This window comes from Nesoenas mayeri, assembly GCF_963082525.1.
Source record: "Nesoenas mayeri genome assembly, chromosome: 12".
In the NCBI taxonomy this organism is placed as follows: Eukaryota; Metazoa; Chordata; class Aves; order Columbiformes; family Columbidae; genus Nesoenas; species Nesoenas mayeri.
In genome coordinates this window covers 5,191,125-5,335,303 of record NC_137547.1, presented here as the reverse complement: position 1 = coordinate 5,335,303, position 144,179 = coordinate 5,191,125, and the positions used below count along the sequence as shown (strand labels likewise).

Here is a 144,179-nt window from a genome sequence, read left to right as displayed (position 1 = left end):
CTGTCCAGCACACACTGTGGTAGCAGGGGATCAGAGTTAAAATAATCCTGGCTCTGAAATACCAGTGCTTGCTTTCACAGGAGACAGATTCTGAAAATTAATTGTTACCATTTAGGATTATGAATTACAAGGTCTGGTTTATTTATCTGAACTCATCACCACGTAACTCCAAGAAAAGATTATTTGACCTGTTCTTGATAAGGATGTAAGTGCAGATATCAGTGCAGCCTTCTGCCATAAAGCTTCCTCAGTTTTATGACCACATTTGCCCTTGAGCTTAAAAAAGCTTCTCAATCTAGTTCAACTTTTAAATCTATAGCAAACCTACTGTATGTTAGCATTGTCAAAACTGATGGAAGCTGAATGTGTTATAGTGTTCTTTTGCTAACACAGATAATAGGTTTTATTTACCCATGACATGTAGTTATTGGCATGAGAATGGCTAATGGCAGAACCTTTATACATGAAAAACCTACTAAATTAAGGAAACATGTTGTTTAAGGAAATGTTATTTATTGGTGGTGAGAAAGGACTTTTGTACTCCTACATAATTATTATGGAGTCTACCTATAGCTAACGTGGCTATTTTAGCCCATACCAAAGCCCTTTGTGGATTCACTTTTCTCAAGTTCAATGAAGCCCCAGCCCCATGGTTGTGGATCAGAAGTTTCGGTTTTGTGTCCTTGAGCAGCTCATATAACAATTCATGATTACCGAGTGCTTGATGTGGCATCTGCTGATTAATTTAGATGCGGTTTTACAGACACATCAATGATCAGAATTGCTATTTTTAATAACTTGATTATATGTAATGGCTTTGGAGCAAGGATTGCTTTGCTGTTGTTTGTTCTTGTCATTGTGAAAGGGAGTAATGATTCTGACTGATTTCCTTGGTGCTGCCATAAATGAAAGCTAAATAACAATATTCATAATAATTTGAAAATATAAGTCAGGTGATGACTTCAGTTGATGATGCTGATGATTTTCTGTCTTGTTCTTGCTGCTGCTCTGCATATAGAAAACTACATTAGAGTAAAAAGAGTTCACCCGTTTTTGATATATAAAAGGAAAAACTGAAATATGTTGAATCCATGAAGGAATTTTTATGTTAACTAAGCAAACGAAGCTCATGGGTATGAGCCTCTGTTACTGTTTAAATGATCATTGTGTTTCAGTGTTTTGGTAAGTGGAGATTGCATCACAATGTACCTATTATGTGATTTAAGCTGTTCCAAACCTTTCCCTGATTCAAATGAGGAAAAGTGTATCAGTGAATGTCGTTGTTTGTGTGCTTATAAATACAGTTGCAGTCTCACTCTAAAGAGTGTACACATTAGAAGAGAAATTTGCTTGAAGGAATAGACAAAACAGAACTGGAGGGCAAGAAATTGCTAGCACAGTGTTGAAAAGTGTTTTCTACATGAAACATGTAGAAGGTGTATTAATTTGTATCATATCCAGTAATTATGCATTGCCTTACTCATTGGGTTCTGTACCCACTTGTTTTATTTCCTTATATGTTTCTATATTATAGATTATAATTTTTCTGCTGGTCAAGATGAAAAAACAGAGAGTATATTTAATATATGTAAAACAAAGTTAATCTTTACGTATAAAGGAATGTTTCCTATCATTTATTTTTTTTAAAGGAACCTCAGTGTTGGAGCGAGAGAAACCTGTCTCATTATTTAAAATATTTTTTCATGTGCTTCTCAGCTTTGGAAAGAGCAGTGGAGTCAAAGTGATCTTCATATTGTTTTCCTTATATACAGACAAAGTATTTTCAACAAGGACCATTACTTCTGTTTTCTGTTGTGATGTTATTTAATTAATGTAATTTCATCTGTGTGCAGATCACATACTGGGTTGGGTTCATAATGTGTCTGTTATTGTGAATCCATTAACTTCAGGTGAGATACTACGGGACGAACAAGCTGAAACCTGTTCTTTGAATCAGATTACACCAATGTGTAGCCAATCTGTATTTATGTTCGTTTAGACACTCTCTACTTTCTCCTATCTTCTATTTCTTAAAAAATTGTAGAAGCTTACCCAAATTGTAGGAGAAAAGTAATAAATATTATTTAAAGAAACAGTTATCTGAAAAGAAAGAAATCTGTGATATAGTTAATAGTTTTTCATCTACTTTGGGTGAAAGACATGAACTGCTGGGGGCTCTCTTTGCCTTATTTGTTCTTCTGGAAGAAACGTAATATTATATATGAATTATATTATTATATATAAATTAGAAGCATAATATTAGCATACTAAATAGGAGAAGGTGAGCCATTAGTATGTTGTAGGACTCAGTAGTACACTCTATTTGTGAAGGAGAATTACCGGAATATGTGCTGTAAGGAAAATGTCATTGTATAGGCAGTGAAAGGTCAAAGAATCTTTTTCCATCCCCTAAATGATCAATTGTGTGTGTAAATGATCACCAATGTAGCTTTTAGGCTGAAAAGTTTTGACAAAGGTGTTCAAACAACTTCCACGGAGCACCGCAAAGCCAAATACTCTTTCTAATGTCATCAGGGTTTACAGGTTGTTATTTGCTGAATGGAAATGGAAATGCTTTCACTCACATCGAACATGGAATTTCATCACATTCATATATCTCAAATAAGCTGTTGAAAAGGAAGATATTTAATGGAATTCAGAAAGAATTTTCTTGAGTTCTTATGGTGATATAGGCTTGCTTTCTCTGGTGCATCACTCAGCAGGTGTCAGCACTGAAAATGCAGGCCTAAAATGTTCACATGGAGTTTTCTCTGTTATATTATTATTTTTTAAGAATAATAAATAGTGGTTTTCGTTGAATGCACGGAAAGAAATTTGTTGTGAGTGTAGAATGTGATTCTGTAGAGGAACAATGTGTAGTAGCAAATAGCCAATGAATCATACTTTCCAAACAAAAAAACAGCGTGCAAAAAGGATCAAGGTTTATTATGTCTCACTTACTATCAAAGAAAAATGTAGCAGCAGATGCAATGTTAGCAAATTCATGGTGCACTGTTCACTCTTCTGCAGCAAATGAATGACTGTCATTGATAGACTGGTCAGACTAGAACAAAATAATATTTATCTTTTACAGATCAAGGATTCACCTGCATTCTTTTCCAAGAAAAACATGAAAGCTGGAATGAAGTTTTATTGGAAGTGATGCACCTCCGTTGTCAATAGCAGGCAGATGAGCGGTGGAGTGACAGAAGGTAAGCTCAGTGTTTGCATTTAATATTTTAAAGCTAAAAGGTGTGGAATTCTTCAGAGTCACTTCTGCTTTTATGAGCAAGATTGAGCAAGACTCAGTGTTCAGTACTGACTGAGGAGGCCCATAGAATAAAATAGTTTAACTGCTCAATATATCTTGGCATGTGTGCCATGGACTCAGAAATACAGAAAATAACCATGAGCTCGTCCTTCTCCCACCTTTTCTCCTTCTCACTGGAGGGTGTTTTTCTCAATGATGCACCTAATGACTCTTCATGGTTTTTCTCAAGGACTTTCCTCAGTGTGGTTAAAATATTCTTGAAAACCAGAGGTTATCTTTGTACATTGGAGGAGAAGAGCACATCGACAACGGTAGAAAAGATCTTCGGTACACATGCCCTTCCTCCAAGTTAAACTGTACCATTTTGGTACAGGAGGAATGCCATAGCCAAATGTTAGTATAGGGATAGTTTTTGTGGACTTTGGTTGTCTTCCAGTCTCTCAATTTTCTTGACATAAAAAGTACCCTGCCTCTACATAATGTTCTACTTCTGTAAAATCTGGAAACAAGGAAATTCCTAACATATAAATCTGAGAGCTATGTCCCTACTTTGGTTTGGTTACAGCAAAATGTTGAAAAAAACCTCCTTTTCTTTGGGTTCCTACTGTGCAGACCACCTCATGTCCTTGTTCCCAGTGGTGCAGTTCTTTTATAATACAAAATGTAAATGGGGCCAGAGAACTGAATCCAGTGACATTTCCAATGGATACTTAGTACATTTATAGTAGGAAGAGGCAATAACTTAAAACTATGTGAAACAAGCAGAAGATGAAGTTGGTGGTGTTATAAATCTAATTTTATCTGAAGATTTCCAATTCAAACAAGAAAAACAAACAAACAAATAACAACCAACCACCAACCCAAAAAACCCAACAAAACAAAACAAACATCAACTCTTTAAATTAATATTAATTCCAACCAAAATGATTCTATGATTATTCTTTAAAATAATTAGGGCACTTCTAAAAATTTAGGGAAAAGAGTTTGTTTGCTGCCATGCCATCTGAAGTGCATGGCCTTTGCAATGAAGAAATCCACTATAGACAGTAACTTTTCTGAGAGCTGAATAAACAGTAAGCTAATTGTTTCATTTGCAAACTATCAAATTTGTGATAATTCTATTTAAATACCGATTTTCTACTCATCCAATATAGCTCTTTCCTGCAGTATGGCCATATCCTTTCAATAGAGGTTGTCATATCACTGATAAAATGGAGTTGAGAGTGATGACAAACCCAGAAGTATCTGGGCAGTGAAAACAGCAAAGCTCAGTGTCAGATCATAATCGATGGGTCACTTACAGCAATTGTGTTTCAGAAGTGAAAGTGGTTTGGATGATGTGATTTGCAGATGATCAGGCTGGTGAAGGGGGAGGCGATGGTGCCTCCCTTGGGCTGTCAGGGAGATGTCTGGGCAGATGTCTGTCCCAGAAATGCCCCACGTTCAGGAGAAGCTGTTGGCTCCCTGAGGTGCTGCCACGTCAGATGAGATGGAAGAGGTCTGTGCCCTGTGGCGGTGCCGTCCCTTTGAACAGGCCGTCTGAGCTACGTGGTAAAGCAGTGAGCAAACTGGAGCAGGGAGAAACTTGAATTGTTTAGCGTGAAGTTCTCCTTCCAAGTCAGCTTGAGGTCCCTGGCTGAGTCCAATCTCAACACCTCTCTGCTGACACACAACTTACTCTGTTTTGCCAGGTCTGTCGTCCTTTCCTATTTGTCCAAATTTACTTTTTTGTCATTTCAGCTTAGCCCATATTCATTCTCTAGGTTTTCTAGTACAATTAATGTAGTGATTTTACTCCCTTTTCACATCATGCCAACTAATCACTTACCTATATTCCTCCTGTCTCGGTTTGGCTAATGTTCATCTTATGCAACAATTCAGCTTTATGCTCCCCCCCATTATTATTTATTAATGGATTGCACAACTCTTCACTAAGAACTTGACATATCTTAAAGATGTTCAATAATTAAGCCCCACAATGAACCTATAAAGGATGCAATTAGATTATCTATTTAGCAGATGGCTAACCAGGAACAGACAGGAGTTGAGTAAATTGCCTTGGGTTAAAAGTTGGGGAAAGGCAGCACTGGGAATAGAATCCAGAGTCAGTTAAGTTTCTTTGCCAAAAGCTTGTAGTACTACAAAGTACACGTACCAGCTGTTGGGGAATCATTGTGCTGGCCCAGAATCGTCCTGTTCTAGCTTAAAGCTCAAGATCTATTATTGAAGAGGTTTTCAGACTCAGTCCTTGCCCTTCTCTTTCCTAAGGGGACAACAGAAGCATCTGAACTTGTAAACTTAGAATAAAGGTCTGTCTATGGTTTCAGGTCTCTCTTGTGTGGTTCTGTAGATCAGCAAGGTCTATGCGTAGCTGGATTTTTTTATTCTAAAATGTGTATTTACAGAAAAACTGTTTCAAGAAAAGGTCATTGTCTGTCTGGCTATCAGTCCATCTATCAGTCTATCTATCAATCTATCTATCTTAGTGTGAGCCAGACAGCCTGTCCATAACATCAAAAAGCCAGGCTAGATTTGTTATCTGTGCAACCATCTGGCCTTACATACAGAATTCTCTGTCACCATTAAACAGATGAATCACACTTTGTAAATAGCGACTTTAAGGGGCTTTTGCTGGAGCTACTTGTTTTGTGAGGCTGGCAAAATCTTAAGCAGTCCTTGTAAGATTAGGTCTTGATGTCCATGTTCATACTATCATAATGTGTGATCCTTTTCAATATGTAGAATATTGAACAGAATATAATGTAGAATATTCCAGATGCAGGCTTGCAGTGCATTTATGGAAACACTCTGACTATTTTCATGAAATATTTTAGGATCATTTTAAGCCTTTGTGGGCAGGGGGTGCAGAGAACAGTGTTACACTGCAGATTCATAGTCATTTCATGATCAGCATTCCTGGAAGCTTTCCAGTATGGACACTGAATGCAATAGTCTCCAAACGTTTGGAATTCTCAGCATATTTTCAAATATGCAAGAATTTGTGCAATCCAGTGCCCAAGGTGGTGCTTTGCAGTAAGGCTGGTTACAGTATCTTGTATAAACTCAGTGGAGTTGCAGAAGATCTTTAGGTGACATTTGAGGTTTTTACATGTGAAAGATTGAATATTGAAATATAGATTGCCTTTCTGTTTTGTAGAGGAAACAAACAGTACATCCATACGAAATTGTGCTCATTACTGAGGAAAATAAATTCTTGTCTGTCAAGCAAACGGCCAGCCTTTCAACTAGTTAGACTTGCACATCAATTATGAGGGAAAAACAACACCTGTGTTTACTAATCATTTCTTTAATGGAAGGTTTTCAGATACAGGGTCAAATTCTCCACTTGCATCAATTGTATGCCAGAAAAATGGTAGTGTTGTCAGTGGAATAACTCCTGATTTACACCGGTAGGTGTTAGAGTAAATTAGGTGAGTTGTATGTTATGGTACGCAACAGGAGTGTCACTGTAATTGGCGACAGCTTTAACTTTTCTATATATATTTTATATATTTGTACATGATCAATGTCCCTTTAAATACTGTTTGAGTTAAACCAAGTGCAGTTTTGTTCCTTTATCTCATGTTTGTTGACTTTTTACTGTCCTTACTACTGTCAAAAGCATTTTGATGCTGTAAGTAAGAGCATGGATTAAATACATTCTTTGTGACAAGCAATGTGCAGTGTATTCAGTTCTTTCTTCTAGAAGATATATTATCTTTTTTATTATTTTGAATCTGCACTCTTCCATTATTGTGAAGATCAGTAGAAGTACATCTGAGACCCAGTTATGAAAAAATGTGTCTGTGTGTATATATAGATGCACATATATATATATTGCTTGTGACAGATATATGCTTGCACCTGAAAATATCTGCAGTCATAGAAACTACAGTTTTAAGGAAGTTGCAGACTCTCTGTTGTTGTTTTTATTTAGTAGAGGGATTCCATATGATGCTGTGATACAAGATCTTGTGTTATGAGATTACCTGTGATTAATAGGATAAATCAATTAAGCTTTAATTAAATCAATTAATACTTTAAGAAGTATTCCTTCTGGCTATTGAGTTAAGCATACAAAGGATCAGAACTGGCGAGGTCATTGTGCACTGGTGGTACCTCCCTGTGCCCAGGCACTGGGGAGTTGTCCCCCGATTCCTACCACATTCTGCAATGTTTCTGATGTTCTGGGAGGCGTGTTTAGGATTTACACAGATACAGCCAAATCTTTTCCAGGCGTAAGTTGAGTGAAACTGTGTCTGTTTGCATTAAAGAGAATTTCACCTACAATGTGCATTATAGCTGTTGCACAGGGAGACTGATGCTTTTTGAAAATCTGACCTTGTCACTCCCTGTGGAGCACAGTACAGTAGGAATTCACTTTAAATAAACCCAAGGTATTGCACAGCAAGAAACATGAAAGGCAATTAGGTATACATTTTAGCTGCAGACAGCAGACATTGTTGGATATTTTCAAGTTGTATATTTTTACTGAAAACCACATTAGGCCAGTGATTTGCAGGCAGGAGAAAGAAAAGGAGTCTTTCCTTGTGTAACTGTCCTAGGGCTTGCAAATTAGCAGGAAAATTCGCTTTTATATTTGTCTTCATTATTGAGCATGCTTCCTATTCTCTTCCTCAGCTCACTGCAGTTTCATTTCTTCATTTCATGTATCAGGAAGCTGGACAAAGTCAGCTCAACTGGCAGAAGAATTTAGACTTTTATTAAGTCAGATAGAAATCATCTCAGTCGGTAATCTGGAAAGATGGTGAGAATCTGTGGGTTTGGCATGATGTTCTCTTTTAATTACTGTGGATTTCTGATCTTCTACATTTCCCCGCAGTTTAGCTCATCGTTGTGAACTTGCAACATGAGTGTCAAACTCCCCTCTAGTGGTTGCTCTACACAGAGAATAAACATTGATTTTAGCTTGATGACAAGTACATAACTTTGGTGTGAAAAAGATGACAATTCACATGAGATTCTGAAGAGCCTACATAGCGAAATTTATTTCTTTGCCTTTTTCCATCTTTTAATGATTTAGTTACTTCATATGTTGAAATACTGTAAATAAAACACAAATGATTGTCAAACAAACAAACAAACCCAAGCAAACAAACAGAATTGTGGCATTATCCTCTGCAAAATGCGAATGTGCCACCTATTGGCGATGGCTTTGCTCTCCAGCAGGTCAGCGGCGATGGCTCGATGCACAATGTCATTTGTCCCACGCGACACGACAGCGGCTCTGGGCATCGTTATATTAATGCAGCACTAGTGCTGCGATCGCATAAAAGCAAGAATTGAGCAATAAGTGTGAAATAAAGAACTGAGTGTTAAAAATGTGCAAAGAATAGAGTGACTCATTAAGTGTCATTAAGATTAAAGAGTTCCAGTTCTTGCTAACAGAGTTCTCAGCAGCAGATTGTGAAACCAGAAATACACTCTACAAGGCAGAAGTTTTCTGCTATGTGTGAAGAGGAAAGATATGGTGAACTTGCATGTTTCTCAGCCATCTGAGCTGTAAATTTGCACCTCTACAATCCTCTCAGAGAATCTGTTAATAACTTTTTGGAAGCTATTCTGCTCGAATCTTAGAAGGCATCAAGATTGGACCCTGTCTGCACAGGGTCTGTGCATGAAAAGGAAAAAGCCTGGGGACATCTGACTTTGCAAACTCTTTTCTGAAGGTTTTATTTCTCAGTTTTCAAAAGGAGCCTTCATTCATCCTTCGTGCTTATGCAGAATTATATTTGTGTTGATTATATGTTTTACGCAGATACCTCTTGTCTTCTGTGCCAGTAATTGCACTTGTGCATGCAGAAGTGGAGACTATATTTTAAAACTATAGTTCTTCTAATTTAATTTTCTTATCATTTATATAGCAGTTACCATTTTTTTTTCTACTCTCCAGAATAGTATTCGGGCACTGGTTATGGTACAGTGCCACGTTTAATTCATTTTATTTAATAGAAATAAAGTTAATGGTAATGTTATTAGTTTCCTCAGCCTAAAAAGGATAAAGTGCTATTTAGTAAAATTTTGAAATGTGTTTTTGCTCATAATCTTGTTGCTTCCTCACAGCTCAGTTTTGGTGGTGATTTGGGTTTTTATTTGGTCAGAAGGTTTTTTCGTGAGTGGCTCAGCTTAGTGAAAGGACAGAGTCAACCCTGACTGGCTGCAATAAGCTGAGCACTGGTGTGTGACATTAAATGTACACACCAGAATGTAAGATGTCCATGAGAACAAAACCAGTGCTGGAGAGATAAGGTAATAATGATAGATAGAATACAGCAAGCACGGTTAAAATACACCACGGTATAATATTCGACTAATCGTCTGAAAATACTGTTTTTCCTTAAACTTGAGATTTGTCAGAATAACAAAACAACCCAGCAACCTAGATAAAACTCAGAATGAACAACCGAATAAGCATATTTGAAAATACGGGATACGTTGTTATACCCATACAGATTGTAAAGCAATAGCTGTGTCAGGTCCTCTTAAAAATAATATGCTTTCATCTTACGTCTTAATGTAAGACCGTCTTTTCTAGCAGATGTTCTGGGAGCGCTCGCTCCCTCGCGCAGTGACAGCAGCATACCAATGCTCCGAGAGGTTTACCTTGCAGAACTGACAAGTGCTAAAAGAAAAGGGGAGTGAGAACAGGTTTATAATCTCCATCACAGATATGTGGGAAAGGGTTTTAAAATACACTGTGTAAGGGAGAGGAGAAAAAATCAGACACATTAAGTAAAAACCTATATAAATAGTAACGGTGAAGTCATACAATGATCTTTAGCAAAATAAGCCCCGCTAAAGCAGGCCATGAGCAACGAGAACCCGCTATTTCTTATGGGATGCAGTGATAAAGAAATTACATACTTATTTGAGAGGAACATAAATAAAGATTAATAGGTTAATGAGTTATTTTCCTTTCATTACTATACTATTGTACTTTATTATAATTGCTTTGCACTCATTTAATTAAATTTGAACTAGGGCCAACACAAGATAATTTGTTTTCCCTGTACTAAACAATGAGTATGCAGATTGGAAGTACTGAAGCAGTAATCAGCCCTCTGTTTGCAACACTTTTCTACTCTGAGTAGACATTATAATTGATAATTTGATTGTTGCAGCACTCCGTGCAATATATTTTAAAGCAACATTAACATAATGGAAATTATGTTGTGTGCCTAATCCGAGCTTTTCAATGCGTAAGTATACGAATCCCGTTCTGTAAAGAATTAAGGCGCTATCCACCAAACGTTTGGATGGCCTTTCCATGCATCATTTTGGAATAGAGCTGCTTCTGGTCCCCACTCAATGTCTTACCTATCACTTAAGTTGTACACAAAAAGAGCAAGAATCACAAGCTAACCTAGCTAAGCTAAGCTTTTCAGTAAAACCTGGTTTGTTCTGACATAGATCTGTCATTAAATTAAATAGCTTTTGTATAGTCCCTTCACAAGTCTTGCATTGTTTCTGAGGAAGATGTTTATCCAGTCCATTGGAGTTTATCTTTCCATTGTCTCTTTCCAGCTTCTGAGAAACCTGGTAGCAATTGATCTGAGACGCAAAAACATGACATGACTCGAATATCAAGGTCGGACTTTTCAATGCCTTTCATACAATGTTACCTCAGGCTCTCTTTTTTACATTTGTATATATATTGCACTTATTTAAGAAACAAAGTACCATTTGTGCATGTTCTACAAGAATAAAGAGAAAGGCTAGGGTTCTGTTTGATCTTTATCCAAATACAATGCTCAACATGCACTTTTAGTGTGTTCCTCTGTGTTCCTCAGCACCTGCAGAGGAGTTGGCCTCGGTGTGTCCTGAGAGCGGTGGGACAATCCCCAGCAGCTGTATGTGACCTCAGCAGTCACCAAGGTTACCTTGCCTTCCAAATTTGGGATGCGGAAAAGAAGTGGAAAAACAAAGTGAAGTGTGATGGCTTACAAAACTCTGCCAATATTGAACTTTATTTGTTTTCTGACAAAATAAGAGTGGCTTTGCTTGCGCAAATGTTTGAGTCACCACACTTAATATTTGCCTATTTACTTTTATGGCCTGAAGTGCACCTGTACTAAAAAGGTGAGTTGTGGGTTTGCAAAGTAAGTTCAACTTGTTTGAGAAAGTGTTGTAGAGGGGAGTATTTCATTTACTGTCTTTTAGGACTGAGCTTGCAAAGCCTGCTATGAACTTTTTATGTAAGGAATCCTACAGAAGAATAATCACAATTAGTATTTTAGAGAAGTCGTGATGAGGTTCAACGTGCATGTTGATCTGGTTGGAGAGCGCTGCGAGTGCAGAATGGTCCAGGTTGTCTGCATAGGCTTCTTTTGTTCTGTACCGTGTTTCCAAAAGAAGGTTTTGGAGGACACAGGAGGCCTGACTGACAGGCTTGACTTCACTTTTTGTGGTTCTAGCATTTCATTCTTTTTTCTTTTGCTAAGGGTTATTGGGTCCCTTCTAACTCAGGTTGTTCTAAGTTCTGAGGTGCTTGAAGAGATGCTGCTGCTACGATACTCCTGGAGCTAAGAGAAAATGAGAAGCAGGACAGGAGAAATGAATGGTGTTACATGTATTTAAAAAGGTTTTAGAGAATGCTCCTGCATCGCCACCCAGCTCTAAAATGACTGATGCTCTGAGAGGTTCTCTGTGTTCCTTGGTATGGCCTGAGACTACATACCATGCTGATCCTTTTGGTACTTCTGCAGTTTTCCAGCCATGTAATAAGTACTTGAGGAATCCTGTCCCAGATAGTCTCTCACATCCTGAGTTTTCACTAATTTTGGTCTGCAAGATCTATTTTAAGTCCAGAAGCAATGAGGTGGGCTTTGTGTCAGTAGGATGAGATGGAGCTGCCGGTGTTGGGCATTGGGAAGGGGCTGGAAATGGGGCTCCCTTTGGTAAGTCAGGGCATAGGGGAGCTCCTCTCCTCTTCATTCAAAGCCTGTAGGCAAGTTTCTTTCCTGCTGATAACAGCACAAATCACAGGATCCTTTTGTAACTGTCTCTACTGCTAGGCCTAACCAAGAAGTCTCCTGAGTCTTAATAAAAATTGCGATCATCCTCAGTGTGGTTCGGTTTTGCAGAAAAGGTGGGTGCATTTCAGCAGCCTTTGAGTTTCCATGAGGGAGGCCTTATCCAAGCAAAGAGACATGGGATCCACGGAAGACCAGGCATCATTTAGTCTTAATCTTGAGGAGTGGTGGGATTTTTCCACACCACCCTAGAATTTGTTACAGTGGGTTATGCCTTCAGAAAAACTATATGTCTCAAGTAGAAAGTGGATCATAAGTGCTCTCCCTTTTTATACAAAGCCACTGCTGTCAGCCCACAAGGCAAATCCAGGGAGGTTTCTGTTTTCCATTTACTATACTTTTCAATTGATTGGTCAGTGGTGTGTATCCTTTTTCAGTTTCTTTATTCCCTCTTTTTCAGACTTGGAATATCATTGCCTGAAATCCTGAGGGTAACATTATAGATTTCTTTTTCTTTCACACAGAGGCCTTTAAACACACAATATACTTGAATTGCCCCTCCATCTAGCTTTCATTCACTCTGGGTGTGCAGGCCAAATCACAGACTGAACACTATAATATTGCTTCTTTACACAATTTAAAAGGTTGGACTAAAAAGGCAACAATTCTCATAGTAGGTGTAATGAATATAGCATGACTGGAGATGTGATAATGGGAGAATATCTTGATATGATGTGTTATAACCAAGTTAGATTTATAATTAAATCAAAAAGAGCATGAAGAAATAAGCACTCTAAAAAGTATGAGGATCTTGAAAAGGTACAGATAGAAAAGAAAATGGGAGATTTTCAAAGCTAAAGTTTTGTAGCTAGAGAATTACACCTGCCATACAGTGTGGATATTTATATGGGATAAATAAAATAGCAGTTGAGACTGAAATGCATATCTCAGTCATCTGCAAGATAAAGCTGGTGGGGAAGACTGAAAGATTACAGGACCAAGGGAAGAGTGTAAGCAAAAGGAACAACATAAAAGAAGTTTGTGCAAAGAGCTAAGATAAAGAAGAGATTTTCTGAATACAAAAGAAACGAGGTCACTGGAGAAAGCAGTTGAGTTTGAGACATTGCAAAGGTAACCTCCCTTTGTTGAGAGAAATACTTTTTTCAGATGTTAAACCTTTTGACTGAGTTTTCTCAATGAAGATAAGGATAATACAAATAAGAAAGACACAGAAACAGAAAAACAATAAGGAATCAATATAGACTCTGAATACTGACAAAATCCAGGACTTTAAAAAATCAACCCAGATTTCTGGAAAGGTGACACACTCACGTCTGAAGATGCTGACCATGGCATGGGTAATAGTGGCTGGCTGGAAATACCCAAGGACTTGAAGTTTAGTCATAGACTTTCAATTCTCAGCAGGTTTTAAGTCATGACAGATATTTTGGGTAGTCTGTGGTTACAAGGGCACAGTTTTGCACATAGCTGTTTCTATTATCTATGTGCATTATGTGCATTTTTTTCGTTCTAGTTTGCTGTAGAAAGAATGGCACCAAAATGAGACCAAGTTGAGGCTGATGCAGAGCAGCAGTGATGGGAGACCACATTCTCATTCTATTTGAAAAGGATCTTTAATGGTAAATTTAACAAGTAGAGCAGTTGAAGAGGAGAAAGAATCTGCCAAAGCAAGGTCTCCCAGTGCTTTGCTAGTGCTCATGTTCATTATACCATACATAATCTAGCCCAAATTCTTCTATTATAGATACAGTAAGAAAAATTAGACATATGGAGTTTCTGTATAAGCAATTTTGGTTTGTATACCTTCTTAAGTAACATGTATCCTATTCATCATCATCCCATATAGTTCCAAGCAGCAGATATATGTAAATCCTCCCTAGAAGGAGAAAACACAAAGATACCCAGTGACATTTTTAGATGGAAATAAGGAAAAATTTCAGAAGCTGACCTAAAAATCTGAGAAAATACAATGAACAGTACTTAGGAGAAAAGACCATAAACTCACAGTGAAGTAAAGAATGTATAAAATGTGCATTCAAAGGCTGGAAAGTTTTCGGCAACAAAAAATGAACAACAAAAAGAATCATGGCAAACAGTGAAATGCAAATATAGAGGCTTCATGTATCCTGATATTGGTGAGAGATGACAGTATTATGGTAACACTCGAAAGACCAGTCCTTGGTTTTAGATGTTTTTTGAAAAAAGTTACTATACAAACAGATGAACGTTCAAAACTGATGCTAATGTGGTACAAGAGCAGAGAGACCTTAGTTATTTGTTAAAGTTAGAGAAAGCATGTTGTAGAATAGAGGAAATTAAGAGGTCATCTCATTGAGTCGGAGAGAATTCTGAAGGGAATAGGCAGGATAAATGCTATTATACCATGTTACTTTAACTCTTCTGAGATACAAGAACAAAGGAGCATGAACGAAAAGAAATGGATGGCAAAAACATATAGTTGGAATTTCTTACATAGATAGGCAGTAAGTGCATATATAAAATATTTCACTAATGGCAGCAAGAGGAAGAAATAATTGAAACAATAATTTAAAGGATTAGTGTATCTAAGGTTTAAAAAATAGAGACATTAAACATTAGCATTTACAGTGAGATATTTTCTTTGCAAGTAATTACACATAATCTTTTTGCAAAGCAGCTCTATTATAACAAATAGTAAAAGAAGGCAGAAAAACTTTGAAATAGAAATTTTAATTGAGAGGTGGTTATAATTCTGGTTATTGTAAGTTTTTCTGCAGTGACTCCCCAGCAGCGTGTGTTGTGTGGAAAGAGGGAGTAAAAATTACCTCTCTAAATATATTTGTGTTTGAAAACATGTATAGCAGGAGGGATTGTGTCATCAGAAGAGTTGTTTCTTTGAAACAAAACAAAACAACTAATTTAATTTTACATCTGTGCAGAGGAGTACACAAGTGCACACAGAGACAAGCAGACTCCTGTTGAAATGGCAAAACGGAGCGTTTTGCCTGTGGCTGCCACAGATGAACATGTGCTATATTTGTTCTTATGCTCAGAAATCACTTCGAAGCTCAAGTGAAGCTGCAGGATCCTGCCTGGAAATGGAGCCTTTCGGCCAGGGCGATGATGGATCATCAGATCCACTCTGTCAGGTAGAAATCTTAATCTGGATTAACCGAAGCTCACATATCATGCAGGACCACTGCTGTTCATTCAGAGATGACCATTGGTATAGAAGCTGTCAGTAGAGGTCTCTACGGTCTGCTGAGATCTCAATCATTCATTTTTCTTTGAGGACATGAAGATGGGCAAAAATCTAAGTTAGCAGTAAATGAGAGGAGACTGCTGTATGGTTGTAAAGGTGATTCTGTGTTGCGCTGCTGTACGTTGAAGGAGTAAGGAACATTGGTTACCGTGTACTTGAAATACATGGGATTAGAGCACCCACTATCCAGGACATGTGCTTCTAGTGTATGTGCTTGAGAAATTGAAATCTATGTGTGTAACCCTAAAAAAAACCCTGTAGACTCATATTCCTGAAATATGCCCAGATTGGGTTTTGCTTCACTGATTTCACAGAAAAGACAGGATTCTCCCTCCTCCTTCTCAGGCAAAGGGGGTCCCAAATTGGTTTGAATCCCAGTAATCCAGCCTGAAGAAGGAAATATTGCAGAGAGAGGGGCACCCTGGCTGCAGGACAGATCTCTGCTGGGGCTGCCGCTCCGACAGGCACATCCAGACTGGCTTCAAATTCAGTTGCTCAGCCGGCAACGTCCCCGCGGCAGCACAGAGAGGCGTAGGGCGAGCTGTTTACCCAGTTTTTCAGCCACGGAACAACATTCACATCAGTGAATGCCGTGGAGACATACCCAGAATAAGAATGTGATTTATTCTTTCAATGTGAGAAGCAGCTATATGTTCAACAAAGGCTTTCCTCAGACTAATGGCCAAAGTAGGCCCCAGTGCAGCTCCTCTATAGACTGAGAAGAAAGGATTGTTTGTTGAGGCCCAACTGTCCCCAAAACTCAATCTGCTGAGTGGATTCCGTCATGTAGGAGTTCTCTGCTCACTTCATTGTCACGGGTGTTTCCGCAAGCCTGCCATGCACAGCAAAACTGTGGAATTTCCTACCGCGGTTGCTGTTAGAGCAAATAATTCAAAGTCCTGTCACAGCTTGAAAAGAACAGATGACTACTATAAGCCAGTTTAATATATATAAGATATTGTTTACTGATGGAATACAGGACAATGTGATTTTCTATAGAACCTCTCACTCTCGAGGAATGGCAAAGCATTTAATGCAGGAATGAGTTAGAGTTGTGGTTGTTCAGTCCAGTGCACGGCTGGCTTAGCGTTTCAATGCAAAATCATTATGTGCTCAGCGGTGGCTCACGGGGCCCTGGCCAGTAAGGGCTGTCGTGCTGGGACAGGGGACACTGGCCCTGACACTGTCTTTGTCCTCTTGAGCTGTTTGTGGTATTGCTTACCCTCTCCTCAGATGGGAACCAGCGGAAGAAAGGGCACTTTTGTTAATTCTTAGCATTTCCTCAATGCTAGTGACAATGACTTTGACTGTGTGGCACCTTCAATAGTTAACTGCAAGGGCTGCAATTGGGTGAGCCCTAATTTATGTGTAGAAATCCTGTTCTCCGCAACTCTTTTCTTGGTCAGCATGTGCCTCTTGTGTTCTTGTGAAACAAATCTGTTCTTTCCTGTGGGTAACTGCCCTTCCCAAAGGCTTGAAACAGACACGGAGTAAATTACACCATTTGCTTTCCAGGGGGACTTCAGCTGAATTTGAAAGCCATTTATACATCTCGTTCTTGTAAACTAATGCTCCTGAAAATTGCTGCTTTTTAAACCCAGTTTATATCATCACTCATTTTGGATGCTACTAATTTCCAGCCTTTTGGAATACTTTTCTTATTTGCATATCTCTAGCACCAATTTTAGGGATATAACACTGCTGCACACTTTACCTTTCATAACATTAATATTTGGTTTCGGTTATTGTTACGAAAAAGCAAAACTTCTCTTCCTAGCAATGAGATGTGTCTCACCGATGTAATGCAAGGACATTCAAGCATGTGCTGTGGGGGAAACTTGCATGTTTGAACTGCATGTTAGCATGGTTTTGATCCTTGCACAATTTGTGGTAAAGTTGGCTGGAAGTGTAGGATGGGGGAGTAATTATTCTAAAATAAAGGTTATCAGCTAAAGAAGGCAGCTTAAGTCTGGGAAGCTTGCAGAATGGAAAAAAAGCATATATTCAGTTATCTTAGGTGAAGCTTGGTTATAAGGCACGTGCTAGAGTAGAGACTGGTCCAAGAGGGGCTAAAGCTGTGGAGCCAGAAGATCACACTTCTCATGTGACACACAACAAGATTTTGCTCTGTTCTGCTGCCTGCCATCTCTAAGTAGCCCGCGCAAGTTTGTTTAGTGGAGGAAATTTCTTTAGTTTAACTAGTATTCTTCTGTCTGTAAATAATACTAAGGTGGGACTACAGTGACAGCTTTGAACCTTTGAGATCTGCCATAGTCACTCTTGTCCTATGCTGTTTTCACCAGGGACACTCGAATCGCTGTCCTTAGTCTGCAGCAGGCAGGACCATTTTTATAATATTCTGGGAGCCTGAAGCAGAGGCAGAGTTCAATTCCAGAACACCCCGCAGTTTCTCTTAGTGGGCAGTTCTCAGCACGGGCTGATGCTTCTGAGGTGTTGACTTGGTGTTTGTCACATGCGTGATACATCCTGCAGGCACTGGCAATATGCAGCTGGTGGCACAAAGGTGCCATCCACCATGGGCAGAAGTGGCTGGGATATGGTGGCAAAATGCAAAAACAATCTGGAAAGACCTAAGAGAGGATTCCTCAAGGTACAGAAAAGAGTTTATGGAAGTCACTAGCTACCTACAGTAACTGCTTTGGTGCTGCCAGGGTCTCTAATTAATGAGAGGTACAGTGTGCCTTTCTTCAATGTCAGTTTTCTGGTAACTATTTAAATACATTTAAAAAAAAGAAGTCCATTCCAATTTTTCTAGTATTTCCATTTGCTCATTTTTTCCAGCAGCTTATAGGTGTCTGGGAGCTTTGTTTTGAATAAATAAATAACAATAGAATATTTGCAATAATATTTTCCCCATTCAAGACATCATATATTGAGGCTGTAATAAAGCAAATGTGGAGGAGCTAATAGACTTTTCCTGAGAGCCCTGAATTTGCTCTGCCTGGAATGATGCGATTTTTAAGCTGAATTACCACAAATCCTTCAATGAGTGAGTTTCTGGACAAATATTAAACATGTGAATTTTTAAGTTACTTGGAGAATATAAATCTAGAATTTATTCTGAATGGATAAAAATGAGATTTTGCAGAAGACGATCAATTATTTCCACTTATCCCTCACAATGAAGAGGAACTATACATGCTGACTGCTGAAGCCAGTAAAAGCCAACAAAAGAAATGCAGTCTAGGCATTTCACAATAGATATTCACAATTTGTAGGCCAGTAAGGTCTCATGCTTGGAGACACGTTAATGGATCCCCAGCTTTGCCCTCCTGGTCCCAGCCCTGTCATGTCACGCAGTGGTGGCTCAGCGCTGAACCGCAGCCCATCTCCAGCCCGGGTGTTTGCTATCTCACAAGGACAGAGATCGTGACTTCATGTTCCACAAAAGCAGAATTTCTCTGGTTGGGCTCAGTTCTCACAAGCCGTTTGTTGTGCATGGCTTCCTCAGGTGTGGCTTGTCCTACAGGACCTCACCGATCAGTACCTAGACATGTGAGTGGGCTGGGGTCAATCTGTGTGAACAAATGCACATTTATTGAGAATAAAATACTCTTAAGGGCTCTTATTCAAGCAAACACGTAAGCATATCCCTACCTTCAGCCACGTGGGCCAGTTAGTTTTTAATGATACATATAGGTGATAGGATGAGAGGAAATGGCCTTAAGTTGTGCCAGGGAAGGTTCAGATTGGATATTGGGAAAAATTTCTTCACGGAAACGGTTGTGAAGCACTGGAACAGGCTGCCCAGGGGAGTGGTTGAGTCACCATCCCTGAAGGGGTTTAAAAGATGTATGGATGAGGTTCTTAGGGACATGGGTTAGTGCCAGAGTTGGTTGGACTTGATTATCTTAAGGGTCTCTTCCAAGCAAAATGATGCTATACCTTTGGAAAAAAACACATGTAATTCATGACACTTCATGATCAGAAAGAGAGGCTGTGTTCATCAATATTATTTCTGCTGGAAATCATTCAGGTTATCCTCTTACTGTAAGCGGATGGGAGCAGGAGAGAGTCACACTGGTCCTTAAGGGATGGAGTTGCTCTGTCACACACCTAAAGTGGAGAATGGGTGAGAGGGTGGGGAGGAAAATAGCTGCTGCACCCCTGAGCTCTGAACCCCTGAAGCACTGTGTTGATGAGAGATCCACCAAGTCATGGCACAGCATTTGGTGGCTGCATTTGGGGTCTCCTCTTGCTGGCCCAGCCCAAATGCCTGCCGTGCAAGAGATGGGCTCCACAGCAGCTCTCCGTGACTATCTTGCCACGCTTCACCATCCCATGGCCTCGGTGGCCCTTGGTCGTGCTCTCCACCCCATGGGCACCACGGGTTGGTCTGTCTCCATCATCCCCATCCCCACCAGTTCACTGTGTGACAGAGAAACGTGCAGAGCCGAGGCCTTGGCTGGCGTGAAGGGCCTTGCACTTACATTTTGGAAAAATCCTTGTCAAACAATACCTGTTGTAGGAACTGCTTTCAGCAAGACACAATTGTGTTCTCTTTTCATTTCTGCAATGGTTCTGAGTTGCTTCATTAAGAACAGGCTTGTTTTGGAGAGGGACAGGATGGGCACCAGCATTCTAATTACACTGCTCTTGTTGTGGGGTTGCCATAAAAACAGCTCCGTGTGTTCTCATTACTCTCAAAGACCAACAGTGAAACAAATCTCCAACACCTTGCCCTCCATTGCATCTGGACACTGTTTCAGAATGACGGGAATCATTCAAAAGTGAAAATGTAACCCATAGAAACATTATTCTGTAGACTTTGTACAAAAGAAGGCATTCCTACTCACCTAATTAAAGGATAATGGAAAAAAGGTATATTTTTGGCAGTAGTTGTGGAAGTGCATTGCTTTTTTTCTCAAAAGTCAGATCATCATAGCACAAACAATTTGCAAAAGAAAAATGTTTCCTTTTCCTGGAGCCAGGTAATTAAAAACTTTCTCCCTGATCAATTAACAGAACACCAAAGGAGACATTCCATATCTCTTTAGTACGTGGAATTCTGTATATTTTTTTCTGTTGAAAACTGTAGTATAGCGAACTAATATACACACAGCTTACCTGTGCTCTTTTAAATAAAGCAGTGATAATCTTTATCACTGCTCTCTGGACTTTGTTTCAACATGCTTTTTAATGCAAATTTGATCTAACTTGTAAAACATTTAATATTTAGAATATGCTCCTTTAAGATCCATCAAAAGAGGCAAAGCTGCATAACAATGCCTGGTGCTGGAGCATTGTGAGCCTGCTACAAAGGAATGAGGTGATTCTTTCTTTCAGGTCAGAAGGTCAGGCTTCACTGCATTAATTTTGCTGAGTCTCTTTGTTATTTATAACAAACAAGGTCATTTATTTTCATTTCCTTGTTTCTAATTGCATGCATCTCCTTTGGAATATGAACTCAGTAAACAGGTGGCTGAAATGCTGGGGAAAATGCTTGAAGCTGTTCCAGAAAAAAAGGGCATGTCCCGCACTGGTAAAGCGATTTGATGAGTTAGAGGTTTAGTCGTAGCAGGATGTGCACCTGCTTGAAAGCAAACACGCTCCTCTTTGGCACACACAGATACATGCAAATTAAAAGAGATTCTTTCACTCTGAATGATGGGTTGATAGTTGATCAAATTTAACATTGCATATTTTAAATAAAGCCTCAGTCTATATTAGTGAAGTACAATCTCTTTTCAGCTCCTTTTGATTTTTTTTTTTTCTGCTTCTCTTTGAGTATTACAAATGAATGATATTTCTTCACTAGCTGAGCCTACAAAAAAAGTGTATCTCTGGAGGAGAACTTTATCAGAGAATCTTTATGATGAGAACTACCCCTATGCACTGAAGAAAATGGAATAATGAAAAGCTAGGATGCCTGACTGGCAAGGAATAAACCAGATCTTAAATTTTTAATTCTAAAACGAATTCCCACAAATTCAAAGGCATTCATTGGAGTGATTGTAATACGTCTTTTTAATGCAGTAAGACCGCCGTTCCCAGGCAGCCCAAACGGAACTCCTAAATACATTCCTGGGCAGCTTTTGCATAGGTGATTATTGAATTGCATTTGAAAATACAGGCACTATATGGCCAGATCTGTGGCTGCTTTGTTGTCAGAGATGAGATACGTCGTGGGCTACCTTGATTTTAGGGGCGGTTCAGAATGTAGCAGGAAGCAGTAATTGTCTGGCATGAGTGAGCTTTTGTTGGTGATAGTTGAGAACGGCTCCGGGCTGAATCCATAAGGGAAAGACAAGGAGCTTTTTTAGCAAGATCCTCTATTTCCCCAAAGAATGGGAGGCACCGTGTCCATGGGCTCTGTGGAGAGCTCTGGGGCTTTACAAACTGTCCCTGAGCAAGGGAGAAATGTGGGAGGAAAGCTGGAGAGATGGACGTGCCATTCCAGGGGACAATTGTTTTGTCCATTTTCTAAGACTGGGCATATGGGGGGCGTTTGGAGGAGGCTCTGCAGGGTCTTGGATCCCCCTGCTCTCCCTCTCATTTGTCTGCAGATTATTTCCTAAGAGTGGGGTAGGAAAGGCAATTTGGTTGTAAGGATGATGCTACAGCTTGTATTGTTTAGGATGCATACTGTAGCCTTTCTATGAGAAGATTACTGTCCTGGGCTTCTCTTTCCATGCATATGAAAATACACTTTGTCATTTCAGGGAGAAAATATCTTTAAATGGTACGTTGGAGGAAAGAAAATATTTTGTATCTCTAAAAAAGATAAAAATCCAAAACCTTTCTTTAGCAAAATATTTGTTTCTTGAATGTAATTATAAATGTCATTGTGCATTCTTCCTAACTTCAATGCTTATCTTGAAGAGTTCAGTGAAAATAAATTGTTTTCATGAAAGCAGAGAAGCCATTTGCTAAACACACTGTCTTGGAAAATTGTTCCTGAAGCAGAGGTCGTTCTCTCACTTTAAAAGAAAGAGAATATGTTTTAGAAAACAAACCAGGCAGCAGAAATAAGCATTTTTTGTTTCAGTCAATTCATTTTAAAAAGCAATGTGTAAATCACATGGAAAATTCTGCATTGATTATTTTGACTGCTGTAGAACCCTGGAATAAATGGAGTTGAAATGGACCTGTATCAAAGAACATTGCATTTAGTAGCAAGTCGGAGTGTTATTTTAGTACCGATTTTTTTTTTTAGATTTGTTTTTGTGATCAGATGTTTTATTAAATATTAGCCATTCATGGAAATGAGGGCTGATTCTTTAAGAACAGCTTGGCACATACTGTTTATGAGCTTGGGGAAATAGTTTAGAGAAGTGGATGAAATTTGTCTTCAGCTTTTCAGTGTTGAAAACCCAGCCTATTGAAGCATCAGAAAAAGAGAGCTCAGCTCTATAAACCAAATGTAAGTCTCCTGAAGGAAAGTACAGCAGTTCGCTTTAGAGATGTTATTGAGGTCCCTAGATCATGCTTCTAGAAATCTGTTAATTTTTAATCTGATGAATTTATGTATGTCTCTATTACCAAGTCCCAAACTCTATTGTACAAGTACTTATAAAAACGTGTTTTATTTTTTATTTATTTTTTTTTTTAATTCTCAGCTAGAATTATGCTGCTCTTAATACCAGAGTTATTAAGATGCTCTCAGAAGACTATATCATTAATTAGGAGACCTAAAGGGTAACTAACAAGTCCTTTGGAAGACTACTTCCAGTTATTGTACGGATCCGATCTATCCAGATAAAGATATATGTTTGCAGCCCTATCAAGACTGGATAATTTTTTTATATCTTTGTATATTCTCTAGCATTGGTCACTATTTTATGTTGTAACCTGTGCTGATAGAAGGTGATGTTAATATTGTAACAAGGCTCTGTACCATTTGACGGGGATGTGAGAACCACAGCCTTCTTACATAGTTTTATTTTTAAGGGATGACTGTAAAACTATAGATGGCTTTTTACCTTACATCTTGGCAGTGCATCTTCCAGTCCTTCTGTGGCTCTCAAGTGATGACCAGAAGCCCGTCCCTTCCCCAGCTGCCAACCCCAGATGTTTGTTGCACTCATGGAGAAGACACCCAGCCATGTCCATGTGTCACCCCAGGTACCACAGGGGCTCCCAAGGGTGAGTGTGCCCTCTCTTTGGAGTAACGCAGGGTGATTGCATTAAACCCACAAAATCACAAAAAGACATTTCCTTGCTCGCTCCAGGAACATCACCACATCCTTGTTTAGATGCTTTATAATGAAACCTGTGCTCCTGAAAGATAGCAGAGGTCATAAAGCTGTATGCTGTATATTTCAAATAATTACCTAATAGAACATTGGATTAAATTAGAACTGAAAAACATGTATGAGTGAATCTGCATTAAATGTAACCTTTCTCATCTGGAAATACTTTTCACCATATCTCACTAAGACTTTTCAGATATGTTTCATTAAAATAATTTTCTCAGTAATTAGATTGGGTTCTACTGTAAAATGAAAGTTTCTGCCTGACAAATTCCTCTAGACTAATACAGCAATTTTAAGAAGAATTTGGATTGTTCACAGTGAGCATGTTTTTCTTTCTGTAGACATTGCCCTTGTAAATTCCCTTTAAAAAGTAGATGCCAACAGCTTTTTTCCCCTCGTCTTTTAATAATTCTTTTAGTTTAAATTCAACAAATGTATGAATGTGAAGAGTGCTGGAGGAGAAAAACAGACAAACAGGAACATACCACACAGCTTCCACATCTTTACATCAACAGATTTTATTTTTATATATATATATATATATATATATATATATGTATATGTATATATATATATATACACACATGCACACAGAGCCATCTCTAACCAAGTTGTCCTGTCTTGCTTTAAAATGGAATCCCTGAAAAAAAAGGAATACATTGCAACAAGTCCTTATTTTGAGATAAAGCCCTGATTCTTTAATGCTAACCTAGAAATGACACTGTTCCAGTCATTGTTCTCTTAAAGAAGTCAATTTTTATATTACTGGACAGTTCCTTTTCTGTTTTCAGTACTGCAGTCAGTTTGTTTTTCAACGTGGTCTTTCTCTCACAATAACTGTGTGCTCGTATGTCAGGGTAGTGTGACACTGCACTCAATAGCAACAGGATATTCACGCTGCCAAAACGTAATCCTATATTGTCCATTACACACAGGTTATTTTGGAGGGTTGTGGAATACTTTCTTTAAAGTGGCAGAAACCTTTTAGCTGTAACATAGTTCAATAGTATTCATGGTTGTCTCTGCTCTGTAAACAACTCAAATACTTGTTTTTCTGCTAGAATGTGGTTAAAATTGTCATATGTGAGTTGAGGTGGTAAATCCTTCAGGTAAGATAAGAGACTTCAGCAATCCCCACAAACATCAAAGCAAGCACATAAAGTGTTTGAAAAGTTTAACAATATTGTTTTTCCCGGCTTCACAAAGCACTATGTTTTCCTGATTCAGGCCTGAAAGAGATAGATTTTTCACAAGCCAAAAACTAACAGTTGTTATTTTTTTTCCCCTGCAACACCCCATACTTGCACTTTAAAATAATGATTTTTATTTTTAAGGAACGAGTATTAAAAATACATCTTTAAAAATCCTTTGATCTGTAGTTTTCCAGATGCAACAACTGAGACAAAGCGAAGGTACATGATCATCTGGTAGACAAGCACCAGCCTCCGGCTCTCCTGATTATTTGGCTGCTCCCGTTTGCTGGCTGCCGTTCCCTCCTTTACTGCAGGAAACATGGTCAGTGACTAATAAGTGTTTATTGATCTCTGCTTGAGATACTTGCTGAGAAATGTAGATATCAATGAATATTTGATCTGAATTAATGCTAAGAACAAAAGTTTTTTCTTTCCTGCCTCATTATATAGGACATTCATGCCTGTATGATCACTTATAAACGCCAGCTGACTCTACAATCTCATTAGAAGGGGACTTCAGTGAGATAAACTCTAATGAATTAATATGTTGTTAATTGTACTTTTTCTTAGCCAAAAGTTACCAGTGTAGTTGTTGCTTTGAGGGGTAAGTCAAAATATTATTGATTCTCAGCAGCTGTACTGGATCAGTAGAATATAGGTCTAATTCAAAGCCCATTGCAATCAATTAATGGGACTTCCTATTGATTCTATGAGGCTTTAGGTTATTTTCTAAACCAGACCTGGTTGCTGCTCTGTCTTCCTTTTCTCCTCCTGCATTCCATGCTTTTTGTTTTGTGCCCTTTCAACTTCCACATGTGCTCTGGGGGGAGGGAAGGTGCTCAGACACTGTTCCTTAACAGGTGACATTGGGGATGTTGTACTTTGACATCTCCTCTTGTTCCTCTTGGTTCTTATAGGAGTCAACAGATGTGGGAAAACAAATGTCAGTTCTTTTAAAATGTTGATTCTGCATTGTGAAACTGGAGTGAAGAGTCCCATTCCACCCCTTCTCCCTTGTTTTCCTGCCCTACTTGCGTTTGCTGTCTTTGCCAGTGAGAACTATTGGACCAGAGAGGTGGGGCTGGTGGAGCTGCAGAACTTGTGGGGGATTTGGCTGGCCATCTCAGCATTTGGATGTTGGGGAGCTGGTGTGTCCGCTCTTCTCTCTGAGGTTTCTTCTTGCCTCTGCTATTTGTTTGGAGTAAATATCCCCTCAGTGCCTTTGACTTCTGTACAGTAAAAAGAAAGAAAATGTTACTGGTATTGTGTCCCTGTTACAGACCAAGAGACTGACAAAGGGTTTGTAAAGCAGTTTGCAGGGGCTGTAGGTCCCAGCTAAATACAAAGCAAATAAGCCATAACTATGAAACACATATACTTGCTATGTCCTGGTGCAAAGAAAAGGACTTGCCAGGCTTGTGTGGGAATCAGCTGGGCCTGGACATTAGTACATGCAAGCTGAAAGGCTTTCAGCAGCAGTGAGGATTTGTGCATCCATGGCTTTGAGTTTGTATATGACTGATTCACTCCAAGACAATTTCTGCTCTTACATCAGAAAAGCAGTTTGAGTTGTTCTTAATGGCTTTTAAAATTGAATTGTGATGATGAGTCAGAAGAAAGTATAGCTGAAGATGGAACAAAGTCACAGTTTGTGTGTTACTGAATCATAATTGTTGGCATCAGTAGGCATACATTCAAATCTTTATGCAACAGTGCTTTTCAAAAAGTTTATTCGAAATCAAAGTTACCCAGGACTAGGGAAACTGCTGGAGTACTCCACTGACTGTAAGTAGATGCTTATTTTTATTAAACCGGCAGAAAAGAAGGAAATACTCCAAAATTGCAAATACTTCATACTTCCAACTGCTCTGAAAGAAAAAAAATTACAAGTAGAATTGCAAACCCATAGTTTTACTGAAGGACGTTAAAGAGAATAGCTTGAGAGAAGAATTTGTTGGATTCCTTTCAAGTGATATGTACAGAAAGATATAAATTCTTTGGCTCAAATTCCATCTTTAATGTACTCATGAGATGAATGCATTGTTACTAATAAACAGACTTGATGTCAAGTATATAGATTTAATGTGTAGCAGAGATTACTCAAGTTTACTCATTCAATAAACTACATTGGAGAGGTGTTGAGAAAGGAAAACAAACACTTGACTAATTTGTTTGAAAAATTCTCTCTGGCACAATATCACATAAAACCCAATATTTTGTTTAGAAAGATAAACAAGTTAGCATATATATCCCAGTTTCTCTTCTGTTTTTCTTTAAATCACTCGTTAATTTCACTGCAGTCTTATTAGGTCTGCAAAAGACCTAATTTGGACACTCAGTAGAGGTGCCCAAACTAGATTACAGTCAGAACTGGAAATATTTTGGTTGGAAATATCACGAAATTTCAATATTTTAGTTTTGTAATTGTATAAATAGGCAGTATTTCAAAGCTGTTCATCAAATAATATTTTGGGGATAAGTGTTTTGCATAGCTGGAATTTAATTTTTTTAAATTCTGACTGTATTTCAATTTTATACTAACTTCCTGCACCAGTGATGTCAAGATAGCATATTTTAGGGGTTTCCTATTGAGCTCATTCTTTTATTTTCGCAATAAACTTTGTTGAAAACGGTACATTCCATCAGAATACTTAATATCATTATTTACATCACCATTATTTGCTTATCTTCCAAACTCAAGACCTCTGCTCACCCCAGCACCCATTCCCACCCCTCGCCACCCACCCAGGAATCCCGCAGCACCCAAGGTGTTTTGTAGCCTTTCAGAGGCTCCTTGCAACATGACAAATCCTAAACTTGGGGTCGTTTGGTGGTCATTCCTCACTGAAGCAATTTTGCTCTGAATTCAATAGGAATTTGCCTTCATATTTTGACCGAAGTGTAGGGAACCGGAGCGAGGTAATCTGGAAATACCCATGTTTATATACCAGAGCACCTCAGAACTTGGTGCCAATGTTTGTGTACCTGAGAATCTGCCCATTGTAACATGTGGGGTTTACAGCAATGTCTGTCACCCAGAGAATAAAACAAAGCAGGTATTACTTTATTAACTTCAGTTTAAATTAATTTGCTGTGCCTACATGCCACCGGTTTTCCGTCACTGCTCTAATGCTACGTTGCATTCTGAAACAGATTCAATGTCTTTTTATTTCTGAACGATTTGTTTCTCTGAGGAGCATAAAGAATTTTTGCCACAGGTATGGGGTGTGCCTGTGTGAACACTCTGCGCTGCCTGTCCCTCAACCATTTCCCTTCTAGCAACAGAGCAGATTTTGCAGGTTTTTTCCCTTTGGTTAAGAACGGTTGACAAAATTAATATGAAATTGGATTAGGTGTTTTATATAATACGCTTGTTTTCTACTGAGGCATTTATCAGTTCATATACATTTTTCTAGAAAGTTAAATTCTAAATACTTGATGAAGATACCAATGTATATCTGTGCTATGTTCAATTCTGTTGTTAGTGGAAAAGGTCACTTTAGAGATCCTGCTTTGCTTCAGACTTCGACACCTCAGGATCAATATCCGGAATAAGGGTGATCTGGTGTCTCCTGTGCCAGCAGAAGTTACTTGTGCCACCATGAATATTGAAAACAGGATTTTTGTGAATGGAGTTGGGAAGATGTTCGCTTTCTACATGTTGTAGCTATTGACTGTCTCAGGGTTTGCTCCCACCCTATGTAGAGAGTGCAAAATCATGCCTGGACATGCGTGTGGGGCAGTAAGCTCCCGAGGATTTAGGCTTCAGTCAGAGCGGGACTGCAGCACAGGCCCAGATCTGTCTTCAGCACCCACAGCAGAGAGAGGTCTTGCTGCTCTTGTACAGTTAAATCTTGTATACTTGTGTTGGCATTGCTATCTTGCTATCAAATGAAGTTGTAGACAGTCTGGGGTGTATTTCCAGTTGTGTTATAACTGCACAGGACTCAGCCCGAGACCTGAGGGGCAATTCTCTCCCTGCCATAGAGGCCTTGAGTCAAGGGCACATTTTTGTCCTTCTTGCCTTGTCTGCAGGGCACCAGTCATGAGGTTAAATGGCCTTTGTACTACTTTGGCGTTTGCTCCAAAAGTTCTGGAGCAAGGTTTTGGGTCAGGAAAGCTCCATGTCGTAGAGTAGCAGATCCAGCTGTGCAGCACCTATGACTAAACAAATGTGGATTGTTAGCAGATTGTTTTGAATCAGCCGTCGGTCACTTTGAGAGTTTAAGAAGGTTTTGGAGGGGGAGGCAAGCTACTGCGTTTTCAAGTCCCGCTTTTGATAGTACGTTAGAAAAATCTCCTTTCTCCTGCCCCCAACCTCCCGCAGCACGGCAGCGGCGCCCATCACTAGAGTGCGTGACCAAAGCCAAAAGACCGCTGCAAGTTACTCACCTGGAACCCTTCGGGAAGGAGGACGCCCATGGCAGGACCAGCTCCCGGCCCGGCCAGCGGGGGCGGCAGCGGGCGGGCGGCGGGCGGGGCGGGGAGGGGCGCGGGCCCGACCGCTCCTCCCGGGGAGCGCTGCCAGCGCGGCGCCGGCTCTTTCGGCACTCGGCCCTGTTGCACCAGCTGCGGGGCAGCCGCCCCCTCGCCGGCAGCCGCGGGGCGGTGTGACAGCGCCGGGCCCGCTCCCCCCGGCCCCGCGGGCGGGCGGCGGTGACGGTTCCCCCCACCCCTCCCCGCCTTTGTCGGGCAAGGCTGCGGCGCTCGGTCCGTCCGTCCGCGCCGGGCGCGTGGCTCCTTTGTGTACAGCAGCTGCTCCTGAATGCGGAGGCAAAGCCCGTGGCTTGGCACTGAGCTTTTAAAAAACAACAGCCCTCCCTCCCTCGCTCCTGCCCTCCCTCCTACCCTCCCCTCCTCCCGCCGAGGCGGACGGGCACCCACCTGGGCTCCGCCGCCCACCTCTCCTCTCCTTTCCTCTCCTCCTTGTTTACCTGCACTTTTCCGCCGCCTCTTTTCTCGCTGTCCCCCGCTGCCTCCCGGCCCTCCTTCGTCCCGGCTACCCGGGAAGGCTCAGCGCCCCGCAGCTCCGCTCCCTCGGCGGTTTGCCCGCGCCCCAGCCCCGGGGAAGGCACCTGAAGGTGGATCTATTAAACCTCCTGGCCGTCTCTCCAAGTGCACTTCTTGGACCAAAGCACCGGCATGGATGTAAGATTTTACCCGGCTGCGGCGGGCAGCTCGCTTCCCGGAGACCCCTCCAACCTGGACTTTGCCCAGTGTTTGGGTTACTACAACTACAACAAGGTGATTATTCCCGCGTGTGTTGATTCCTCGTGCTGCTGCCGGGACCGGCTCCCCGAGAGCCGGACTTTGGGCTCCGTCGGGGCGGGGAGGCTCGGGGCTGGGGGATGCCCGAGGGACGCCCGTCCCCGGGGAGCAGGAGGCGGCGAGCGCCCGCGGGGCCGGGAGCAGCGGAACGGCCGGGCCGGGGGCTCCGCGTCGCCTCCGTCCTGCTGCCGGGGCTCGCCCCGGGGGGACCCGCCCGCCAGGCCGCAGCCTCGGCCCGCCGCTCGGTACGAAACCCCAACAGACCCGCGAGTAACTTCGGGGTGCGATTCCCTCTCCCCGCGGCCCGGGAACAAAAGGCGCTTTGCGCAGCGCGCACCCTGCGCGGCTCGGGCCGGGACCTGCGGAACTTCTTCCCCGGGCTGGGGCGGCTGCTGCCGCCCCGGCGGGTCGGGCAGAGCCCTGATGGAGCTCGGGCGTCCCTGCGAGGGAGGGGACGCGGCGCATCCCTCCGCTCTGCTCTTTCGGATGATTCCGGCTCTGTTACGGCCAGTCTCTAACTCTGAAGGGCTGTACCAAACAGGAGGGTTATCTAAAAGTACATCAGCTGCTAGCACGGGAAGATAACAGCCGTTTTGGTTTGACAAGGATTGTCAGAGAAGTTGCAGTATCACTTCCATCTATTCACACGTTCTCTGCGGCATGTGTAGTTTACGGGGTAAACGTTACAGTTAGAAGCAATAGTAATTTCCCAGTCGCTACCTTCATTTACAAAAAATATGTTTTAATAATACAGGGATGATTTGTTTCACAAATTACCAAAATCTGGGAAAGGCAAAGTTAAGAATGACACTGTGACTCATGCTATTTTGAAAAAGACTTAGCTGTTTGCACTGTGATGTGTCAATAGCACATTGAGCTATTAGCACTGGGCCCTCACACATGCACATAAAGATCCCTTTCACACTGTGTTTTTCCTGGTGCTATGTTTGTCCAACCTCTGGGGCCTTTTGTGAGGCACTGTATGAGATGCTGGGGAAAAGAAGGGTGCTGCACAAAGTCTAAACTTACATTAAAACCTGTGCTATTTTTAGAATCCTTTCCAAATGAGTAGATAAAGTTTGATGGAATACAAAGAGGGAGAAATAGTATGGGCTTAAGTAAGGAGGTTCAGTAGCTGAAGAAAAGTTTCTCCTGGAGAAATTCCTCCTAAGTAGATCTCCCGAGCGTATTTTTCTGTTGTGCTTTACGATAATCTCCATCTCAGCTGCTGTGATGTTCAAGTCTGCCAGTGCCGATGCGGTGGCTGCCTCCTTGTCGAGAGGCAGCGATGGACTTTGGCTGGAGATGCGGAGCAGCGCTGGTTCCCTGGATCGCGCACAGCCCCTGTCCCGCGCATGCTCCCTGCGCCGGGCTCTCAGCCTGCCGCTTTGTTAGGAGTTAATAGAGAAAGACACGGGAGCATGAATTAAAGATGAAACGTCAACCTGAACTTTGAACGCTGCTAAGGACTTGAGGAGCGCTAAAGTGCGTAATGTTCGCTGCTGTCTGATATGCCAACTAATTTTGGAAACTCCAACGCTTGCTGACAGACAGCATGCTTACTGTAAATTTCACTTATTCAGTAACTTTATTGCGTGGTGTGCATTTTTTCAGGTTCTGTTACAGGTTACTGTACAGGTTCTTATTTATTTATTTATATATTTTTAAGTCCAAGCTCTTGAATGGCTTTCGAAAAACAGTAGTTTATTGTGTCCATTAAGCTGCTGCAAGTGCACAGTTATATATAACCTTTTGACTGTATTTTCCTTCATCGTACAATGAGAACAGAGCACACATTCAGAAAAAGTCCAAAGTAACTAACTTTTGACCTATTCAAAAACGCATTTCGGTTGCTGTGCTTCTGAGCATAATTTTGGCAAGTAACTTGTAGGCCGGGCTTCCAATCTGCAGCAGAAAATATTTTAATTAAGAGAGTACAGCTTACGCTGCATGTGTCTTATAAGAGGTATCTTTGTATGCGAAAGAGCCGATACGGAGCAGGCTGACACGTGCCAGGCTGTGTTGCTGTGAGCTCTCCTTTGGCTCAGCTGGGAAAGCAGCAACGCGATGTACAGGTGTTTCAAGGACAGGAGAGGAATTTGTGAATGAGTTCCTAGAAAGGAGGATCTTAACTGTGTTAATGTAATCTCATTTTCTGCATTGTTTATAGTCTGTAACGATAGGAATCATTGTAAGTTATTTTGGTGGGGTTTTGTTTGGTTGGGGTTTTTTAATTATTCTGAAAAAAAGAGCAGATTTATCTTGAAATCTTTCTTCGCTTTCCATCCATTCTGTCCTTTTCCCTGTGTTCCTAAGGAAAGTAAATGATTACTCTGTTAGGCACTGAGATGACCAGGAGGCACAGAAAAAAAGAGTTGAAATATTTACTCTGCTGAAGTAAATGGGAGAACTGTTATTGATTTCACTGGGGACAGTATTTCACCTCAAGTCTTTCTGAAACTCATTTGAGTATCTTGCCCACTCATCCGTGCCTGCCTCATTGTTAGGAGCTGAATCCGTATTCTCCTTGTGACAGTGACATTGCCTGTGACAACTGCCAGGAAGCAGGAGCTGCGATGGCAAGAGTAAACACATTGCGTGGTTGTACATACGTGCAAAAGCAGGATTATTTACGTGAAGATATTCTCAGGATCATTAAGACGTAGAGTCGATGGCATATGGCCTACCTGGAGAAAACGATCTTGTATTGCAGTGTCTAAATATTTTGAACAGAAATCCTTTTTGTGTAAGTGCATTGCACCCTGCGAGACAAGACTGGCTGCCACCTGGATGCTTTAAACACCTTTACCCAGGACTGCGCAGTTTTTCCCTTTTGTGGGTGCAGCATTGGCAGAAACGTGGCAGAGCATCCCCAAACCCCCGGGCAGGACTCGGGGTCTTGCGTGTCCCCATGGGCAGGGGACACCCACAGGTACCCTCCAGCTGGATTGCCTCTCCACAGCTGCTTTTTAAGAGCAACACCGTGCTTTTGAAACTGATTGTCAGCACCGCATAAGTAGACTTGAGGATAAGGGATGTTATCTTGGGGTTTTTTTGGGTGACGTTAGTTTTGAGTATATGACAGGTGTTTGGAAAGGGACTGAAGTACAAAAGCATCCCTGGCATTATTTGTAGCAGAGCAGTTTCTAGAAGATTCCAAATGGGGATTATTTTTTGTTGAGGTGTGCAACATGGTCAACATGCGTAAAGGGCAAAAGAGGAAATAAAGACACAGAAATGTGGTGATTTGTCCAAGGTTACACGGTCGGTCACTGACATAATCAGGGCCACAACCAAGGTATTCTGAGATTCAGCCCAGTGGTTTATGCTGAATCTCATTTAGTCTAATAGGATTACTTACATGTTTAAAGTAAAGCATGTGCTTAAGTGCTTTGCTGGATGGGGACCATATTTGATAAGTTTTCAGGGCTGGTGTGAGAGTACATGACTTGACCCTGCATGTGTGGCTGCTGGTGGTTTGGGTTAACAGCAACCCACCTCTGCTCCGTGAAGCCGCACCAGTGGAATCATGGTCTGCCCATTTCTAGAAGAATCCTGCTGTGATGTACTGTAAAATATTAACCAAAAAATAGCTATAAAAATTACAGAAATTTGAAAGAGACCAGCTGTTGTAAAACATTCTGCTTCTGTTTTGAGCCCTTTTATGGTTCTGCAGATAGAGAATGATTTTGGACGTTTGCTGTACTTGAGTAGGTTTTCTAAACAAACTTTTTCACTTATTGAGTAAATTATATGTCTTGTATTCAAAATATTTAGGCAATTACTGTTCTTCTTAGCAGATACCTTTTTTATTAAAGGAACCAAAATTCTTACAAAGCAATTTGGAAAAGGGAAAAGAAAGCCCCCAAACCTAAACACGTACAGCTCAGTGCTTGAGTTATCATTATATTAAATTCCAGAATCCTTACTTCATTACTTAGCTGGCTACATTTTATAATGTTTATCTCTTCTGCACAGATTGTCCTTGAAGGATACAAATTTCAAACATCCATACCTTAATTTAGGCACTAGCATACATATGTGAATGTCAGAGCTTGATGGTTTTGGCTGAAGTATTTTGCATTTTACAAAGGAAGCTCAGGAAGGTTATCTTGTTCTTCCAGAGGTAAAGCAAAGACAGCAGTAGTTTAGCAGCATGCTGGACTGGGGCTATAAGTCATACCTATTAGTGTATGTTGTTGGGAAAAAATGGATTACAGTTATGCAAACGATTGAAAATTACTCTTGCAAATGTAGCGTGGCTGTATATGCATAGGGTTTTCTTTCGTCTGGCAGATGGTGAGAGACAATGGGTACATGTGTGCTGTGAAGGTGGGAAGCTCTATGCTCACTCCTCATCTGCCCTGTATATCTGCATAGATGCAGGTTTACATGGGGGCTCTGCTCTGGTGAGTCCATGGTGCCTGGAAGCTGATGTTTGCTGTGGTCACCTGCAGTCCGACCGTGACCGAGGTGGCCCCAGGTGATGGGACAGTGCCAGGAGGCACCAAGGACTCCCACAGAGTAGAGAGCAGAGATGAGTAAGCAGAGATACAAATAGGGGTCTTGCTGGAGGCAACTTAAGGAAGGGATTGGGATCTTTCTGTTGCAATATCAACTCAGTAAATGCCATGTTATCCTCAGCATTTCCCATTGGTTTTCTGGCCTATGTGGCAAGTGTGCTGGATCACTTCTTTCCCAGAACATACCTCCCTATTCTCTGGTATCTCAAAACCTCAGGACTATGCAGGTTACTGCTGCTGGGGAGCAAAAAAATTCCCCAAATACTTGGCTGTTCAATCCAGCCCTAAAAATGTTGGACATATGATTCCCAGTGCTTGAAAGAAGAAGTGCAGTGATCAGATGAGTATGTCCACGCCACAAGAAGACAAATTATAATTTATATTGTCTGCATGGCTTGCATTGTGGTGTTTTTCAGGGCCAATCATCCCCCAGGTTTTGTGATGTACTTAAAGAGGAAACCCCTGTATGTCAAAGGCAGGACCTGTGCAAGAGTCTGTGTTGCTCAGAATGAGCTCATATGATGCTGATGCTAATGGAGTTGTGCAGTTTACAATTTTTCTGTTGCTCAGATAATGCATCTCCTATACTGAATGCACCATATGCTATCAAGACATAAAGAAGAGTTGGTGATACACAAAGTATACTTAGTAGAAGTCGACTTTTAAAAATATTTTTAAGATACTGTTGTTACAATGGGTAACAATTGTATTAGCAAGATACTTGTAATAATATACGGTTATATATGAAGAGTTGGAATTTGATGCTTTGATGTAACCTCTGGTACTATGAGTGGAAATGACTAGTGGGTGTGTTTTAAACAAAGCAATAATTTGTAGCAATTACAACTATGATGTGTGCATGCCATGGGCATGGACACCCACTCACACATCTGGCTCTAGAGGGACAAAATATGGACTAAATCCACAGGGATGACAAGAGACTCATTTCTACAGCATCGCCTGCATCCAACATGGTGCTGCGTGCAGAGGTACTGAGTCCAGCCTAACCCTATAATGAATTATTATGAATTTCTAATAGGATCTAAAATAGAAACACAGGAAATAACAGCTTATAGTCTTTGGCAGATAGTTGGGATGAGAGTAGCTTGCGTCGGCTGTGAGTTGTGTGAGTCATTTGTTGCAGTTTTGTGCGGAGTCTCGAAATGCAGGGCCAGTCCAACTGCGACCTTTGGGTTGTGCTGCAGGCTTTTATTAAATTTACCGTTAATACATGCTTATGTATTTGTTGAATTCTGACACTCCCTAAAAAGCTAACTAATGCTATCAGATGATGATAATCTAATTTAAGAGGAGAAGAATTTGTACAGCACTAATCTTACCTTTTTATCTGTAATCACATTTCTGCTGCTGTAAAATTGAGTGCTGCTACACAGACCTAATGGCAGGGTTGAATTTTCAAATGCTTCAAACTCTTATCTCATCGCCGTCTTCTATACTGTTACCTGTCTGTGTGATGTATTTATAGAGTGCCAGTCACCATAGTATCTTTGCGATGATTGCTACCAAAATTGAGAACTCTGAGGTGAAAATCTAATCAGGACTTTAGATAACAATGTCACACAAGAGCCTTCTGGTCTTTGCCACTGTGCTCCGCTCAGATGAAGACTTTGATGAGATCATGCTTGCTGCTGTGTTATTCATTATTTATTTTCATAACAAGATTTCTGTTTCGTATCCTTTCCACTGCATGTTAGCACCTGTCAGACTAATCCAAATTCTGTTTTGAATGTATTCTCTCTGTACCTGGAACAAAATATTGAAAAATACAGGTGTTATGGGGCTGCAGAACTAGCAAAACCAAAAGGACAGACAGCTGCTTCTGCCACAGTTACCTCGGGTATCCAAACAGATGTTTTCATGAACTTTTTCAGACACTTCATGGTAATGGGCAGACAGGCTGAAAATAGTGTTTCCATCACATTAAAAATAACTGAGGTTTATAAGCAGAGTACTGGAGAGATGATTGAGCAGTGCTGCAGACCCAGTTCTGTTGGAAAAGGTGTGTGTGTGCTACTAAAACTAGACAATGTTAGTTTACTCTTGAAAATGAAAAATGTTTTAAACAAACACGTCATCCAGTTTTCGGTTTGTTTGTATAGTTCATGTGCCAGCTGTTGGCATCAGTGTTCTCTGTGTACTCCTGCAGGGCCAGTTTGCCCAGCAACCCCACTTCTGTAGAAAAGCCCAGGATAGGTATGAAGAGGGAAAAGAGAAACAGGCTGTTCTCAAAAACTGCAAGTTGAAAGTGACCCTTAATATCCCTTTAAGCTTGATTAAACAAAAAAAATATTAAAAAATCATGGATAGAAGTCTATTTTTTTTTTGCCCGGCACTTGTATCTCAGCTTTGCTCATGCTCATTGGAGACTGATTCAGTGTGGGCATCTTTCGCTTGCTTAGATGACGTTATATTAGGCAGGCCCTGGGCGTTTCATGGGAGAAACTTATCAATTCAATGTTTTATTTTTGCTGTTGTAAAGTTATAGCCCTTCTTACTGCCTAGGTCACTACGACCATTTATTATCATTCCTGGTTAAAAGCTCGTGATAACTAAGACTGTATCTTATAGAAAATAGTGGGTTGTGACATAGCGAAGTTAAAATGTGTTGGGATGAAGTGCCAGGATTTGGACTGGCACCCTCTGGAGTGTGGGATCTCTTTGTCTTCTGCTTTTTAAAGATTATTATTTTTTTGTTATTGTTGACCTGACCTTATCTGCTGCTGTCCAAGATGCGAGCTGCAGGGGCAATAGCATGGGCATCTCCTCACTTTCCTCATCTGCCTTGCAAAGCATCTAATTGATGATTATGTAAAATCATTATGTTAAAATGGAATATTTCTTGAACAGGCACATTTACTTAGATGTTTTTTTCTCTATATTTAATATTCTCGACAGTTCTGATCAACTGGGCAACCTAATAAAAGGTTGCAAGTATGTAAAATTGCCAGTATGGAAGGATTTGTTGGAAATGAAGACTAAATGCAGATGTCTTTGGTCACTTGAATTGAGTTGTCTTCATCTCTTCACTTGGTTTCCTTCAGAAAATGTTTCAAAAGAAACTCTTCTGTGTTTAGGACTCAGAGTAGATATAGTTTATTCTATTAGCAGTTAATATGAGAGAAATTAGATAGGGATCTACAAACTACATAGTTTTAGATATGTAAATTAATAAAGTATTAGTTGTGTGGGTTTTATGTTTTGATTTTTTCTTTTTTTCTTTTTCCCAAAGAACCCATGCATGGAAACAACCTGAGCTGAATGAATCATCCTTTCTGTCCCAATGGGACAACTCCTATATTTAAATTCACTGAATTATATAAAGATTTGTAGGTTCAGGACATATTTAAACACCTCAATATTGATTAACTGTCTAATTTTGATATGAAAAATTGTGTTAAAACCATGCAAAAATCAATTGCTGCATGGTGGAGTAGCTTATTTTCAGAGCAGATCATATTTATCTGCTGTTCTTTTTATACTGCTCTCTTTATAGTCGTATGGCTTATACAAATAGTTGAATTTTGAATGGTTTAGGATACTGTGTTTCGGTATTACTTTGTTATTAATAAAAGTACTTTTGTTGAACTGTACTTTTATCAGTAATCTGTTTTACTGATAGAGGATTAGCCGTCCTCTATTTTTAAGCAATTTGCTTTCTTTAATAAGAATTTGATTAGGCATAGGAAAATAGTCATTTTGTTTGCGTTAGTAGGTTAATACTGTTCCTTTTGTGGGTTCTTGGTTAGTGTGTGGATGAAATGTTGATAATAATAGGCAGTCAGGTAAATATGGGGATATCACGTTATTGATTTGTTCTAATGGAAAACTTGATAGTTGTGATTTCCCACCACAGCCCAACATGGTTCGTTTTCCTCCTATTGTTTTGCTTGGTATGATTTGAAATACATTCACCTTACATTTAAAGTAATAATAAAAAAGCCTACTTTATACATGTAAGTAAAAACAAGACCAGATCTCTAGACTGTACACTGGACATACCACAAATGTTAATACTTTGTGAGGTGCATGCACAAGAGCTTCATTTAGATTTGCACTAGGAAGTAATCATTAAAATAAATAATATGTTTATATTTACATAACTTTGTTTGTGGTTTTCTGAGACTGTCCAGTAAGTGTATTTCAAATAACAAAAAGAAGTATTTGGTATTAATTTGGTTTGTCCCGCCAAATAATTTACAAGTGCAAGGTATTACTAAATAAAGGGATTTAACAGATGTTTCTTCTATCCTTTTGTTCTGAGACTTTTAAAACCTACTTAAAGTTCCCCATGTTTTTGTTCTCATACCTTTGTCTAGGACTTTTATTTAAGATATTGGCTTTGTGTTGGGATCTTGGGTGACGTTTGTAAGATGCATAGGGTGTTATATGGCATGTTGAAAATACCCAATGGTTGTCTGGAGGATTTGACAAGCCGTACATAAGTGCATTTTCAGTGCTGGTGCTTGTCTTACCGTTGTATTTTTAAAGCAATGTTTGAATCAGAGGTGTGCATCAGTGGCACAAAGCAAAAACCTGAAGTTCTTGGAGCCACCAACAGCTGGGACACAATTTCAGTAGTTGTGCAACTTTGACTGAACAAGGTGAAAGGCGGGCTCTATAATCTAGGGCTAAATATAACTCGGAGAGATTAATCAAAGATCATATGAAAGGAAAACACAGTAGTTTTACTCATTAAATACCCACTCAAGTAGGCAAACCAGGAGTACTTTGGTATTTTGCATACACAGATTTGTGGTATGTTCAGTGCACAGCTTAGAGATCAGTCTTGCTCTTCTACCTGTGTTTCTTCTCAAAACCAGAGCTATAAGATCATATTGCGAGCTTCTATGTTTATTTTGCCTCAATCTGCAACTGCAGCTTTCCCAGTTTAAGGAGCAAACTGTTTTTCTAAATTTAGTCGGAAAACAACTTGTGATAGGATAGCAGCCTTTTTCTGTCGTCTCTGTTGGAAAGGGTTTGAGTAAGGATGGCAAAGATTGGCTTTGACTTCTATCAGCACAAATATATTGCTGGCGATAACATATCATACAAGTCTGCTGCCTCTCTGCCTGTATTCTTGTCTCTAGGAAATAGCAGTTTTTCAAGGAAGGTCACAGAATTTGCCCTTTTGTTAATAGTCTGGTGGAGAGTTTACATAACAGAAAATAATCCCGATTCTCCACTTGATAATATATTGAAGTTTTGGGGGTTTTTTTGAGCTTTGTGTTGGTTTTTGTAAAGAAAAATTGGCAGCTGTTAATTGTAGCATGTCACTAATAAATGTTAAGTCAAAACCGTGACTCTTGTACAGTTACATGTTTTTAAAACACAGATAATATGTGTTGGTCTGCGCCAATTCTAACAGTCTGCCACTGCTTGGAAAATGTGGGGAGAGGTGATTTGCTGCTATACAGGACACAGGCATCAGGATATGTACATCTTCTTTGGAGATCACAGGGCTCCTTATCATTGTAACTTCTGGATTGCTAATTAACTGTACTCCACTATAGCTCTCTCTGCATCAGATTGCATGTTATTTGTGTGTTTCTGCAGAATTATTTCTAAATAAAAGTTTTTAAGGTTATTCCATCATGAGGCATAAGTGAGACAGTGATGATGGAGAGCTTGATTCATATTATGACTAACAACAGGTGAACATTATCTTGTTATGCCTCATTCTCAGTGTTTCTGTGACTCAAAAAGGATGATAAACTCCATTAAAATATCATGTCATCAATAGAGCCAGTATTTAAAATGCACATGAAAGGATAATGGGTATCCATATAATTTTAGACTATATAAAGCGTTTGTAGCTCTTCTGAGTTTCATTTATTCTCTGTGTGGGTGAGAACTGATATCAAGCATTCACCTTGCTTTCTGCCACCCAGATGTAACCTTTTTCTTTTAAAATAAATGTGAAAGCAAAAAAAAAGAAGGAGCAATTTCCATGGAGGAAAATCAATTCTGGTCCTTCAGAATCATGAACTCAGATTGATACTTTGCAGCTACAGTGAGCACAAGCAATGCACCAAGGATCTGGCACAGAGTTTTGACAGTGAGAAATCTTTAATCTCTTACTTCTTTTGAACTGCAGTTTTCCATTTATTCTTATTTTGTTGAGTCTTGCTGTTTTAATTCATCTTCCCCAGTGTTGCGGAGGGGAGCAGTCATAGTATTCTATGCTGCCAAAGGAAATGGCCATTTGTTGATTTAGAAAAAGGAACAGAGAAGTGGCTGTGAAACACCTCGGTGAGAAAGAGGAGATGGTGGCTAGGGAACACTGCCAAACATTTACAGTTCCAGGATCAAGTATTTTCAGTCTGCCTGAGCTCCTAAACTCCCTGCAGGTCTGGGTCTTGATGTGTGGTGCGTTGGGGAATTTTTTTTGGTGAGTTTTTTGTTTGTTTGATTTGTTGTTGTTGTTGTTTGGGGGAGAGGAGGGTGAAAATCCATGTTATTTACATTCAAAGATTGCCTATAGGTTTTGTAGAACTGATCTTTGGTTCTCTGTTGCTGAAAGAAAGAGACAGGTTCATCTTTGCTTCTCCACTCGGTCGGCTTATGGCACCCAAGCAAAGGAGCTCCTCTCTGCATCCTTTTTCTGAAACTCAAGTTGCCAGGGGTCTTTGAATGTAGAAATAAGAAATAACAAGATTTTAGATGATGAATCTCAGTATGTTTGCTAGAGCAAAGCCCGTTGCTTTATTGATCCCAACTACTGAAGTTTTCCCTGTGAAGATGATTTATGTTTATCTTCAAGAAAACAATCGATGCGACAAACAAACTGAACTTCATGCAAGAACTGATTTAAAACATGCTCAACTTTTTCTTTCTCATCTTTACGCTCTGAAATCTTCTATGGATTCAAAAGAAATGGGTGCAATCCTGCTCTTGCACATAGGAATATACCCTCTTTGAAGAATAGAGATGTTTCTGCTTTTGAATTGAGCTTCATAAACTTGCTGGAAAAAATTCAGCTGGGAGGATGTATTTTGAAGCAGTAGTTTCTTGGGCACTGAACCGTTCATTTCCTAAAAGGATAAAGCCACTTCTTTATACCTGCTGACAAAACAAAGGAATCAGTACTGATAATATGTTACGTGGGGACAGGCTGTGATGCTGGTGAGCGTTTCCCTGGCTGCTGAAAAGTACCAGTTCATCCTGGCCTCTCATCCTTCCCAGGAGCAACACGTCTGCCTCACTGGAAATCAGAAAAATGGTCAGCAATTCGTTTTGTTTGCACTTTTAGTAAATAAATGAATCATTATTATGTTTTCTCCAGCCTAGATATCAAGTGAAAGTGAAGCAAAATGTTGCGTTCAGCTGCTTCAAGTTGGGATGGTCTAGATAATCTTCATCTCCCAAGTGTGAAAGAACTGACACATAAAATTGCAGGTCTGGCAGCAAAGATTTTTTTTTATTTTTTTTTATTTTTTTTAAATAAGTACCTTACAGTTGAAGAATTGATTTTTCTTAAGAAGACATAAGAGATCTGAAGTATCTCTGCTTTAGCAGTAATACTGGCAACAGCAGAGTGAGAGAAGTCGGTGTTGTTCCAAGCGGGGCTGTATAGGCGCCAGTGATGAGCTTAAGCTGGGGATGAGGAGAAAGCCCTTGGCTTCCCAAGGAGCTGAGCAGCCACCCCCAAACAACGGGACAGAGAGCAGTGGCCACTCGTACAGCTTGGAGTTTATTTTAAATATCATGTGCTGTGCTTGGCTGAAACAGGGACCATGGGGTTGATTGTACTTTTCATCCTGTTTAACGTGATACTTTCAGGCTTCATGTTTGCATTCCTGAACATGATATTGAAGTTGCATTACGAGCTCTGTGATCCCAAGTGAGTCTCTGATTTGGACAAGGCAGCTGTAGATGTGATAGTTACTTAAAGGCTCAAGAACAATTTTGGAGTTATGCGTAACAGCTGGTAAAGAAAATTCATGTCTGAAGTCTAATTTTGTAGCAGAAAACTATTATAGATGAGCTTTATAGATGCTGGGGAGTCACCTGTGAACATGGAGGGATTTCTTCGTTCTTCCTTCAGAAACAGCGCGCTTTTCCTTGGCGGTGCTGGGGAGGGAAAGGCCTGGATGTGTCTGAAAGAGGTGATGGAAAAATCCACATCTGGAAGTGTGACAGTCTATAGAAGCGTGGCAGCCAGTTGTGAGATGGGTTTGTTTGGATGTGGGTGTTTTGTGAGTGCACATCAGACTATCATCTCCCTCCTCACCCCAGTGCTCTGCTGACCGGTAACTGCCTTGGTTCTGAGTTTATAAAACACTCTGGTCTTGTGGATCTGCATGAGAACTTTGTTTGTGAAAAACGTTTGGACAATGGAGGTAAGCAGCATTTCAGAGAGGTGTATGAAACACCTGCAAAAACGTGCAGCCCATCGTAGTATCATTTGTGTTCTTGAGCAATGTGAGTCTGTTTCACTTCTCTGGAGGCCATAAAAATTGAAAATGATGGTAGTGAATAACTTTATTTTGCCTTTAATCCATGAAGACAGAGTATGTAGTCTTGTTTTTGTAGAAAGTGCCATGTGCCAGCACTAGTGTAAATATTGCAGCCTAGTGAGAGCAGCTACTACAGCTACACAGTTCTGTGCAGATCTTCTCCTCCAGCCCAACTTTGGACACCTAATTACTCATCACCTGGCCTGATTGGTTTGTGTGGGAAATGAGAAACTCTGATTCCCTCATACAGTTGGTATTGTGTAGAACATAACTTCTTCAGTTTTAGACTTAAGCAAGACTGTTGACAGTACCAGCTTTTTTAATATATTTGATAAAAGTAAAATTACAGTAGAGTAAATTAAGGATTAGAGTTAAATTGTGGATTACTGGTTAATATCAAATATGATAGAAAACTATAAGTGGGGCATTTGTTCGTTTTAAACAAAGATTATCTGGTGCCTTCCTGAGATGGTCCTCTGGTTGGACTATATAAAATTGAAGCTTTCTTTGAAAAGTTCCATTAAAAGAGTAACACTGAGCAGAAATTGTGTGTTAACAAACTTGAGAACTCTTCAACTGCAGTGGAATGAGTTTAGTTATTGCTTATAAAAGACATGGCCCAAACATGTGGTACAATAGCATGCAACACAAGTCAAAGACCTGGTCAGTCATAAAGCTTTTAGACAGCCTCTCATTTGTAGTGTGAATGGTTAATTTTTTTCGGAAGTGATCACTTGTTTGCACTGGTTCTGAGTCTCTGCCTCAAGAATTCTGTAGATCTATTTCAGAAGTCCAGAAAAAGCCAAACAAACAAACAAAAAACCCCCCACCCCAAACAAACAACAACAAACCAAACGAACACCGCCACCTGAAAACTAGCACATGTGCTAGTTTTGAGTTCTTGAGGACTGGATGGCTCTTCCTGAACACCAGTACCCTGGTTTTTGGAGGTCTGTTTATTTGCATTTGCAGCATGGGAATTAACTGAACTCTGAAATGTACTGTGAGGATTTGCTGCTTGGTTATAAGTGCAAAACTTGTGTCATCAGATTTTATTGCTGCTATTTCTTAATATATCCTGGGGCAGGTAGATAATTTGGTGCAGTTAAGACATGATCAAAAAACAGTATAATTTTTTTTAAAGAATGTTCTAGCTTTGCCTTTTTTTGAAGTGTGGGTTCACTTGTTGCTGGAGTTGAAGCAGGTGGCTGAAGCTGATGTAAAAGTGTGTGATTCAAAGCCTCAGCTATCTGAAGTAATGATTCTTCTGCTTCAGCTGCATAACGCCAACAATAGGATTTTATTTGTTTATGCTTATGCATCAGATTGGTGATTAAGTATTTTAACCGGATTTAAAAAAAAAAGAAACAAAAATATTTCTTTTTTTTGTGTAAAGTGGAATTGAAAAAAAGGGGCTGGGAGCTGTATGAGGCTCTTTTAGCATCACAGAACTCTGAAGCTCAATGTCAGTGAATTTACATTTGGTCTGTTGTCTCAAAAACGTTTCATGGTGTATGGGTTTGAGAGCTGTGCGTGTTGGAATAGATGCCCAAAAAGGATGGCTCCCTCTTTGACGGTTTTTAAGACCTGACTAAAGAGCAGCCACAAGCAAGAAGTTCTTGAGCTCAGTATTGCCTGTGCTTTGAGCAGAGGTTGGGTTGGAGATACCCTGATGTCCTCTCCAACACAAACAACCCTGTGGTTGCACAAGGTGAACAGGGAGCAAAGAGTATTTGATCCACCTATTCTGTTTCAGAAAATCATGGATCTGGAAGAGGGGTTTTGTTTCACCCTTCACCTGGAAGGTCCATGCAGGGGGCAACCAAGCACTTGTTTTGTGTTCTTCTCTCTGTTGGTGAAGAGTTTGCTGTCAAGGTGAAGGACTAGGCTGGGAATCCCAGTCCTGCAGGGTGTACGTGTGTGTGCTGGTGTGAGCGTATGGGTTTCATAGAGCTGCTGGATACCCCTTCCTTTGGAGTTGTGTGGTAACTCATGGCATCCTAAAGAAACGATTTTTGTTTAGCTCCATGTGGTCTCGCTGGAGGGATTGCTGGTTTGGCAGATGTAACTGTAGAAAACAACGGTGTGTAGAGACCGCTTCTTTCAAAGTCCAATCTGTAACGTGTGTCATGGGTACCTGTTAGCTTTTTATATATGTGGCTGGGCTGTTGCTTCTATAATAACATTATAGAGTTTCTTCTTTATTTCTTCAGAATTATAGTCACATGATAATTCAGTTTTTATTTTCTAGAGTACTCTTTTTAAAAGGTTAATGCAGAGGAAGGTAGTTCAAACACCGCAGTTTCCTATAAACCCTGTTACTTTTGATGCATAGAAAAAGAAATCACTGTAGTTTAGCACAAATTTGGAGATGTGAAGTAGTTGTCCCAGAAAATAAAAGTTTGTTGTGCACAATGTTCATGGAAGAATGTCTCTCGAAGGAAACTTTTAAGTAGGCACTAATTACTGCATTCTTCAGTTCTTCTTCCTCTCTAGTATGATGCCAGTAGAGGTTGGATGGAGGGGAATGTGAGGAACTTTAAAAATCATAGATTGGATAATTTGATACTTTAAAAAGTCCTACTTCCAAACTAAATTTTCATGGTAGTAATGGTACCCAAAATGGGTACCCTAAATGTTTGCGTGTGGTAGGGCATTTTGGATTCTGCATTTAAGATGCTGGAAAAGTATCTGATTTACAGAGGCTGGATATTACAGTTGTGAAAATGAAACCCTTGAAGATGTCACATGCTCATGGCCAAACCCCTCCCTGTAATCACCATCTGTACTGGAGTAAATGGAGCATTGACCCTTTAGTGCAATCGGAGAATAGGAAGTGTGAGAATCATCAAGGCAGCGATTCAGATCATTACTGTGAGAGAGCAGCCTAATCATGATTGTCTTCCAAACCCAAACATTTTTCTGTCAATGAGATCCACTCCAAACATTTAAAGGAGTAGTCATTGGAAAAATAAGTGTCACCACTCTTCAATCAAAGCAGCTTCTTTATTGTTATTAAAGTATTTTATAATCTCATCAATTTACTAGTAAGAAATAATTAGCTTTGGCAGTTTTATAGACATTAGTCACCGTAGTCCTAGAGAATATGGACCAGGATTTCTCACATCTGGCAAAAACATGGTGCTACTTTTCTGGAAATGATGCTTTCCCTGTGTTCTTTTGTATTAGTTAATAGAAACCCTTCTGGAGAAAGGATACTCATCAAAGAATTTTTTATGAAACAGAAAAACAGTGCTCATAACCCTGTTGGATTCCAAGAGTTGTTACATTTTACATTATAAATAGTTTATTTTTCCAGATGCCACAGTTCAAAATAATGTATTTTTAATACTACTTGCAGAATTCTACAGATTCATAATAACACGTGATATGTTAATACTGTCTGTGACATCCCACTGGTCACATCCAACTGTGATAAACAGTTGCATATGCTATAAAAATAACATCTATTGTAAAAATAAGGATAATGTAAATGCACACAAACAATCCCTTAAATTTGTAAAGACTGTTACAAATCTTGAATGTTAATTTGAAGGAAAAAAGTACATGCTAATGCTAAGTTTATGCCTTCAGTTAATAGTCCTTTATTCCTCCAGGAAAAAAAAAATCAAGCAGCTATACTTTAAATGAATTTAATGAACTGCAAAGACTGACATTTTCACTATAAAAGTCACACTTCATTTAATGAAGTAGTTAAATATTGATGCTGTATTAAAATACAGGCTGAATAAAAATGGCAATATGTTTTTCAAAATAGGAATTTGAGCTGTTTTTTCTTGTTATATTGAAAATTTCATGAACTGAGAAAAGGGAAATGCAGCAGAATATCTCCGCAATAAACACAAAGCACTTTGTTGAAATAACATTAAAGTTGAAAGACACAAACCTGTAAAAGCAAGGAAATGAAGTCACTGTGCTCTTAACTCTTTGTGCTTAAGCACCGAATCTCTTAAACGAACAGATCCAACATCAGCGCCCTTCGATGCGCAATATTTTCTAAAATTCCTGAGAATGAAGACAGATTCTAACCCTGTGCTACAGGTGGCACATAAAAGACCTGGCCATGTGTTTACCCGGAATGAATAGTTATATCATGGTATTGTTTGATCTTAATTCCAAGTCATTATGTTTAAGCGCTGTATGATTTCGATGGCAATATTCTGGCAAAGAATTGACTGCTCTGTGCTTTCTGCACATTTCCATTGACATAATTCGAAGTTTCAACTTCTTTTTTTGTATCTGCACTTTCACCATAAGAACCTAATGTTGACAGTGGATAAAGGAATGTTGCTGATAAACACGGTTGAGGGTTTTCCCAACTCCAATGCCTCTATGATGGGAAAGGGAAAGGAAAACAATGAATCTTGCCAGAGACGTGAGTGGGAACAATGATTGAGGGATGATTTGATCGACTTCACTGTGATGGATTGAATGATGTTGTGCTGCACTTCATAAAGCTGTACTAATTCTGACATCAGGTTTCTGTGGATAGTAAAATACTGAGGATGACATCTGTGGCCTGTTGAAGTCAATGGCAAAACTCCCATTAATTTCAGCCATCTGTGATTTCATTCTCAGTGGCTGACTTATAAAAACAATGGCGAATTGATTTAGTACTTTCTTCCCCCTCACCCCCTTGGGAAAGATTTTTGCTCCATGTAAAATTATTTATCTTTTGACTTTCGTGCTCTTACTCTGAAAATATGATATTTAATTCAAAATAAATATAGAACGATTTCTTTCCCATACCTATTATGTAAGCATCAAAGGTGCTGGGAGGAAGTGGAGCTATTTTGAAAGTGGTAGGTTGTATACGCAGTTACATACACAATTACTAATAGAAACCAATGGTAAGGAATGCAGCTTTCCTACAGGTGACTAATGAATCGTTTCTATAAGGAGCAGCTATCAGGTGTGGTCTCTCCATGTGTTGGTGGAAATGTGGTTTATGTGTCTGTTGTTTTTCCCCATGTAGGCAAACAGTTTCTCTTTAAAACACCACCAAAGACGACATTGAAATCTAACAAACTAATTGTATAAATGCATTTGCATTTGGAAGACATGCAGGATTTGTGATTGTGATAGCAATTCTCAAAATTCTTCATAAGCTGCCAAATCGGCATCTATTTGCATAGTCACTTCTCCCGGTATTTTGCCACAGCAAACGCTGAAATGATCTACTTAATAGAATATAAAATTTTGTAGGTATTATGTAAAACCATCAAAATTTACCTAGAATTAATAGAGCATGAAATAATTTCTTCCTCTCCTAGACATCCTTGCGGAAAATGGATGTCAGATATAAGTTCCTGCTCTTCATTGTTCCAGACTAGTTCAGGTTCTGCAGCAGTTATGGCTTTTGGTTGCTGCTCTGCTCTCTGAATAGAGCAGGATGAGGCACAACCCAAAGAGAAACACTGGGTGACACGTTCAGCAATCTGTGTCCTGATGTAGGTAAATCAGTAAAGAAAGAATTGCAAAAGATACCTGAAAATATATTTCTGTACCGCAGGTATTCCATAGTTACCTATTAGAATGCCAACATTAAAACTGTAGCAGTGCTGCTGTCCTTAACAGTAGTATAGGGAAAAATGTTTTATTAAACACTAATTTCACTAGTTATTTAAGAAGTAGCTGGCTTTGCACACATTAATCTCTTTTTCTTTTTAATTCAAGGTTGATGGTCTAGGTCTTACACATTGTATTTATGAATAGGGCACTCAATAACTATGCAAAATATCTATTTCTCCCATGGGAATCTGTGCTTTGATATATTCTGATCCTTATTAAATTTAAACAGGATCAAATTTATACAGCTTTGGCAGAGATTTATTAAAATACACTGAGTGGACAGCTTGTGGGAGTGCAGTGTGCTGTAATAACATATGCCTCTTACCAGAGAATAGTAATTATTGAGAATCAAATAAATCTGTAGGAGGTTAAGTATATATGGAAAAGATATCAATTGTAGTTTTCCACAACCAGACAGAAGTACTGTCTGAAGATTTGTTGCTGTGTAAAGAAAGGAACCACCCTTATAAAACCCTAAATATTCAAAATGTCATTTAACAACAAAGCTAATATTCATCCAGTCTTCAAAAAATGTTAATGACATTTGCTCAGTAGCATGAAATTAATTGTTTAGTGCTATTTGTCTGCACAAGCAGCTATTCAGATTTATACTGAAGATTTATTAAATGTAATTGCAAACTACGTTTGTTGCAAAGTTTTGTCGATTTGTTTTCTTAATTAGAATCAACCTATTCTTGGAAAGGAAAATCCAAAATAATGGTTGCAGATTAACTGAATATTATTTTTTTTAAGTTAAAAATATATTTTACAACATCTATCACTTATCCAAAGTTCAGCAATGCTGTGTTTTAGATGAGATACTTTAACCTTTGAAATTATTCTTTGTGATATTTCACTGTCATAAGAACTGAAAAATTGATAAGTAGATCAGTGTAGTTGTGGTTCTGATGAAGCTTCTGTATATTGTGATACAGTTGCTTGGAATTTCAAAGCTTCAGACTTGTAAAATGGTAATTTTGTCACTAAACATGAAAAAACCAAACAAACTGGCAGTGGGTAAATGGGAGGGCAACAATATCCATCCCATCCCATCCCATGCCATGCCATCCCATCCCATCCCTGTGGTCGCTGCTCCTGGCAGACAGATTCACGGCTACATGTTCAGTCGGGGGGTTTTGGGGAGTGCATTCGGGGTTGGGGATCCTGGGGAAGTTGTCATGTGTTCTCAGGGAACATAGCGGAGGCAGCTGTCTGGTTCTGCATCTTTCATGGTCTTCCAAACTGATTGTCTTTGAAAGCCCAAAGAAGAGTCTCTGCAGACACCACTCTGGTTTCATCAGTTCCGCATGGAGCTCGCTACCTTGTTTTCCATTACTCTTCTCCCCTGATTATTTCAATCTGAAATTGATTTGGTTTTGAGGCAGTAGTTAAAAATCTGTAATTTTTGTCCTGTAGTAATTTGGAATAAGCCATTATTGTGGGTTGTTTTGGTTTTTTTTTCTGAGTTGGGGGTGTTTGACAGCAGTCTCCAAACTGTTACATATCTGCATGAGTTCGTTCTGCACTGATGGGACCTTCAGACTCTGAGCTTTGCTGGTTATGGTTGAAGCGAGTAGGACTTGAATTGCTAATATTAATTGTTCGTATTTGTGATTATGGTAATGATTGTCAAAATTCTTCATAAGATGCTAACTCTCTAGCACTTAAACCACTGAAATTCTGACCACTCTATTTGCATTGTGGTTCTTGTATTAGTAGCTCCAGACTTCTGTTGTCCTAGGCTTCCAAACAGAGTTCACCATTTTTCCAAATAAACTAATGAAACCTGATTACTGCAAGCTACCAAGTGTATTCTCTTAAAATAGCCTGTTCTGTTTCTGTTCTTTATTATAACAGAAAAAACACTATGTATTTGTTAAAATAAAAGTCAGGGCATTTGGGTTCCAATCCCATTTCGGTTATTACATTGCTGTATGACCTTGGGCAAGCCATTTATTGTGCCTGTCCCTCCCTGAGTTTTTCTAGGAAAATAGAGATGATAATATACAGGGACCTTCTGGTAGTGCTCTGAAGCTGAATCCATCGCTATCTGTGCAGGGCTCCAGGGGAGACATTTCTATACATTCCTGCATACTATGACTGTGCGTAATGTATGTTATATATGAAGTATATCTACATATGTGTGTTTCAGCATGTTTGTCTACCATCGTGTGTAAGTATAGTCTATATTAACGCGTGGTCTCACGAGAACACTGACATTTTTGTTTCCATTTGTGATTGAAATAAAATAAAGATCTAAGAAGTAGGAGCAAATTATTTTTCTTAAATCCACAGGTGTTTTGACTCAGAATATCTATTTCTGTGGGTTTCGGGGTTTTCTTTTTGAAAGGAGGTATGCTACAACAATATATGCATAGACCTGAGTTTACATGGGGTTAATAGAAACTGAGTAATTATGGTAAAAAGAGGAATTGCAGTGTCAAATCACTACAACAGCAATGTGCTTACATCATTATGCAAATTGCAATATAGTATGGTAGGTACCTGTCCCGTTGTCCTAAACGTTCATGTTTAAGGCTATATGGAATTAATTGTGGAAGGAATCTGGGAATCTGATGTGCTGCAGTTCTAAGAAAATCTTTGTCTCAGCAGTTAAGTATTTCTAGGTCGTGCTTTTCATTTTCTAAGCCAACTAAAGAAGACACAATGTTTTGCAACTGATTTGTGTTATGCTTTCTTGGGAATATACAAATTTCCTTTGGTGCAACACTAAGGAGACCTTTGCTTATAAACATGCGTAAGACAGTTTAAGCACAGGAAATTTACCATTAAAAAAGATAGTTTTATTTGTTGGTGGAGAGGAGCCACACTGTATTGGTTTATGTATAGTTTTATTGAATCTGATATGTGATAGAGAAATTGCAAATCTGGCATTTTTAAGTATTTTACAAGGACAATCGTCTTTTGAAATGATTTCCTCTCGTAACATTTCAAATCAAACGTATTGCGACAAGCTATTAGGCTATGAATTTATTCATTCATCACACTAAATCAAGTTGGCACAGTGGCTTATAAAAGATCATCATCTATATTGATATCTTCAGGGTCAAACAATCACATCACTTCTTACATTGAATTGATGCTCCTGTCTATATGCTTTACAGGCCCTACTAGAGAGGAATATTCTTGTCTGTATTGAGTAGATTAATAAGGATTTTTTTTCCTTTTTTACTAAAATTTTAGTAACCGCAGCCATTACACGTTTTCTATAACTCAACAAAAAATTGTTTACAGACGTAAAACAATTTAAGTAAGTTATGTCATGTCTTTTGTGCATGTTCTATGAAGACCACATAAGCTGAAGGTAACAGCCTTGTCGTATTTGCAGACAGCTAAATAATTGTTCTAAAATGTCAGTGGCTGTGGCATTCTAATATTCTCTTGAATGAAGTCTGTCCCCTCTCAAAATCCCATTGATTAATTAATAAAGCTCAGCTAGTAAAAGTTTTAATTTGAAGATAACATATGAGGTACAAGATATTAATTGCACCAGAGATAACATGCTAATTAAAAGGTTCATGCGCAGTTGTCTAAGGTTAACAGTGTGCATTAAAGTACTTGGAATAGAGACCTAATTATAATCTGGTATCTGAATGCTGTATTTTTGCAAAGGTAGCATCTTCTGTGCTTTCTGATTTTCTCTTTCCGGGAAAGCATTCTTTGTGCAATGTTCCTTTTGCAGTTCGATAAGAAAACAGGCATTGTAAGCCAATGATTTAGAGAAGTATAAATAGTTCTGCCTTGAGTATTTGTTCCAAATGCAGTTACAAAGGTTGTGTCGGAACAAATGTATTTAAAGTCACAGTTTAGAAGAGAAACAAAATGCAAACCTTTTTTAAAACAGGGAAGTTGTTTTTACCTGATAAATACTTCATTTTTACATAGTGGAATGGTGCTCAGCGTGAGCAAGGTAATTGATAAAAGTCTTAAATATTAGTGCCTACAGTTCATGGGGTGATCCGGAGTCTGTCTCCTCAGCCAACCATCTCATTCTCTCAGCAAAAATGAAAAGGACAAAAATGCAACTCCTGTGGCTCTCCTATGATTTATTCTCTTGCAGTGCAATTTTCCGGCACAGCAGTTCCCACCATCCCTTCCTCTGTCCTCCAGAACCTTTCGGAAGTCTTAGTGTCACCTTAACTGGCTCACAGGAGTGGAGCAAAAGCTTCTTGCTCTGGAAAGCGTTGGCTTTTGTCTGCAGGAACGATGCATCTCAGCACTGGCTTCGGGTTCAGTGAGATCGGTCTGACACTTGTGCATGAGTAATATAAATAAATAACGTATATAACAGAAGTGTCATAGTTTAAGATACAAAGATTATCTCACATTGAATGTTTGTGACTTTTTATGCCTTCTCCATGCAGAGCTCTGCAGTGGAAATGTACCTATATGTTCTGCTTAGATTTAACTGAAACCAACAACTTCACACCAGACTAAAACTATGTTAAATGATAGTGAGGTGGGTTCTGAATTCTTACCTGCTGAAGGAATGGCTCTGGACATTGGCTATGATCTCACACCAGCTTTAACATTATTTGCTGGCTCGGAGGGAGCAGCCATTCTTAACCTCTACAAACCATTTATTAAATTCACTAACTCAAAGTGCAGAGGCAGTATCACTTATATTTTAAATCATCATGGAGAAAGAAGTCTCTGTGTAAGAGAATTAGGCAAATATTTAAAGAACATAAATCTGCAGTCTTGGCTTTCTCTGTAGGCAGCAGCAGCAGTTGCTGCTCTGTGCATTTACGTGCGTGTGTAGGGGGAGGTATTGAGTTGCACATGTGCAGCCGAAATAGTTTCATATCACTAATATTCTATGTTTTACAGTCATCCTTGTCCTAAGGAGAAAAAAGAGAAGTCTTAAATTATTTGAGTTAGCCGGATGAGTTACCAGAATAAAATCCATCAGTCACTTCTTGTGAGTGGTTGTTTCGTTCTGTGATTCTGCAGTGCCAAGAACTAATTCACCAAATAATATTTCTGTCATTTAGAAACCTAAACAGTTTAGAAGTTTATACCCTAGTGTGTAGGGCTGAGAACTAGACAGAAAGTTTCTAAATCCAAAAGTATGAGCTTTAAAAAAACCTCTGCTTCGGTGTTCTTTTCTCTAAATCCCATAGGATTTTTCTCAAAAGTGTTTGTACATAGAAGTTCCTGTGTTTCTGTGGAAAGCCTGGTAAAGAGAAGACCACAGCTTGGTGAGACCTGGATCGAAGAGAACCTTCGTGATTGTCAGTCCTGGTTTCATGTGGGGCTGCAGCCTCTGTGGTGGCGCTCGGGTGCCCACAGGTTGTGTGCGGGCAGGAGCGCAAGGACTGTTTTGCAGATCTGACCCTAAGCCGACGGAAGGGACTTTGTGTTGTACGTGTGGCACTGGTACACTTGAGGAGCAGACAAATGCCAGGGTATCTCCAAAGAAAAAGACTATTACATCTTATCTCAGTCTGTAAGCATCTGGCTTTCTGTGGTTGTGTTTTGTTGTCTAACAAAAGTTACATAACAGAAGTAGAAGCAAATATAAAGAATTAGTTTCTAATTTTCTGTAAATAGAGGCTGTGTGAATATTACCACATTTGTTTGCCTCCTTAATTTGATACTCAACTGGATATCAACATATGACTCGATGATTAAATTTTGCAGCCTGATTTATGCTTTATCCTTATAGATTTTAGTGCTTTTAGCTTATTCTCTTTGCCTTTGGAACAACAGTCGTTAAGTTTTCCTACTTACATTTTACTTTTACTAAAAATCTGTAGCCTGTGCTGTTAAGAGTTTTATTTTTTTCATTAGACATTCAGGGCCAAGAGGTACAGAGAAGTGAAGTAACTTGATCAAGGTCATGCAGACTCAGGTGACAGAATTAGGAATTGTACATTGCTTTCCTTAGCTGTAATTCCATCCTTCTTTTCCTAGTAAGATGCAGAAACCTATAGGTTGCTCCCTTGGGACAGTTACACGTGTATCAGTGGCTTCCAGGGAAGAAATTAAAAAGCTGCATTGGACTGTGATCAGTAAAGGTCCCCAGGCTGGTTATAGTTCCTTGGGCTCAGGAGGTTGCACTGTAGCACGAAACCATTTCTCCTGCCCTTGGCACAAGTTGGGTTTTCCTACGTTACCCCATTTCTGTGTCGGAGGCCTCTCTAACTCTTCTGAGTATCGTGTTCAAGAAATAAATAAAAGAATCTGTCTTCCAAGGGTAGTGATTCCAAATCAGCCCTAACAGATGTGAGAACAACTTCTTGTGCCAGAAAAATAAAAAATTCACAGGAATATGTTCCTGTTGGTTATTGCTCAGGGATAGAGACACTTTCAGATTTGATTCTAACTGAAATGACACATAGCATTGTTTAAAAAAAGCTCAAAATGAGCATTTGTAGACACACAGATTGAAGTTAGCAAAGTTACATAGAGTTTTTCATAGGGTATTTGTACTTCCAGTATAGTGCTTTTACTTGGACTGGACTACATTTAGGTACTCTTAACTTTCTTTTTTTTTTTTCTTTGGCTTTCAAGAATAGACTTTACCATCCAATAAGGTGCCAATTTAATTTTCTCCAAAAGAAGATCTCAACTCCCAGCTATTTGCTTGGGCAGTAAAAGACAAAGACATTACTCTCTGAAAATCAAATCTGCTTATGTTTTCTTACATACACTTCAAAATACACTGAGCCCTATAGAAAAGGTAACGTTTATGAATGTTTTCCATAAAAATACTGGTGTGCATTCTGCACCGCATCATATTACATTATTTTATTGACATTTGAAATACAACCTGTTTGTAGCATCTGGATTTTAGAAAATAAAGAAGCTATGTTTCACAGTACACAACATCCCAGGCCTTTTCAGCCTGTAGATATCTGAGTAACAAAAGCTTGGTATGGTTGGTGCTTTAGTTCAGTGAATGTCAGAATTCTCCATGACTCATGATTTATTTCTGTTAACGTAGTGTGATTCCACGTAAGAAGATTCTCTTCTGTAGACAGTACTTACCATCTTCAATACAGAAATGAGTTTAGTGTTCTTTGGAACAGAATTCTGAAAGTGCTGATGTGAGTGGAATGGGCTGAGCTGTCTTGTCCCATTGAGCAAGTGATGGTTTGTGCATTGCCCAGGGGTGGGAAAACTTTCAGGCTTTGGAAATACAGTGTTGAGGGTGGTTTATCTATCCGTGGTCACAGCGGATGTTAGGACAGTTCAGTCTTTCAGTATTTCACACAGGTTATTATTTTGGAGTCACTATTATCACCCCAGAGATCATTCTGTCATTGGGACAGAAGTTCACAGCAGAAAATCTGAATATAGCGCTTTAAGGAGTTATTGTCTTGGCAAATTATAGAATCGGAAATGTTTTGGTTCACAGCTGGTGAGTGTGTTGTGTGGAGACACCAGTCGCATTCCACATTAACAGAAAATTCAAGGGACAAAGGACCTTTTCTAGCACCTTTTGATCAGCTCCCTCTAAAGTATTAGTATATTAGAGTACTAGTGAAAACCTTGTGTCAGTGGCACTGTCCTGGGAATGATCAGCAGCAGCTCCTTGCACAGCATCTTATGTCAGAAGTATCGTGGCCAGATTAATAGGTGTTAGGTAGAAAAAAAATCTGAGAACAGTTTAAGCAAGCTGTAACAAGAACTAAGGCAGCTCTGGTGCTGCGCTAAATGAGGAGAAGATGCTCAATGAAATGATATCCTTAGGACAACACGTGTCAGATGCAAATATATTACTGCCTCTAGAGGAAAGCAGTGGGGTTTGTTTCTTGGTTTTGTTGTGGGGTTTTTGTTTGTTGACATTTTGTGTAAGTGTAATAAACAGTTTGTGTAACTTGCTGGTTTGACAGATTAGGTCTGGTGATTGAGGAGAAAAGCAAAGGAACTTGGATTTTAAAGTATGGTGGTTAGAGCTCAGGTGTGTGGAGCATGGAGTTGTGTCCATGGAGCTCCTGGGGAGTGCAGCGGTGCCCGCCTGCAAGGAGTTGAAATTGTGGACAAACAAGTGTCAAAATCTGGGCTTTTCTGGGCCATACCTGTGACTGAGACTGATGCAGACCACCTGAAATCACTCTTCCTCATAGCTCGAGTTGTTCCAAGCATACTGAACTGAACTTGGAAAGAATTCTTTCCTTTGCAGGACCTGGAAGCGTGCTTGGGAAAGCTCTCATGAAAGGCAATGCCTTCCCAGGCACAGTGCTACAAAGTATTTACATTTTGAACCTGTGCATTGAAGTTCTTCCTTGCAAGCTTTTTGTATTGATGCACATTTCATAATGGAATGGATTCTGTATCACAATGCAGTACCAATGTATTTGGTAAAAGAATCATTGTCTCAAAGTCCAGTTTTGAGCGCAGGGAGTCTGCAGCTGTGCGTATGGAATGGCTGCAAAGTCCACACCTGCCTGGTATGTGCAACCTGTGCTGCCAGCGAACATTCTTCTCTAGGTGGTTAGTTGGCCTTCTATCTTGAACGTGCTACTTACTCTTTTTAGTGCTATACTTACTATTAAACACTCTCCTAGTTGCTATTTCTGATGCCTTGCTAGTATAGCAAGGAGCTCTATAGTCCCCTTAAAATATAAATGACTGTTCTGTAGTTTTTTCCTTGATGTCAACTCATGTATCATAATGAAAAAGAGGAAGAGAAAAGCCATGACAGCTTAAGTTTTCTATTACTTTGTACTGAACAGTGCTTAAAAGTTTTACAGAAGGGACAAGAAAACTCACAAAGCATTTATGAAAACTTATTCCTTTATTTGTCCCTGATTTTTCCACTGGAATACCTGTATTGGGAGGGGAGTTCAAGGGTCTTAATTTTTAATGTCTTTTGCAACAGTTAGAATGTATCTCTTCTAATTTCATGGAATTATTATAATAAATAAACACCTTGTATAACATTTCAGATTTTTTGCCATTGTTATAACTGCTGCTAATGAAAATGTCTGTTAAAGTGCCGTGAATATTTTAAATACATATTCATGCTGTGCTTGAAATCTTGCACATCATTTTCTAAACTAAGCCATTAGCATTGATACTGTTATTTTGCAAATCTTCACTTTGTCAATTTGTCCGTGTCAAATTTAACCACTACACAATACCTATATAGAGTAATAAACACATCTGAGTTTAGTGTTGCCGGTACACACAGCTCTCAGTATCTCGACGGCTGATAATAATCATGCTGCTAGATATGTTTTTCACTGTATAATGCGGAACACGGGACACTATTGGTAGAGCTGTTCTAATCATGGCTTCTCAGAATACAAATCCATTAACCTGTAGCGATAACCCCACTGCAAAGATTCGATACAAACAATGCTGCACTATAAATGATAGAGTTCATGACTGAACTGCATTCGAAAGGCCACTTTGCATAAAGTTAAGAAAGTAACATAGGAGAAAAGTTAATGAAATTTAAGATGAGTTGCCTGCTGTCAAGGTACAGCTGCTTACTGAAGTTCCTACTCCAAGAAAGGCTAATTCCAACTAGAATATTGTACTAGCGTATGCACAACCTAACTCAAGCAATATGGAATACTTCTGCTGCTTTTTTTCTGAAGGTGTTTAGCAAATACATTTACAGGTTGCTTCAGTGTCACTCAGTCTTGAAGAACTGAAGAGCCACTTCAGCATGAAGAGCCATAGAATAATTCTGGCATGAGAGATGATGTAGAGCTGACATTATCATAACACGTCGTCATCACTCGTGATGAAACGTTCCACAGCAAACATCCCATAGCTGAGATGAAAATCCTCCTTTTCTTCTTCAAATCCACTTCTTGGAATATCTGTTGTTTACTTGGGGTTTTTTCCCCTTTTAACTCTAACATATAGATGTTTTCCCTGTATATATACATACAGCTTCTTGGAAGCTTATGAAATGATTGCTTTTTTTCTTTAATCAGGTCTTCTGAGACCTCAGGGTACTTTCTCTGACATGCCTTCTTATACTTTCACATAGCATTATGTCCCTGTCTAACCTACGTAGATTCATTTGGAGGCTGTGCTGAGATTGTTCTCTCACTTCTGGTGCATTTTGTTGTTTGTTTGGTTGGTTTTGTTTTGTTTTTTGTTTTATTTTGTTTGTTTGTTTTTAAACAAGTTCCTTGAAAGCTGCCTCGGGCCTTTTTCATTGTTTACTGTTTTGATTTTTCTAACTCCAAACCTCGGCAAAACCATTGATTTAATCTTGTTGGAATGGGGCTTCATTCAGGAACTGAACTCAGTAAAATGTTGAAAAGTCATTGTCGTCTCGTAACCAGACTCCATTGTAGAGCATTTTGTTTTGTTATTGACTTGATATTAGTCTTTTGAAAGAGGTATCGTCAGACAAAGAGAATTGCACGTGTGACTGGTTTTGAGACTCACGGGATCTGCAACACCCATAGACCGAACCACATGTGAAAACCACTTGGAAAGTTTTTTAATCTCTCTGTCGTCACAGAGACATTAATTCACCCTTGAGAAGAATCTGTTCATACAAAGAAAATGGCCAAGGCCTATGTCAGCAGTCAAGGAAATGTGCCAAACCTGGAATCAATGCAGAGTGCCTGAAATCTTCAGCATCTCAGACAAGCAAGAGGGAACCTGTTTTGTTCCTTCCTGAGAGAGGCCAGCGTATATTGGTAAAGGTGTTTGCAGTCACAGATGCTAATGCAGATAACACTAGTACAGCATAATAGTGACTGTCTCTGGTGGAACCTAATGCCACTGATGGCTTTCTCGTGGATTGTCCATTGCCTTGTGAAAGCTTGATGAAAATGTTGTCAGGGATTGTTGTGAGATTGCTCTGATGCTGATGTAAGAATGTGTAATTATGATTAAGAAGTAGCTTGGATGGTATTCCAGGTCATAGATAAGTGTTCCTTACGTTGTGTGGGGAAGTGCACCACCTTGTCAACAATTACCTGTAATGCATTCTGTAGTCAAGAAATTAATGCACTTACCATAAATCCACCTATGCCAGGTCTTGATTTTTAATTGCACGTTTATTAATAATTGTTGTCATCCACACTTTCAGATGTTTTCAGTATGTTTTCAGTATTTCAGACGGGTTTCTGATACTCTTAGCACCCTGTAAAATAGTGACAGAATAAAATAATGACATATGTTCTGTGTTTTCCCTTGAAGTCAGGTACAGTTTGAACGCTTTTAAAAAGACAAGTAAAAATTGTAGTGCTATTATATAAATCCAGCTTAGCATGACTGAAGTATCCATGAAAGGTTTGTAGAAAAAGAAGTCTCTGGCCCTTATCTGGTGATCACAGTGAAATCCATCTTATCTCTGTATCATATGTACCTATTTTCTGTTTGATTCTGCAATCTTTACTTGCGTTCAGTGATGTTGTGCTGGATGAGTAAGTCCCTGGTGTGCTTAGCAGCTGTATGGAACCACCCATGTAGGACCTGATCAACACAAAAAAAGGGTTGAAGAATTTACTGCCTAAAAGAAATCTATGTGGGTGTATTTTAATTGCTACATTACCATGACAGTCTGCAGTATTTAGAATTCTAAAGACTTATTTAAAAAAAAAAAAAAAAAAGATAAGTAGCTTGTGTGCAATAGAAAAACAGAGTCAATACATCAGATGTTTGTCAGATAAACATTGTAGATCAACCCTAATGAAGGTATCACAACTGCTTTGAATGTCTCTGATAGTACTAATGTCAAAAATCTTAATGCTTTTTGGTGCCTTTAGCCTTTCTGATTTCCCTAAGTGATCATAAAGTTATAAACAGTCTTTCTAGGAGGTCTCTAAGAATCCTGTTAGGAGCTTTTTTATTATACTGCCAAATTCATATTGAATTGGTATTCATTTTCACTATTATAGAATAATCAAATCAGTGCTGTTATTATTACACTGTTGAAAAAGAAAACAACGGGGATATAATGTAGAACTGCTAACGTGGCTGAGCGCCCTGATGCTGTTGGGTTAAACCTGCTGGGGCTGCCTGTGGCTATTGCTGCGAGAGTGATGGACGGAGGGACCACAGGGCATTTGGTCCACGGCAAGAGGTTACATGCATTCTCATTTCAATGTCTAACCAGTTTTTGATGACCAGAAGGGTGAATGCTTTACCCACTCATGCTTTCTGCCCTGGCTCTGGGCTGTAGGGACACTTCTGTTCCTACTGTCACATGGACGGTGCTGCCTTCTCCACTTTTAATCACAACCAGCGTCCAATGGTTCCCTCTCCAGAAGAAAAGGCTCATATATTCTTTTATGTTCATCTGAGCTTTTTTTCCAAAAGGGAATAGAGCTTTTAGAGCACATTGTTAGAAAGTACAACAAGCCCCCTGAAGGTTCAAATTTGACAGGGATGTTAGGAGGCAGGTCAAGTGACTGCCTAATGAAGATGAATGGAGAAAATTGCTGGTACCAGAATCACGTGGTGGGCGCTTAGCCCAGGTTGCTGCAAGTGTGATGGAATCTCACGGCTTCATTTATCAGTGTCATATTTGGGCTAAAAGTGAGCAGTATTGTTCTCATTTCTTCCAGATGGATAGGTCAACTTTAATATTTATTGCTCTTGTAGAACATTTGTTTGATGTATTTCCATTAGCTAGGCAATAATAGAAAAGCAGTGGAGAGAAACATAAAGCAGCTCCCTTCTTCTTCAGTTGAAATATGGCATTCACTAATGTGTAAATATTTCTAAGGCTGTCACTGATTTTTTTTTTTTTTTTTTTTTTTTAATTTGGTGACATGATCATATATATTAAGGAGTTTTAGAAAAAAAATGGAAAAACCACATCAAGGGAATGTAAGATATTTGACTTTTGGTGTATGAGAAGTTAGAAGATTAACAATCACAAGCCTATAGTGCCTTTCAGGAGTGGCTTTTGCTTAAGGATATCAACCATATGTATATATAGAGAGAAGACACAATAGCACTGTATTTGAATGACTCTTATAAGATTGGAAGTATTTTAGCAAACTCAACTTACAATTATGGATTACTTAAAATGGAGTATAAAGATGTTGGTCATATTTTTTTTCTTAATTTCTGCCATCACTAATTACTTTTTCTCTGATGGGAAAAGACCACTTAATTTGGGTTGATGAAAAATTTTAAATAAGGGCTCTAACTATTACGAAATGGCAGCTTGTAGCTAATAGTGGTAACCTCTGGTTACTATTTATTAACTGTTTGGATTTTTTTTCCCCCCATTTATAGGAATCAGGGTCAAGGTGTTTGACATATATTATTTTATACTGTGGAAGGAAACTTAGCTGTTTGTGAAGCAGGTGTTGTGTTAAGTGCAGTGCAAACATCCTAGCCATATGTTTCTATAATTTAAATTAATTTGGTACAGTCATACTGTTAATCTTTAGTGACTTGTTGATTGGCATTTTGCAGACATGTTTCTGGAAGGCACCCAATACCATTTTCTGTAGCCTTTCTGGCAGTAGCAGAGAGTAACATTTCCACAAATTGGAATCTTGTACAGCTCTGGGAAGGGAGCCAAGATTTAAATTAGACAATAACCTCTGCTCTGTATATAGCTTCTATTCTTCAGCTGTAGGGAAAGTGATTTGTTTAATACAGTCAGCTCTGTAGCATATAATAGACTGATATATGAGTCACTCCTTGGCAATGTGTGTTTCTTAAATTTATATAGATTGAACAACTAGTTGGTAATGTACTTAGTTACAGTTGTGCAAACAATAACTATTAGCAGAGCTGAACAGACCTAGAAAAAATTGCATTGGGTTGGTATTTGCAAAGGATTCTGCAGAACTGTTGGATTTTAGAACAAGACTTCTTTTCAGGTGCAGAGGAAACAGTTTCATAAACATGAGTGTCGTTTGAGCGTCGTTTGAGCTTTGGAGAATCAATAATAAAGCTTTTATATCATAGTTTAACGTTTCTTACATTTTTTAATGTAGATATGTGTATATAATATTCCTTAAAAATGAAACTTGGCATCAGTCTGTGTTGTAGGTACATAATTAGGTTGCAGCTCTTTTTGTTTTGCCCTTGTATATTTTTTTCTCTCTTCATGTTAAAATCTGTTGCTGTCAATTGATATCTGTGAATGCAAAGAATTCTTTTCTTTCCAAACAGCAAGGGTCTTTTCTTAAAAGGAGAGCTCTTTACACCATTCGGTTCATGTTTATTTAAAAGCTTAAAATCATTAGACCAAATCTCACTTTTTGTCCAACAGAAAATTGATTTTGCTAACAAAAATGATGTGGCCTGAAAGAGAATATTCAGAAATATGCAAATAAGTAGAGACAGAAATCTGTTTGAGCAGCTGAACAAAGCAATCACATTTTTCCCATTGAAAGTTGATTTAGCTTCACTGTGAACATTTTTGAACAGAATTATAAAGTGCTGTTACTGAAATACTGCTTTTTATAGGAAAAAGGAGTTTCTTTTTAAGCAGAACTATTTTTAATACTCTGCATTTTTCTGCCAGGTCTTATATTTACCAAATAAAGCACATTGTAAATATTGAACAATACACAGATATATTTCTTAACAGTTTATAGTATGCTGCATATTCTGGGTGGGTTCCAAGCAGTAGTTAGTATAAATGATATGCCAATCAAAATTATTTTTGCAACTATAACCTGTTATAATTCAGACTCTTATCTGAAGCGTCAACTTGATAGAAGCCAGATCTCCTTTCTTAAGCTTAACTCTTACATGTATAATTTCCCTTGTCCCGAACTAATCCTGGTTCTGTCCAGTAAGCTCCTCAGTGGTGCATGATAACAAAGTATAATTTATCTGCTGGTTATATAAATCTTAATCATCACTGCTTCCATTAGGTCACCCGCATTTTGTTTCTCAGTCAGGAGTGAATTGTGTACAGAATATCTGACGTACTTCAATGAGTGAATAAGCTCTGTGAATGTCCAACATGTTCCTTTCGGGCCAGTTTTCTAATAATTGAGCTTCTGTGTAAAAGCTGACTTGAAAAAAGTCCCTTGTAGCCAGCAAGATGAATACTGAAAATTTGACCATTTCTGTTGGTAAATAAACGTGTGGTTTCCTAATGTACCAGGTTTGTCATTATAACTGGCTTACAGAGTTCCTTCCTCAGCTCTTCATTCTTGCCCCAGGTGAAAAAGAAACTCAAATTTCATTTACCTCGACACGAGTTCAGTGTTTCTTTTTTGCAGTGACCTCAAAACCAGTTGTATCAGCATAAACAAAGGGATAGTGAACTGCAGAGCAAATAAACAAGTGGGTGGTGGTTTGAAGCACGGTGCATGACAACATCTCCTCTGGAACCTGAGGCCACTGAACGCCATGGGTGCGAGTGCCACTGCTGACATAGTGACTTAGAGTTGCTGGAATGTCCTTTACTTTGGTCCCCGCTGCTGCTGAAAGCTGAAAGTGAGTCCTGCATATAATCATTTCATGGAAGCTGGAGATGTTGTAAATCTTCTTCATTGTTGTTCATGCTCATTCTAAATGTTGACAACTCTGTTTAGGTGACCTGGGAACTTCTGGTGGGAGGGAACCGTGGGAAATTGCCATTTTTAGATTCTGATGATAAAAATACCCATTAATGAGGTTGAAGCGCAGTGATGTTCACAAGCTGAGCACCGTTCTATATCTCTGAAGGAGACAGAGGTCACCAAGCCAGCAGCAAGGGTTTGCTTCAGAGGGGATGAAGAGAAGCAGGAAGGAGCCTGACTTTCCCCACATTTGTTTATGGAGCAAAATGTAATAGGAGTGAACACAGTAGAAGGAGAATTTGCATTTGAGAATGGTGAAAGGTTTATAGAGGAAAAGGAAGACTTGCTCTGTTTCCAGATACTGGGTATTCTTTCAATGTAGTATTATTTTTATGAAGCATTTAGTGCATACATCTCTGTAAGGAATGTAAGCAATAAGTGCACCCTCACTCCTTATCCCCTTTTCACACATGCGTGGTTAAATATTACAACATGGCAGAATTTTTTTCTTATCTCAGAAGATGATATATTTATACGATGACATGAAAATTGATAGCCCTTTTATTTTTTTTTTTTTTATAGTAGCTAGTTTAGCTACAGATGATACTCCAATTAGTGGACTATAGCACTCTACCACCATCTGAATCAAATAGCACAGCCTGATTTATGTTGATAAACAGCCCTTGATTGGTTTTCTCCCTGGTCAGTACCATAGCAGATTTCTGGTTTTCCTAGGTGAACCTTACACAAATTATTGTTTGCATTTTGAGTTTATGAGAGATGTGGGGGTTTGGGTGCACATGTAGATGCAGAGGTGTTTCTGATAACTGGTGGTTGGCATATGCAGTTGGATGACAGTGAGATTACAGCACTAGAAGAGTTTCCTGTGCCTCCTGTGCTCTGTCATTGCTGGTTTCAGCTTTTATATTAAGGTGTGTGTAAATACGTGTGCTTTGAATTGCTTCTAGATGTTCTCAAAATTGTATTTTACAACATAGCACTAACTTCTAAGTATTTTTTCTTTCAATCTTGCTATGTGTTAATCTTTAAGTTTATTTTCATCTCTTTTCTCTTAGCAGTTTTCAGTTTCTTTTCTTTATCTATCTGATAAGCTAATTGTTATTACCCTGCTCTGATAATCATTGTTCTACTATACCTTTCTATGGGCCTTTCTTCCACCCTTTCCCTGCTTCCTACTACTCAGGATTTGCACATCATTTTTTAGCATTTGAATGTCATTTTATTATTATCTCAAAACCAGACTGTGTATATCATATTTGACAACTCAGTTCTCCCATTAGGATATATGTGTATATATATATATATGTATTTTGTGCTATTCTTAACAAGTTTTGAAAATACCAGTGAGCAACCTTGTTTTGGTTAACAAAGGGAATCTTTTTCACTGGAGAACTGTTGTAATGATTCTAGGGCAGATCAGACAAATAGTTACAGGCAAAACCGTTATCTTGAGGTTGGTTTGCTTTGGATTTGGGGGTTTTTAAGTCTAAAACCACTGGATAATAAAATATGAGGACAAGAGAAAACTGCCTCAAGTTGCACCAGGGAAGATTCAGATTGGATATTAGGAAAAAATTCTGCCCAGAAAGGGTTGTTGGGCATTGGAACAGGCTGCCCAGGGCAGTGGTGGAGTCACCAGTCCTGGAGGGGTTTAAAAGACATGGAGATGAGGTTCTCAGGGACATGGGTTAGTGCCAGAGTTAGGTTATGGTTAGACTCTTAAGGGTCTCTTCCAACTGAAGTGATTCTATGATTATCAGAAATTAGTCTAGATGCTTATACATGAAGAGAAAGTCATGATTTATAATACCATTTAGTTTTTACTGTGGCCAATTAGTTGTTTCCCCACCCTTCGTTGTTATTTTCCTCTCTCGGTGGCAAGACAGCTGCCAGAACATCAGGTGCTGTTCCTCTGTCCCTGCCACCTTCGTTGCGTTTACACTAACACTGGGCTGTGTCTCCCAGTTCAGGTAGAAAAAATGACGGCGACATTTTATGGCAGAGCAAAATTTCGCCAGTTTTGTAGTCAACGAAGCAACCGACCTTGTGGATTTGTTGTGATTTGTGCTTCCTGTGAACGTATAAAGCAATTTTAATGTTTCGTGCTCCCTCCCATGGTTTCATAATTTCACTTGCTCACCAGAACTTGACATGGGATTAGTAGTTCTCAACTCTTATGCAACGTTGATAACACAGAAACATAATCTGTCTGTGTTGTAAAGCTTGGCTAAAGTTATTATGTGATCCAAAATATAATGTAGTAATGAGAGAGCTTTAGCCTTTGATATTTGGAAAAACAAAATCCCAAATATGTACGGTTTTCTGAGAGTGCACTGAGTCCAGTTCTCACTTCTGCTACACAAAGATTTCTGATGTCAGGGAGATTTTGTATTCTAAAAGTGGGATGGAATTATGAAGTTCAAGATACAAAATAAAAATGAGAGAACTCCCAGTAGTTTGCCGCCAGTTGTAGCAGGTACCTGCCTGCCAGAAACACACAGTTATGGTACTAAGTTTTATTTAGTTCCATCAGAATGGTTTCTGTCTCAAAAATACTGTCTCAGAGACACTCAAAGAAATGTTTCTGTAGTGCTCAGATCACTGTCAAGACATCAGCTGATAAGGAAAACTGAAGAGTGCTACATGGATATAAGTTTGTGACTTTACACTTTTGATCTCCAATTGTTGACATGGCTTGTAATGGACAGGTGTTCCCAGGAATACGTTCCATAGTTTCTGAATATTCAGACAAAGAAAATTCATGAAATTACATCTAACTCATGCATCTGGTTTAAATTCATACTAAAGCTAAATCTGATTATTTCAAATTCAACTAAGAAGTATTCAACTTCTTGCACAGTTTTGGTGTGAACATCATGAGACACTGAATTGTCTCAGGCCACTAAATTAGGAGAGTATTTCCAGCACATGATTTGTGAGCTGTGGAACAGCTTGGCTGCAGAAATGCTACAAGGATCTGGTGTCACTTATACTTCAAGAAAAGAAACTCAAGAATTTGGATGTATGAAAGCTCAGGCTTGCTTATATCATGACATGAAGGGTAGTACTTGATTATTCAAGAGAGCTTTTATTACCATTTTTAGTTTATATTATCATAAAAATACTGGTTTTTTTCTAGGGCATCTGAAAATTATGAGGAGAAATTACATTACTGAGATTGCCTGGTGTGCTTTTTAATATGCACTTAATTCTGGCTCTAATTAGTCATTAGTATTTTGAAACATCAGTGCTGAAGATCACCTGAAGCCTTGAGAGGCCTGGTGTTTGTGTGGTATTAGACATTTCCAGCCCTGCATGTGGGAGACTGTTGGTCAGGCTGCATTTAAAATAAGATTATAAATGGAGCAATCTGATTTTTCCTAACTGGCATTAATTTGCTTTATTTTGCTTTGCAGTATTTTAACATTAGGATTTTAATTTTTTGGTTCTTATTTTGTTACTGGGAGTGAAGGTTTTGAGTGAAACTTTATTCATTTCACTTGTCATAAATAGAGTTTGCCAGGTACCCTTTGTATGTCCTTAACTCTCAGCAGAACCTAAAGGGCTGCAATCAATATCGGAAGTAATTTCTGTGCCCACTTACAAGAAGAAACACACTGACCCAATTAAATGAAGAAAATGCTAGACTGTAGTAATGGATGAAAATGCAGTTAAAGTAGGTTACTCACCTACAAAATAAAGTTTCTGCTGCCCAAAACGTTGCCTTTAGGTTGGAATGAAACCGTGGGAAGCTAAAGATAGATAAATTAAGCCTGATTAGTCTCAGTGGCATAAATTAGGAATACCAGCTAGCATGAGGGATTATTCCACTCTTAAATTTAATTCTTCTCTACTGTTATTGCAGAGCATCGCATCCAATTCAATCTCGCATGTTTAAATAAAGTTAGTTGTTGCTGAAGACTCTCCAGAGGCCTCCCCGCTGTGGGATTTGTAATCCAACCCCAACTAAAAACGGTGGAGAAATACTCCAGGTTTGAGGTTGATGTAAGATAGAGAAGCAGGAGGAAGTGAAACGTGCCCGTTTCCAACATGTACCTATAATCTATATTGTATTGACACACATCATTGACACACATTTCCAAACTGGAAAAGCTTATTGTCTGAGGAAAATCCCCAAACTCTTGTACAGCCCCTTCTGGTGCGAGGTTAGTGTATGAAATCCTTGAGCATCACCTGTGCTTCCCTGCTCTTCCCACACAGACAGGCATTGGTTATTGTGTGATGCAGCTTAGAACTTTGGTTGAGGGCAGCCCCACTTACTCTATCCCTGGAGTTGGTGTATTTTCAGGTGTATTTTTGGGTGGCTTTTCTCTATTTCTTATTTGGATAAGTGTGTAATAAGGGCAGCATTACATCCTACAGAATATCTTTGCAATAGATGGCTTGCTTTGTACAGCCTTAGTATAACAAAGTAGAGTTAACAGAGACTTAAAAAAAAATGTTATTTTTCTCTTTGATTATGATAAATATTTCTAAAGTGGAAAATATTTAATTTCAGAAAAAAAAATGTAGGAACCCATGGTATCAACATGACAGAGTTGATATATTTAAGATTTCATGCATATACTGATTTTAGCCTGCAAGTGTCTTGACTAATCCTCCATTATGATTATTATAAAATGTCTACATCTGCTTCACCCTTTATCAATTTTATATTTAAAACTTGATATAATTTGCTAGTGTAGTAGAGCTGAATCACAGTCTAGAATGGAATTTATGATTTTTGTTGGAGTGAAATTTGATATAAGAGTCTAAGAAAAGCTACTTAGAGCCCAATTGCAGTATAATCACATCACTTTAAATTTGTGTGCAAAAATGTTACAGTAATCTTGAATATAGTGATATAAAACTATTTCTTGGAATTCTAAGAATAAAATGCTGTCATTATGTTAAGAAATGCTTGGATTCAATGCTTAAACAGCTTATGATAAAGTAAATGTGTGGGGTAGACATGATTAACACCTTGGTTGTATGAACTTAATGCCTTGAAGAGGAAGGCATAACAGAAATGTTCATATGGTGAAAACAGTCCTGTATTTATGTGTTTTCACTAAAAAAACCTATAAAAATATCCATTATAGTAGTTAAAAACAAACTGTTGGGGCTGAAAGGATACTTGAGGGGAGGTCCCACGTGTGCCAGGGGACTCCTGGTGACCTCGCTTCGATGCTCCTGCCCCAATCCAGAGATGTGTGGGAAGGTAGATTGGGAGGAGCAGCCCCCGAGTCTGGTCCAGAGATTGGATTTGGGTCCTTCTTGCAAGTGCCATATGTACGTGTTGAGGCTGCTGATCTGCTTCCATTTGTTAAATGTCTTAGAACCAGAGAATAGTTTGTGTTAGAAGGGACCTTCAAAGCTCCCCCAGTGCCCCCCTGCCATGAGCAGGGACATCTTCACCAACTCAGGTTACTCAGAGCCCCCTCCAGCCTGGCCTGGGATGTCTCCAGGGATGGGGCATCCACCACCTCTCTGGTCAACCTGGGCCAGGGTTTTACTGTCCTGGAGAGCAGAGACATTTCCACCCTCACTCAGGGCTGGGAAACAAGAGCAATTGTACATCAGCTATTTAGAGGTGTTGTGGAAAAAAAGCATCATTCACCTGCCATCTGTCCTCTGATGTCATCAAAAATAAGATCTTATGTACAATGTGAGCTGTTTGGATAAATCTAACTCATTAAATATATACATTGAATGTATGCTGTCAAACTGCATATTTCATAAGACCTTTCTCATGTGGAATCTATTGCTACAGAGTTGTAGAAACAAATATATAGAAACAAGAGACCTAGCCAATAAGTAAATTCTTTTTGCATTTTTGCAATATATTCCTTCTATGACATTTATGTCTAATCTGGTTTATTCCAGCAACAAGTTACGTGCTCAGGAGAGTGATCACAAAAATAATTTCGGAGTTCTTCACCGGAAACAACTCCAGCTTAAAAAGCAGAGAAAGAAAACATGTTCTTTAAATATTCATGTATTTTTAAACAAATACTTACACTACAGTGGCCTCTCCTTGGCTTTGTTACTCAATGTGTTTATCTTAATATTTGGTCTCTCCCTGTATTTTAAGCTTCAGGCAACAACAGGGTGTGATGATAGAGAATGCACTTCAGAACTCTTTGAAGTAACATCTGTAGATATTGTAGAGTCTTTTTTATGTGAAACTTAGTGGATTGGTCCAGGTTTGATATTACATTAGCCTCTTACAGAGGAAAATTAGTCTTAGTATTGTAGGTGAATGCAGAGATATGCCCAGAATCCAGGTTTGAGTCTCTGTTTTACTACCTTTGAAGCCAAGGTGGGCAGAATGGAAAAATCCACTCTTGTCTACAAAGAGCCAAAATGGTAAATTGAAACTCTTTGACTGTGTGACAGCAAAACATTTGGTATGTTTGTCTTGGAGAGAACTTTCAAGATTCAGACTAGTTCTATAACACCTTAATCTTATATAAATATTAGGACCAGGGCTGCGCTCTCGACCACCTTTAAATATTTATGCATTTAAATATGGAATAAGCAGCAATAAAAATCTGGAATATATTGAACTGCCTTGACTGTCAGTCAACAGAATAATAATACTCTGCATATTCATACAAAGTTACTTGCATATAAAAACTTTTATAGACTGTATCCTTCTTAAGAGATCTGAAAATGTCTAACATGAGACTGTTAAATATTCCTTTCATTATAGTTCCTAAGACTCACTCAGTATCACACTTGGCAAAATATCATTCAGTTACTGCTTTTGGCCATGGAATTCACTGAAGGAGTTTATATTAAAGAGTTTGGCTGGAATTAGAGAGATTAAGTCAGAGCTTTTTATTGTTATTGTCAAAGTTTTTATTTGCTGGCTGAAAGCTTTTAAAGTAACTTCAAATATTTTCATTCTAATTGCTTTCCTAAAACTTTTAAATCTGTACTATCTACAAACAGTGTGTCTGATGGAGATTTGAGGATGTATGAATAAAATATAAATGTCTATTTTTCTTTAGGATCTTGCTCAAGTGTTTTATATCACTGAGACTTTTTTGTCTCCAAGCAAATAATAGAGAGAACGTGTGTATGCATATATATACATGCATAGACACACATATATAAAAAATATATATATATTAGTATAGCAGATGTTTAAGATTCAAAAATTGGAATCTAAATAATCCCCTGAATTAAAGACATTTAAGATTTTAAATATCAAAAGACTGTAAAATGTATGATTGTACAGACACTTATGTACAGATTCAATAATTAATGAACCACTAACGAGATTATTTGTTTGCCTGAAATTCAGCATTGGGGATGCGACTACAAAACCGGGTACTTAGATACATTTATTTGAACATTTTGTGCTCCTGTCTGTTGTTGGCTAGCTGCTCATCAGTGATGTGTTCTTAAGCAAATTAAGCTTGCTGGTGTGCAATCTCCCATCGGAACGCCTTTTGTTTCCAACGGGGCCTGCATTTCCTCCTGGTTATTGCAGGTTTCTCATGCGCTGTGTTGGAGAATCCCGGTGTGGAGGAAACTGAGAGAAATAACTGGTCATGTAGTAGATTCTGGTGGCTGAAGCCACTAATGCCAACACCTTTTGCATAGTCTTTTGTACATACGTGAAGACCCTTCCTAGAGATTTTGTTGTCAGAACCTGGCAGGAAATGAATGCACTTCCAGAAGATATCTGCTGAAAATAAGAATAATACTAGAATCTGTCTCAGAAAGCTGATATCTATTAAGCTATCATATAAATAATAAATTTTCTGTAAGAATATAAACGGAAAGGTTCAAGTATAACATATTTTTATTAACTGATGGTCCAGTACTTCATGAAATTCTTCAAAAATTGTGTCTTTTGCTAACAAAAGCATCATCTCTGGACATGTATTCATTGTGCACACACCCACAGTGGTTTGGTCCTTAGTTCAACTGGGGTGTGTTATCTACTTATGGACATGTGGTCCAAGGCTGACCCAAGTGGGGGCTTTTTGGCTGCTTCTGGTCCAACTCTCCATCTCCTCTGCAGTCAGTGACTCAGTCCTTAAACTCCAGGAGCTGCACATTATCTGTGGTAAAAATAATACTTCTTCCAACTGGCAGCACGTGCTTTTTCTTCCAAAATATTATCATCCTGCCAGAGGAGTACAGAAATTTCCACAGATGTCAAAATTGAGGATGCCATTTTGCATTCATTAGGGGATAAAATTACTTCTTTCTTTACCAGGTTTTAAAAGATGCTTCATTCACTTAGATCAGTATAAATCCCTAACGACTTTAGTGATGCTGCATCTGTGAACCAGCCACTGAAATCTGCCCTATTGTTTCTAGTAGCAAAAATAAAATAGTATGCTTGTATTTTATATAATAATGTGAATACCACCTACTGCTTCTGAAGTACTGAAACTGTCATGAAGGACTTGCTCTTCCAGAAAAGAACACATCATACTGAAAAGTAAAGCCTCGGCAGAGATTAGCTGGATATCCAGCTAGAACAGAAAGGATTGGAGAATCCTCGTCTGTTATTTTTATGTTCATTGAGAAAATGAATTTTGTTTCCTGATGAGAAAATTAAAAAAAAACCCCAAATGTAATACATCTGGTGAGGGCACTGCTGTTTATAGATGGTGATAGTTGATAATATTAAAAAAAAGCCTCCTCTCCCAGCCCTCCTCCCACTCCATCTACTTCTGTTGCCAGAATAATTTTAGTGTATATTGTTTTGTTTGGAGTAATCAGGCTGAAGTAGCATTAGTCCAGCTTCTCATCTTTTAATTACAGACAGTTTATTGTCTGTGCTGTCCCACTTTCTGCATGGTTCCCCACCAGCCAGCTAGACTTAGCAATCTCCATTAATTTAATTTGGCATTTCATTCAATCAGACAGACTGTGAACATGATGAATTTTTTTTTTTTTTTAGATAACACAATGCTCATTCTTAATTGATGTCCTTATCAGACATTGTATTTGCCAGAGCTGTAATTATTGGTCAGGCAGCAAAATCAAATCTGCCCAAATGCAGTGAAGATGTTCTCTGGTGAAATTATTAAGATACAGTACTCAGACCTGCAAAGTAATTTAGTTTTGGTCTGTAATTACATCTTTTGGGATCGTTATCTTTCTTTTTACTCATAAGGATAGTGTAACCTCAGAGGAATTAATTTGCCCAATATGAATATAGAACTGAAATCCTTGATATATATTTGTGCAACTATAAATTATTCTATATAAAAAATATGAGCATGCTCACATCATAAAAAAGATGATTTTATTAATGGCCATATTTTTAAAAATATGACTTCTTATTTTATTTCAGAAATATTGGAAGCGTGATCAGCTTAGGCTGCCATCTTCCATGAGCAAAGAACTGGCATCAGATGTTATGAAATTTGGATGTATGACTATCTAAAATACATGTGCAAGCGGGTATGTCGGGCTGTGACGGAACGAGTTTAGAGCTGGACCTGCAGCAGTTCAGCACCAAGCCAGGGAAGATTTTGATACTATCCCACGAAATTTAAATGTGTGTTTTGGCCAAACCTTAACTAAGAATTATGAAAGGACTGTTGGTGTCATGATGACCAAGTCTGAATTCTGGTTTGCAGCAAGGGTTGGGATACGGCTTGCTTTAGTTTAAAAAAAGAGTGGCAGTGAGTTTTGTAATAATTATTCATTTTTTTAGTTATTCTCAGATATCTGATACGTAGTCTTTGAGTACAGAATTGCAATCATTCCTTTAAAGCAAAATGTAAGTCTCCAGATCAGTTATGAGAAGATGACGAAATGTGTTTCATTCCTGTTCTGGATATAGTTTGTTTGAATTTTTCATTTGGGACATTTATTCACATTCCATGGTTTTGGTGGTATTGTGTGCTGGAACAATAACCCTTCCAATGGTATCTTCTTCCTTGTGGTTGCACTATTAAATTAAGCAGAATTATTATAGAAACAATTAGTTAGAAAATCTAATGTATTTGCCTGAATAATCCTTTTTACAGTTGAGCATAAAAATACTAGTAGTAAAAAAATGCTCTTTTGTTCCATTGAGATGCTCAGATTAAAGTCTGGGCTGTTCTGTGTCTGGTTTCAAGTTACTTGTGTATAGTATTTTGGTGTTTGCACTTTTTTAGGAAATGAGTAGTGGGTGTGAGTTCTACTGTTTTTCAGATGACAGTTACACCACAACTGAGTTGATTTAAAGGCAAAAATGTAGAAAGTTTTCATAAATACTAATGACTGAGAGTTGTAAGTAAAATAATTTCACCATTAAAATCAGTAGCAAAATTCCCATTAACTTTTATAGGTTCAAAATATTATTCTGCGTGTCCAATAACACCTTCAAAATTAGTGATAGACTTCTTATGCTTTTTTTTAATAGTATGCTTTTGTGGTGTAAACTTCTCCTTTGCTTGTTTTGTTTCCTTCTGTGGCTTCTGAATCATCATGGTTGCAAAAGAAGAGCCCAGACAGAAGCTGCTATTTAATCTCTAGAGATTTTTCTGAAGATGTTTTTCAGTAGGAATTCAGACTCTCTGGGCATTTAATCACTGATTTTTATGGTGAACTGCCAAGGTTTTCTGTGACGTCCACCATATCAGCTTCCTTTCTTAAAACAACCGTTCCTTACTCTCACCATTCATAACCAACCAATTTTTAAGCTCTGGTGATTGCGAAGGGTGGCTGGAAAACCTGAGTAGCGTTTTTGTGTTGTTCAAAGTGCCGAATCCCTGGATTTGCAAATGGGTCTTGTGGCCTCTGGCCTCTGGGAGGTTTGATCTGTGAAAACCTTTAGTCTGTACAAGTGGGACAGCAATAGCTTTTATACCCCCAGGCCTGGGCAGGAGTTGATTTGGTGTTCATCAGGGCATGTGTTGGGGAATGAATCCTCCTGTAGTGTTGCAAGTATGTACCCTTCCTAAGAAACATTAATAATGCTGGATGTTGGTAGTCAAAGCTAAGAGAAGAACAAGCTATTTGAGAAATAATGCATTTTGTTGACATTCTTTATACAAGGTATTAGTAAGAAAACAATCAGTCTCATTACAGCCTCCTTGTGGGTTCTTGGGAATTTCAGCCGGGCCAAGATTCAAAGGCTCTTGCACCATAAACAAGCAGAGGACTGAACTGTCAGTGATTTGCATGAAGAGGGAAAGCCGTGATTCCCAACAGGTTCAGAAGAGGTTTTGTTTGCTCACAATCCATTTCATGAAATCAGCGTACATGTATGGTTTCTGTTGATTTGCTGTGGCATTAAGTTGTGGTACTCACGCTTAATATATTTATGAAAACTTAGGCTGGAGTTTGTTTGAACTCCTGAAATCAAAGGAAACAAATAGTAGTTTGTAATGCTATTATGCCCCTGATTTGGATGACATTGCAGAAGTCACTTGAAAGGGCAAAACCTTGAAATATTTTTGAATAATAAAAACAGGCCATGTTACTAAAGGAAGCTGAAAAGATTCTATTCATTTGTAGAGACAGAGCGAGGATGCTCTGAGATGCAAAAGTTCATGCAAAATCTTGCTAATTGCTATGGCTAATTTGAAAATCATCCCAACACCAGCACAGAACCAAAAGATGGCTGGACGGGGTGCTGCATCCGAATCTCGTTCTGTCCCCAGGAAACCCAGGAGGTGGGACCGCAGGGGACTGTCCCCAGGAAAACGGTGCTGGGTCTACCTGGAATTTAAATGTAGGGACACTCCGAGGTGGTTCTGAGGAGTCTGAGCAAGGGTCCTTTAGAAAGTAAATGGAGAAAACTGTTGACTGCAGCAGGAGTAATTTCACACACACACACAAAATCTTTCCCGAAATATTTTACTAAAATAGACAAGAACCCCTTGTTCTATTTGGAATGATTTATAACTGTTCCCAGCTGATCACAAAGTGTTTCTAAATTAAAAGCCATTAATTATAGCCTTATATAGATACAAAGATATGCAAGAAGTGCTTTGTAATTCCGGCTCTGCACTTCAGGTGAGAGCTTTTTAAATTACTTGGACCATTGGAGCCACCTGCTTGAGTAAACGCTGAGGGCCCTGTGTTTCAGGACTCATCAGTGCATTGCAGTGTTAACATTGTTACTGATTTTTCTCATTTCTCCAGGGCAAATACTAATTAATGGATACAATTCACAGCTGATTAGCTGTAGTTTCTTCAGTAATTACATTCACAGACTAACTGTTCAGAAGAGGATTTCTAACCCAGTTCTTATTTCACTTTAAGCTTAATTTGTTTTTTGAATTGTTTAGGTCCTTAAGATAATAACCATTTTATTTTCTTTTGTTGTTATAGGTACCATTAGATAATAAGGAAGTTTAATCTTTGAAATACTCACTGATAATTGTTGTGTGCTTTCAATAGATTTCTAATTCAGAGACAAAAAAGTAAATTTAAATAATATTAGTTATGATCCATATTTAAAGAGTCATACACAATAGGGTCTTAAATATTGTAGCCCAAGAACAAAATAAATCTAAGGATATGTACTTGCAACTTTTAGCTTTGACATTCTTCGTTATGTCATTTACTTCCACAGTCTTAATTAAATTGAAAATTATGTTGATACTTTCCCCTTTGTTTTACTTTATAAAACAAAAAGGAGAAAAACCACTTGACAATGAGAAGCAGCAGTAGCTATGGTGTTAAGAATACATGTAGATCAAAACAATACAGAGTTCTGCTCTTTCAGGTAAAATATCAGCTACATTTCCATTGTGAAGCACTGGAGCCTATAGGATGGTCAGCTCATTAAAATATGTGTCCGTTCCCACTTATTTACCCCATGTTAGAGCTACACTTGCCTATTATACCCGTGTGCTTAGGTATAATTTGAGAAACTGATTTAAATTTTTGTTACTGTAGAAAGAAGAGCTCTATTGGAGCCGTTTAAGTTTTTCATGTAAATCCCTCTTAGTTTGCCACTAACTGACATGAAAAAGTCTATCCTGTCGATCTCACTGCTGAGCTGAAGTACTGTGTCTTTGTGCAGCAAATCCACGAGCACACACAGACATCTTTATGTGCCAAAACAGTAATTTGAATGTGCAATTTTATTTGAATTTTTTAATCTCCAAAAATGGGTGACATCTGGGCTTTTAAAAATGGATGACATAACTTGAGTATCTGCATAGTTGAGGATAACAGAGTTTTAATAGCTCTGAGGCAGCCCCCATATTGTGTTAAGGCCTCTGTTGCTTAACATGTGTTCTAGGTTGAAAGACTCAGCATGTTAAGTACACAAATGGAATTTCATACTTAAGAATGAGGAATCTCATATTTCTTCGTCCCCGTGATTGTCTTCTGATTTTTGTCAATGTCTTGTTTTGTCAGTCTGACAATTCATCAGGTACATGAGGCTCCAGTTCTTTGTGTCCATCTTCCTTTTTTCATGCCCTATCACTACAATTTCCTCCTCTGCTTTTTATTTTATTTTATTTTATTTTATTTTATTTTATTTTATTTTATTTTATTTTATTTTATTTTATTTCCCTTCCTTTTAACTTTTGGTCCTATGTTCAGAAATGGATTTTGGTGTTTTCAGGGAATGAGCCTTTCTTGAAAGGATCGCTGTGGTCCCACCGCTTCTCTGGGATGCTGCAGGAACTGGAGCAAGTCAGGGTCTGAAACACCTCCCTGCTAAAAACAATTGTATGTGGAAGTGAACTGAGATGGAGCAAAGTGGTTTTCCTTTCAGGACAGGGGTCTGAAAGAATAACAGAGTCCCTTACCCAAAAAGAACCATCTGGACAAGTGCATGGCCACCCATCCTCATGCACTTGTTGCAGAGGTTGTGCTGCGGGTGGTGTGTTTGTTGTTGGAGGCAGGTCCACCAAGATCTGGCAAGATAAAACAAAGCCTTCCTGAAAAAATTTGCTTTACAGAGCTCAGAAGTGGGAGGAAGTTCAGGGGAGCGTGTGGCTCCAGCAGCAGTGGCCTGGCAGGGCATTGTAGGGATTTCTCACATTTGATACTCTTACTGTGCAGCGTGCACTGTGTCTGATAATAGAAATGTGAAAGCCTGTGATGCAGGATTTTTGTGGAGGCTGCATAATGTGTGGTATCCGTTCCTTGAAGCAGAGACTCTAGATGCCTTCCCGTGCCCGGGACACATGCATGAATAGTTACCTACCTGCCTTCAGAAGGGCCGTTCAAGGGAATAAGGCACGCTAAGCACCAGTTAACCAAATGCTGATCGACTCTTTCTTTTCCATGCTCAATCTGTAAAAGAAAAAACTTCTCTTCTTCAACAGTTGTTGATACTTGGGAGTTGGGGAGCTATGACTCGCTGGCATCCGAGAGGCCCCTCTCAGGTCCCCGTGTGTGAGGGGAGTGGGACTTGAGTGGGAGGACATGGGCACTCGGCCACCTCCACCATGAGTAGATCTCAAAGTCTCCATGTGATACAGTTTCTCTGATTTGCAAAATCCCCTGGTGTTAACATTGACTGGGGATATGGGAGCTCAGCTGGAAGGAAGGATAGACAAAGGGGGATTGTTTGGCTTTTTCATTTTGTGGAAAGAATGGGATTTTTTGAACAAGGCTGCAGATTCTCATTCTTCTTATTGACCTTCATCTCTTTAAAACCAGGTCTACTTGGAATAGCAGTGCAGCAGCTACTTCTAGTTGTAGCAATTCTCCGGATCAGGATCATCTGCAGAAATATTATAATGTGTGTCAGGAAAGATGTAGTAGAGTCAAAATGGCTTTTCTGGAGAATAGTCTCTTTCTAATGGACACTGATTTCCAAAGTCACCTTTATGGCTTTGCTACATGGACAAAGAAAATTGCAGAGATGCACTTGGATATCTTCCATGTACAGACATGGGGTTGCCAGGTACATAATAATAACAATAATAATGTTGAACCCAGTCTAGTTCTGACTTCAAAGAACATCTGCAAAATTACATCTTATCTATTTGTTGTTTTGTCTTCTTTTTTTTTTTGGGGGGGAGGGGGGAGGTGTTTCAACTTTTTCTATGTCAGTGATGGGGTAAAGAAAAATTTATTGTGGCATGCATTAAAATCCAAATATTTCTTTTTCTTTCAGTTTGGAAACAATAACAACTACATGAACATGGCAGAGGCAAATAATGCATTTCTTGCTGCAAATGAGGTAGATGTTTTTTCTTTTTTATCTATGCTCATATTCTGCTGTTTGCTTTGATAATTTAACAGACTTTGAATGGATGAAGAGTGAAGTGCCGAATTCCTGTGTGTTTTATGGAGCACAAAATAAAGACTTTAATGAGAAAGAAAATAACCTGACAGCTCTCCATTACTAGTCAATTTAGCTGTCCATAAGGCTGTTGCTTACATAGCATGTCAATGGAAACAAACCTGCTTTATGTATGAAAAAAATTATAAACAGAAGGAAACAAATAAAAAGCACAGTAGGTGTACGCTTTGAAAGCAAGCTTGGTGATAGTCATTACTAGCTAATGTGCTAATTTCTGTTCTAGATACAAACATTTAAATTTGGGTTCTTAATACTCATAGAAGTTAGAAAACCAAACCCAACTTGGATTCCTGAAGCGTTCGTGCTGCAGGAAGGGAACTTGTGACCAGGAGTAAGAGCCGGGCTGTGGGTGATGGGTGCGATCGGTGCCTTTGGAATGGAAACAGGAGAAGATTCGGTGGTTGCTGGGTGTTTGTTACAGTGGTACCAACTTCCAGCCACTTAATAGACTATCAACATGCTAATGCTGACACAGCTCCAGACAGAAATACCTTGTGCTTCTTGCTAGAAATCAGCAGCTCTTATTCCGAAGGGAATGGAAGGATGGAAAGAGCAAGAGGCCCTACTGATGTGCATATTAATATGAAGAATAAGAACTAAATGTTTATATAGGGTACATGCCATAAATGATCTTCCCAACATGACGAAAGGTTAGAAGACTGGGCAGCCTTGATTTTCCGTGTTGCAAGTGGTGATTCAGTTGTAGATATTCTTGTGCACTTTAAAAAAAGTGATCTTGAAGAAAACAAGCAGAAAGATATAACAATAAATATGAAGGTTAGAATTAAGACTTGTGTTTTATGAATCATTTATACAATGGTCACCATCTCTTTTTACCCAGCAAGACTGCTTAGATAAGGGAATATTGTTTGGCACTAGCTCCAGTGTTATTTGTGATAATGAACACAAACCCCATCTGTAATGACAACATGATGTTTCTTTCTGTAGAATTTCTTTCCTACATTTGAATCAAACATTGATGAAAGCTCTGCTGCCAGCAGCTGTTCAGAGACAATTTAATTCCAGCTGTGATAATTCACCGTGTCAGACATTGGCTGTTATATGTTGATACAACAGTTCTCCAGATTTGCATTTTTATCAAAAGGAACAAATGTTTTGAACATTTCAGTACAGATGGCATTTAACCATGCACACAGTTTTTAAAAAAAATGTGTAAGATATAAATATTTGAAAAGTTAATAACTTTAAAAAATGTGATTGGTATGATAAATCCCACCAATGTTATACCTTTCTGCAATCCTAAATTGCATGCTATTCAGGCTCTTTTTACACACTGAATAGCCCAGTGATTTGGATTTAAGACTACTTCACTAAGGGGCTTTCTTTCTTCTCAGATTTCATCTGTTTCATCCTCATTCTTAGCTCTGTTCTATCCTTTTTTTAAAAAGGCATGTGCATATTTGGACAAGTTATATTGTGAGAATTAAATTCACATTTAACAAAATGGTAAGGTATTCATCAATTTACTCTCCCCTTTGTAGTAAGCTGTAAATATTAAGATGAATGCTGCTTTTCTAAGTAAAATATTGTATTATTATCTAGCTGTGTCATATATTTATACAGCTGTCCTCGAGTTATTATGTTAGAGGGGAAAAAGATCCAGTTCTTATAATTACCACTATTTCATAAATATGTTAAGGAAAGAAAGGTTCAAACATACTATAATACCGATTTCACTGAACCCTTTTGCTTGAACAAGGAATAAAAATATGATTAAATGTTAGTGTTAGCATTAAAGCGTGAACCTGAATTTGCAATTACTGCATTACAATGTATTTAATTGTAGCGTTTTTACAGTAACATGAATGTAGCTTTCTCGCTGTGATTTTGGGCCTCAGCACTGCTGAGCTAGAAGCCCATTTTATTCCTGTAAATAATGCCTTAAGAGTGTAATCCTAGAGCACATTCGGGCTTAGAAACCACACATTTCCTTTATGTTTTCTGTCTCTATGTCATGATTACTATGACCCATTTTAAAGCACCTTAAATATTTATTGAAATAATATTTCAAGTGTTAATTACAGTGGTAATGAAAACAGCCAAATGCCACATATCAAGAATGAGTGTTTATCCGTATTGTTAATGTGATATGTTAGATTTCATTAAGCAGTAATGGGGTAGCAAATGAGTCACAAATTACAGTTGCATCTGTTACTAGACCACATTAGTGCCAAAATAACCGCAAATGCAGCCATAGGGTTATGTTCATTAGCCAAGCACTTGTCCTGCCCAATCCATCCTTTGTGCCTGGGAACTAAGGCGTCCAGAGGAAGAAAAAATTCACACCTTTTGCAGCAAAGCGGCGGGGAAGTCAAACGTCTCCCTTCCCCAGGCCCAGCTTTCACATCCAGAATTTCCAGCCCTGCAGATGGGGCGCAATGGGCAGAGTCTCGGCAGAGCCCGGCGGAACCGCGGGCCGCGGCAGCCTGGGACCTCATCATTTCTGGTGTGAGACCAATAATGACAGCTGACAGGTTCTATATGCGGGCAAAGCTTTTTCTTGTGTTTCAGTTTCCATCTTCTCTCAAGCGGTTATTAATTTATATCATCATTAACAGTTTGAAGGATGACAATTTGCAGCAGTTAATGAGATCTTTCACTGAACATATCATTTTTAAATTAACTGGCATTAAGTCACTCTTTCAAACAATGTAAATAATACATAAAGCAGTTCTTCCCCCCCCAACTCAAATCCTGAACTAATGCAAACAAACAAATCCCAGAGCAGCCTTGCATGTCCAGAACAAGACAAGAGTGCCTATTTTAGGATTGCCAACTGCCCAATTTGATCAAGACAGTCCTGATTTGGGTACATTTAAAATGACCTAATTTCAAGCACTGGATTTCTATTATTAAGTAGCAGTGGACCTGAAATAATATATGAAAGTTCATTTAACTCGCAAGATATTTGAATAAGCGTAGCTCATTTGTTTCCCGAATAAAAGTCAGCACTGTTGAAGCCAGATACAGACTCTACTTGAATAAAGATTATCTTTGACAGGCACATGCATACGTACAAACACGCACAAACCCTGAAGATAACTGGCAGTAAATGTTTTGCTCAAGGCATCTTAACAGGTGTTTAGTTTGTAACAAACCTACTGTTCAAACAAAGCTGGCTTGCTCCAGAAAGCACTGGAAGCTGCTGTAATCACCCTCACTCTTTTATACGTGTCGCTCCTCCAAATTACAACCCTCGTTTAAAAGGGTACATTGTCCTTTTGGGATGGAAAAGTAGAGAAAGACAGACCAGAATTATAGTATTTCGTGTTTATTAGTGGATAAAAAGGAAACAAAAGATGTGAAATGGTCAGTGTTGAATTAATGTTGTGTGTGTGTGCTACAGAATTGTCCGTATTTTATGAAGCATGAGAGTAATGTAAGCTGTTTGTGCTATTTTACTAACATATCAATAAAGTGGCAATTTTTTATCCAGCCAAATCCAATGTAGCTGATATTCAGACTAACAACAAAGACAGATGTTGCTAATTAAGTACGCATTAAAAAACTGTTAATACTGATACTCCATTAAAGCCATATGATAATGAGACTTAAATCTTTAATCAGAACGATCCACAAACCCCCTCAGTGTACGAAACTTCAAAATTTTGTTGCGTGTAGAGTTTGTGTTTGAGAACAAAAGCAGATTTGGATTTGGGGTCCGGGGCTCAGTGCGCGAGCACGGTGCCCTAACACGGTTTGCCTTGTCTTGTCCTTTTCTAGCAGACGTTCCACACGCCAAGCCTTGGGGACGAGGAGTTTGAAATCCCACCCATCACCCCGCCGCCCGAGTCGGACCCTGCCCTGGGGATGGCAGATATCCTGCTACCCTTCCAGGGCCTTGGCGACCAGCTGCCTGCACAAGGAAATGAATTTACACCTCAGTTTCCCCCACAGAGCTTGGATCTTCCCTCTATTACAATATCCCGAAATCTCGTGGAGCAGGACGGTGTCATCCACAGCAATGGACTGCACATGGTAGGTCCAGCTCTTTGTGTGTCTCTGTTGCCTAATATTGCTTGTCAAAGCATGGTAACATAGGTTAGTGTCATCTATCAGTTTTAATTGACCTCTCAGAAGACGCGTGCGGTGTCTTGGTGTTGTAATCCTGACCAAACGTTTGCCAATGTCTGTATTATGAGCAGGTGTATCCTGTATGAATGATGACACGTGTTGTCAGCGTTACACATCAAATGACGATCTGCTATTATTCAGTTCCCTAAGGCAGTTGGCAAGTGGTTAAGAGTTTAATATTGGTGGATTCAGGACAGTAAACACAGTTGTTAATGTACAGTGCAATGCTGTACCGTGTGTCAACAGATCTCTAGTGAAGAAGCAGTTGGGCTTTATAAACACAGAATTTTAATTTTGGGAATGGACTTGGAAGCCCATTCCCCTTGGCATCCTGGGCATCCCAAGTGCTGCTAACATTCAGAAAAGTGATTTACAGTTGACACTGGCATCAGGAGTTGGAAGCCCATTGTGTTGGCCAAGGTGAACTACAGAGTTTAGAGGGAATTGCTTGTCTGGATTTCGAGGGATCATTCCTCTCAGCTTTGGGGATCTCCCTGCCTGGGGTTCTCCAGGCTTTGTGCAGTAACATTCATGCTCCCAGGGATGGGACACAGCTGGGAGTCAGTGTATCATACTTGGCACTTTAAACTCAGTGATTACAATTAGAATTAGTTTCTGTATTGCATATTGAAGACAGAGTGAAAGTTTAGATTGAACAGATGTTTTACATCAACTATATTTTTGTTCTGATTAGCTAGTTTTTATAGGACTTTTTGCTAAACCTGGTATAGTGAAAATAGCAATTTACTGTTGGACTGTAATAAAGGTCATTGTGTTGTCATATTATGTCTGCATGTAAATCTTTTTTCTTTTTTATTATTCTAGTAAGCAAAAATTAATTAAAGATTTGCAAATAACATGCAGCAAATATTTCTTGGGAATTCAGCAGGCTGCTGGCTTCATTGCAAATTGTATTATTTCCTTTGAGGTTGCACTAATACAGAATTAAGCACAAACAGCCCACTACTGAGGAGGTACAGAATTCAGTAATTCCACAGATACAAAGCAGGCCTTGAAGGATATGATACTTCTTTTCAGATCCCATTTTGCATGGGATTTTGTACGCACTGGACATGCTGGGTGACTACTAAAGAAGGATCAGATTAATAAAACCTGAGAGTCAGGAATGTTATGCGTGAAAATTAAAGTTATGGAGTGTTTGCACACTGAATCCAATGAAACTTGCTCAGAAATATGTAATAAATATGACGGGCTGGATTAGTCTTGCGTTACGTGTATGAGTATCCCTTCAGTGTTACCAAGTGGTTTGTAACTTGACCAAGTTGTGCCTTTTAATTTTGCATCCTTCCGCTGAACGGGATTCTGAGAAATTAATGACATAGTTCACATTGACTTCAATGGTAAGAAATGATCCTGGTCCACGTCAAAGAGAAAACCTAGAGAAGCTCATGCCTCCTTAACCCAATAGTCCAAGGGTATTTATATTTTCTAGGGTGGCTGTGGGTTGGGGGCTTATGTGTAGTTTTGCTGCAGAGAATTGAGGAGAAATTGTGTGATTTGACATAGAGGAGCCACAGAGGGAGGTTCGTGGGTCAGACACTTCCCCACAGCTGCTTGATGTGTTCGGTGCTGTGAGATGGAGTGACCTCTGCCTTTGTATTTTAGTCAGTGGTCATTTTCTCTCAACGCTGGGTGGCTTCAGGAAGCTTAAAAACGTTAACAGAGGGTTCTTGCGTAGGTTTCTTCCAAACTCATGTAACTCTCTTTACTACACAAATTTTCCAGCTGTTAATCTGTGTTTCAAAAGTAGAAAATGAAAAATCATATCATATTTTATGTGAAAAATGTGCACTTTATTAAACTGGTAAATATTTATTAATAATATTAGAATTCATCTTTAAATTAGACATTTCATGAATTACCTTGCCTTGGAGCTATAAAAACTTTATTGCAGCAATAAAAAAAATGTAAAGGAGGCATTTTGACTATGAAATTTCATTTCATGGTCAATTGAATTTACTATATCTGAAAGAACTAAAGATGAGGTTGTAAAATAATTATGATGTTCGTATACGCTTACAGAACAATGTTCTTACCCAGCGATACTAGCATAGTCTTATTTAAAGGCTGCATTAATAGTGTACTGCTAATCACTGAAGCTTCTTTAGCTGAATACAAACTTATTTTAGTATGAACTGCTTCGAGTTTATTGGTTATCTTGTGAAGCATTAGAAAGCTTTACTGTAAGCAATATTTAATGTGGATAAATGCAGTCCTGCCCTGTTGAAAAGTCCAGTAGAAGGATTTCACCTTGAAGAAATGTCATGAGATTTTAAATCACAAATGTTGGAAAAATAAAATGGGCTTGGACAGAATTATGATTAATACTGTGTGTCTTTGGCTTTTTTCTATGTACTACCTGACATGTTCACCTATAAACTTGAATGCAGAATCGCCAGAGGCATGGTCAAAAATAGGTTATGTCAAGGTTCTCCTATGTCTCCCTTAGGGTATGAAGTTGGCTCGCTACCTTGTAATGCTGTAATACTTCTGCAAGTATCTCACATATTTCACACAGCAAGACCAAAAAAAAAAGAAGTATATTTTTTTTAACATAGTCTTTGTTTATTATTATATTGAAAAAATAAGTCACGGTGCAAGAAAGCTATTTATTCTCAGAATAAATGTGGCCTAGCACTTATTAAAAGATTGTATTGATGAGTTACCAATTGTTCACACTATTAAGAACAAGGTAGTTTGTTTGGGTTTTTTTCTGATACATGGGAGCTGAATCCAGGCACGCTGATTATACCATGGGAAGAGTGACAATTTGTCACAATGCTGATTAACTTCATTATTACTGGCAACAAACACAACACATTTATCTTACTTAACAGCAATGTTCTACGTTTAAAAACAGACAACAGCAACAAAAAGAGGAGATAAAATGGCGCCAGTTTGATTAATTTTCATATTTTAATAATATGCAAATAAAATCGTGATGCTCAAAAATGAGTCACTGAGAAGTGGAGTGCTGATGTACATATGACTTTAAAGAACACATGGATTTACGTGATGCAAGTATTATCCCTATAAATACTTGAATATAAATAAGTGCAAATCGGCAGCAATATCCTCATTAAAAATCAACCCCCAATATTTTACATTAATGCTCCATTTTCTGCTGAGCTGACCATAGAAAAATTATTTTAATCTGTAAACTGTGGCAATTCTATAAAACTACAACTTGTGCTCCTGAGGGTTCCTTTTTTTAACACCTCTCTATAATCTGCCCAGCCTGCTGAGTAGCATTGACATCAGTAGTACATCAATTTCAGAAAGTGGATTATTTTTACTAGACAGCTATTGTGACATATTGGGTCAGTCATAAATGAAAGATATTCATGCAAGCATGCAATACTTGTAATGAAGTCTCACTCTGACCTTCTGTATGATTGATTCTGTAATTTAGTTTTCTCAGGCAGTGCCTGAAATGAAATGAAATCATGTTGAACAAGTTTTGAATACCCACAGTGCACCAGGAGAAGAAAAATCTGCAGCCCCAGAGGCTTGAGAGAGAGCAGCTGAACGATTTATCTCCATGCTATTATAGCCTTTGCCAGCATTCAACATTTCTTCTTCTTTTTTTTTTTTTTCCTTTTTTTTTTTTTTCTTATTTGGCTTAAGTACTTAATTCTGCAGGTAGCTGTAAATGGGAAAATAAAATGCTGTTCAGATTTAAAATGACAGGACAGGAGTATGTGCAGGGGACTGATAAAATATCTTGAATAGAACTGACCTTTCATGTAGCTGAAAGTTACTGGGGGATTCATCCTCATAATTACCATATAGATTATTTTTATTTCTTTCCTGCAATGAAACATTTCAGAGAGCAGTAGTGCTGATTGAATGAAAATTGAACTTGTTAACATTCTTTTCAGCTTAGCCTGTTGTACATAACAGAAGGTTAGCTTTGATGAATTTCAGAATTCTCCTTCTGATATCTAAGAAACAGACAGTAAAATAATTGTCTCTTTTCAGTCTGATTTTTTCTTTTATTCAAAAAGTACAGATGTTACAAAACCAGACCGATAAATGTACATATATTGCTCCCTATATTACTTATGCTGCCAGAGAAAATGTGTTCCCTGTTTGATGAAGATTTGAGACGGTTTCTATTTTATAATTGTTGCAATGCTGTCAGTGCGTTCAGGATTCTGCACAGATAAGGCTAATTCATAGTGGAATACACTCATCTTTAATTACATTACTAGTTAGGAGTAGCACTGTGCTCAAATCAAAGGCATGATGGTGACTATTGCTTTTATTTCAAGAAGACACTTTTGAAATAAACAGCTCAATGATGTGGCTTTAAAGAGTTGCAAATTTGAGCTTATTAAAGGCTGCATGCAACAGAAATATTATTAATGTTCCAGAAGAGTGGTGCCTTTTACTTAAAGGTCTGAATCTTTTTTAGTAATGTAAATTCCCAAATTACTAATTGACTTTAAATGAATAGATTAAGAGAAGATTGCAAGAATAAAAAGTTGCTTTAAAATTGCCAAAAGACAGTTATTTCTCTACTCACCTGTGTGTCTCTAATTTATATGTTTAATTTTCCTTTACAAAGAAACTTATTTGTAAATCTCTCTTATAATACCCAGTCAGTTATCTCCTATCTAGAGAGAATGGAGTAGGTTTTCAATTAATACAATGTTATAACAACATTGTTTAATGTGTTGCAGATGAAGCAGTTATTTCATGGGTCATTAATGTGTTTAATGCCTGAAACGGTCTATTAAAACAAGCCCTTGTTATTGTTATGAACATGTTTATTGTCATCCTTAATACAAAACATGCAACTCATTCCGGAAGGTTGTAATTATTCATTTATAGGAGTAACAACTATTCTTAGTAGAAAGAGAGATTATCTTCAGAGTTTTCTTATTTCTGTTTTTCCTTTGATTAGTAGGGTGGATTACTAAACCAAAGTCTTAAATCAGCAGTGTGTTTGTATAGATCTCCCCAGCAGCAATGGTAGCTGCTACTCCCACTGTTTTTATTATTTGTGGTACCAAGAAAAATTAATATCAAAATGAAGTAATACCAAACTGGGCTTTTGTGGCACCAGCGCTGGGATGGGCTGGTGTCTGCCCAATGGCCTGAGTGCTTTGCTAATCAAGGCTTTACAAAGTCATTTCTTTTGATTGCTTTGTAGTTAAATATTTTTATGTCTAATGGTGTAGTTGTGCATTTTTGAGTTACCTTTCGGAGGGTGTCGTGGGGGACGATGGGCTGGAAACCCTGGAGGCACCAACTAGTGGTGGTTCTGCCCAGAGGCTACGTGCCGTGACTTTAATGTGATATGAAGACAGTGACGTACTAAATTAATAGGTTTTTAATAGTATGTAAATTTTTGTGTCCTCAGTGTCATTGTAGTGCTCGTTGTGGATGATATTGTCACTTTTCTGAGAGACGTGTTCTTCCCTCCTTTCTCATCGGTACAGACGCAACGGGCCGTCGGTTAATGAGCTGTTGTGGTTGGAGAAGGAAATGTGTTCTGGTGTTCTTTTCAAAAAGAGCCAACTCATAGTAACCACAAGGGAGGACCTGTCCATAGGAGACAAAGTGGCAGCAGTTGCCAAAGACACCTGTCTGAATAGCAGGTACTGCTGGTGCTAAAAGAAAAATAATAACTTAAAAATGATGCAGGTAGCTCATTACCTATGGAGATCCATGGAGTCTTCTGCACAAAAGAAGAGAAACACAGTAACATTGGCAGAACAGTCTAGGAAAAAGAAGACTGTGACTATTTTAAATTAATAATGCTTAAATGAAGACCCATCAGCTCCAGAAAATATTGTGAGGTGCCATATGAATATGTGGAGAATGATACACTCCACTGGGAAAGCTGTCAGAAATTGGAGCGGAAGCTGAATCTATGGTATTCCAAAGAACTGAACTCAGAAGGAACACGGACATGTAGGACCACAAACACCAGCTGTGCATTAAGCCTGGACCATGGCTTTAAACTATTCTGCCTCCTGAGTTTAAACTCCAAAATCAGGTGCTGCTTCTTAAGCCCACCCAATGAAGCAGGTGTTGCAGCTGGTCTGGACATGTTGTTCCTGGCCAAGGGCTCCAGCTACTTTCATCCTTGGGTCATCTGAAAATGTCCTTTGAAATTCCTGCTGTTCTCTGCTCTTGCCACCTGTGTGTGTCCCCTTGCACAGTTTAGCCAATAGTCAGCGTCCACTTAGGTTCTCAAACTGTACAGAAATCTTAAGTCTCTATAGAGTTTTAAATTATTGTGTGCTGCCAGGTAGCTGAAGAAAATATACCTGGCTCTGGTAATACCAAAAGTATTGAAACCTAGTTTTCCGATTTGCTTTAAAACCAACAAAAAACAAACAAAGAAACCCAAACAACACACCAAAAAAAACCCCAAAAACGAAAACCACCCTCAAAACATAGCTACCAACACTTGTAGCAATTTTTAAACAAACAAATGCCATGTAACTCCCAAATCTGTCCCTCCCAATTCCTAGCACAGGTGTTGCTCCCTTTGATAATGTTTGTTAGTTGTCATGCTCTTTGCAGCCTCTCCCCACGTTGCTTACTGCATAATAAGGACCTTTGAAATCTGCCTTTGATTTGGTACCTGAAGCTGCAGAAGTTGTCTCAAAACTGCTAATAGCATTTATCTGACATTCAGTTTTAAGTATCGGGGATTTGTTTGCACTGTGTCTCACTGTTTGCATCCAGCAGATCAAAGCTTGAAGTGCTAATGTGGAGAGAAGCTCCTCTGACCAAGAGACTCGTCAGCCCAGAGCCCAGACCTGTGATCTAGTCACACACGTATTGTGGTCGCGCTGTTGGGTACCTTGTCCAAAAGGAGTCTGATTCAAGATGCTCTAAAGCCTGGTAGATGTTTGGGGAGAAGAGATTGGAAAATCTGTTTTGAAATGCCTCTGCAAAATGGTGTAGAAGTTAAATTATAAAGAAGCTATGAATTAGGTGATGCTGAAGCATTAGCAGCAGCCGCTGCGGATGGATGGAGGGCTGTAGTAAAGCCCATGGTGCCATCTGGAAGAGCAGAACTGTGTTTTGGCAGATCTGTTAGTGATGGCAGGATCTGAGGAGGGGAGAGGAAGACACTTCTTCAGGGGTGGCAGTACCAAGGGCAACTGTTTTGAATTCTATTAAGTAAGGATTTAATCTCTGACAGAGAAAAGTATCTTGCTAGTTTGGGTTGTTTTGATTGGCAGTGAATTCCAATCTTGTAAAAATTTAGATTAATGGATTCTTTTATCTGTACTTTACTTGTGGAGAAAAATGGTATTGAGGATTTCCTCTAGAGATATGCTGACTTGCCCAAAAGTAAAGGGAGTAATTTACAGACAGAGCCAACTGAGGATTTCACTCTTTACATTGCAGTGCATTTGCTTCAACTTAAATATATCCTTTAAAATATTACATCAGCTTATGTTACATTGACAGTGACAAATTCCTAAGGCAATAGAATGTATAACGATTTAAGTCAGCTTCCAAAACCAGGGCACAGTGAGCATAACCGTAAACATAGGGGTTTGCATAGTTCTTTTTATTGGCAGGTTTCTCATTCATTAAAACACTGTGTAGGGTCAGGTCCAGCCCCACGTCTTTCTGGGGGCACTTCCATGGGCTCAGTCCCCACGCAGCTGGGAAGTGTCTTATTTAAATGATCAAGGGCTGTAGACATTGATTTTAATCAAGACTTACTCAAAACATCCTAAAAAGTAATTTCCTAGTCAGATTTTTAAATATCATGTTGAATGTTCCTAGAGATTATAATTGTATCAGGGTAGAAATCCAGGATAAAGCTACTGTATGTAAATGTTTATCAAAATGCAGGGTAAGTGGAAATTAGGACATCTATTGATGTAATGGCTGGATGCATTTAGCTGTCAAGACAAATACTAGCAATGTTAACTACTGGATACTTAATGAGTTGATAACAGAAGAATGAACTGTCTTTTATTACCTTAATTTTTCCCTTAGTACTCAATGGTATGTTTTGCTTTGGCTGGCTCAGGTACAGTAATTGTTGAAAAACACCTTTAATAATACCATATAAATTAAAGTGTAGGAGTTTACACATTCTTTTTTTAAGTCTCATCACTCTGTTGCTTGCTTTCCAGTGGCTGTTGAGGAATTAATATTTTATCAAAATTGAGAACTTCTACTTTTACAAATCAAAGTACAAGCAGCTGTATATTTGGCAAATGCCATGAGATACGTCCTCTGGCAATATGGCTAAATGTAGCTTCTTTGGCATGGCTGTCTAAATAGATTAGAATAGTTGAGAGTGGGATAGTTTGATGGATGGATAATCCTTATGGTTCCTTGGTGAGGCCTTCGATGCATTGAATGCTGAATGGTTCTATAATGTGTGCTGTTGGAGGGTGTGGACAGAAAGCCAATGTCCCCGATACAGTCCCCATCAAGCTGTTTTGAGAAAGGGAAGCACTGTGGACCATATTTTGCTTTTTCTTAACCCGTGTGTGTAATAGAAGAGACCAGAGAGGTGGCTAGTGTTGCCCTCAGTAAACGTCTCTGTCCCATTGGTTTTTGTAGCACTCGTGTAGGGTAACGACAGAGAGATCTAAAACAAAGTCATTTGAATCTGCAGAAGGATCATACAAGTTATTTCGCTTTGTTTTTCCATTTCACACGTGATGTCCTTGTTTGAGTTTTGCCTGGCTTGAGTTAGAATCACCCAGTTTTGCCTCGCTTCAGCCCAAGACTGTAAAGCAGATCAAGCTCAATCAAAACTTGATTCTGTCAGCTTGGGAAGTTAATGATTTTTTGTCAGAACTAATCTGTCATTTTGCATAATGTTACAAAAGTCCTGAATTCTCATACTACTTGTATATCACTTCTACTTTTGGTTAAGTTTATATAAAGAGCTTTTAATATTCTCTAAAATTTTCACAGTATTTTCAGTAGATTATTTTGAATACATGAGCCTTTTTGCTTTTCAGTTTCCATGTAGTAATGTAATTAGGATGTCCTGGGGATGTTCTAGTGCATTTGTATTTTCACGTGTGCTCCTGATATAAGATGATTTCTGTTGTTAAACATTTATTTGATAAACATTTTGTGCATAACAAAATACTACAGATTCTTTTGGTTCAGTATTGGCCTTTGTAGTACACGGGGAAAAAATAAGAGTTAAGATAATTGGTGGAAATTTTGTTTTCCTGATGATAAATTTCTCCTTAGATGATTTTATTTGCTCAGGAGCTATATACAGATGTTATGGGATTTAATGTTTCTACTGACTAGCTCCTCTACCTTCTTGCTACTTGCTAAACCACTGCACAAACATAAAAAATGGTTTATGCTTCCTTGTCTGAAGGCTCTTCTATAGATACCATAGGTTGTTGAGGCCCATGACACTGCACCATAAAGTAAAAAATGGAATTCCCATTCCTTTCTTTGTAATTTTATTTTAATATTGATTAGCCATGACACTTAAATTCAAAGTGCAGAAAAAATATTGCTTGTTGTTATCACATACACATACGATGTAAATGATATGAGATTGGAAATGTTATGAAATATTTTCTTTCATAAAGTGCATCTTATCTGTTTGGTGCTAGATAGCCAGTTACAAAATATTGTTGTTTCGATTTCTAGCTTTTATTGAAGTTTTTAAGATTAAAAAAAAAATAAAGGAAAAATACAGAAAATAAAAACGGAAATTAAATAAGTTGATGTAAAAAACCACACAAGCATCAAATAGTGTCAGAAGAAGAGATAGTTAAGAATTCATGGGCTTCTGTATAAAATTAGATTCTGGGTCAGTGCAAGTCAAGAGAATTTAGTCTCAATAAAATCATAGATGCAACCAAAATGACAAGACTTGGAGTAAATCGTTTGAAACCCGTGCCATCACATTTTGTTGCCTCGGTGTAAAGGCCAGAAATGGCTGTATTTTGTGGCAACGTAGGGAACAAAAGCTTGTCTTTCAGGTGTAGAATCCCTCCAAGAAAGTACTGTCTGCAAAATAATGAAGAAAGTTAATTTCTGTGAGAGAAGAGCATCCTGGTGATCTCCACCTTTGCTTTACCAGCAGTTTTTCTTCATGCAATAAAGCGATGTCTGTAAACTAAAACGGATGGAGTAATATGCAGAAAGCGATATCCTTTTACAAAAGACTTGGAACGACTTCCAGGTGCTGCTGCCAATGCAAGTCACAATCCAAATGACCCTCTCATTAAGGGCAGTAAATTTGCACAGAGAAGTGCCCTGAAGCAAATGGATATTTCAGCCAATAAGCCTGATGTTTTGATCTTTCCGTATCAAGCGCTTCACTTCTGGCACATGCGTTCCTCTCTAAGGAACTACACTCCTTCACTGAAAATATGAAGAGAATTGGAGCAGTAGGAGAAGCCGCGTGGAGGGGCTGGATCAGGAGCGTGTGGGGTCAACTTCACCCCTCCCGGGTCCGGATGCAACACTACATGTCCTTTGATCCAAGAAAGATTTATTTTTTCTCCATAGGCTTCAGCAGGAAGACCCATGAGTGTCAAATTCAGATTTAATCTGGTTTATTGCCCTAGCGAAGCGGCAGCGCTGGTGCGTCAGATGGGTGAGACAGAGTGGCATCTTCTCTGACACGTGTATGATTTCTTCCTTTGGCCGCACTTGGCCCGTCCAGGACAAGGTTTTCAGGAGCACAGAGCCACTGTTGAGTATAAAACTGAGAGCAAAGTCACTGGGGCTAAACCTAGCTCTGTGCTGACAGGCTTTTGAAAACTGGTCTGGGCTTAGAGAGCATTAGGAAAGTCAGATTGTTGTCAAATCAGTGGACTCTGTGCTGGGCTCCCAGCATTGCTGTTTTGTTCTGTGCTGTTTTGTTCTGTGCTGTTTCACGAAGGGTCGTTGCACCTGCTACTAATTGCGATGTGGGTTATTAATAATGAAAGAGTTTTCAAAATCTCATTTATTTCCCATGTTTCTGTCTGCTTGAACAGTAGCTGTAGATTAATCGGGTTGCTGAATCAATTTGTCAGCTATTTATTCTCTTCACTTATTAACTGTTTTAAAAATCTCCTTTCCTATTTAAATGTTCTTTCATTGTGCATTGGTGCGTATGTGGTTAAGAATAACAAAACTCAGTTGTTCATAGGCAGATTCCAGTTGATTTTACCTTCAGCGTCTCACTTCTTTGTATTTACAAATGCAAGAAGGGTTGTGCAGATGCACAAGACGTAGTTTGTGCCCTCAAGAAACAGCAGAAACAAAACCACGCAAGCACTTGAGTTTCCAAGATAGGAAGTACAAGAAAAATAAAGTCAGTGAGCAGTACATAGCTTGCTACTTCCACACATGTTTGATTAAATGTGAGAATGTGTAGTGCTTGTGAACAAGGATTTTTAGGAGTGATTAGGGTGGTTTGAATGGTTCTTCTTGCACTTGAGACCCGGCAGGGCACTGTTCTTTGCTTACAACTTTAAAATCCCACTCAGGATTGTTTTATACCTGCTACTGTTACTAGCAACAGCTGCGAATAACTGAGTGTCAATAAGGGAAGGTGCTTTGCTCTATATATAACCCCCACCCCGGTTTTGTTTACTTTCTGCGTTTGACAACAGTTTGAGTCTTCTCAGTTGCAACTTTAGCCGTGTCCCATCAGTCAGCCCCGTTCCCTGTAGTTTATGTGGGTATTTCACTCCATGTCAAGAGAAGAAATGTTTAAAAATGGGGAGATGCAATTTTTATTCCACAAAATAACTCCCATCCACAAGTGGGGGAGAAGTAAGGTCCAGGGCAAGTGTGGTGAATGTTGCTGCATTTATTTTATTAAAAACCCCTTTAATTCACTGAAAAGAAATGCAACAAACTGCAAGTTGACGGTGTCAGTTCTGAGAATAACTTCACCTGACGACGCTGCGTGGTCGCTGCTGCTGATTAAATAATGTTCCCATCTCTTTCAGGATCAGAGCCACACACAAGTCTCCCAGTATCGCCAGGACCACTCGCTGATTATGAGATCTATTGTCCATATGACCGACGCCGCTCACTCGGGAATTCTGGCTCCCTCTCAGCTCACCACCATTAACCAGTCGCAGCTCAGTGCGCAGCTGGGTCTGAATTTGGGAGGCACCAATTTGCCACACACTTCTCCCTCCCCTCCTGCCAGTAAATCAGCCACTCCTTCCCCATCCAGCTCTATAAACGAAGAGGATGCAGACGAATCCAACAGAGTAAGTTGTTCAGTGGGCTGGGGTGAGGAAGCTTCACACGCTGGATTTTCCTGAAAGTGGCAGCCGCAATGTGGTCAAATAAAATATACAGACATTACAGTGTAGTGGAATGGGATTCATTTGCTGTTTAGCTTCTTTCCGTAATACCACTGTAATAATAAAAGTAAGGCTATACATGTATATATTTGGTTGAATACATTCATAATTTGTTTCAGATTTTATCGATCTGGTGAATCTCTTTACTCATCAGCTTTCGACAGCCGTGTCATTCGGGTATCCTCTGGAGTCATGTAAAACGTAGCTGCATTTAGACAGAAGTAAAATAAGCTTTCTTCTAACTGAACGTTTAGTTAATTTACATTTTGCTTTAAAGAAGTCTGATATAAAAGGAAAAATGTATCAACAAAATAAAACACAGAGGTTATTATAGCAGTATATTTAAAGGGCCTCATTTAGACTATTCCATGAAAGGTTTTCTCATTAAGTTAATGGAAATTTGGCATATGTAAAGATCACTGTAAAGGATCCTCAAAATATCAAAGTAAAATGACTATCATAGCCATGTTTACAGTGAGTAGTAACTATTTGTGCATTTCCTTTCAGTAGATCTGATGAGATTAAGCTGAGACTAAGTACTATTTGGTAGGAGAAAGACTTGCACAACAGGACTCTCCAAAACGTTGCCTACATAGTAGTTTTATCCATATATTATTAAGCCAGACTGTCAATAATTTTTTTGAATTAATCTGATTTGTTTCATGCATATATTGACTGTTCTTGTTCTTTCTTAGGCTACTGGAGAAAAAAGAGCTGCCCCAGATTCTGGCAAGAAGCCCAAGACTCCAAAGAAGAAGAAAAAGAAAGATCCCAACGAGCCACAAAAGCCAGTGTCAGCATATGCCCTCTTCTTCAGGGATACACAAGCCGCGATTAAAGGGCAGAACCCGAACGCTACATTTGGAGATGTTTCAAAAATAGTCGCATCGATGTGGGACAGTTTAGGAGAAGAACAAAAACAGGTAAAAAGTTGATGCAGGGCTGTGTCACAAGAAATAAATTAGTAATCCTTATAAAACATCCTCCTGTCTCTGCTCTGAGTAGACCACGCTACTTGCTGATGTAGGTCTTTTACTCTGCAGAGCTACACTGATCTTTGAACCTGCTGAAGACCTGTTATCTAAAAAGCACTTTGCAGTAAGAGCCAGTAGGTAGCATTAAATGGCTGTCTTTAAATTTATAAGGGCGGTCTGTAAAACTCTCAGGTGATATTGTCCTAGAGCCCTGTTGAGACCATCTTTTGATGATTCCCATTTCAAAGCTCTTGTTTCCTGTTAATCAGAAGTTAGATTAAAAAGGAGAAAGTACAGCACATTTACCATTTTCCTTTGATCTGCCGGATGAATTTGTTACAAAGCCTGTTGCTTTCCCACCTTTGAAGCCAATCCTCGGTGTCTCATCCCAGTGCCGTGTGTGACACCAGTTGGTACAGAATGATGAGTTTTGTTCTTCCTTGGGGGTTATTCTTCTTTCTGTACACATGTAACTCCTACACATGGACTGAAGGAAAAAAATCTCCTTTATGGCCATTTACCTGTTGCTACTCTGTGCAGCTCCCAGTTACACTTAATGGAAGCTGCAATGGAAGAGGAGGTTCTTGTGTAGGACACCTCTGGCAAGATATGATTCTTGTTTGTGAAATACAGTTGGAAGCTTTTAGTTTGATCTAACAGACAATAGTGAAAAGGATTTAAAGGTGAACTTCAGATTAAAATACAGGTTAATTTACTTTTTGCCTGACTGTGCTTGTTTCACTCATTGGATTCTCTAATACTGGCTTTGGGAATGTGAATTGTCCAGGCTCTGTGAACCACATTTTCTAAAGATATAAAGATTTTTTTAATACATGCTTCAAATATTTGTTAAAAAAAAAAAAACACATTGCCTAGGCAATTTTTGCCTATTTTATATTACTTCAGATACTTTTTAGCATCTGAAATACTCAGTGTTCTAATAGCCTTGTTACTTAGAATCATTAAAATATCATTTCCTGGGGAGGTAGAGCGTGCATAGGGAGCCTTGTCAAACAGTTGGCTGCTGTAGCAGCTCCTTTTATTCATGGTGAATCAATATAAATTGTGTTGCAAGTCCAGTGAGTAGACCTGAAAGTCTGTGACCAACTGCAAGAATGTTTAGATCTTTCAGGGAAGAAAAAGCACATGTAACAGTGGAGTGTTTCAAGGTGTTTTGGTCTGTTTTCTGTTTCTTTGCAAGTGATTTTTGAGAGCATTCTGGCAAAAATGTCTCAGTAATTGAAGGTGGTGAAATTGTGGTCTCTTTTAATAGGTATATAAAAGAAAAACTGAAGCTGCCAAAAAAGAATACCTAAAGGCACTTGCTGCCTATAGAGCAAGCCTTGTTTCTAAGGTAAGCTGAATAATGCCTTCAGTGTAAAGCAAATCCGCTTTTGGCAATGGTGTTTAAATGGGGAGGGGGGTTACACAAAATAAAAGTAGAGTCCTAAGATTTCTGCAGTACAGCTCTACAAAATGTGCTGCTGCTCTCTCACGGCACAGTAATTATTACAAACCAATAACTTTGTAAATGTACTTCTCCATTTATCTGTGGAAGCAAAATAATGCACTTCAAATGTAAAATTCCGTCCTGAAGAATCTACTGGCCTTTTGCCAGTGGCATTTGCCAGCTATTTGCAGAGTTTGGGTTTTCCTCAAGTGCTGCTTCTCCCAGGACAGCCCCATTTTGCATGGAGCTGGGGAGCGGTTATCGGGTGACCAAGCTGAAGTATTTCTTGCAGGTGAGGGGAAAGAAATCTGTGGTGGCTCTGAATTTGAAGAGTACTTACAAATGGACTGGCTGGCCAGGAGCCACGTGGAGTATTTTAGCAGATCCTGAGTTAAAACTCATGAAAAAAACAAAGCTCTGCTGTCTTATTTGAGAATTTACCTTTTTAACCAGCAGCGCTACGCTAGTTGTAGATCTGAATACCGTAAATGGAAATATGCTTATAGCCATCTAAAATATGGGTAAAAATTAATCAAGGTAGTTGTTTCTCTAATAATGTTTCATAAAGATCAGTTACAAAAACATCTTTGATCAGAAGAAAGTGATGCTAACTCCTGAGAATACTGATTTGAATGTACAGCTGCAGAGCATTAGTAAATCACACACAAATTTGCTGTGTATTTTAATTAATGCTTGGAAATACAACAGCAGAAATTACACACGTGCATTCTTGAAAGCTGGGAGATTTCTTATCCTTGTGTTGAGAAGCTGCATTTGTCTGTCTCTAGGATTTAGATGATATTCTCAAAGCCTTTAGTAGCACGATGCCAAGTTCAATGGCAGCTGGATTTCTAAATTCCTTTGAGGGAATTTATTTTGTCAGTCCTAAGTTCCCTTTTCAAAACCATCAGAAATCATATTTTCTCCCAAAATCTATGGGACTTGGGCTGCCGAGTAACTTGTGGGAAGACTCAGAGTGTTGTCTTTGTTTATCAGGACTCCAGGCAAATATTCTATATATGTACAATGCAGACATGTAAATTATGAGAGATGAAGCCTGCCTTTGGTGCTTAAATATATCTAATTCAAACATACACAGTATATCTAAATATACCTAGTAAAACTATGCCTTCAAAGGCATGGTAAACTGGTGAGGGGAATTTACTTCTGCTTAGATTTGTCTCCCAAAGAACAGGCGGGTTTTGAAAACATAAATACTGAAAGTGTTAGGCCCTTTTTAGCTCTTTCAGCCACGCAATATACGTGTCATCTGTGACTTTCTGGTGTTGAAGAAGGGCCCACGTTAGGTTTTTGTCCAAGTAAGAACCCATGGTACCATATACGGAGGCAGATGAAGAGGTGATGTAATGGATCCGTGATCTTTTTCAGATTGTTGATTTATCTTTTCTGATAGAAAACGGGAGGTGAAAAAGTCTTCCTGAATAGCTGTGACTTGTATTTTCATGTAAACAGTAACAATGTGGTTTTTTTCTGCTAAAAACACAATGAATTCCTTTTCCAAACACAGGCTGCTGCAGAATCTGCTGAGGCCCAGACAATTCGTTCTGTTCAGCAGACGTTGGCATCCACCAATTTGTCTTCCTCCCTTATACTGAATACGTCTCTTTCTCAACACGCAACAGTATCGGCATCTCCTCAAACTCTGCAACAGTCCCTCCCCAGAGCGATCGCCCCAAAACCCCTAACCATGAGACTGCCGATGAATCAGAGCGTAGCTTCTGTCACCATTGCCCCAAACATGCCAACAAACATTGCAGCTCCCTTGATAAGCTCGATGGGAACAAATATGGTGGCAACACCGTCTTCATCTCAAGTCAGTCCCTCAATGCAAAGCCAGCAGCACCAGATACAGCAGCTCCAGCAGCAGCAGATGCAGCAGATGCAACAGCAGCAGCTACACCAGCACCAAATGCATCAGCAAATACAGCAGCAGATGCAACAGCAGCATTTTCAGCACCACATGCAACAGCATTTGCAGCAGCAGCAGCAGCATCTTCAGCAGCAAATGAATCAGCAGCAAATGCAGCAGCAGCTGCAGCACATGCAGATGCAGCAGATGCAGCAGCAACAGCTGCAGCAGATGCAGCACCAGTCGCAGCCTTCTCCTCCACAGCACTCCCCGCAGATCACCTCTCCCCTGCCCGCCATCGGGAGCCCCCCGCCTGCCCCCCAGCACCAGTCGCAAATACAATCTCAGACACAGACTCAAGTCCTCTCGCAGGTCAGTATTTTCTGAAGAGCAGTGATCTTGTGTGATGGAGGCGCAGGGGCTAAACCATATTTGGCTGAAAACTGTAAATTGTTGATGGTAGTTATGCAAGGATGCATAACAGATCAAATGATCCTCTAAAGTGTCTATTAGATAGGCAATAAAGAACTACAATGTAGCTGTGTATCATCTTTTAGCTGACTATAAATCTTTTCTTTTTTTTTTTTTTTAATAAAAAAGCTGTGCTCTTTTTCATGTGATGCCTTTTTAATTTATTTAAGCTTTACCTACAATATGTGAATCAAATGGCCTAATAAATACCTGGACCTTATGACTGCAAAATGGTGTTTCAGAGTTATATGATATAACCCTTCTTTCTCCAAAAGTGAGTAATGCACTTCAAGGCAGTATGAACTCATGAAGCCCTTAAAGCACAGTTGTAACTACCTGTAAAATGACGATTGCATTTCATACAATCATACTTGTATGACATGAGTTAGTTGATGGCATTTTTTGTCATGAAAAAATAAAGTAAATCACAGATTTTTGCCAAAGCTCTTAATTTTTTTCTCTCTTAAATGTCTGCAGAAAAACAAATGCAAGTAACTGAACCTAAATGTTTGACCCAACATTTCACTTCGTTTCTCCAAATAAACCTGCCATAGTTTGTAAGAAAATATATATTGACATTTATGCTCCTACGTTAATTCCAATTACAGAACAAATGTGAATATTATATTCTGTGTCGAAGTGATGAGTTTCAGATTTAATACACTGTATTTTTAAAAGGGAAATGCACTTAAATAAAACTGTTATTACAGAAAGCTAAGAGAAAAATGCAAGAGTTTTTAATACGCTGTAAAACCAGTAGAATATTTAAATGGAACTCCACAACCGAATAATCAATGTAAATATTTTCTTTAAAAGTTGTAAGTTTTCATATCATGTGTTGTAAAGTTTTCATAAATGAGGCTTTAATGTAAACACTGGTAACATGAATTATTAATTGCTACATTGCTTATTGTGTTTTTATGCTGTTTTATACTTTTTTATGAGTTACGATAGCAGCAATTAAGTTGTTTGTATTTTGCTTATCTAAAATAAATGCTTTTATCTTGCTATAGAATAAACACATTTCAGTAAAACCGATGAGCACAAGTCTTTGATACAAAACCCAGAAATGTTGCCTTCATGAAAACACTTTCTCGGCAAATTTCTTTAACTTTTTGGGTTTTTATTTTGTCAGATATCCTGGTTAAATCGCTACTGATCGGAACGGAGTGTGTGATCGGCTCGTGTATCCACAGGGATGCTGTGGATCGTGTGCAACTTCTCTGAGGTCTCTGCGCCTTATTTCAGAGAGAGCAGGTGCTGGAATGACAAAGGATCGGTGGACCCTGTGTTACACTGATCCGCAGGAGAGGACAGCAAACCTCTCCCAGCAGTGGCGTTCAGAGATGCAAATAAGCACAAATTGTGGATTTCTTTGCATCTTTGAGTTTCAGATGTAAATGCGGCTACTGCCATGGTCTTCCCATCCATAAGCCCCTGACTCAGCTGATCCCAAGTTGTTCAACTTGTCTTTTATCATGAAAGTCCGAGGGGTGGAGAGGGCAGGTATTTGAAGGATTTGGAAATTTCACATCCAGTGTGTTGTCAGGGTATTTGTGCCATTTATACCTTTTTACTCTTGACAAAGAGGAGAAATCCTTTCTTTCCTTCTTCCCTTTCTTTGCCTGCAGTAGCTGGGCTGCGAGAGCGGTCTGACCACTATCCCCAGTTGTCTTGCATGATTAATTACAGCATCTGTCCTGTCAGAAGCTATAATGAAGAGGTCTTGATAAAAATTGCAAATTACCACTGGCAACAATCTTAAACTGCTTATGATAAAACCAAAATTAAAAACAGCAAGTGTCAAACCTGAGCAGAATCCTAATCCTGGCTGAGGCGGTGTCCATGGCTGCAACCAAAAAATGATGGAATATGGAGCCCCCAAAAAGTTGCAGCCAGACTTCAGGGAAGAGGCATGATACCGTCTGAGTTTATTAATAATGAATTCAGTTTTCAATATTTCATCATCCTCAGGTACTCTGTTTATTATGTACGAATATTGAACAGCAAGAGATTCTAATTATAAACTTATAGATTTTTTTGGAGCAGGAAAAAATCATGTATAAATTGAAGCTTTTCATAATAGGTGTTAGCTGACAGCTACCCGTGCTCCTAATAGCCGTGGTACGATATCTCATCTTGTCTGGGACGGGGGATGTTTATCTCAAGCGCGGGGAAGCTGCTGCACTGGACATGGCACAGGCTGCTTGGGAGAGATTTTTGTGTCTGTCGGTTTTAACCAATGTTACATAACAAAGGGAACCATTTTATAGGCGTTTTGAAAGCTGGAGACAAATGTCTTCAGAAATAATTGCTAAACTGCATGTGACAGTAATTGTGTATTAGTTCTATAATTGTCATTTTGAAGACCTATGAAGTATCGTTGGAAAAATGTCACTAGTGATAAGAGTTAATTACAACTGAAGTCTGTTTTCGACTATTTGCAGTGAGAAGCAGGTGTTATTACACTCATTAAATGATTTCATAAATCCTGAGTTTTATCACATTTGATTAAGAGCTGCTGAACTACTGATGGTCAACTCCAGGAAAAACAGTTTTAATTACTGCAACTAATGATAACTAATCACCAGGCAGGACTGTACATTTTAAATATCGAAATCTGAATCTTGAAAAACTGGAGCATCCCCCTCCTTGCTACAAAATTGTATTTTGCATTACCCATAATAGCATATTGCAGAACATCTTGTGTTTCAAACTGTGCAAGTTGGTGTTCATATTCCCTAACTCTAAGTGGATAACTTAGCTATCATAGGGCATAAATAAAACTGTTAATTTAAATCACTTAATGTGCAATTTATACAGCAAAAAATGGAGTAACTGTATGATTTCAGTGTCATGCACGATTTAAAGAATGTTTTCTTTCGTATCATGTACAAGTGCCTAACCGCTCCCATCTTTTCCCAAGGTTTCAGATGCTTTATCACCCCAGTTAACCACGTTCTACTTTCACATTAACCCAGGTTGACACATGATGAAAGAACATAAGGAGGTTTAATTTTTAGCTAACACAAGGTCATTAGTTTCTAACTTGGAGAACAAAGCGTTTAAATACCTCTATGCAACATAATCTCAAATTTATATTATCACCTGACCATTGTGGTTAGCAGGACAGATGGATTAAATATCTCAAGTTTAACCAGAAGTCTTGCGCTGGCTCTTTTCAGTGGGGGCTGCCTATTTGACCGGCTCCTTTTCCATTTCTCACTTCACGGAGTTTTTTGCAGCACTGGACTTCATTCTAACCTTTCCCTCCCCCCTTTGTTTGGCTTTTGTTTTGCAACAGCTGTTATTATCGTTTTTGGTCAGCTGTGATTGCTGGAGGCAAAATAGGACCAGATGGTGTTTTGCTATGCATGAATGGCGAGTTAGAGGAGTTGAGATTGAATAGGCCAAGTTTGAATGGTGTCTATGCACCACCTGCCCTCTTCGGCAGCGGCACACACATCATCGGAGCATGATCTGTCGCAGACCTACCCGAATTGGATGGGAATGGAGAGAGCCTCCTTGGATTTTCTCCATATTTATTGATCTTCCATGCACTAACAGCATAATGCAGTACACAGTCAATTTGAGTTAATTGGATATGACACAGCATGTACATGTAATCTATCACGGCGCTCTCCTGGTACGCTTTAGGTTTTACTGCCACGAGAACACGCGGTATTAGCCTGCATTAATAGGCTAAGTGGATGGAAGTAAAACAGGATCATTGTAGGGCTTCATTTAACAAAATATACGGTAGTTTTAAAATGATACCCTTGAAGCTGCCAGAGATGCAGTTAAACGTGAACATTTTGGATTTTATAGACTGGACTATTTTGGCACAGAACAAAATAAACCTCATTCCCATACTTTTCTGCGAGGTTTGCTAGTGAAATTGGAATGAGCAGCATCAGGGGTGATGAGCCGGTGCTGTTGAGAAAGGGGTGTGAGTTTGTGTGGAGGAATCCATATCCCAGCAGTAGCGATACTGCAGTGAGCAAATTTGGATTTCTAGCCCCCAAAACACAGACATTAAAATTAGGCTTCCAAATTGAGTTTAGAGTCGCAAAGGGCTTCTTTGGTGTTTAAAACTGGCCGGAAAACCATCACAGAAATTTTAGATCTGTTGTATCCCCCGTTAAGGTTAACTGAAAGACACCGTGTATGCAAGAGTTGCGTCCAGACCTTACGTAGTAAAATACCTACATTACAGATAACAAACCAAATACATAACACAAACATATAATACATAAATTGCTTGGATTGTCGTGGCAATTGGATGTTTGAAGGCCTGCTTACGTATGGAGTGGGGGTTGTGATCATGCTTTGCTGAAGTTGGCAGGAGCTGCTCACTCGGTGTCTTTGTCTGCAGTGTCAGGTAGCCAAGTGAGCTACTTTATTATGAAAATTGCATTCAGCTGAAAAAATGCTAAATATTTTCAAGTGCCTGTGGGAAAAGCTAGTTTTGTATTAAAGGATTTGGTTCTTAAAGTCACCAAGAAGTTAATGCTTCTCAGGTGCATCTGAGGGAGAGAATTTTCGATTATAATACTGAAATCTTTCAGAAGAGGAGCTAGTGCTTTGAATGAGCTGGTCTGACAATTCAATAGGCTACGCTGGAGATTTATAATGTACTCTGTTTACCTCAGATAAAAAGTAGAAGTGCTGTTTTAAGTAGTGGGCTTTGGCCAAGCTCTTGGGGTATTAACATCTTCAGCCCCCACACCAACCAAAGTATTAAGTTTTCTTGCAAGGTCTGAAAGGAAATATATTTTAATCTTTTAGGTAAAGTTGGACAGATAATTATACTTGATGTGGTGGTGTTATATGGGGACTGTCTACAGGTACCATTTATTCTCTTTCCCCTCTGGGAATATCTTTATTGATACAGCCACCTTTGCTCTGTTATTTTCTCCAAACTGGAGTTGTTACATTACTTTAACCCTGCTGCTCTAATTGAAACAGAAAGGCTTTGATCCAGCAAATCACTTAAAATGAGTGGATAATTCATGTATATAAGTAGCAATTTCATTAAAGTGACTACTCGTATGTTTCGCAATACAATTGCTCAAGTGCTTTCATAGATCAGGGGCCTAACTGCAAAACATTGTATTTGTTTTCCAAACAATTCCGAGTAGCAAGAGTAAGAATAATCAGAACCTAGAAGTAACATAACCTAACTTACATTTTCTGTGTTTTCTTTTATTAAATTCTGTTCGAAACAAGTCACGGGTCTGACTTTCAAGTACAGGTATCTAACCTTTGTGCTGGTTCAGTGACTGTGCATCATCATAAATGTATAAAGAATGAAGCACCTGAGTGGTGATCTGCATCCTCAGCCATGTAGACGGGTTTCTGCTGTGCACAGGTCTGGAAAGCTGCATCAGCACTCACAGCTCGCCACTGAGCAGATGCCTTGACCAAATATTTGTATTTACAAAACAGAGAGGTAAATGCAAGCAAACAAAGCACCATTATACCTACTGGCAATATTTGTGAAATCTAAAGGGTATCGTTACTGCAGGCTGGTTTATTTTTAATGCTGTATCCCATAGTGTAGCGATAACAAACGTACACATTGTATTAGCATGAAGTACACAAATAAAAATCCCCTGTGTTCTACTTTTCTTGTTGATGGCTATAGGTCCTTAATTTTGGAATCGGTTTTAATGTTCCATGAATCACAAGAATTGACCATATAGCATGGATATTTTAAAAATAATAAGTAGCTGTACCATTGCTTAATTTCTTTCCTGTTCCTAATTTTGGAAGCACTGAAAATCATAGGTCGCTTTCGAACATTCTGCCTTGTCAGCTGTTGGCCAGGGGGTTCTCACTGATGTACGTCTGTATCACCTGTATGTGTGTATATGTAAGTCCTTGCCCCCTGCTCCTGTCCACCCACCACCCATGGAAAGCTCCTCCTTGAAAAGCTGCTCCTCTCCCAGACCCGCTTGTTCTTCCTCTCGTTCCTCATGATCTCAAGGAAATGGACAAGTATTCCACATACATGGTACGTATTTCTTTCAATAAAGAGATGTCCAGATGTGCGCACTTAATTTGATGTGGAAAACGTATAGAATAGATGTAAAAGTGAGGCATGCATTTGAGGTTTTGAGTAATGTTCTTTGCAACGTCAGCTGCCAAAGATTTGGTTACTGCTTGTTGTACTGTGGCCCTGGCAGAATATAAATGAAACTTGTGATAATTATCACCTTTGTACAAGCAAACTTTCTTCCTTATACTATTGTGGCAGATATAAGTGTTTTTTCATTTACAACAGGTAGATCTGTAGCTGCTGATGGAATACACATAATTCCAAGTGTCGGTTTAGAGACTCTTGTGTTTCTATAAGGAATGAGCAGCCTTCTTTTTGTTTTTCATCCCAATGCAAATGAAATCCTTATCCTTCACTTCAAAAAACAGCCAGAGCTGACTAGTGGACTTGGAGAAATCAAACATCTTTGAACAAAAATAGTAATAAAAATGTAATAATCTCACGTTCACTTCTGTTGAAGTCTGCTGAAGATGTACTTGGCTTTAAACCCAAAGCTGAGTTTGTTCTCATGGTTTCTTTCCATTATCAAGCTGCTGAGCAGCAAAAATTGATTCTGCATCAACCTACAGATCCCTGTTGGGAGCCTGTGCCAGGCCCAGTGCTGGCCGCATGGCCAAGGGACATGAGTCCATGGACCATGGACCATGGACCACTGCATCTCCTTGTCCCTGTCACCATCAGTTGTGTCACCGTGGTCACTATTGGGCAGGAAATGGCTTCCCTGCCATCAGGCCAAATTCTCTGCATAAACAACTCCATTGAGCACTGGGCCTATTAAAAATTAAAACCATCTTTGCGGTGTACTCAGGGCTAAATAAGAGGTTGTGAAGCCAGTAGAAATAATCCCAGTGATTTCAGAGGACTTTGGGCCAGGGCTTAGCTGAAGATGGGCACGAAAATGCAGCCATAATGAGCAGGACTGTAATTTTTTCAAATGTAGGAAAAATTCTTGCAGGGAGATAGTTCAAAGGAGAGGGAGGAACAGCAATCTTCCTCCTGAACTGAGAAAATGAAAACTGTTTGGTATGTGTTGCTATCACAGCAAAGGGTTTCTATCTAGGCTCAGCATCTTGGAAAATATTTGTGATTTAAATGCATTAAGCAAAATGATAATGTTATTTGACTTTGGTTAATCAATAACAGAGGAGAAATGTAACACTTCAGTTTGATTAACCTTCTGCCATACAACACAAAGTCAATGAAATCAGAAATACTTTGTTCCTTTTAAAAATTTGCATAAATTACAGTGGGGTTTCATTTCTGGAAGATTTTTGTTTTTTTTTTTCCCCCTATCATTATCTGTATATTTTATCTGAAGTTTGTTTGTTGCTTTAGAACAACCTATTTGTCCACTGTAGACAAAATACACACTTTGTTCAATTCCTTACTTGAGGTCAAATTCTCTTGAGGAGAACAAGTGTGGGTTGTGTAGCTGTCAAAAGAGGGTTTAGTGCTTGACCCTGAGAAGCATTCAGAGCCCAGATCTCTCTTTTTTTATTGCTTTTCATTTTCATTGTTTGTACTTTACACTTAAGAAGGGGCCTCTGCAGAGGGAAAAGCCCCTGCTTTGGTATTCACGACCAGCAGCCTTCAGCTGAAACACCTCAAAGGCTTTTCACGGCAAGAATTTGGAAGGCGCTGCCCTGTGTCAGCTGCTGGTGCACAATGGGACCCACGAGCAGTGGGGATGGGGCAGGATGTGGTGGGACCCGTGGGGTACCCATGGTGGTACCTGCAGTGATACCTGTGCCCTGGAGATAAGGGGAATGTGATGGAAATGGAGTCAGGGATTCAGGGAATACACAAATGTTCTGGCAATAAACAGAAAGAACTGAAGGTATGTGAGCTTGGATACAATGAAGCAGGATTGTGAATCTGAAAGGAGAAGTTGCTGAGTTAATGTAGTTCAGAGGGAGATGCAGACAATAATAGTTTAACGGGATGCTCGCTGAAAAGTTGATGGTGCAGTTTTATATATCTGTGCTCAAACAGAAGTTGCATCTTATGTTTTCTACAGATGGTGTTTATATAGTGTACACAAGCTCAGTGTTAGAAATAGCTGTAAAAAAGCCTGAGGTTTTGTATAATTATTCACAATTACTATTGTGTAATTGGAAAGTGTAAGTATTATATTACATTTTATTTTATAGAACTACAGTGCAATTATACTTGTTAATAGCTGTTAACAGTATGCAGTGCCTCATTTGTAAAAAATGCAAAATACTTGTAGTATTGCAAACTGAACATGAGTTTTGACTACCATGCAAATGGCGTAAAGGTGGATTTCAGGTCCTTTCCATCCCAGTTGCCAAGACTGTTGGCCTTATCTTTTTTATCTCAGGTAGTAATTCACAGTTCTCCAGGGCCATTCCGAGGGAGCCAGGAGCACAAGAGGACCAAACAGATGGACTGAGATAACAGGAGGCTGAGCAACGGAGGAAGGTCACCTCTTCAGAGTTACACAATTCTTGCACGAGCCACCCCGGGGCAGGGTCATGACTCTTGGGGGGTAATTTTGGACCTGGAAGACAGGGACTGCATGAACCCTCCCATCTGCTGCTAAAGGCATGAAATGGAAGTATCTTTGGGAAAAGGAAATGTCTAGGTATTATTTTCTCATCTATCTTGGGATGGACTACATATACTATGCATTACAAGATAATCTGCACCCTTAAGAAACCCTAACAAGTTGCAGCCCTACTCAGAGCAGAGACTCCGAATATGGGAAAACTTGTATTTAATTATGCAGATCTTCAGCCAACACCTGGGAGCCAAAGAAATGCATGAGCATTTCATTTGCATGAGCAAATACGTGAGCACTCCGTATCAGCAAACTGGAAGCATTTCACATGGTACTGTCTTGACAGAGAACACAGGCAAATAGAAGTCAAATAAGTCAAGAAACCATACAAAGAAGAAAGAAAATAGAGTTCAGCTTCTTTGAAAGCACAAAAAATGAAAACATCTTTCTCTCAGAATTATGGACTGCATGAGCCTTTCTTTGCAGCAAAAATTCCCCCAGATTGTATTTGTTGCTCATAATATTCAACTGGGACTAACAGGACAGACTCACAGGGTCCCTGCAGGGCACAATGCACATGTAGGCACTATCCAAGCTACGAACCCGAGGGCAAATGTTACTTTCTGTTTGTTACCACTGGTTCAGAACTCTCATTTTTATGCAGACTTGAGGCTGTACCATTAGTCTCTGGTGCCTGTTCTCAGCAGCCAGCCGGGCCCAGCCAGGCAGCATTAATGGAAAAGTGACTTCCAGGATCATCATAGACCTAGTGAGAGTCAGTGACACTGGTTCAGCCTATGTTTGCATGTAAAAGTCACCTTAAATTTCAAATATTTTCATTACAGGATAATTATAAACACTAACGAAAACCCTGATCACATCAAACCAGTCTACATCTCTCACAGGCACCGATGGCCCCTGTTACCCTTTGAACCTGAAGATAAGTTAATTATATCTGTGACCAGCTAAGAGACCATTTCTGGTTGCCAGTGTCCTGACTCTACCTTCTTCCTCTTGGATTCAATGACTCTTAAGCATATACTTAAAGTTAAGCTCCTTATGAAGTATGTTCCTGAGCAGGAAACATAATTAAGATATAAGTACAATAGAAAAGCGCATAACTGCTTAAAATCCATCTCATCTTTCTCCAGACCTAGGAAACAGAAATAATGAGAATTCCCAAAGGATTTACATTTGACTTTTATTTTAGTTTTTGGTTAAGGATTTCACTCTATGGAAGTGAAGCAAGAAGAAAAGTTTGTTGCAGAGGTTTTTGTTAAAACTGAAACGGCTGATTAAATAGGTGACTTCATGAGAAGCTGAACCATGTTGCTATTATTCTTGGGGTTTAAGTAAAGTCTGGGATGTTTAAGTGCTGATAACTGCATCTGTTTCTTTAAAACATCCTCCTGGGTTTCCTATATGGAAAAGCAGAGGGTGCATGGCTGATTATCTGCAACTCAGGGCAAATATTGCCGTGATTGAGTTTTGCTGGTCAGGTACTGAAAGAAACTGAGTCCTTGGAGCAGAGTAGATAGATGATTCCTCTATGAATTAAACAGCAGTTGAATAAAGATTCATTAACCTATTTCAATATCATATGTAGCATTTCCTTACTATGGTTTTAGTTTAGTGCCAGTGGAGTTTCAGCCATTACCTCTTGAAATCAATTGTAGAGCTCACAATGGCTTTGGTGCTACTGGACCAAATCTTGACAGAGCAGCTTCAAGACTTTTATTAAACAAAAGAATTATTATAACTCAGAGCTGTGCTTAAATGTCCACTGTAAGTGAGGCGAAGGTGTTTTGACTCGGAGCCCAGTGCAATCCTGTTCAGTTTTGCAGCACTGCAGAAACCATCGTGAGCAATAGTGAACTTGGGGACAACTGGGGATGTAGTTGGTGTTGAAAGAGGTGATATTGTTTCCCCTTGAAGTACGATTTGATTCACTACTTGTGAGTGCAGTGTCTCGCCTTCTACACCAGAAAATTAGGCCACTAGTCATTACAAAAAAAAAATCCAATATCCCAATGTTTGGTCACAAAACCAAATCAATCTTACTGGCGTTTTTTTGTCTTCACTCCTCATTTCTGGTCTGTATACAGTTCTTTAAAGAAATACAGTTTTGCTTAAAAGCAAAACAAAACAGCAGCATAAACCAAAACCAACTGTGTTCATTGAAGTGTTTTGTACATCATCACTGCTACTTACCATTTTTATTCATCTGGTGTTTATAGAGAAATCCTGTCTTGATATCTTGAAGGCACTTTTAATGAGTACACATCATGAATTTTCCAACTGCTTTTAGATTGAAAATGATTTCCTTTCTATTTGTCACAGAATCATGTTGTTTTACATTTTAAAAGGTTCTTGCACACCTCCCCGGCACCTGGATTGGAAGCGATTATTGACTACTGTAGTTTGAAAATGAAAGCCAGTAGAGTTTACTTCAAGCCTGTTCAACTAAATAAAAAAGTTAACTCAGCATCGACCTGCTCCACCGAACTGGCCGAGTAACTCTCGATTTTGATGGGAACAGGTGGAGGCTCCTGCTCATAAGACCGTGGCCACTGTTCCATCACAGCTAATTGAATGACTTTACTCACCTTCTCTATTCGGTGTAAGGAAACAGTGCATATTTTGGTCATAAGCTGGTAAAACTTCAGTTTGCATATAAAAATATTTGGAGTGAAGAGGAATAATGAACTTTCACTACCCACATTAAATAGATAATTAGGAATATGAATATTAAGAAGCCCAATTTATAGTGCTACTGATTGATTTGCTGCAAATGACTGTGAATAAGGTCTGCAAGGAGAAAAACAAGATTACAATTTAAAGATTGTAATTAAGTGGGTTAGAATTTCTACCATTTCCCATTCTCATTACACTTGCAGGAATAAAAGACTTCTGTCACACAATTTAGCAGTTAGCAGGGTAAAAGAGATTTATCTTTCCTGTTGTTGGTTATTTTGACGATCGTACAGCCAATGCCAGAGAGCAACAGAAACCATTGTTATTTTTACTGTAGGCTGTTGACATGCTTCAGTGTCTGGGCAAACATGTAATAGAGTGGTAAGGACCTTGTCTTGTGGAGGGCATGAAATGAAACCCTTGCTTCCATGGTTAAACAAAATCACAGAATCATTTTGGATGGAAGAGATCCTCAAGATCACTGAGTCCAACCATAACCTAACACTGGCACTAAACCATGTCCCTAAGAACCTCATCTATATGTCTTTTAAACACCTGCTACCAGAAGACATCAGCAAGAGCTCTGCAGCTCACTGCCCACCATGACCCTTGCAGAGCACACCCCCCCCCCCCAGCATTGTGGGGGTGGAACCACTCAGAGCTGCTGGTTTGCTGTGCTGGGGCTCCCCAGACTTCTCCCAGGGCAGTGGTGAAGTCACCATCCCTGGAGGTGCTTAAAAGATGTATAGATGAAGCTGTTAGGGACATGGTTTAATGCTAGTTATTTTATGGTTGGACTTGATGACCTTAAAGGTCTTTTCCAACTGAAATCTTTCTATGATTCTATGACTTTGAGCACTTTCCAAGCATTCCCACTCCAAATGCAGTTGGGCGGGCTCATGGTCAAACCACTAATAGTGGCCTTTGAAAGGATTCCTCAAAACATGAGGCTCAGCAGACTCCTGGCAGTTCTCTGGGCTTAGGCAATTGAATGCCGATGCCTGACGCCGAGGATCTCGCATCCAGTCTGCTCACTGCTCATATTGAAGGACACATTTGCAGATGGGGAGCAGAGAAATGACTTGTTTTTTAGCTAGCTATCACATATGGCTGTTCAGTTTTTGTGTGAGGGCTTTACAGAGAGATCTAAGGCTTGTTTTCCAAAACTCACCAGCAGAGAATATGATGGCAGCTCTTATTAGGAAACAAACGCAGCTCTATTTATGCAGAAAAGCTGTCTGTTCGTTAATGATCTTATGTAGGTAATAGCTAGCAGTAGTGATGGTAATTCATTGCTTGGAACACATTTACTCAAAATACTTGTATTTATTTTCAGAGAAGATGACATATACTGACTTGTTCAATACAAACATAAAGAAATATCTGTTGTGTTTTACAGAACAACTGTCTTTATTCTCTCTTTTCCTTTGTCCCTTGAGCTTTAGAGTATGACTATTTAATTAAAGACTGAATGAGAGACCAAGTTTAATTTTTTCTAAACAATAAACTCCAACATATTCAACAATGTCTCATGCCTTCCTGGCATTTTGACGCACGCCTGCAGCAGAGAGTCTATTGAATTTGGTATGTGACTAAAATCTAACAAAGAACACTGTCTGCTGAACTCTAAATCTGCTTGGCTAAATCACTCAATGTGCTGTACAAGTTGTACAGCTGAAACTGAGAATAAGCAGAGCCCTTACAGAACACAGCCAAGAAGCAGCTTAGCTACAATTCTCAAGACATGATTTAGGAGCTTCGGGGTAGTTTTGACAGTATTAAAAACACTGAAATTGTGATTTTATAGGAATCAATCTTATTTCTGTCTCTTGTTACTTATTACAACTCCATTAATACTTAAATTAAAACTGGGAGACATGTTTGGTTGGATCCTTGCAACCAGTCGCCACAATGGTTGTTATTTGGGTAAATACGTTATTGCAGTAGGAACCCTGTCTGATTGGGACATGGAATTGGCTCAGCAGTGACATCCATACAGCCAGACAATAAATCCTTCTTGTGCATGAAAAATAAAAGTCCTCTTTTGCCTCTCCAGAACATTTGTCTGTCAGACTGTACCCTGCAGTGGAGACACTTCCACGCATTGGCACATTCTAAATAATAAATAGCAATAAGATAATACATTGTCACATTTAAATAAGAAATAAAGAAAATAGGAGACAACACTCATGGAACTTTGAGAGATCTCTAAAGACTACATTTTATGTGAGATAAGGTCTAGAGAAATGGGCAAAAGAAGATGAGAATAGTCTTAGAAATCTGACGAAATGCTGTTGATTATAAATCCTGGGCTAAGAATTCATCTTTGGTCAAACTCTGTTGAAAGCAGTGATTGGAAATAAAAAATGAGGATATTTATGAGCTGTTTAATACAATAATCTAAAGCCATGTTAAATTCAAATGACCCATTCCACATGGAGATTGCACTCCAAATTATATCAGGGCAGTTATCATGAAAATAGCAGGTGTCCTTTTGCTTTTTGGTCAATTACCATAGTTAATGAATGAAGTACTTTTTCTATTACAATTTAATTACCCAAGATTGTTCAGCTCACTTGCAGCATCTGTTTTTCTGCAAGGGCCTACTTTTGAACCCTTTTTTTTTTTTTTTTTTACAAGTAGGTCATCTAGAGCACAAAGAGCTTTATCCAGCATGGTGCAGATGAGCTTCTGTACCCAGAAGGATGGGAAGTGAACCTCAACGTCAGGAACTGCCTCCTCTCATGTTTCAGACTGGAACCATTGCATCCTCCTTAGGGCTGAAGTCTTCCCACCTCTTCCCTTTTGTTGCCAGAGCCACATTTCTCAGCCCTGTGTTGATCAGCACTGTGTTTCTTTCCACCAACAACAGTGACCACCACCAGCAGAATGGTGGGATTAGTAGAAATATGATCTGTGGTGTCAGGCTGTGACTTCTGTACATAGAATCACAGAATGGCTGCGGTTGGAATGGAGCTCTGGAGATCATCTAGTCCAACCCAACATGTAGAGTCAGTTGCCTTCACTGTCGAAGAATGAGTTCCTCTATGTGCTTTCCTAGCAGTCTCGACTGCTTGTTCTGTTGCTGTGCCCCAGCCCAAATGCCCAAGCAGGACAATCAGCCTGAGCACTCTGGCCTAATGGGATCTCGTCCAGACACAAGGGGCCCAGCTCTGACATCTGGGACATCAGGACACCACAAGAGCACTTCACTGCACAAAATATCCCTCTGGCTCACTGTGCAGTAAATACCTCTGGTACGTAGATGCACTCCTGCTACCAGAAGACATCAGCTCAATGAATAAATTATTGAGTATACCTCTATGGTCAGACTAGGTAATCACAGGGATGCCTTCTGGCCTTAAAATCTATTATCTTAATTCTCATTTACCCTAAGGCCATTTTACCCTCCTCTAGCCATATAAATGGACCTTAAGGTTTGAATATTTATATCCCCTTTGAGGTATCTTTATGTTGCCGGAGTGATGCCTCAGTAACCTTTGTGTGAGTGAGAATGAGGAGCTCTGAGTCCCTTGGTTGCCACATCGGAAGCTGGCTCAGGGGCTGGGGTTTCACTCCTCGCTGTGGTTTTCTTTGTCTGATCAATACATGCAGACTGTTTGGGAGTCCTTGTTTTAATATTTTATTAACATTGATTCACGTAACTTTGCTTATGCCTTTTGTGCTGGGGATCGACTAATTAGTGACACAACCAATAGATCCACCTGCCTTTGGCAAAGTGCTCAAATCCAAGTGTCCACATTTCCCAGGTGGGATGTGAAATAATGCCAACCTGTGGAGACGTGAAAAGAAACCAAACAGTAAATCTAAAGTAGTATAGGTTATAAACTTGGAAATGAGTCCTAATGGGCCGCAACTGGACATCAGGTGTCTCTGTAGTGTTGGTGAATCTCAGCTGGTGCAAATCTGGGTGTGTGAGCAGAATAGCTTGACCTAAGGGCTACCTATTCATGTTATTGTGGCTGTGCCTCCAGAATTGGGTTTTCTGCAGTAAAACCTGCAATGGGACAGCCCTGATGAGCAATACATGCATGCACACACTAGTAGCAGCCTCATCTTTCTTGTGGTCTAAACACAATCTAATAATAAACAAAAATTCATGGTGGGTGCTTGTATTAGATGAACATCTGCTCACTAATCTGTTTTTAAACTGCACAGTGGTTCTTCCCTGTCAGCCTTTCACTCGCATGAAAAGATAGTCTAGAAAAAAAGAGAAAAAAAAAAGGGAAATTCAGGTGTTCCAGATTCCTGCTGGATAAACATTGGCATTTGGGGGTTCCTGGAGCACCGCACACTGATCCCTGCATGAAGCCCTTCGTGCAGCTCCTGTTGACCCAAATGCCTCCTACAGAGAGGGGTTCTTTTTGTTTCATTGGGTGTTGAATGCAACGTTACAAGCCGTGACTTATGGCAGGAGAAAAGCAGACACCCGAGGACAGATTCCTCTGTTGCATAATTCCACAGCCAAGAAATGTGCCAGGGAATGCAGAATTACAGCCCAGACTTTTCCAGCTTTCCTTCTTGTTGTCTTCATGGCCCAACAGAAAATTTTGACAGCTGGAAGTGAGGAAAAAAATGAGCTTTATTGCTTTTCAGACAAGTCAGATGGTCTTCAGCATTTACTGTAAGAAGTGAGAACTGGTCCTCTCAGTAGATCTGTCACAAATTTGGTCTGCATATCTACTGCAATTGTTCTCCCAGTCCCAAAGTGCTCCCGGGGGTCTCTGGATAGCAAAAGCCTCCAAGATCTTCCCGCTTGCAAATCAACAACTGCAGCTACTTCTGCAAGTGTCCAAACCATCACTGTGCAAAGAACAGCAAAGTGGGACAAGCTGACCTTAAAACTACACGTCTGGAAAAGCGGCATTCATTTTTTGACCCCAAAATTGAAGCTGTGCAGAGTAAACAGCAGGGAATAACTTTTGCTGCTGTTGTGTTTGAGTTGGATTTTATTTTTAATTTTATTTTGAAATATGGGAACTGTCAGCAGGGCTGTGCCAGGGTATATACCCCCTACCCCATGGCTGTTGGGGCAGATGGTTGCACCATGGTCTGGCCACCCCTGTTTGGAAACTGGAGCAGGGTCCCGTGCTGCCCCTGCTTAGGGTGGGGTGCAGGGCTGGGCAGAGGGGGGTATGGACCACGGCAGCACCCAGCCCTGTTGCACAAGTGCTTAATGAGGCAACAGGCTCCTTAGAGCTTATTGCTTTGGATTACACCATGTCACCTCCTGTTACACTGTGTGAAGCCCTAAGCTGGGCTGACACAGTGTAACTCAGGGGACCTTGATGTGGAGTGACATGACAGTGTGTGAGAAAATCAAAGTTTGTCTCTCCTGGCATGGAGCACTCACTCCCTGATCCCGCAGCACCCGTGCGGCCCCACTTTCATTGTGTCACCGGCACGTTGGGTGTCTGGAAGAACTGGAATATTTTTGTTAAGCAAATTCAAATCTCATTAGCAAATTTTCATAAAGTGATAATGCAGTGGCAATATTAGCCTTATTAATCCAATATGAAAGTCATTCTCATGATAGAGAAGAGAGCCAATAAAAGCCTTTCATTTGGTACAGGTTAACAGCACATGCACCAGTGTGTTCCTAATGAATGCGGAGTTTTAATCTCCCAGAATCAGTTCAAAGCTTTAGAGTACAGTGAATTAATACCAATAGAAACAGTTTTAAAGGTTCATTTTTTACCTTCATAACAGCTGCCAGTACTGTCTGAAATCAAGAATTGTTTGGTTTAAAAAAAAGCCCACAACTAAACAAAATCTCCAAAACTTTTCATTTAAGCCTGACAGGCAGAGGAGATTTGTGTTGTTGTATAGCTCCAGATAAAAGCAGCATCTAGAACTGTGTTTCAGTTGCCAGGACGACTACCCGCTGCACACTCAGCCCTGCTGACTGCATCAGGGAAATAAAACTGGGTGATGGATCAGCTCAACCATCAGCTTGGTAGCAAAATAAAATAGCAGGGCTGTGTTGATTTCTGGACTGTGCTTGGTCAATACTTGATCTAAAGAGAAAAAAAAAAAACCCAGGGTCACGACCTATTTTTAATTTCATTTTCCGATCTTAGGGATTTTTGTATGGAGATAAATTACAAAATAAGTCCAAATCTTTGTAGTTTTTGCAAGCCACTGGCTTTCCTTTTACTCAGCCATTTTGCTCACGGTATGAAATCTGTTTTGTCGACTCCAGCATCTGAAGCCCATGTGACACGGGAAACCATGTCACGCCGTGTCACTGATGGCAGGGGTGGAGGGAATGGGTGCAGGCAGCTCCTGTCCTTCTCCAATCTCCCAGCTGGCCCCTTCCTGGTGGGTCACAGCGCGATGGACCAGCCCTGTCACACATCGGGGAACTCCGTCTACCCCAGCGTGCTGGTTCATGCCACCCCCAGGACAGATGTATTGCCAGAAACTCAAGCTTGTGCACAGGCAGACACTTTGAGGAAGATACAAAATCAACTGTATTTAATTCCAGGCTCAGACCTGTGTCCTCTCTGTGTATGGAGCATCAGTTGGTGCTGAGGCCAAGAGCAGAGCTGTGCTGGGGTTGTAATTTCTGTGGGCTCAGTAATTAATTCCAGCAGTCGTTACTCTTACAGATGAGGACTAGTTTATGCACAACGAATTTACTTAGGTGCTGGTTTCTCTTTCCTGCTTCATCAATTAGTGCGAGCACACAGTGGTTTGTAAAAAAATCAATAGGGTGGGGTTTTAGTTACTTAGAGAACATTATTTACATGATTTACCCCCTGGTCAGTCAGGTGGTTTGTATTTATAAAAGGGGCTTGGAAGCTACAGGGTTGCTGCAGCCACAGCCCCAGCGAGGCTGGTTAACTACTCATTGTGTAAGGGATGTTGCTCACGTAAGTGCTCCGCAGTTTTGTCAAGAGATGTAGATAAATGCTCCTTAGATGTAATCATTTTCTTTAGTTTCATACCGCATAAAGAGTTTCTAACTTTAAAAGACTCTTTTCATGAATGGTAAAATATGAAATCAATTCCATTTATCTGAATGAATCTTTCAGCAAGCTCAGGGTTTAGTGTGGGGGCACTGCAGGCAAAATGTAACAAATGCAGTAGTATAAAAATGATTAAAACATGATGAGAAAGGTTATAGAGATAAAAAATGAGAGGGAAAGAGTTTGAAAAGCGAAAACAAGAAATCTGTGTGATACTAAAGGGTTTGTCTATTTTTCATGTTTACTTCTTCTGTGTTCATAATTTTCTGGTCCATCATCAATCACTGTCAATTTGAAAAAGTGCTATACTTAGGGTCATTTATCCAGGGCTATTGGAGGCTAAAATTATGCAGTTTCAGTCAAATATACATGAATAAAGACTGTCATTTCTGATTAATGGCATGTGACTTCAGTGTCTTACAGAATCATCTTGCCATCCAAGCTTTACAAAAAGGTTATTATGTAAGGCCTTTTCCATAATATATCTACTTTTCCTCTAAGAACACTGCCGAAGCCATTTTGCTCACATTAAAATCAGTGCTGCTATCCCTTATTGTGCCGGTGGTAATTGCTCTGTGGATTTTGAAATTGCCAGACTTTCTGTGAGACTTGAAATTACATTATCAAGGATGGTTACCAGGCTTGTAGTTTTGGTGCTTTTTCATGGTTTGCTTTTTATTTTAGTTGTAAGATATAGTCTTTAATTGGAAAAAATAAAAAATAATTTAAAATGTTAACGTCATGCAGTGTATTCAAAAAAGTGCCCCACACACACGGTGCTTGTGGCAGGGGCAAAGCTTATGGTGTTTCCGGAGACCCTGGAGTCTCTGGGTATCCCCGGAAGATACTGCAGGGAGCCCCCAGTGCTGCTATGCAAGGTCCCCCCTCTTCAGTATATCCTGGGACCAACAGCAACATTGGTGGTTCCAGTTCCAGCCCTCCAGATCCCCATTTCTGCAGCAGATGTGACAGTGGTTGTGCTGCAGCTGTTTGTTAGCCTTCATAAACCCGGTACTATTGCTGGTAACAAGTGCTGCTCCATCGAAATCTATAAGGGCTTCCCTGAAGTCTGGTTCTCATGCAGAAAGCTGGAATTCTTTTTCCTCTTCCCTGAATGTCATTAGGAAGACACACTTCTTCACCTGGGTGACCACAAAACAGAGGAAAGTGTGATGAAGGATGAGAGTATCAGAGGAACTGGGGTGCACACCGAGAGCCCAGGTGTCCCTAGAGCTGAGCAGCCAGCAGTGCAACTCCTGCCCCAGGTCATCCTTTAATATCATGTTACTCCCTCTGGTCCTTAGAGAAAAGGTCCAGTGAGCAAATATTCCCTCCAAACACCCACCCTTGGCCCTTCTTTTCTCTGTGCACCCTGCACACGTGAGTCGATACCAGCAAATCAGATGATCCCAGGTGCTATGTATTTGGGCTTATGTTTTCTAAAAGCAGAATTTTCTGGTCTTAAGCCCTTAGTGTCAAACATTATTTTCTTCCATTTCTTTTGTATTTATTGTGCATGATACTGTTAGTAGAGAAAGACTTGTGTGTTTGCCTGTGATAATTTACATAGTGTTTAGTGGTTAAGAGCCACAGACACAGTCAATGAGCTAATTCAATAATCTCTCACCTTCTGCTAAGTGCTGTGCTATGGGAATGTGTTTGTACAGGTCCTAAATGGCTGCAGAATGTCACACCACCAAGTGTTGTTTGGCTGGGATGTAGCAGTGGCTCCAGGGGTGGCCATGCATTTGGGGAGATCTGCTACGTAATAACTGCCTTGAGACTCTCGACACTCTCACCACTTAAACTGATGGCTGTGTTTCTTGTGAACTAGCCTACGTGATGTACATAGAGTAAAAATGGTTAATATATGTATATGTGTATTAATGGCTGTGAAATCTGCACAGATGAACACACATACTGTCTATTATACGCATTAGTGTTCAGTTACTAGCTGTATTAATAGATAAATTTAGGTACCGAAAAAAGATAGTGGTCAAAATGTGAAGGTCTTGCTAAGAAAATAAATTACACGGAAGAGGAGAAAATAAGAACAAGAGGAAAGAAAAAAAACCAAACACAACAAGATCACAAGCTAAGGAAAAGAGATTGGAGGTGATCAATAGACAACAACAGCAAGAGTAGCGAGGAATGTGCAAAATCTCCTATTTGCATTGCATTGTGCAACATTGTCCTGTTTTATGCTATTTTTTTCTCAGCAAATCAGATGGTATCTGGAATTGTGGCATGATATAGTTGAGTCAACTGTCATCCATTATGTTTAAAGACCACAGCACAGGACATCTGTAATATAGGACTGTACATATTTCTTGTGGTTCTGGTACTATTAAAGCTACTTAAGTGTCATGACGTGTTTATTTATGAGATCATCAAAGCCACTTAATAACTTTCTCTTGGTTCCTTGTTTACATCTGTGTAATACAGAGCCAGATTGTGCAGCCCACAGTCACATCAGCCAGCACTTACTCATGCAGGTTGTGCCTCTGACATAAGGGTTTCACAATCTGGCCCATAATGTATCAAAATACATGAGGCCAAGATCTTATCACTTACAATCATGTAAATCTGGCTTTAATCCTTTTAAGCTCTAAGTTAGGTATCTAGACATAAATCAGTGAAATTTCGTTGGCTTCAGCATTTGATTCATTGAAGCTCCTCTGATTTACGCTGAGGAGATCAGGCCCATTAGATTTGCAATTTAGAAATGCATTTGCTCCACTGCACGTATAAATGTTAAGATAGCTGAAATTATATCACCCCCAAAAATATTATTTTCAACACTGGCTATTTAAACTATCTCTTCGCACAATATAAACAAAGAGAATTATGTCAGAGTTAGAAGCAAGAAGGCTTAAGAGTCACATATGTCTTAACCTTTACACTGGCTATGAGTACATCAGTTCCTACAAGATGAACTGCATTATAAAGTAAATAGATCTGCTTTAAAGAAAGGTCAGGACACATGTTCTGCTAAAATCTAATTTCAGTCTATTGCCCTATAACCTACTGCTCTCTGGAATACAACAGATATAATAGTAAAGAGCCTGCATTTAATTATCTGTGATATAAAGCCTCCTTATCCTCCTGAGAATATTCACAAGAATAACAGAAGGTATTCTCAAAACACTGTATTTACTTCTGTAGAGTGAGTGTGTTCTGTTTTAACCGTCTTTCCTGCTTCCTGGAAATATTATTTTAGTACCTCTTGTACCCTTAATCCAATGTTATATCACTTGTATGTCCTGAAAGACTAGATTGTTTTACAGATCCAAGCAAACCGCTTTGCATATTCAGGCAGTGGTAGGTTCCTATGAGCATATTAAGACCAAGCTTTGCCCATCATCCTTATGCATTGAATGTTTGCTGCTGTGTCTTTCTAAAATGAATTACATTAGCATTCAATAGCTTAATAATAACACTAATTTTGACTGATACAAGCCAGAAGAACTCTAAGGTGAAGGGAACTTGCCATAATCTCAGTTTTAGCCTGGCAGAGAAACACGTAAAGGTAATGTGTATGCTTAAAAAAAAAAAAAGAATAATTAAGACAGGCTTAGTCATGTTATAACTCATGTGCCACGTAGTCCTCAATCAACATGTCATTTAGAAAGGAGAGAGATGGTAAGTTAGCTTTTAATGGCGATCACTCAAGCACCTGCTTTAAATACTTAAACAATTTTCAGGAAACAAAAGAGAAAAACACCTGTCTAGGGTTTGGATCTACCTGAGGAAATGTTTGTCTCATGTTTCACACTGCGTATGTCGTTGCAAACAGGCATGCGCAAACTATATTCTGAGCTGATAGGAACTGGTCTTATTACTGAATAAATTAGAGTGACTCCACCAAAATACAAAAGCTGAGGATCAGGCCAGAACCAGCCCTGGCAATCCTGCTCACCTGGGCCCAGGAAGGACCAGCCTGGAGGATGCTTGGAGAGGAAATGCCCCCTAAGAATTGGCATTTTTGCAGAGTTTAAGAAGTTTCTAATTTGATTTTTGCAGATGAGTAAGGACCGATTCCCTATAGTGTGGCTCCAGAAAACAAGCAAACTGACCACATTCATAGCGTGCACTTGTGCCTTCGCTCCTCCATTCATCACTTACTGCACAATCTAAGGAAAATTGTTCAATTGTAGGTGAATTAAAAATTCATATATATATATATACACACACATATACTCACACTTCTCTGGCGTTTTTTCTATGAAAGACAGTGAAAGTCATTTCAGATAGTATTCTGTCATCATTTGAAACTCATTCCCACTGAAGCCCAAGTTGTTCTGCAAAAAGGAGGAAAATGATGGTGAAAGAAAGAAGAAAGAAAAAAAAAAAGGTAAAGGAAGGAAAAGAAAGTAAACGGGATGGCTCCTGAAGCTGTCCCAGGAAAACAAATAGCCTGAATTCCTCCATCTGTGAGTAGCTTGGGAATTGGGTTCAAAATACCTATGAAATCATTACACAAAAAGATGTGACATTCCCTTTTCTTATGAAATGTCTTCCTGTGTTATTGCCTTGTTGGAGTGTGCTGCTTTGGTAGAGTTTATTGTAGAAGCTACTTGTAAGTAGCACATCACTTTTGGTGTCACTGCACTGGTGACGTTACATCTGTGAAGGTCCTCCTTGCCACCAGTCCCCCAGCAGATGAACGTCTTGCAAGAACCAGAAGACTCAATGATTTGCTATAGGCTCCACCAGGCACTGCATGATAATGAGCTCAATAGCACTCTTGAAGACTAAAAAATAATTAAAAAGTCACAAAATAGTAAATACTGATGTTATGTCAGCTGTTTCAGTCTTGCTGCTTATTGATTCCCTGGCCACATGTCACCAAAAGGCCTTCGCACCTGGGGAAAAGTCACAGGACAAGATTAGTTACTGGGCCACTACTAAGTGCAGATTTATTTTTCAATTCTTTTCCCGTGTGTCTTTCAGATGTCACCACAAGGCCTGTTTCCAGTCTGGGACTGCTCTGCTGCAGCTCCTTCTGGTGGAAAAGGGCTGAGATGACCCACTGGAAGGGCGGGGGACCCTGTGTGACCTTTCTGGGCGTTTTCTTGCCCTGTTTGGTAAGTACATAAAGCTGTTGGTAATCTGATCCACTTTAGAAGCATAAAAGATGTTAAGGCGTGTGACTGTGCGGGTGAAACTGGTTTAATCGTACCCAAAGGAGAACAATAAATTCCACCTAGAAGCAAGAAAAATGCCTCTAATTCTCCTTGAGGGAGCATCTCTATAACTAACTTTCCTATTCCAGTGTGGTGAGATTTCTCAGTCCCTGCAGAGACCCCTGGTTTTACAGTTTCAAGGTTTCTTAGAAACCTTAATACTTCCACACAGGAGAGTTCCTTCTGAGGCATTAAAATACAGATCCCTAGGACCTCTCTTCCATTTCTTGCAAAATTAATGGTAATTACCAAGAATGATTAGCAGGTTCAGTGCTTATTAGTCTTACTTTTTAAAATTCTGAAACTAATGTTTTTTCTTCCGCTGTAACTGATCATTTTAATTTCCCTTCCTTGTCTGTAATAAAAATTGACGTTAAAGGATGCCTGAGGCAGTGTAATGAGAAAATGAAATTAGTTTTTCAGTTGGCTGGTCAAAAGCATTTTATACATGATAATAAACAGTTTATTTTGCTCTTTTGCTTATGACATAATAAATGATAAAAACATTTTCTTGAAATAGATATTGCCCACTATGCTACAGAGAGCTCAAGCCGGAATCTTTTCTGTTCATGAGGGTCACTTAACAACTCTGAGAAATGTCTGCCTTCTTGATCTGCTTTTGTTAACCTTTTTTGGGGTTGTACGTAACTCCACACTGAGTACGACCAAGAATTTAGGGCTTTTTTCTTCCTTTTTGAAGATGTTTCTCAGAAACGTAGGGTCAATTACTCAGCGTAACATAGGAGTATGTTGGTGTCCAGGCATTTCTGAAGAGTGGCTCAGAAGTTTCTACAGTATCTGTAAAGCCAAGCCTAACCTTCTGTTTAAACCGAATTGTACTGTTTTATTTGCAAACCCCAGAGCACCAGAGGGAGCGTGAGCAGGACAACTGGGGTTGTTAATGGTTTGCATATAATTCTTGATTGTCAAACTATCCACTGATTTCAGGGGCGATACTGAGAATGTTTGCAGATAAGGGGGAAAAGATGCTTGGACAGTTGTTTGAGGTTCCGTGGAAGTCTGTGACCACTTTGAGGTTTGTCCCCTTTCAACTGCCCACCCCTGCATCCACATTTTGCATGAATTGTAAGAGCCCTTTCTTCATGAAAGCTCTTTCTGAATTGAACACATGAGATGCCTTGAATTGTTTAGATTGGTTTGGATTGATTATAGTGGCTTCTTCAAAGCAAGAAATCAAAATAGGCTAGTGGTGAGATGAACACGTAACATATTGATAAATGTAGTTACATATATGAACTGGGCAAGTAAATGAGAGAAAAGCTGAGTTTCTTACACATGATTCTTACAGTTCTTGACAGCTCGAACTCCCACATGCTTGAATAGTTCAATACTGGATTAGTGTGATGGCTGCTTGGCGGATCCTGTGGGGCATAGATACAGCAAGAAACACATCATTCAGGATTTTGGGGACAGCTTGTAAACTGTCCAACACCACTGGCAATCCCACTCCAATCAAAGTCAAACTGAAAGATGGAATGACTAGGAGGGGAGGGGGCAGAAAGAGAAGCTCTCTTATTTATGCTCCCATAATTTATGTTCTAAATTGCCATTAGTCCATTTCTGTGGACCAGTGCCAATGAAAGATTTATTTGTAAAATAATATGAACTGTCCTGAGCAAGCTAGAGCATGCTTAATTACAAAAGCAAGAAGGAAAAGCAGAATGGACATGTAAGGACTGAACTGAAATCCTGATGGTTTCTTCATTTTTACTGAAGCCCACGGCAAAACCACCATTACATTTAACAAATCCAGAGGTTTAGTATTAACATCAGGGCCTGAATTGTTTTCTGTGTTTGGGGAAACGAAAAATTCTCACTCAAGCATATGCCAGACTTGTTTGTAAATGGAAGCTATTGTGTTGGATTAGATTCTTTCGTGAAACAAATAAAATCCATTGTTGAAAAACCTTTAGGATCTTAACAACTGTACCAGTAATATTAATATTTCTGTTATTGTATTAATAGCACCACTTTTATTATGTTCCAAGCTGGTTTTTGCTACAGTAATCAAGACTTCAGAACAAAGAAACTGTTCGCATATTCCTACTCAGATACATTTTCCCACTGACACTACTAGAGTGCTCATGAAAGCAAAGATTGCATTTTTGGTAAGACCAGTCTAAGACGAGATATGTGGCATCCATATGATGAGTGAAAATATTAAAATAAAATGTGGGTATGGGTATATATCAGAAATGGAGACCTGATACTACAGTGCTCCTCAGTCCAGCAAAACAACCCAAGTCAAAATGAAATAGGTGGAAAATGACCATCAAGATTCAAAATAAAGAATGGCACAAGTTTATGTTGGAAAGACTCCTCAAGTGGTCACCTGCTCCAGTTCCCAAGGGTAGACCAAGGTGTTTTTTTTCTGACAGATATTTTGAATCTTTCCTCAAAACCCTCAGCAGGGAGAGATGTCGTATCTTCCCAGAGCCTCTGTGCACAGGCAGCCCAGGGCTCCCCCCCATACCCAGCACATAGAATTCCTTTCCTTCTGTAAGACAAAATCCTGAAGCCCACTGCTGATCTTCCCTCAGCATGTTCCCCCCCACCCCACCCCTGCTAAACAATGCAAGTTTACTTTAAATTTTCTTCTTGGAGCAAGTGGAATTGAGGTCTCACGTCTCAGCAGGATATTATAAGGATAATTAAACAGCAGAAATTATTGACAATGAATACAGTAATCTATCTATTCTTTAATGTTGTTAAATCACACTGTATCTGCTGGTACAAATGTGAACTGCTTGGATGAGTTACTGGTTGAGATTCGGTGCCCTCTGCTCACAATTACAAAACTTGTTTCAGATGTTAGCTACAGATATTTCACAACTTCTAGGACGCAATTTACTTGCTATTGAGATAACTGGGTCACTCCTCACATACGTGTGTGTGAGGAAGCCCCAGGACTGTGAAGATAAACGTGGCCCTCACATCCAAGGTCCATTTTCCCTGCTGAATCATGGAAATTCCAGTTTTCTGTATATCCCTGCCGTGTGAGGTCTGACCGCAGCCACAATTCCCCAGCTCTGAAGCCAAACCCCAAAGAGTATGTCCTTGTCTTGGCCGCAGCACAGACCTAGAGATGGTGGAGGAAAGCAGCAATATGACATTTCAGATCATGGTAATGCACTAAGACTAATTACCTAACTTGAAATTTACTCCATTAAACAGAGAATGAATCATCTTTTGTCCATCCAGATGTATTTCCTGAGAGTAATCTAATTTTGGAGGTGGCGAATTCTCCAAGTTCTCAAGATTGTATCATTATCCGGGAATTTCCTTCAGATAGCCAGAAAACATTTTAACAAACATGAGCACTGTGGTAGTAACAGCAAACTTGAACCTATATAGACCTATAATTAAAATGGGGATTGTTCCACAGATATTCCAGTTCTTTTTTCTCTGATGGTAAAAATTGTATGAATTTCTGAGGAAAACTTCATGCTATGTATCCCTTGTTTTCATAAGACCTTAAATAAACTCTACCCTCCTGAAGGTTGTTTGTTTGTTCATTTGTTTGTTGTCTATGCAAAAAATGCAGCTGTTTCCTAACCAACTTTCTAGAAAATGAGCAAATCGATATGTTAGGTAAAATAACACCCACTTCTGCTTAGCATTTGAAATAAAAATTTCATTTTAGAGCGATTATGCCCAAAATATTTTATTTAATTCGAGTGCTTCTCATAAGTTAGTGACAAACTGAGTTAAGAATTTCACCCGGCTGCCCCTTCATGGGATGTGTAGAAGAGATCATGATATCTTCCATATATCACTGACTTCCAAAAATGTTCCAGGAAGCCAAGGATGAGCAGAGTGACCCCCCTTTTATTTTAAAACTCAATTTTATAGAAAATAGAAATGTGGTAGGAGAAAATTAAACTTTCCTTGGAGAGGAAGCAGCTACAGTTTGGCATTCAGTATTGCTTCTCCCTTTCCGGCTCAGCCGCGGCTCATGTGCGGTGTCCATATGGATGAGGTTTATGGGTATATATGCTCTTCTAACATATCCAAATATTTACCTTGTGCATTTCAGTACAACATCATTAATTTTCCTATCCTCCCATTCTCAGGAAGTGCCAGCTGTCTTTGGGTTTCCACGGCACTTGGATCTGATAAGTGAGCTCTTGTGTTAGCAGTGTGACGGTCAAAGGTCCATGTCAGGTCAGGACCTCTGCTCTGTGGGAGAGATAAACTGATTTAAAACTACCAGAGGAAACAAGGAAAGGGAAAAAATGGAATTTATAAAGCTTATGAAATGTCATGAGATGTGTTGCAGCCTTCGGACAAATGCTCAATGCAGTCAACCTGGAGGAAAAAGGAAGAGATCAAAAGATCACCTGTTACTAGAGAAAGACCTGGTGCTAAGGAGGAGTGGGGCATAATGAGATCTTTTTTAGCTATATCAGCAATGATGCTTTGATTTCCTTGTAAGAGACTGGGAAGGTATAATTAAGAACTTTTTTTTTTTTGTCTATGAATTCAGCTTGTAAGCTTTATTTAGTACAATAAAAAATCCAGAGAAATAAAACCATCATATTTAATTTGAGTTCACAGTATAAAATTTGTTAATATTTGTATCTTTTTTTTTGGCTAAGTGGATAAACCACATAACTATTAAATATGCAAGATATAAACCGCAGTCAATTAAATGCCAGAGATGGTACTGTGGCAGACCTGATTAAATTGATGCGTTATTAAGATTATAAACACAACATCTGCGGAGCAACATCTTGGATATGTGCTGTGAAACTGGAAAAGATGTTCGCTGGAGTCCCAGCCACCCAGATGTGCCTTCCACGTGTCAAATACAAACCCTGAACCTTCAGATTGTCTGGTTTGAGCGAGTCCTGCATGTTGTCCCTCCTCCCTCCAGAGACAATCTGCATCTTCTCGTATTTATTTGTACCAGCTGGCACCAAGTAAACAGCAGGAAGGTTTCTTGATGTGGCAAGTGAAGGTATCAGGGAAACGCGAACTAGTTAAGAAAATGTAACTAAGCTGAGGATCAATTTAGAACCAAATCAGAAAGAAATGTATTGTATACAGCACAATAATGAATGCGTACCGCCTTTTTCGGTTTTGCATTTTGAGACATCTCTTAACATCGACAGGAAGAACTACAATGCTGGGTAGTAAATCAGTCTTGTGGGGTTTCCAGTCACCCGAAAAAATGGATCAAAATGAGATCATTCTTCTTTCCTTATCTTTTCCTATCAGAATTTTGCGTATTTGTACTAGTAAGAGACAGTTGCTGCAAAATCTAAACTAAAAAAAAAATCTAAAGAAAATGCTTGTGCTTGAAATTGTAATTAGACTTAGTGAAATCGATAGTTGTTCAATCTTCGAGCATTTTCTGAGATGTTTTAAGACAGTATTATAAACTTTTCAGAATTTGTTTTTGAATGAACATGAAAAAGAATTATTGTATGGTCCTCTGCTCTTCTGTGAGATATTTGCACAGGAACAGAATTGCAGGGAAACACAGCCCAAGAATTGCATAACTTGCCATCTCTAAAGCAGATCCAAGAGCAGCATCTCCCCAGGTGGACCACGCATGGATGGCTTTTCTTTCTGCTCTGCCAGCCTTTCAAGCACATACAAAGTAAAACTGCATTATCTTGGCACTTCCTAGTTTAATTTCTGCACGGCCAGATTGCTTTTCTCCTCCATTTTTGTGAAGAAGGGTGAGAATGGTGCAGAGTTTTGTTGAGCTTTGCCAGGAGACGCTTCTTGCCGATCAAGAAAATTGGGCACAGCCACGATCAGAGCAGTGGGCACATTCGCCATCTCGCTCTGCTCGTGTGGTGCTGGCTCCTTTGTCGGGGATAATAACATCAGGGAGATGACCTTGTGGGGTAAACCGTACATTTATTTAGTCTCTAAGCTCTGCTAGCATGTTGGTTGAAGTATGATCTTTGTCAAGCCCAGGGATGTAATTACCCTGAGAGCTAATGCTAATTGGTTTATTGAGTTTAATTGGATATCATTAAAAATACTGTCTTCTGATGCAGGAACTAAGACAGTCTTCTTCTAGAGGAAGAATGATGATTCTTACTTTATAATGTATATATAACCTTAATTTTACATCATTTTTTTCACAAGAAATTTTGGATGGAGCAGATACACCACTGAGGACATTTTATTTTTAGTTCTGCCTACTACTCTCAACTTTTTCCAAAGTTTTTGATGATATCGCTAAGGTTAATTACAATTTCAGCCGTGGCAAGTGACATGCTGTAAATGATTTAAAGAATAATAAAACTATAGAGGTCAAAAGAGCTGATAAAGGAGGTTTCAGTCATCATAATGAATAATGAGTTGGAATCATTAGACAGTTTTAGTGATGATTATCCAAAATTAACATGTGATCTCACTAAAGAGTTTCAACTGCTTTTTGATGGGATTAGTGATCAGGTTTTGAAAAAGGGGCAGCTTACAATTAATAAGCATATTTTTTGTCATTGCCAGGACTGCACCTCAGTATGGTATATATTATTTAAGGACAGAGAAGTTTAGATGGTCCTGAATAAAGACAGAGGTAGAGTTTTGGGTTTAAATGTGGGAAGCAAGAAAATGACAACATTTGGGCTCATTTGTTTGTAATTGAGATGCATTAAAACAACATAATCCTTTTGGGGAGGGTCATAGTAAAAAAAAAAAAAATAAAAAATAAATGAAAAGAAAAAGTTAATTTCCTAAAACAACAGGAAAATCTTGGATAGATGATCAGTTAGACAGCTGTGTTATGACTGCTGAACTGAAATTTTGGGGAAACTGTCCAGAAATACCAGCTCTTCAGTGCCACTTAGAAAGACTGCAAAAAAATAACCCGTATTTGTTCCCCTACTTGAATATTAAAAGGGATGGAGAGATCTGGATTTTCTTCTATTTATTTCCTTTCAGACATGATAGGTCTTGACCAGAGTCCTAAACCCCACTGTTTTGGTAACAACATGCACCTGGTTGTGATGGGGGGGGGCACCAGTATCTTCTCTCTGAAGGTTGGTTAAATCCCACCAGTCAGGCTGATTTCAAGGTATTTTCAGCACTTTTGTAATTAAAACTACGCAGATTTGGATCCAAATGTGGTAACACATAGACAGACTATGTTGAGCGTCCCAGTTATTCAGAGTGTATGATGCTGTAGCATTATAAAGATAAGTATCACAGAGTGTAAATCCTTTATAGAACTTAATCTAAGCTTTCTACTTAATATTAAAAATGTATTAGTATGTATTAGTTGGTTCCTTTTCGTGTCTCTGACTCGTGGTTACTAGGGCAACTTGGCAATTGGTGGGAAGAATCCAAGAAAAATCTTTATGTCATTTACTTAAATTTAAGGGGATTCCTTATTAAAAGTTTTTTTTATACTAAAGATACTTTGTGCATTTTCATTACAAAATTAATTTTAAAAACTTTATTTATACAAAGTATGATAAATTCTGAATCCTTTTAAAAAAATTAAATTATTAAACAAACTGTCTCCCAGATATGTGGGACAAAGAGAATCCATGTAAGATTTTTGCAGGTGGGCCCATAGAGTTGCAATTTAAGTCAGCTGAGTCTTATTATGATTTTAGCCAAGTTTGGCTGGTGGGAAGTTATAAAGAGAGTCAGTGTAAAGCAGCAGTAAGAATTTCACTGTTAAGCTTGTTTTCCCCATTTCTAGCTGGAAGTTGGAGGGATTTGAAACTCATCCAGGGATTTGAAACTTCAGCAGTTTCTCTTCCTCTGATACACTTCAACCAGGCAAAGAAAATTTTCAGGCTGCATTATGACCTTAATTCCTCCATATAGCCCATTATCTGCTCATTATTGAGCTATAATAAACATGGAAGCCTTCAAGGACTTTTTTCTCCCCAAATCACTTTAAGAATGAGCGCCAGCAATATTGAATCAAGGGCATATTGTCAAATGGAATAATTTCAGGGAAAGAAGAGTTTTCTTTGAATTATGGCTGATATCTTGGGTAGATGGGTCTAACTTTAAAAAAAGAAAAAGCAAGGCTGGAGTTTATATCTAAGATTGAGCTTAAAGGGGGTTCCCATCAGTTATTAACTCATTTTTTTTAATATGTATCTTATAGCAAAACTAGCCATAACAGCATTGTATGATTTCCTGGATAATACATAGTATGATAAATGAGATTACAGAAGTTAAGTGGCTATGTATGACCAGCAGCAGCAAAGAAGTTACCTAAATAAACCAAAGTTAATTAAAATGTTAGCAAATATAAATAATCCAAGGTTAGTGAACATTGTTTCATTTAAAATTAATAAATATGCAAAGGTAATGTTTATAATTAAAGCTATAATTTATCTTCATGCTCTGCTTGTTTAGTAACAGTGGTAACATAATGTTACATACAGAAATGTAGTAATAGATTTGTTTAGCACTGACATTATAAACAAATGTCTCAGTCTATTTATTCTAAGTTATGATACAGATTCTTTTCACATGCATCTGATGGCCTTTAAACCATTTAAAATGAACTACATTAATGTAATCTAATCTTGATACTGAACATAACATTTCAGTTTGAATTATCCAGAATCCATGATCCATTTTATTACTCACAAAGCACTTTATACATTTATGATAACGGCAAACCTTGCTCTGTTATTTAAATCCCATTTCAGATGGATCTTTTTTATTATTATTTTATTTTTTAAAACCTTTTTGGTAGTAAAATACAAATAAAGAAAAGTCAACGCTCAGTAAGCCCTTTAACAAAGCAAACAATTCAGCTTTTTATGACATTAGCAAATAATAAAACAAAGATCTGACATTTACACTTGATGAAATTTTATGCTATAACAGAGATGAAGAAAATGGAATGGAAATCACACATGATAAAACCTGTCCATGGAATTCAGGAGGGTCTTAAAAATTACCACTGCAAAATATTTTGGGGGTTCTCTTCCTTTATTGAGGTCTGTATTTTACCAGAAAAATCTGTCCCTTAAACTCAGTTCTTCAACACACACAAATACTCTGTTTAGTTGGAATCATTCTGGTAAAATAACAATGAGGGACTTTGGGGGATTTATTCATATAAGGAAGAAGGCAATATATTGTGGTACAGAAACGCTTGCAAAGACGTTTGTAGGAATTAGAACTGATTTGATATAGTGGCCACAAGAAATGGATTGGGTTTTCCTGAAAACTTCTGGTAAATGGTCTTGGAATTTACATTTAATTAACTCGATTTAGAATTCAGAGTATCTTATAGTTGGTTGAGATTTTCAACTTGTGTGCCCATGGCTGTATTTTCTGGTGCTAGATTATTACATATGAGACAATGCAGCATATTCAGTGTCCAAATACTAAAGAATAAATTAAAAGAACAATCTGTATTTTGTGGGTTTGCTTTACTTCTGATATGTCACCAAAAGAAGCTCCATGGTAATTGTGTATGCATAAGGCCATTATTAATAAATTGTCATTTTAAGCAATATGTCATCCGCTCCTGTGGGAAAGTTTATCTTTTGAAAACTTCACCTTCAATGTCATACCTAGTAGAACTTAGTCCTTAATAGGAGTAATACGTGAATATTTCTTTTCTCTTTGTATTTGCGTATTAGCAAGGGATGTCAATAGGGAAACAAAATAGTGAAATATGGCTGATGATATGGGGGGCAGGTAATCCTCATCACAAAGCTATATTTACTCTGAAAACGTTTTCTTATAGCACAAGAATAACAAATAGGCAAAAAAAAAAATAGTGAAACACGGAATAGATAGAATTTCACAAAGATGTAATGAGTAAGCGTATAGGTTATAAAGAGGTAAAGACAATGGTGGTTTAAAAAACGGTGTACAAGAAAGTAATGGAGACAGAAGTGCCAGAAATTGTGATGCACGTTGTGGCTGCCATTGGGATTTTGATGCCTTGGTGCCTTTGGTGTCCATCAGGGTTTCAGGGCATGCACATGGTGTTGGGCCAAGAGACATCAGACAGAACCACAGTGGAGAATTCGGAGCCGGGAGCTCCTGACTCCTAATTTTCAGTCCTGAGACTGGACCCTTCAGTTGCATTCGACAACTTATATTAATAACTTCTTAGAGGCATTTTCCTTTTTATAAGTGTAAAGTTGGTAATGGGTTATTTAATTATCTTTAAAGAGATTGGATGGTATTGTTTAACTGGTGACCATTACACATCTTTAAAATAAATCATGCATTCACTATAACATCTAATTGTCATTATTAGGGCAGAGCAAGAGAATATTTGGTACTCTATATTTTAGATGCTTCATTATGACAAAAGGCCGCCTAAAAGGTTACTTTAAATACTGTATTTAAGGACAAAAAAGAAGAGAACATTTTTACAAGAAGTTAAACAGCAGGTTTCAGCTGTATCATTCTCTTTCACTGATCTTTTTTATAACAGGAGACAAAACAAGAAAGGTCCCCTCAGAAGTGGTACCACACTATTTTCATGTTGATTGCAATAACTGCTGAGAGTAGAGTGCATTCTGTGCAAAATCAATGCCTGTGAAGGGAAAAAAAAAGAGAAGAAAAATAAAAGAAGAAAAAAAATAGCACAAAGACTTTGGGATTTATCCTTATTTATCCTTTAAGTGCCTCTCTGGGAACAAAGCCGTGCCCAGCTGGGACAGGAGCAGAGGGCAGGAGGTGGACAATAGAAAGGCGATCGCAGGGTGAAAAGGGTAACACATCAGGAAGAGCATCAGGAGGGAACATCTTCATTAATTTTATCATGTCTTTCCTAACTCTTCTTGTGTGTTCACTCAACCTTGATCCCATTCAGTGATATTCTTGCAGATTTATAGTAAACATCTCCCTTCAGCATAGTGAAAAGAAGAGATAAGCCTAAATAAAATAAAATAAAAGAACCCCAAAAGCAAAGGGAAGAGCGGAAAGCTTGGTACAGAGCTGCCATTACCGGTACTGTCTGAAAGCACCTGAAACTAATAGTCACAAAACCCAAATACAATGTAACCAAATTACTCCAATATTCATTCACTAGATAAATCTCTTTTCCTTTCTTCTTCAGAAAAAAACCCCTTTCCTCAGAATAATTATTAAGGCAGGCCTAGGGAACTGTGTTCATTTCACAGCTTTCATTTTTAGCAAGACTGTTTAATATTTATATAAAGCTCATGTTAAGTTTATGCACCTGTCAAAATACTAAATTATATGATAGTGATTGCAAAATGAGCTATTTATCAGACAGATGTCTCTACCAAACCCGGAGCACACGGATTCGGAGGGGTAGGGGACGGGGCTTTATTTGTGACAACCCGCAGGGAGGGGACGTGTTTAACCCACTGGCTCCGAAACCTGCCTGAGGTGAGGGGGATCTGGCAAAAAAAATCCTTTCCACCACAGGAGATATAGCACTGATAACTTTTTATTGAATAACACCTTGTGAAGCACAAATTACCATTCTGATGTATAGCTTGCTTTCAGATTTCCTACAACACTCTCCAAAATTTGCTGTCGGGTGGCTGCTTCCTCCAGCCATGACCTCAGCAGGGAAAGACTAACAGGAGGCTACATTTTAAGTGAAAGACAGGCGTTCTTACAAAGTAATGCTATAATCAACAGCATTGTAGAATAATGCTCAGAGGTGTTGAAGCCTGACCTCAGCCTGCTGTAAACTGTATCTGAAATGTGCAGTTTGTCACTGCTGGGAGCAGGTTGGGTGTCAGAGCCCAAGTGCAGGGCAGAGCTCCAGCGAGAGGTCATAGATGGAGAGGTGACAAGTGGAGTGATGCAGGGTGCTACCGGTACCACAGCCTGTGGGGAGTTTAAGCAGTTTGCTCTAACTTTATGCGGATGTCTCTGAATTTCTGCCTGGCATTTGTGGGTTTTTGCAGGATATCTATTTGCCGCAGAGCCACTTTGGTTGCCTGTGCCTCTAAGAGATGTGCAATGCAGTGTCTTATTTTGATCTTTAAGGAACAGTTCCTGTGCATCAGAAAATCCTCCACATACAAACCTGGATATATATTAAAAACAAGTATGCTGGTCCTGGACATTACATGCTTGGATCTGGCATCTCAGAAATGTAGCACTTTCCCTCCACCAAAGCTTATTTTACAATATTACAAAGAGAAGTTCAATGTCTTTATGTCCAAACTAATCTTGTGCTGCCTATTTTTTTAAAAAAAAAAAGAAAAAAGTATTTATTTATGAAGAATAAGCTGCACAGGCTTCACTCTGCTTTGGAGAGAAATTCTTTGTAAATACAACTAAGACTCTCTAATCCCTGTTATAATAAACCCCACTGATCTGCACAGGTGTATATCACAGTTGCTGCTTTTCAGCAGCAAAACGCTTCCCGCATGATCCATGGAGCAAAATTTCTCACACTGGAGGGAAAAACAAGAAAAGGGAGAAGGTAAAATAACTGAATTCCTCCCTCAAATGGAAATTTGTACCACTTTGCTTCTAAACTCCCTTGAAGGCCTGTGCACTCAGAAACCAAGAAGGAAACCAGAAGCCCCTACCTGGCTGGAAAATCACCACTTCATGTTATCAAAAAAGTGTAGCAAAAACCCAGTAACTGTATGTTTGAAAGCATGTAGGTTTTTTTAATAAGTCATCAAATTCAAAAGCCAATAGGGAATTTTGCACAAATTATTGACCTGTATTAGCATAACAGAAAAAATATACTTCACATCACTTGTGTATGCTGCATATCTGCACTTATTCCAGTTACTTGATGCATATATTACATGAACTGGGGAGGGAAATAGTTTTTTACTCAGTTTGCATTTGTTTTGATTCTGTGATGGATTATGGATTACTATGCTACTGATATACCTATGCAAAAATACAATGCAGTAGATGTATAATTATGACCCGAAGTAAAAATGAATTATAACTCCTCTTGACACTTATGATTTGCGGCATTATAAATAACAGTGATTTATTATTGTTTCACCTACTGCTCTGCCAGTGATGGATCATAATAGTAGATCATCATAATTTTGAAATTGGAACAGAGCTGTTTTTTCTTCCATATAATTCAATTTTAACTCCACTGCTGAGGTTGTTGAGTATCACAATCCATCTACTTTACGTTATGTTTTATTAGAAAGAAGATCTATTAATATATTTGGTAGCTGTTCATTACTAACATCTGTTTATTAGAATTCTCTATTAAACTGTCCAACATACCTTTTGATAGTCTCATTATGTTTTCAACTTGACCCGCATGGCAACTATCAAGAAAAACAGATGATCAAGTGCCGGTGTTGAAAAGGAAGACTTGCCCTTCAGTATGTGCTGTATATTTAAAGCAAAATTGGTGTACCATTATTGTAAATTTTCAGATCAATATGATCTTATTACCAGTGTACTCAGTGGTTCAATAAGACCCTTCTTTTGTGCATTTGGTCCCTGGTAGCATTTTACATTCAGTTATTCCATATATTGCCCCCCAGTTTGGCTGTGTCTCATCCAGACAGTCCTCAAGGACCTTCCCTTCTCCTGTGTGCACAGGTTTGATGTTCCCCTCTGCAGTAGGAAACCCCTCCTGAAGCTGGAGCATCCCTGCCATGAATCCAGCCTGTGGCAGGTGTGTGAAACCTGAAGTAATTCTGACCTAAGGGAGCACGTTTATATGCAACAGGTTCACAAAGTATTTCCTTCAGAAGACTCTGAGTGTCCTCTCCCTCTTGCTGCCACCAGGCTCCCCTCACACAGCTGTCACCATGCTCTTTGATGCTTCAGCAGCCTGCTCTCCCCTCCTTGCTGAGGGTCCCGGCACGTCACTGCAGCAGATGCTCCGTAGCTAGTGAGGGGCTGAAGCAAGACTCTCTCTGGCATCTAATGAAAACTTTATATTGGAAATGAAGTCTCTTCCCCGGGGAGGAAACTGCCTTCTCCATCTTCACTGATGGCAAGAGAAGAAGCTGACATCTTTTTGGTGGAGCACGTCAGGCTCTGTTGGCCATCGCTGTGTTTGATGTGCACAAACTCCTCATCGCAGACAGTGATGGGCCTTTTTTCAACAGCAGCTGCCCCCATCTATAAATACAAGGCTGTGTCTTTTGAAAACCTCTTTCATTTTAATAATCTTATTAATTTAGTCCATGGCCGTGTCCAGAAACCTCCAGTTGCTTCTGCTGCAGCTTCCTCTGGAGTGGGCTGTGCCAGGGTGACTTTGGAGACAACGGCTGGGAGATGAACACAGATGGGCTGCCAGGGACACAGAGCTGGTCAGGAGAATCATGGAATCATTTTGGTTGGAAGACACCCTTAAGATCACCAAGTCTAACAATAACCTAAACCCAGCACTAAACCATGTCCCTAAGAACCTAATCTATACATCTTTCTGGGCTCTGTCAGACCTGGAGCTGGTCACTGGAGCTCTGTGAGACTCCTTGAACCTCAGAAAAATTATTTCAGTAGTTAACTATTATCTTAGTTAAAAAAAAAAAAAAAATAAAAAATTAGGCTATCTCTGGCTTAACAATGAAGATTTTGATGGTTACCTTCTTTCTATGTCCTATGGTCGCCCATGAGCGGATAGGGTGGGTTTGCTTGTTTGTTTGAAATTATTTCTGTGTGCATACTGAAGTCCGTAAAACATTTTAAAATCATTTTCTGGCTGTCTGCATTTTGAAACTAGAAGTGTTCTGCCTGGACATAACACCACTTACAATTTCCTTGATTCCCTACGAGGAGTAGTTACATTTTAAATGTGGGCGAATGAATATTTATGATGCAAAGTGCATTTTCTCTGAATATTCTGCAACATCAGTTCAAACTATTTTTTATGACTGTGTCTACCATTAACTTGTGAATGTATGGAAAACAGGCACAAATGCGGTAATTGTGTGGCTGCATTCACTCAGGTCCTTTTGTAACGGAGAGTTTTTCTCATGTAACATGTCTCTACTGGGAGACAAGAGATAGATGCTGTCAGTCAATATATTTTCACTCTTTCCCATTATTCTTTTTCTTAGACTTCTTATAGGAAAGGGAATGCATATGAAGTTGTATACCCGGTTCTTGTTTACTGAAGAACAAATAAATATGAGCATCTGAAAACTTTCAGAAAAGCCAAAATTCAATGGACCTCAGAAATCTGAGAAGAAATGAGTAAGTGAAAAGCAAAGGAACAAAATATAAAACCCTAGGAGCACGCCTGAAATGTGTATATATACAGTTTTAAATCTCCTGCTTTACAACTGAATAAATAACTCCTTGAGCAATAATTTATTTGCATGCCATTAATTAGAAGCATAATTAATTTTTGTAGATTATAAATAATGGTGTGCAAAATGTCATTCCCAGCAGATCAAATGGAAATAATACAAAAATTCTTAAAAACCCAAGAATAGCTTGCATTGAAACTGATTTAAATTAGTTATGATTTTTTGTGATGTCTTGTACTAATGACAACTATAAATTTGTGTCTGAACTTAGTAATTTATTGGTAAAATGCAAGGGTTCATTAATCATGCTGCTTTCTCTTATACTTGGCACATATGGAAGGAAAATCTCTATGTTTATCGCTGCTTCAAATAAACAGTAGCATAAGTAGATTATTCCCAACAGAAAGATTTTTCCTACACCCTAATCTCAGAGCAATCATTCACTGATCTAAATGAGCAGTTACTTAAACCTCTAAGAAGGGATGCTAATTAGCTACGGAAAACTAGGCAAGAGTGTTTAATTTTAATATATATATATATATTATTTTTTCCCCTGATATCTTATTTCTAATGTGTTATTTACTTCCAGTTTGCTTGGATTCTGTCTCCATGACAATATCACACTTACATGTGTCTCCTCAGGAGGATGAGTTCTTATAAACTTCTCTACTCCAAAGCTCTGGTTTTGTAGCCTCTACTCAGCTGTGGTTGCACCTCTCACTTCCCAGTTAATTTAGGTATGTGTTGGGGTAAAAACGGAAATGACTGTGAGCCCGCTTTGCTCTTTGCAAGCAGGAAGGGTGGATGTGGGTCTGACTCCAAACACTTTAAAACATGTGAAAGCTTTAGTTTTTCTACAGATGTCTCATACCTCCAGATCCAAATAGCTTCTAACAAGCTATGTGGCTTAGAAAGAAATATCTTTTTGCCTTTGATGCAAAACAGTGTCTGCAGCACTGCAGATGTGATGCACAAAAAACATCAGAGTTCTGCTAGGCTTGTAGATAATATTGGGTCTCCAGCTAAAGAAAGCGAGAGCTGCTATGAAATCAGATTGTTAAGATTTATTAAATCTTCTCTGATGAGGTCTCTTGGCATCCCATGTGCGATGTCTTGAAGACTTGCCCAGGAAAGATGATCTGCTTGTCCACCATCAGATCCTGGAAGCCTTTCCTGATGCCACCTGACAGTTCGGTGGCACTCAGGAGACATAGGGAAGGAGGAGCTTGTCCCCCAGCTGTGGGATCCTTGGTCCTGTGGTCTGTCCTAGGCACAGACCTGCCCCAATCCACACCTCCAGCAGGGCCCACAAGTGTTGGGATTATGGCCACTGTTGGCATGGGATTGGTGTCAATGAGTTAATCCTGGGTCAAGCACATCTGGCTGTGAATAAAATAGCTGTAGAATTGCTGCTGCCATTATATTTCTGACACTACTGGTCAGCCCTAAGGATAGATTTTTGTGCTTGAAGCATCAGGCCATCATCACAGTTTTGAGAACCAACTGATCTGCTGCTGCCACTGAGTCACGCTGGGGTCAAACTGGTGCTGTGTCCTGGAGATGTGGGTCATCTTACTCTTTGTTAGCTGTTGTCTTCAGAACTGTGAGGCTCTGATAGCAGACATCATGTGAAAAGGGACAATAATCAACACAAAATCAGAGCAACCCAACATTTTCATTTACTCATTTTATTCTGCCCTCTGACTTGCCAGTGTTGAAGGACATAAGGCAGGGCCTTTTCTTGGAAGATATGTGGACATTGTCAACAGTCAGCTAATGGCTGCAGGCAAGCTTCCCGATTTTAAATTTACATATTTATTCCATTAGAAATTAAATGATTCTACAGAAGGGAGAGGCACTGCGCAACAACAGCACTATTACTGAATGGATGGAACATGCTGGATACGGATGAAATTCTTGAACAGTCTTACATGCCATCTTGTTCTTTCATCTCTGCCTCTAATTCCAGCAGACAAACAATGCTCTATAGAGCTGCCCTCATCTATGATGTAGTTATTTTCTCTGGATAACTCGTGTGCCACTTATATGCTGTTTTGCAACTACAAGAATCTAAATCTCTCTCACACTATTCCGCAAAAAATCCTTCCACCCTTTTTTTTTTTGTTTTAATTCTTCAACTAGAATTTTAACATGTTATTTAGAGACATTTTCAGGAGGGTTGGCAAAGACAAGGTTCTAACATATCCCGGTGTGAGAGATTTTGCTGATATTTCTAGAAGGCTGCAAAAACTGTGTGTGAATGGTAAAGCACAGCTGAATGTTGTTGAGCCCAGGAAAATACATTGAGCATATTCCTGCCTACAGAGATTAAAAATTGAGCACATGTAAAGTGTTTAGATTGGTCTTTGTTTTGTCTGTGAGCTGTGATTCACCGGTTTGGCATTCTGTTGAGTAGCCAGGCACCATTGTGGACCTTTGATGTATTCTCCATTAAAATGCATGTGCTGTACTTCTGGAGAATTGATGAGAAGTGGAAAAATTGAAGACATAGTAGAAAGAAAACAGAATAAGAAAGAATTCTCATAGGCTACATAGACACAATTCATGTCAACATGTGAATAAATACTTCACGCACCTATGGCTAGACAAAAAACACTGAGAGACTTCAGTGCTCTGCTGCATTTTGTCTACAAAATTACTAGCATAGAAAATCGTTCTCAACAAGACACATTCTGAAATAATGCTTTTGTGTTCAAAGCACAGTATTTGGACATCTGTGATTATGGATTCTCTTCTTAACTCTACCACAGGCTTATTTTAAGATTTTTTTAAAAAATCTTGCAAAGAAACTGCCCATGTTTCTCGTTCTCTGCTGGTAAAAGGAGAATAAAAATAAGAGTCTGATTAAGATGTTGTTAATTATAATTTGTGAAACGCTTTGAGGTCCTCCGAGAAAAGCACTGAAAACATGAAAAGAAGTATTATTTAGTAAAGTTTTAACTAATAAATAGCTGTGGGGTCTCAATACATTGATAGTAAGGATAAATTGTTTTATGAGAGATACCTACACCTGTTTGTTATAACTGCTAGGAAAGCTAGAAAAAAAGGGCTTGAAGTTGAGAAAGCATCCCAACAATTTGTGCTTTAGCATAGATATTTTAAATCCTGACCTCCAGATGAGATCTGCCATTGGATAGATGCAGTTTTTGTATACTATACTATAACAGTTATACAGAAATAATTGAGAAAGGGAGGATTCAGAGCTATGTGATTGAAAGCATGAAAGGTCCCCAAAGCCTTTCATGTTATCATCTTTGAATAGTGCTTTGGTCTTTTGTTCTTCTTATGATAGATGATGCTATAGTGTTGCAATGACAGTGAAGCTCCTGCTCTAAATTGTGGGGAAAAGAAGTTAACAGAAATTAAATACATGTTCACTTACCCACAAAATCTTTTTATGAAGCTAGTTACCACCAATAGCCTTTTCATCTGTTATTGATGATGTATTATTCACATATGACTGCTTTCCCCCACGTCACAGTTAAATAGAATGAGCTGTGTACTCTAGCAAAAAATGTTAAATTTCTTCTTTGAGGAAAAGAATCAGGTTTTGAAAATATCACAAAATAGCACCATGATGAGCTTTTCTATTAAAATGCCAGGCAGTGGCTTCTTATAGAGATATATGTATCATCTCTGATTTTCTTTATTCTGAATTATAGTTATTTTTTATTATTATATGCCTGACTCTACAACTTTGAGCTGTTCCAGAAGATTTAGTAAATCCAAACTCTTATACAAGTTTAAAAAAATGACAGAATCTGGCTTTTTATTATTAAGTAAAAGGGAGGGAAACACATGAAAATGTTGTTCTTTTCCCTTAGCATAACTTTTTCTACATGAAAACTTGATGGAAAATTGTTTTTTCTTTTTAAAGTCAATGGAGTCTGAGGGCTAATTACCGAATGGGTAATGACAACTTCCTGGCTTACGCAGCTGCTCAGAAAAGGAGGATGGTCCCTTTTACTTATAATATTTGATATAATCACAGGGCTGCCACGACATTGGCTCGTCCTTTTTGCAGGGCTCTGTAGATAACCTAGACCAAAAAGTACAGATAAAATAGAAATGGATTATTTTTGAAACGTGTGCTTCACCAAGGTGCTCCTGTAAGGCATCCCTAATCCAACCATCAAATTGCCATATAGTTGAAGCTTTTCTTTGCTAATTGTTACATCATTAAATGTGTTCTGCCTCTTACTAACCTAAGAAAAAGGCTGTGGGAAGCATTGTGGAGCTGACTCGGAGAACCTCAGGAGATGTCCATTGGTGGCTGCCCTGTAGGTATCTGCTCTTACACAAACACTACAGCGCTACATTTTATTAAGTGGCACTGGAGAATATGATATTTCACTGGGGTAACCACTGCAACTGCCCAGATCTTACAGCAATACTTAGATCAAGCTGATTCAAATACAGGTTGTTCACAGTTCTGTTTGATGTTGTTTGGGGGGTGTTGCATTGATTTTACAGGCTTTCTGTTACTCCTGTTGGATGCTTTTGAGTTCCATGGGTTTTTCTCAGTCCAGTCTGGAGCTTCTGAAAGCCATACTAGTAGGATGGAATGAGGGAGGGGGATACTGGACAGTGCTGTCAGCTGTTCTGGGTGGGGGGTCATGTGCCCTTGACTTAAAGGACCACAAAAGGAAAGTCTTTAGAAATGGGGAGCTCAGCTGCAGCCTATTCCCTAGTGGCCAGCTGGCATGTTCTTGTCTTGTGGCTGTCACATTTTGACTGCGATGTCTAAAAATTAGAGAGAAATAGAAGAGAAGGGGGTTTGCCAGGCTCATATTGGAGAACTACTTTACAAGAATGATGAGCTTGTTTGATCTATATGTAATAAGCACCAGGTGCCACACCATATGTGTAACCTCTGTT

General features: G+C 39.1%; 1 protein-coding gene across 2 annotated transcripts; it reads left to right on the top strand.

Annotated features, from left to right (window-relative positions):
• Positions 1–30,077: 30,077 nt before the first annotated feature.
• TOX3 (TOX high mobility group box family member 3) lies at positions 30,078–100,581 on the top strand (the record flags this gene model as incomplete). Of its 2 annotated transcripts, XM_080352274.1 has the most annotated exons (7): positions 30,078–30,179; positions 79,306–79,371; positions 83,239–83,493; positions 95,535–95,804; positions 96,596–96,823; positions 98,148–98,228; positions 99,853–100,581. In XM_080352274.1, 7 exons carry the CDS (start codon positions 30,078–30,080, stop codon positions 100,579–100,581), a joined length of 1,731 nt encoding a protein of 576 aa, XP_080208400.1. The 2 variants fall into 2 exon arrangements, with proteins under 2 accessions (XP_080208400.1, XP_080208399.1); XM_080352273.1 differs by lacking the exon at positions 30,078–30,179 and having other exon boundaries at positions 78,938–79,371; positions 83,242–83,493.
• Positions 100,582–144,179: the final 43,598 nt, after the last annotated feature.